At 56.8% G+C, this 123,800-nt stretch overlaps 3 protein-coding genes and 2 long non-coding RNA genes across 7 annotated transcripts; 2 read left to right on the top strand and 3 right to left on the bottom strand.

Moving 5' to 3' along the window:
* Positions 1-3,775: 3,775 nt before the first annotated feature.
* Positions 3,776-90,174, top strand: LOC132217896 (uncharacterized). The gene is made up of 2 exons (XR_009449032.1): positions 3,776-3,940; positions 89,520-90,174. It is a non-coding gene; the product is annotated as an uncharacterized LOC132217896 (long non-coding RNA).
* On the bottom strand, positions 7,598-26,523 carry NATD1 (N-acetyltransferase domain containing 1). Its single transcript, XM_059668311.1, has 3 exons — positions 26,261-26,523; positions 12,961-13,079; positions 7,598-10,953 (listed from the first exon to the last, which is right to left on the bottom strand). The coding sequence occupies exons 1-3, from the start codon at positions 26,361-26,363 to the stop codon at positions 10,837-10,839; spliced, it is 339 nt and encodes a 112-aa protein (XP_059524294.1). The 5' UTR covers positions 26,364-26,523; the 3' UTR covers positions 7,598-10,836.
* LOC132217895 (uncharacterized) lies at positions 35,783-41,586 on the bottom strand. Its single transcript, XR_009449031.1, has 3 exons — positions 40,882-41,586; positions 37,228-40,398; positions 35,783-37,103 (listed from the first exon to the last, which is right to left on the bottom strand). It is a non-coding gene; the product is annotated as an uncharacterized LOC132217895 (long non-coding RNA).
* MAP2K3 (mitogen-activated protein kinase kinase 3) lies at positions 41,662-70,474 on the top strand. 3 transcript variants are annotated; one of them, XM_059668319.1, is made up of 12 exons: positions 41,662-41,851; positions 58,473-58,539; positions 58,889-58,937; positions 59,881-59,994; positions 60,134-60,253; positions 61,457-61,573; positions 62,734-62,785; positions 64,290-64,417; positions 64,836-64,913; positions 67,799-67,938; positions 68,952-68,997; positions 69,481-70,474. In XM_059668319.1, the coding sequence occupies exons 1-12, from the start codon at positions 41,803-41,805 to the stop codon at positions 69,562-69,564; spliced, it is 1,044 nt and encodes a 347-aa protein (XP_059524302.1). In that variant the 5' UTR covers positions 41,662-41,802; the 3' UTR covers positions 69,565-70,474. The 3 variants fall into 3 exon arrangements, with proteins under 3 accessions (XP_059524302.1, XP_059524301.1, XP_059524303.1); XM_059668318.1 differs by lacking the exons at positions 41,662-41,851; positions 58,889-58,937 and adding an exon at positions 43,284-43,444; XM_059668320.1 differs by lacking the exons at positions 41,662-41,851; positions 58,889-58,937 and adding an exon at positions 45,552-45,607.
* On the bottom strand, positions 47,828-48,696 carry LOC132217893 (ATP synthase subunit delta, mitochondrial-like). The gene has a single exon (XM_059668321.1). It carries the CDS (start codon positions 48,539-48,541, stop codon positions 48,089-48,091), a length of 453 nt encoding a protein of 150 aa, XP_059524304.1. The 5' UTR covers positions 48,542-48,696; the 3' UTR covers positions 47,828-48,088.
* Positions 90,175-123,800: the final 33,626 nt, after the last annotated feature.

Here is a 123,800-nt window from a genome sequence, read left to right as displayed (position 1 = left end):
CTGTCCCACCAGGGCAGCGGTTCTCAACCTGTGGGTTGCAACTCCTTTGGGGGTCGAACGACCCTTTCACAGGGGTCGCCTAAGACCATCGGAAAACACATATACAATTACATATAGTTTTGTGATCAATCACTATGCTTTAATTATGTCCAATTTGTAACAATGAAATTGGGGGTCACCACAACATGAGGAACTGTATTAAAGGGTGCGGCATTAGGAAGGTTGAGAACCACTGGTCTAGGGGGTCGACTGAGGATCAGCCATAGCTGTTTGCTCCACCCTGTTGATCCCCAGAGACCCCGCCCCACCCAAGCTGTGTGCAGACCTTTTGCATATGAATGGGCTGGCCCTTTGAGATCTAAAATTACCTAACAAACTGCAGCTGGGTCAGAGAGACACAGAACTTCCAAAAGAAGGCCCAAGGCCCCACAGCAGCTTGCATTGCTTCACAGCTGGGCCTCATCTGGGCACCTGAAAACCCCAAACAAAGAAGAGGAATCTGCAGATCTCTCCATAGCTCCTGCTGGGTAGCCTCAGACAGAGGCTAAATTAGCACCTCCTTAGAGATCCAAGAGCCCGTGTACCTAGTGGTCAGAGTGGGACCATCCAGATTACAACCATCTTGGATCCGAGATCCTTCTTTTTTACTGCTGCATAGTATACCATGGTATAATTGTACCACAGTCTTTTAATCCACTCATCTACTGATGGGCACTTGGGCTGTTTCCAGGTCTTAGCTACTGTAAATTGTGCTGCTATGAACATAGGGGGGGTGTACATTCTTTCTGATTGGTATTTCAGATTTCTCAGGATATGTTTCTAGAAGTGGGACCACTGGTCAAATGGCAGTTCCATATTTAATTTTTTGAGGAAACTCCATACTGTTTCCCATAATGGTTGCACCAGCCTGCATTCCCACCAGCAGTGCACTAGGGTTCCCTTTTCTCCACATCCTCGCTAGCACTTGTCGTTTGTTGATTTGTTGATGGTAGCCATTCTGACAGGTGTGAGGTGATACCTCATTGTTGTTTTAATTTGCATCTCTCTGATGATCAGTGACTTTGAGCATGTTTTCATATGTCTCTTGGCCATCTGTATGCCCACTTTGCAGAAGTTTTTGCTTAGATCAGCAGTTCTCAACCTGTGGGTCGCGACCCCTTTGGTGGTTGAACGACCCTTTCACAGGGGTCGCCTAAGACCATCCTGAATATCAGATATTTACATTATGATTCATAACAGTAGCAACATTACAGTTATGAAGTAGCAACGAAAATAATTTTATGGTTGGGTCACATGAGGAACTGTATTTAAAGGGCCAGAAGGTTGAGAACCACTAGCTTAGATCCTTTGCCCAGTTTTTAATTGGATTGTTTGTCTTCCTTTTGTTAAGTTGCATGAGTTCCTTATATATTTTAGATATTAACCCTTTATCAGATGTATCATTGCCAAATATATTCTCCCATACAGTGGGCTCCCTTTTTGTTTTGTTGATGGTTTCTTTTGCTGTGCATAAGATTTTTATTTTGATGTAGTCCCATTTGTTTATTTTCTCCTTAGTTTCCTTTGCTAGGAGATTATATCTGCAAACATATTGCTATGAGAGATGTCTGAGATTTTGCTGCCTATGGTATCTTCTAGGATTTTTATGGTTTACCGACTTAAAATTAAGTCTTTTATCCTTTTTAAGTTTATTCTTGTGTATGGTGTAAGTTAGTGGTCTAGTTTCATTTTTTTGGCATGTATCTGTCCAATTTTCTCAACACCATTTATTGAAAAGACTGTCTTGAGTCCACTGTATGCTCTTGACTCCTGTGTCAAATACTAATTGTGCATAATGGCTTGAGTTAATTTCAGGGGTCTCTGTTCTGTTCCATTGATCTATATGCCTGTTCTTGTACCAGATTCCTTGATATCTGGTATTGTGATTCCTCCAACTTTGTTTTTCTTCCTCAAAATTGCTGCAGCTTTTCAGTTTCTTTTTTTGGTTCCATATAAGTTTTTGGAGTATTTGTTCTAGCTCTGTGAAGTATGCTTTTGGTATTTTAATAGGGATTGCATTGAATCTGTAGGTTGCCTTGGGTAGTATGGACATTTTAATGATGTTGATTCTACGAATCCATGAACATGGTATATTCTTTCACTTGTTTATATCTTCTTCTATCTCTTTTTTCAACATCCTGTAGTTTTCCGAGTACAAATCTTCTACCTCCTTGGTTTAGTTCAGTGACTCCCAAAGTGGGCGCTACCGCCCCCTGGTGGGCGCTGCAGCGATCCAGGGGGGGGGGGGGCGGTGATGGCCACAGGTGCATTTGTTTTAACTTTTTTGTATTACCTTTCTATTCTGAGTTCAATAGTTTCATAATTTCAAACTTCAATGTTTCTAATTTATACCTTTCTTTACTATATTTTACGAAAAAGGTAGAAACATTAATACATATATCTTTCTGTTTAATTGCTACTAAAATTAAAAAAAAAATTAATTTCCAGGGGCGCTAATATTTTTTCTGGAAAGGGGGCGGTAGGCCAAATAAGTTTGGGAACCCCTGGTTTAGTTCATTCCGATGTATCTTAATTTTTTTGTTGCTATGGTAAATGGGACTGTTTGTTTAGTTTTTCTTTCGGAGAGTTCATTATTGGTGTATAAAAGAGCCATTGATTTTAGGGTGTTGATTTTGTATCCTGCTACATTGTCAAATTCATTTATGAAATCTAGTAGTTTTTGGTGGAGTCTTTAGGAGTTTCTATGTACAATATCACATCATCTGAGAATAATGAGAGTTTTATTTCCTCCTTTCTGATTTGGATGCCTTTTATTCCTTCTTCTTGTCCGATCGATGTGGCTGGGATTTCCAGTACTAAGCTGAATAAGAGTGGTGAAAGTGGACATCCCTGTCTTGTTCCTGTTCTTACGGGAAATGGTTTTAGTTTTTGTCCATTGAGTATGATATTGGCTATAGGTTTGTCATATATGGTCTTTATCATGTTGAGAAATGCTCCCTCTATTCCCACTTTGCTGAGAGTTTTTATCAGAAATGGGTGTTGGATTTTGTCAAATGCTTTTGCTGCATCTATTGATATGATCATGTGATTTTTGTCTTTCAATTTGTTTATGTGATGCATCATGTTTATTGATTTGCGAATATTGTACCAGCCTTGCATCCCTGGAATAACTCCCACTTGGTCATGGTGTATGATTTTTAAAAATATATTGCTGAATTCAATTTGCTAATATTTTTTTTGAGGATTTTAGCTTCTATGTTCATCAGGGATATTGGCCTATAATTTTTTTTCTTTGCAGTGTCTTCATCTGGTTTTTGAATTAGGATAATGCTGGCCTCATAAAAAGAGCTTGGAAATATTCTTTCCTCTTGGAGTTTTTGGAATAGTTTGAGGAGTATTAATCTTTGGTAAAACTCCCCTGTGAAGCCCTCCAGCCCTGGGCTTTTGTTTGCTGGGAGTTTTTTTTATTACAGCTTCTATTTCATTAGTTGTTATTGGCCTATTCAGGTTTTCTGATTCTTCCTATTTCAGTATTGGAAGATTGTTTTTTTTCTAGGAACTTGTCCATTTCATCCACATTGTTCATCTTGTTGGCCTATAGATGTTCATAGTGTTTCCTTACAGTCCTTTTCATTCCTGTGGTGTCAGGGGTTACTTTTCTGCTTTCATTTCTGATATTATTTTTTGAGTCCTCTCTCTGTTTCTTGATAAGTCTTGCTAATGGATCAATTTTGTTTATACTTTCACAGAACCAGCTCTTCATTGACCTTTTGTATTTTTTTTTTTTGTCTTTAGGTCATTTATTTCTGTTCTGATTTTTATTATTTCCTTCCTTCTACTTACTGTGGGATTTTCTTGTTGTTCTCTTTCTAGTTATTTTAATTGTAGGGTTAAATAGTTTATTGTTGATTTTTCTTTTTTTGTTCGTTTGTTTTTTGAGGTGGTGCTATGAATTTCCTTCACAGGCCTGCTTTTGCTGTGTCCCAGAGATTTTGGGGTGTTTCGTGTTCATTTTCATTTGTTTCTGGGAAGTTTTTTTATTTCTTTCTTGATCTCATTGTTAACCCATTCTTTGCTTAATAACTTGCTATTTAGCCTCCATGTGTTTGAATGTTTTGGGGTGTTTTTACTGTAGTTGATTTCTAATTTCATTCCACTGTGATTTGAGAAGATGCTTGATATGATTTCAATTTTCTTGAACTTGTAGAGACTTGTTTTGTGTCCTAACATGTGGTCTATCTGTGTGCATGTTCCATGTGCCCTTGAGATGAAGGTATATTCCAAGCAGGTAATTTATTGTTAGCCTGTAAATTTTTGTAAGGTTCAGTAGGACAAAGCCAACATTCCCTGCGGTGCCTGTCACCCTTCTGAAGATATCATCTTTGTGTCTCAATGTTAGGTATTAGAGCTTGGAGTATGTACATGAAGAAGGTCCCTTTATCCCATTCATTCCAGAATTGGCGCAGAACCATTACCTGAATTAATGGGGTGGAGTAAAGGACCCTGACCCAGCCTGGCTAATAACCGTAAGATCTTAGCTTCAATTTGTTCAACCAGGGTGTCCTGCCTGAAGCTCTGCTCACACGATAATCATTGTTGGTTAACAGCTTCTGGCCAGTGTCGTTCCTTACAATGTTCATATAAACCCTCACGGGAAGGGCCTTCCTCCCCGACCTAGGGGAAATATCTGTAATTAGATCTGTACTGTTTGGCTTGCATATACAGTAAGTTCCTCTCCTATGTGCCCTACAGGCAGAGGCAGAGAAAGGCAGCAGACGGACACCTCACTGATGACGTAAACGTGGTTCTCTCTGGGCCATGCTCCAGATAGGGTTTTATGTAGTGCGTCCAAATGTGCAGCCGGTGGGAAGGGCTCCCGGCCATCCCGCTCCCTCGTATGTGTCTCGGTTCCTCTCCTGCCGTCTCAGGCAATGGGAAGGGCTTGGAGAGCTGAGTGCCAGCGCGCATGTGCACATCCTTGGATGAGCCGGTCAGTTCATTACAAGTGAAATGCAAGCCCCTGAGGCCCTTGTGCAATTTAGGGTTAAACCCCAAACATCTCCACAAGGACCTTATTCATGTAAGAACATGCAAGACTTGAACTGGAGGGAGGAATTACCTTTTATTTGGAGTCCTGGTGAGCCTGGGCACTCATTTGGTTTTACTTTCAATTTTGTGCCCCTGGGCAGAGGCCCAGTCTGTCTTGCTAACCTTTGTGATGCTGCAAAAGAAATCCCCAGAGGAACTGAACGCACTGCAATCCGTTGTCCGGGATCAGAGATGACTGGGCAGTGATGAGCCCCGTCCCAGGTGCTAATCTGAGTCATGGCCCCAGAAAAGATGTTACCGGAGAGCCACCAAGCCAGAGGTGGGGGGAGGCGGCTCTCCTCTCCTCAAGGCTTGTTCGTCTCCTGAGAAGGACTCAGATGGGTGACAGGAAGCAGTGTGGAAGCAAACAAGACTTCATCAAGAATGCACTTGGTGTGAAGCACCAGCAGGCAGGCAGCTCAGCTGGAGTGAGCGCCCCGCCCGGTGGTGGTCCAGGGGGCTTTGTACCCTCCCCGAGGGCTCAGAGCTCCCTGCAGGTACCCTGGGCAGCAGACTAGGCGTCCAGGCCCCCTTCTGCATTGCTGCGGCTGATCTCAGAATGTCTGCACACACATCTGGTCCTCTTGTTGGGCAAGGCCTCAGGCAACTTTGTTCAGTGGGTGAGATAAATCAATCGCCTTGGCTTTCTCCCTTCTTGCCTTTGCTGCTCTAGTACAGTGGGGCCTTGACTTACGAGTGTCCCGACTAACGAGTTTTTCGAGATACGAGCCGTCTCTCGGCCGATTTTTTGCTTTGAGTTGCGAGCTAAAATTCGGGTTACGAGCAGCTTCAGATACCCCACCGTTAGTTGGCACAGCGAACGTCACAGTGAACGTCACAACATCAGCCCAGCATCACGTGTCTCACTCGTTCACTTTTTGATTTGACATACGAGTAGTTTGAGTTACGAGCTCCGTCACGGAACGAATTAAACTCGTAAGTCAAGGCCCCGCTGTGGCTGTTTAGTCTGTACCCACGGTTCTTTCTAACACGGCTTCCAGGGGCTCCGTTTCTTTGCTTCCTTGTCTTCTCAGCCATGTGTGTCTAATTCACTGATGCCTCCAGGGTGCCTCGCTGAGCTAATGGACCCAGTCAGCAGACTCCTTCGGACCTTTGCTGCGGGCTGAGGCCCTGGTCTATAAAGCTGGGAATGTTCTAACAGGCCTTTTTCAGTTTTATTTCCTGCCATTTGGGGTCCTGTAGCTGTTACCTTTTCCAACACTACACCGCCTCAAACACGTTCAGTCCCCCTTGTGTTGGCAAACAGTGTCTTGCTTGCATGGATCTCTTCCTTACACCTCACTACAAATGAAGGAACCAACACACACGGATGGGTGGCTGGCTCATTCCCACCTCTTTCCCCTGGACTCACAGCCTCTACGTCCCTGGTCTGTCCTTCGAGTTATTGCAAGTTTTGATTTTTACAAACACTTTACCGCTGCATAACATGAGCCTCCTACTTTCCACTCTGCAATATCTATGTTCATGTTCCCTGTTGCCTAATCACTAAGCCAATCCTATGTACTTCAGGTTTTAAATTACAGACGCACCATACTTCAAGGTGTTAGTCCACTACCTGGTATGACAGACCCCAACATGTAGAATGCTGAAAACACGACAGATATGCAGTTCTTGCTCAATAACAAGCCAAAAGGAGAATTAGTTGACAGGTTGGTTTTCTCCACGTAGCGATGCAGGGACCCGTGTTCTGTACAGCCGGCGAGTTTCCGGTCCCTGAAGCCTGGTCATCATGCGCTCAGCACGGAAGGAGACAGACGGAGCGTGGTGGCTTCCGCCTCACTCCCACGCACATGCTACCGGCTGGAACGCAGACTCGGACTCACCTGCTACGAGAGGCTGGTGGGTGCACTCTGTGTCCACAGTGGGAACGGACGAGCGGAGCGACCTCTCTCACCACCAGGCTCTCCACCCTCTGGCCCGCCCACCGCTCCGGGCAAGGGCCCAGCAGCAGCCCCGGGACATGGCTTTGGGTAACACTTCTGTTCCTCCAGCTCCGTGCCACCACAGCTGCGTGCATTTGCTAGTATTGGGGTCACCTCGCCTTCTTACTTGTGCTCTTCCCATCCTCCCAGCGGTTTCCACCGCCAGTCCCCACACCGGGCCCGTCCAAAGCACCTGCAGCAGTTTCCTTCCCGACTCTGTGCAGGCTGCCCTTCGAGCAAGAATGGCCCGAGACACGATCTTACACGCGGAAACCTGCGGCCAGCGACACAGCCCGACTGGGCCAGTAACACCTCGCCTGCAGGGGAGATGGAGCTCTCGAAGGCCAGAGCCGGTGGCGACATGTTAGCCTCTCACCTATCTGATGAGCCTGAGCGAGGCGCTTCTCGAAGGTGGAGCTGGGAGGCTGCCCGGCTGCCCCTCGTCACTGTGGTGGGGACAATAAAGCCACAAAGCCCTGGGGGGGGGCTTCTGGGACCACCCTGGAGTCGGCGGGAAAGAAACTAGACTCAGCTCCCGGCGGAAGGACAGAACCAGAGCGCGTCTCTGAGAGCCAGAAAAGAATCTGTTTAATATCCTGTAGCCATGAGAACGACACCACTGAAAACCACCCAGTACTGGGCCTGCGGGCTACAGTTCCGGGCCCTCATAGAAAACTTAGGGTGCTGATCTGGAGGAAGGGGGCCCTGAGAACAGCAGAGGGGACATCTGGGTAGACATCAGCCAATCAGAGGCTTCTGCGCTGAGGACCAAGTGAGGGGATGGTGGACGCTCCGTCAATCTCCCCATCACAGTGGCCTGGCATACATCCACCTTCTCAGCATCCACTGGGCATCCCCGTCAGCCACGGACCTTGCGGCTCCAGACAGAGCCCTTCCCAGCCTTCCCAGTGACCAGGGGAGGCGCAGGGACAGTGCACGGCCCTCCCAGGCCGTCCTCGCAAGCAGACAGAGGGCACATTGTGTTATGGGGAGGGGGATGGGCACAGACCCTGCCCCTGCCCCCCAGCCTCCTGCGGCTACAGGGCCTGCCCCCTCATCTATCCGACAGGCCTGATGGCCTGGCCACTGCACTGCCCTCTTCTTCCTCCTGTGCTTGGGGGCAGCACGGTGACCCCCAGGCTGGGAACTAGGAGGGAAACATCCCACTCAGAAAAGAGTCCCCCCTCCCTGCACACCCCAACTGGGGATCAACCTGCAACCGGGTAGGTGCCCTGACTGGGAACTGAACTGGTGACCTTGTAGTGCATGGGACGGTGCTCAACTAAGCCACACCGGCCAGGGCCCCCTCGATCCTGTCTTGAGGCCATTTGTGACGTTGCCCCCACAGGCCGGCATGGGCACCCCATCTCGCTCCCCTGGACTAGAAGCCCCAAGAGAAGGCTTTGTGGGGGAGAGAGACACGTCTAAGAGCAGCAGCTGATGTGAGGCCCTATGACATCACCGCCTCTTCCAGGTGAGCCCCTTGCAGCCACTCTGCGGTGAAGGCATGGCCAGGCCTCAGATGGCCCTTCCCTCAGGTGGAGGAAGGGACAGGGCAGGGCCCTGGCTGGCGGTGAAAGGGGCGAAGGCACGGGAGCAAGGTGCCCCCCAGACCTTGGTGGCCCTGCTGTCTGGCTGTGAGACCGCGGCCACCCTGTGCGCACGCGCACCGTCCTTCCCCGCCTGGAGCGGCTGGGCTGCGAGCGAGGTCAGGGCAGCAGGGGTGGAGGGGGGGGAGCCCCGACCACCCCTCACACCTGCGGCTCCCACACCTCACCGTGCCTCAGCTCAGTCACTGTAAACCCAGGGCCACCCCACAGGCGGCCTGAGGCCGGCCACGGCTCCCGCTGACACGCATGTCCGGCGCTCTGGTCAGGAGCTTACACAACAAAGGGGCCCAGGGCCTTGGCCCGACGTCACCCAGAGCGGGTCCCGAGGGGAAAGGCACGTGAGTTACGACCTGCTTTGAAATCAAAGTGAGATGTGACGGAACCCGGGCCTGTGAGCGACCCCCTGGGAGGGGCTGGTGCCGCCCCGGACACAGCGAGGGCTCCCGGCCTCCTGGCTGGGCGGCGGAGGGGGGCGGGCTGGATGCCAGACACATGGGGCAGCACCAGAGGCGGCCAGCCATGGCCACCCCGGCCGGGCCTGCCGTGTCCCCAGCCCGGAGAGCGTCAGGCTCTCGCTGCTGCCCGGGCCCGCGGCCACGCAGCACGGCCCGCGGCGGTCAGCGGCACTTTAAGGCCGCGGAGGCAAGGCGGCCACACCTGCAGGAACTGGGCCAAGGCTACCCACTCCCCCCCCCCCCCCAGCAGCTCCTGGTTCAATTAACGAGTTCTGTTTGCCTGCTGGCCCCGCATGGCACGTCACCTGCTGTTAGAACACAGGCGCAGGCTGGGACACAGTGCCCTGGCCCCGCCCCACAGCCTGCCTGTCCCAGCCCCGCGACGGGCATCCTCCTAGCACTGTGCCACCTCACCCACAGGCCGCAGAGCGAGGGCACCAGCTCGCTGAGCCGCATGACAAATCTGTATGTAAACTTGTGTGAGTGGGGAGGGAAGGAGGGAGAGAAAAGACCCTGCCGGTCTGTCCACGCTCAGGCCTACCCCCGCTTCTTCAACTGTGCCAGGATGGGCTGCCCCAGCCTTGGGAGGGGCCCGGCAGCTGTGCCCACCCCCTGCTGGCCCATGACTCCCAGCACAGGGGGACAGGCGCTCCCCTGGCCCTCATATAGCACACTGCAGAGCTGGGGAGCACAGCCGGAAGGAGGTGCCCTCTGCCATTCCCAGGCTCCCTGGGGCCAGAGCATGCACGTGCAGGTCACGGCCGTGCCCAGCCACTGCTCCCACGGAAGGTGCCCTGAGGCTGCGGCAGCGAAGGGAAGCCTCTGCAGAAAAGTGTCTTTCCTGGTGGTGAGGACGGCTCTGAGGACAGTTCACCTCCCTCCCACCTCTGCTCCACAGGGTCCCTTCTGAGGAAGCTCACCCAGGGCCCGGGCCAGGGTGGAGGGTCCCTGGGAGGTTTTGGAGCCCCTGGAGCTGCCCTGGCGACAGGCAGATGGAGAGGGCAGGGCAACCACAGGGGGCGGGACCTCGGTTCCCGCAGAGCTGACAGACAAGGAGGCAAGGAGTTAGGGCACAGGCACCAGGGAGAGGACAGCTGGTGCTCCCCCCAGCCTCTCTGCCCGGCACACCGCCTGCCACTCAGCTTCCGTGCTGCGCGTGCCTTGTGCACACGTGAGCCTGAGCTAATGCCCAGGCCATGGTTCCCGGCCGCACACATCAGGGAGAACGGCCCCGGCCACCCCTGCCAGGCGGGCAGCTGGAGGAAGGCGGGCAGTGCTGACGGCAGCCGCAGCTGGCGCTGTGCCCTTGGGAGTTGGCACATAGTTTCTTATTGCTCCTCTCAACACTGGGAACACGCCCTCTGCAAATAGGACCGAGTGGCAGGGGTGGTGAGGGGGTGCCAATCACAGAGCAAGGAACACAAGGGGCGCAGCGGGCCACAGGATGCCGGTCCGCGTCCCAGTCCTGCCTATGGGCCGCACAGGCCGGCCCACAACAGGCCGTACGGTCTCCGAGAAGCCGCCAGGTCTGCAGGCAGGAGCTGCCGGGATGCGGCCCCGGGCCTCCCCTTGCCAGTCACCGGACCTGTCCATCCTCGGCCAGCCGCCTCCGGGGCGATGAGCGTCCTTACAAAACAGCTGAGTGGCCCACCGCCATGGGATCCAGGTTGCCCGAGAGCGCACGGAGGCAGGGCCAGGGCGAGGAGAGGTCTGGCAGGGCGCGCCTGCCCCCAGCCAGGGTCACGGCTGCAGGCGCTCCAGGTACTGCGGCAGCGGGTTCTCCTTGACGTACTTCTGGATGTACCAGCACGTGAGGTGGGCCTTCAGGTCCTCCTCCACCACGAAGTCCAGGGCAGCCTGCGCAGGGCAGAGAGAGCGGTCGGTGCCCACCCTCGGCTGTCACCACCCGCATGTCAGAGAGGGAGCTGGGAATGTGGGGAAACTGCCTGGAGCACAGGCCACGGGAGGCAGGAAGCCAGGACTGGATGCTGAGCTCTTCCCGAAATGCCCGGGAGGTCGTCTCGCCCAGCACAGCCCACAGCCAGGGCCACGTGGGCAGGGGCTGAGCCTGGAGACCCCGCCTGCTGCCTGTCGGGTCATCCAGCACGCCCCGGGCTCCTGTCCACAGCCTGCCCTCCCCCGTCAGGGCCCTCGGGCTTGCCTGGCGCCTGCCTGACCACACCTGCCACTCTCTCTAAAACTCAGCGGGAAACATGCCCTCGGGTGCGGGTCAGTAACCAGGAAGACGTCGGCTGAGACACAGCCGAGGACAGTGTGGGTGGCCGGCTGATCTGATGAAAAGCAGCAGCACGTACTTGGCCCTTTGACCTTCCGCCCCGAGCGGCCTCTGTCCTCCACGCAGCCCACCCGACCGGGTGGCAGCCTCTCGTGACAGAAACCAGCTGGCCTCCCATTTGCAGAGAAAAGACCGGAAGCCGAAGAAGGTGCCGGCACAGTAAGGGCAGGGGCGGTGCCTCAGGCCCGGCAGGCAGGCTCCAGGGCAGCGGCTCTCCGCCTGCGGGCCGGACCCTCTGGGGGCCGAACGACCTTTCACAGGGGTCGCCTAAGACCATCGAAAACACATATATAATTGCATATTGTTTTTGTGATTCATCGCTATGCTTTAATTATGTTCAATTTGTAACAATGAAAAGACATCCTGCATATCAGATATTTACATGATGATTCATAACAGCAGCAAAATGACAGTTATGAAGTAGCAATGAAAATAATGTTATGGCTGGGGGTCACCACAACATGAGGAACGGTATGAAAGGGCCGCGGCATCAGGAAGGTGGAGAACCACTGCTCTAGGGGGAGAGAGGGCTCCACTCCCCGCTCCCAGGTCATAAAGCTCAGTTTATTTTATTTATTTTTGTTAATCCTCACCCAAGGATACTTTTGCTATTGATTTTAGAGAGAGTGGAAGGGAGGGAGGGAGGAGGAGGAGAGAGAAACCTCCAAATGAGAGGCACATCGATGGGTTGCCTCCCGTAAGTGCCCCAACCAGGGCCAGGGATAGAGCCTGCAACCCAGGTACACGCCCTCAGCAGGGAATCGAACCCACGACCCTTGGGTGGGCGGGCTGATAGTCTAACCACCGAGCACACTGGCCAGGGCTCTCAGTTCTTTCTGGGTCCCATGGAGGGTGGGAGAGGCACAGAGGCCTGGGGGTGTGGGGCGAGGGGGAGCCAGCCCAGGAGCAGCCTCAGGGACACAAAAGGCTTCTCTGGTCCAGGCGCAAGTCCCCTGGCAGTCAGACTGCTCTCCCCGCAGCTGGGGCTGGAGGTGCTTTGGGGAGAAGGGGGTGGGGCACCAGCCAATTTACTTGAACACTGTCACCCATTCGCTCTGAGAGTGACGGAGCACCCAGGACACACTGGGCACCGGGGACACAGCCACGAGCTCCTGATGCACAGCAGGGCCAGGGCCTGGGCCGCAGCCGTGCAGAACCTGGGGCCTGGGCCCAGGACCACCGCCCCCCGCCCAGCCCCAGGAGCAGGGGGCCAGCAGACACGCTGCCCCTCCCCCGCCGCCTACCCCCCCCACCCCCCTGCCACTCCACACCCCCCCCCCGCTGCCCCACAGCCCCCTCCCTACCCCACACTCCTCCCGCCGCCACCCACCCTACAGCCACTCCTTCCCGCCGCCCCACAGCCACCCGCCTCCCAGCCACCCCACAGCCACATGCACAACCCGACCCACAGCCCCCCATCCCCCTCCGCCCCACAGCCACCCCCTTGCTGCCCCCTCCCCACACCCCTCGCCAACTCCCAGCTGCAGGCTGGCAGCAGGGTGGGACCCATCTGCACTTTGGCCAAGAAACAGGCTGAGGCCGGCCGGCGGGCCCACCACCTGCCCTACCTTGGCGAGGTGCTTGGCGATGCCGCGCCCGCGGTAGGCGTCGGGGACCTCGGTGTGCTGCAGGTCCACGGTCCGCTTGCCCACGTACTCGTAGAGCAGGACGGCCCGATCGTGACATCCTGCAGGGGAGGGTAGACACGTGAGCGTGGCAGCTGGAGTGGAGAGAAGGCGTCGGAGCCAGGCTGCTGGAGCTGGAGCCTCAATAACCTCTCCGTGCCTCAGTTTCCCCATCCATAGAATGGGGACATAATAAAACACCCCATGTAGGGTTGTTTGGAGACTAAGAGTCATCTCTGTAAAATGCTAGGACAACACCCAGAATACTCCAGGCCACCGTGAGTCGTTGTTATTCTGTCTCAGCATCCCAGGACCCCCAGGGCCCCCAGCCCAGCCATCTGTGTCCCCACCTGCACTCCCTCCAGGGTCTGCAGGCCCAGGCCCAGCGCTGGGTGACTGCAGGACTTGCCAAGCCCCCACTGAACCGGAGCCCGAAGAGACAGGAGAGCAGACGACACGCAGCAGGACTTCTCGCCAGGCCCAGAAAAGGTCAAGGTGCAGCACTGGCATCCACAGGGAAGTGACGCTGGCACATAAGACGGAGCAAACAGGCCTTTGTGCCCTCGCAGTCTTGCCAAGCCTGGAGCTCACCAGCCCACCCCAGAGTCCCACTGGGAAACATTTAACAGGGGCTCCTCCAGCCAAAGTCTATTCCCATCTGTCTCTCTGTGCATCCATCCAATCATCCACCCACCCATCCATCCATCCAACCACATCCATTCATCCACCCATCATCTATCCATCCATCCATCATCCATCCAACCACATCCACCCATCCATCCATCCAACCATATCCATCCATCCATCCATCCATCCATCCAACCAACCACATCCACCCATCCAACCACTTCCACCCATCCATCCATCCAACCATATCCATCCATCCATCCATCCATCCAACCAACCACATCCACCCATCCAACCACTTCCACCCATCCTGTTAGGGGCTTTCCGGTCCTCCTGACGCTCAGGGGCGGTGCTCAGGCCACCACCCTGTGTGCAGATGCAGACTCAGACCCACACCCCACGGCGAGTCAGGCGAAGGGGAGCCCAGGCCTCAGACCAGTCTCTGCTCTGCCTCCTGCCTCCAGGCCTTTTCCAAGGCAGTTTCTTCTGCCTGGAATACCTTCCCCTTAACGGTCCAGCCGAGGGTGGCCCTAGGGGCCCCTGCATCCCCTCCTCAGGCCTGACGGCTGCTCTGGTGGGCGGGCCCAGCTCTGGCCCCACTGCCGCCTGCCCTGGCCGTGCATTGGGACTCTGGTCTTGGCTCCCACACCTGCTGGGTAACTCAACACACCCAGAACAGGACCACAGGGGCCAGCGGAGGGAGCGGCCTGCGTGCCGCCCTGGCCATTTAATTACCCCAACGCATCAGGGCCTACGTGCCAGGCAGGGTTCAGCGTTGGGTATAACAGTAAAGAAAACCGACCAGACGCTCCCTCCTGGAGGGAGACAGACAGGAAGTCGTCTCATTATAAACAAGACTGATCTGGGGGACAAGCTAGAGATGGACGCAGCCGAGGAGGGGAGGGTGCACAGGGCAGGCCTCTCCCGAGCACAGGCCTGAGGGGCAAGGCACACAAGAGCACACGTGGGGGCGCACAGGCTCTGAGGCACATGGTGCAAGAAGCACTGGGAGGCCAGCAGGGTGTCTGGAGCGAGCGGGGAGCGTGGAAGTAAGCCACACTGGAGGCTCTGGGGCCAAATCACGGGGGGCCTTGCGAGCCACTGGAAAGATCTCGGCTTCTCACCACTGCCAGCTCTCAAGAGGGAGGCGGCGGGTCCTCACGCCTTGGAAGTTTGCTCGTCTCCCTGTTCATCGCCTGCCCGTTCCCTCCATCAATACCCTCGAAGTGGCCGCTGGGCCATGGATGGAACAGATCCCCAAATGGCCTGCGGCTGCCCCCCATCCTGGCTCATCAGCTCCTGCTGGTCCCCAGTGCCCAGGCCAGGGAAGACGCTCAAGGGAGATGAGTCCTTTAAACTACGCTGTTCTCTCTCTGCCAGACACTCTAGGGCAGTGATGGCGAACCTATGACACGCGAACTCATTTTTTTGGTTGATTTTTCTTTGTTAAATGGCATTTAAATATATAAAATAAATATCAAAAATATAAGTCTTTGTTTTACTACGGCTGCAAATATCAAAAAATTTCTGTATGTGACACGGCACCAGAGTTAAGTTAGTGTTTTCAAAATGCTGACACGCCGAGCTCAAAAGGTTCGCCATCACTGCCCTAGGGGTTCGAGGCTGACCTGTGGCCCCTCCCCAGAGCCTGGGCCTGCGCCTTCAGAGACAGCAGGTGCCACAGCTGCAGCTCACAGGCGAGGCCTGGCAGGAGACAGGCCCGTGCTCAGCTCCTTGCACACACGAAGCCTCATGAAACCCTTACAAACGGGCAGGACTCAGAGCCCTGCTCACAGATGGGACGCGGAGGCCCGGAGGCAGTCACACTCGTGACGCATGGACTTGGCTGGCGACGGGCAAAGCTCTTCTGCCTGAAAGAGAGACGAGCGCCGGGCACAGCCGTGCGTGAGGGAAGCATGCGCGACGGGGGCCCCTCCACACCGGCTGGGCCACGCCGTGCTGGCGGCAGCCCAGAGCCCCTGGTCTGTGGCCTGGCAACTGTGTCTTAGAGTCCCGACTACCCACACCCAACATGGCCAGAGTGCCCCTCCTTTTCCCTCAAACCTGCTTAGAGAGCCCCAGAAAATGGCGAAGCCCTGTGGCTCAGGTCAAGATCCGGGGGACCTCCTTGCCTTGTCTTTCTCTCAGACTCTGAGCTGATCCTGAGACAAGTCCGTGGGTACAACTTCCAAAACATGCTGAGACTCTGGCCACTGCTACTCACATCTCCGTGGGCACCTCTGCCTCCACCAGGGAAGCCGAGTCAGACCCCATTTGTCCTCTGCTCAGGGCTCCGGCCCAGCCACCCGGGCCTCCTGGCTGCCCTCACACACCCGCTCTCCACCCCCAGCCTGCCAGATGGCTCCCTCTGCCTGGCCTCCCTCCTCCTAGAGCAGGAGTGGAGAGCCTTCTTTCTGCCAAGGGCCACTGGGATATTTGTAACATCATTGGAGGGCCATACAAAATTTAGCCCTCAAAAATTAGCTTGCCAGCCCAGCCAGTGGGGCTCAGTGGTTGAAGGACGACCTATGAACCAGGAGGTCACGGTTTGGTTCCCGGACAGGGCACACATCCAGGTTGCAGGCTTGATCCCCAGTGTGAGGCATGCAGGAGGCAGCCGATCCATGATTCTCTCTCATCATTGATGTTTCTCTCTCTCCCTCCCTCCCTCCCTCTTCCTCTCTGAAATCAATAAAAATATATTTTAAAAAATGTAGCCTGCTGTATTTGGTCAGACTCACCCTAACGCCCTGGCAGGGCCAGGCACATGATTTCAGGGGCCTTAGTGCGCAGGGCCTGCTGTTCCCCCCACTGCCTAGTGCCTCCCAGGGCTGGCTCCTCCTTGTGACCCAAGATGGCCCAATGTCCCCTCCCAGAGGTCCCCTGCCCCCAGCAGAGGCCAGGGCAGGGCTGTGTGCCTGGGTACTCGCCCTCTGCGATGGGCGTGCGGGCAGCTGGGCCCAGGGCACCACTCTCTCTGCTGACAGCACTGTGGGCAGAGCCCGGGCAGGGCTGGGTTCTGTGAGTGACCGACCCTGACTAGCAAAGGAGGCCACAGGAACGAGTCCGAGGCAGGGGAAGGCCTGGGCCGTCCACGCTCTGCCAGGTGACTCGACAGTTCCAACACCTCGTGCCCAAGGCCTCACCTGTCCCGGATCATCGCTCTGCCCCTCTTGGGCCCGAGAGTCACGCTGCACCCACAGTCTGCAGTCGTTTTGAGAAAAGTTAAAGCTACTCAGGTCATAAGAGACCCTACCCTTCGCCTCTACCCCAGGACCAACAGCCCCAAGAAGTTATCAGGGAAGGTGGTCATTGAGAACTCTCGCCCTTGCAGGCGGGGAGGAGGAGAGGGTTCTGGGGGGAGACGTGGGGTCTGTGCAGAGGGCCAGGCAGCCGGCACCTCCACGGCCATCTGTGGGGAGCCGATATAGGGTTAAGCCTTGGACTGACCTGCTGGCAAAGCCACAAACAAGTCTTCTTCTGAGTCTTAAACAACCCAATCCGAGAGGTGGCTGCTGATTTATATGCGCTGTCATTTAAAAAATAAAAAAGAGGGAATTTGCCGGAAGCCGGTCCATCCTTGCTGCTTGACAGTCGCTGCAGGGAAGAAACATCTGCACAGCATGTTTCAAGGGACCTGGCGTATACAGCATACTGTTCTTAATATGTTTGCTCCTCTTCTTAGCGCTATGTGTTCTAACCAGGGTCACCTCTGCGAGAAAGGTTGTTTCCCCAGGTAGGGATTTTCCCCTGGAGTTAGGGAGGGAATAAAACCCCTTAACTAAGTGCCAGGCAGGTAATTAATCACTTTAACTACGAACAATCACACTTAAGCTACATAATCTTTACTTAGGATAATCTCCTTCAGTTACTTCCTTGTAGCTTAACAGAACAGTAGAGTAGTGACCTTGGAATGGAGATAACAAACGCCCTAACCTTTGGAAGAGAATGGATAGGACTAACATCAACTGGTATAAATACAGAGGTAACAGGAGAATAAAGAGAACCTGGCTAGAGAACCTGGCTATGCTGATCAACTGAACTCTGCCTCTGTGTCCTTCCTTCTTCGCTGACTCTGTCCACACCTTCGGGAACCCCTGGACCTGCTGGGGCTGGACCCCAGCACATCTCAGTGCTGAGAGGTGGCCGGCAGGTCAGCACGCCCACTGGACAGATGGGTGACTAGGCAGGGCTTCTGTTCCCTCTGGGAGTGAGAAGGCTGAGCAGCACGAGTAGGTACAGGAGCAGGGAGCAGACCCCGGGAACACCCGGCTGGCATGTGGGGCTTCTCCACACGCAGAGCCTGGTTGGGGAGGGGCCACAGGGTGGTGGCTCAGAGGTTAGGCAGAGGGGGCTGTGGCTTGGGAAAACTCAGGGGACCAGCCAACACAGTGGGGAAGCACATGAAGGCAGACCCTGGGTTACCCAGGAGAGCTACTGGTTGGTCCCCTTGCCACACCAGGCACCTCCCTGGCCCTGCATGGGCGGCCCCAGGGGCTATCACGGTGCTATGAGCCCAGGGCTTCCTGGGGCAGCTGCATGGCTCACGCAGGGACCTGGTCTCCAGGGATCTGAACGCACCAGCTGTGGGGGCAGAGGGAGGCCAGAGGCAGCCGACCCTGTGACCTCTGACTTCCCATCTGCAAGTGGGGTGGGAGGCCACGGGAGCTCCAGGATTCTAGGGCCACAGATGAACCTTCCTTTTAGTTTCCAAAGCAGAGATTTATTTACTGAGAATGATTTAGTTTCTACATAAAAACCACCAGCTGCTCCTCATTGGGTCTTTCACACACATCAATTGTGGGGTCCCCTAGTCACCTTCACACCTGCAGCACACAGCTCTTGTTGATGCCAGGAAGGACACTGAGGCAGCGAAGGGTTTCGGGGGTTGGCATGGGGGGGCTCGGGTCTCCCCTGGAGAGCATACATGTGGAGGCAGTTTCTCAGCACCTTGCTGACCAGCTGTGTCAGGCCAGAACGCGCCCCGTGGGCTGGCGACGTTTCTGTTCGTCGCGGTGGCACCCGTGGCTCCCCCTCATTCTTCCACGGGCTGGGGCTTTGTGCCTCAGTAACAGCTCAGCTGCAGACACTGTTGTAGTAATTATCTTGGTGAGTACGATGTCAAGAACCAAGAAAAGGCCCTACGACGGATAACACAGTCTGTTGTAACTTTCTGCCTTCACCCGTATCTCTCGAGTTTGCACTTCCAGCCACTCCCGCGTTCACAAGTGTCCGCACTAAAATCCCGCCGTCCCTGCTGTTGCGATCACACGCCCTGCAGCCGAAGCACGCTCGCCTTGGAGTCCCTGCTCCCTCGAGTGGGAGCCGCTGTTTGGTGTATCAACATTAAGTTCAGAGGTGAAGTGGCCCAAAGGGGCGGGACTTGGTGAAGACGGTCCGTGTTACATGTTGTGAGTCATCGTTCGGATGAGAGAATGTCCGTGTTCGCTCCAACCATGGTTTTTGGAAATATGGGCGATTCAAGTAAAGGATCGGATGACCAGTCATCTCTCCATCCGGCTTCTTCCTTAGTCCCTTCAACATAATTAAACCGAGAAACTTCTCTGTATCTGTATAAGCAACGTGTCCACGGTCAGGAGCTAGCAGAGGCTCTGTGGCATTTTCCCATGTGGCGATGGTGTAAATTGGTGTGAGAGGTAACAGACTGAAAAACTCTTTATCAAAAAATGAGTTGGTTATTTCACCTACACTGTGGGTCTCCACACGGAACAGGCGCTGAAATGTCGGCCTCGGCTCCAAGGCGGCGGAGCGTCTCCTGCCCGTTCTCCCCAGCGCCAGCGCCAGCGGCCGGCCCGCACTCCTCTCTGCTCGCCGCTCTCCCTCCCGGCAGCGCCTTCCAGGGAGACCCGGTCACCGGCCGGCCGGTCGCAGGGTCTGCACAGAGCTCGCTCGCACGTTCTCTGCCGCGACACATCTTTTTGAAACCTCCCCATAATGAAAGACGGATGGAAGGATTAGATGGATTGCTCGTCCCATTTCTGGAAATACCGATGGACGAGGAGAGAAAAAGACACAAGTTAACTTGTGACCAGTCAACAATGCTGCGGGTTCCATTTACGGTCAGGGTGCGGACGGGAGGCAACCAATTGATGTTTCTCTCTCCTATCAATGTTTTTCTCTCTCTCCCTCTCCCTTCCTCTCTCTAAAGTCAATAAAAACACATCCCTAGGTGAGGATTAAGAAAAAGGCACTGCCCTCGCTCGATCCCCAGTTGGGCACGTGCCCGGGGCGGCTCCTTCTCGGGTGCAGAAGCAGCCGAGCGATGCTCCACTCTCACATCGATGTTTCTTTCTCTCTCTTCTCCCTTCTCCTCTCACTAAAAATACAATTTTTAAAATGTATATATTTTTAAAAAGTGCTGTTTGAAAAACGACAGAAGGAAAAGGCGGGTCTAGAACAACAGACATGAGGCTGGGCTGAGCAATCACAGAACAGTTTGTTTTTAAAAAAACTCCCACAATAGGGATCTTGTGTAATTTCAAATCAAACTCCTCATGGTCCTTAAAATACCCAAAACATCGTTAGAAGGACACAGACTTGTTTTTAAAGCGAGGAGTATGACACGCTCCCCGGGCTATGCTCCGTGTGGGGGAAACAAAAAGCACCGGCTGACCTTCACCACAAGCGGAGGTAGGCCCGCCCGCACCGTCGTGAAGTCCAAAGGTGATTTCGAACAGGATGGTTGTCTCCTGCCCCATCAGGACGGGCCCAGAAAATGACTTTTAAAACCCAGGGCTGTCCCCTGCAGCCTTCGGCCAGGGTGGCCTGCGGCATGATTCACAAGGATTCGGGTTTGCCTGTGTCTGCGAGTGCCCGGGTGTGCCCGCTGCTGGGCACACCTACACCTCATAGCCGAGCTGGGCGTTCTTCTCGGTGCACATCTCATGGATGACGTCAGGGTGGGCTTGCAGCTGACCGGGAAGAGAGCACCTTCTCTGGGAACCAGGAACCCTCCTCCGCCCACCCTGCCCTGGAGAGCACCTCCGGAAGCTGGCCTGGCGGGTGCGCACACAGCGCTGCCTGGAGGGCCTGCTGCTGGTCCAGCGGGCACTTCCCAGGGCCTCCTGCAGGCTGTGGTGGCCGCGACGCTCCTCGCCTGTCCCCACGCAGATGCTCTGATGGAGGCGGATGACGTGGAGGCCTCCTCAGCCACGTCTGCGCACGCGGTCCCTGCTGGTGCCACCCTGTTCCATGCGCTTCCTTCTCCGCCTCCAGGAGACTGAGGCCTGGGACTTGGCCGGCGGGTGTCACACACAGCTCTGATGTTCCTGACGTGGCCCTTCCGTCTGCCTTGAGGGGGTGGACCCTGGGGACCCAGGCGACTGCAGAAGGGTGGCCGGTGGACACCGCCTCAAGGAAGGGCCAGCAGCTTGTGTGTGGCGCAGCTTCAGCAGGTGCTCAGCCAGCGGTGCCATTTTGGGGTCAAGGCCTGCGGTGCTGCCCTGGCCAGTGCCACGGGCATTCACACAGGGCACCCTCCTGCCCCCGCCCCCGGTCAGCACTGGGACTGACTCTACCACTGCCACAGGCTCTGGGGACAGCAGCATCAGACCCTCCCTGAAGCAAGTGGGGCGCTCAGCCCTGGTGGCAAGGGGAGAGGGAAGGCCAGAGAAAGGGCCATCCAAGGTGGGCACGGTTGTGGCTTAGCTGCCTACAGGCTGGGCGCCCTGCTCTCCCCACTATGAAGCGGTGACACACAAGCTAGCGTTTCCGAACCTGGACTTGAGGGCTGACCAGCCTGAGTCGAGCATCCTCTCACAGCCCGTGCCAGCGGGACCTCGCCAGCCTCCTTCAGAACTGCCTGCAGGGGCCATTCCCGCCCCTCTGCTCGCACTGCCCGGCCCAGTGCAGGGCCCAGCTCCCTGCTGTCCCGCCCCACAGCCAGGGGAGCCTGGAACCGCCAGTCTACTCTCCGCTCAAGACCCTCCTGGGCACCCGCCTCACTCAGAGTCACAGCCAAGGCCTCACACCACCTGCCCCAGGACCTCCTGACAACATCCACATGGCCCACCGCTCGTCCCTCCAGTCTCCGCTGCCCGAGGCAGGCAGGCACCACGGGCCTCGGCCCGACTGCTCCTTTCACTCGAAAGTTTTTCCCCCTCGAACCCTCCTCGCTTCTGCTGGGTCTTGACTTCAACGCCACCTTCCCAGGGAGGCCTCCTGAGCACCCGATTCTGAACAGAGCCCTTCCTCGCCCTCCTGCCCTGCCTCCTTCTCAGGGCCTGGTTCCTGGGCAGCTCCCGGGGGTGAGGGGATGGGTGGGTGCTGCCTGCTGTCCTCGAGACGCCAACCCCATGCGTCCCTGACACCTAGCACAGGGCCTGGCACACTCCAGCCACTCCATAAGGACCAGACCCTAACCCTTCTCCCTCCAAGGGGCCCCGGGCAAGTCAGTGTCCTCACTCGTGAAACAGAAGAGCCGTGTGTCCGCACCCACCAACGGGCTAGAGGGTGAGTTAGAGCCTCTGTACCGGGCCACCTAGAGCACAGCTGCTCAGCCCCTTCCCGCACCAAGCTGGGCAGGAAGCTCAGCAGCCAGCGCTGCCAGAGGGGGCCCACCAGCCCGGGGGCCAAGGGCCACTGACCTCTCAGCCTGTGTTCACATCTCTCTACAGCAGTGGTTCTCAACCTTGGCTGCACATTAGAATCACCTGGGAATCTTTTTAAAATCCTGATTTCCGGGCCTCATCCTCCAGAAATTCTGTTTCTTTGTTACTAATGTTGTGGCCCCACCCCATAACAAAGAAACAGAATTTCCGGAGGATGAGGCCCAGAAATCAGGATTTTAAAAAGATTCCCAGGTGATTCTCATGTGCAGCCAGGGTGGAGAACCACTGCTCTACAGGCACAGTCAGCTGGCTCAGGGCGGCCGAGACGCTGCTACACACTGACCCTCCCCGCTGAGGCAGGGCGGCCCCAGACACAGATGACTCCGCTCTCACCCCCACCCTCTCCCCCAGCCCCCCCCCCATCCACGCCAGGCGGACCAGGCCGGGCTGCAGAGCCTGGCGTGCAGGCGGAAGGAGGACAGACAGTCTCACACTGCACCCTGGGGTGGCTGGGGTCCCTGGAACACTTTATAGTTAGCTGTCGGGGCAGCAGGTTCCAGAGGTGGGCATGTTTAGAAACATGGCTGGGCACGTCTAGCTGTGACCACAGCCAGCTCTGGGGGCCCGAGTGAGGGGGGTGGCGCGGGGGGTGGGGGGCGGGGGGGCGGGGTCTCCTTTGGCTGGACTCATCAGGAAGAAGGAAAACCCCCAACAGCCTTTTCTCCTTTGTCCCTGTGAGCACACAGCACCGCCTGAGCACCAGGGAGCCAGAGCCGCCCTGGACCCTCAGAAAAGAGGATTTGAAAAGCCAGAGGCCCCTCTTAGGACAGGATCTCAAGGTCTGGGCTATGCTTACTGAGTTCTAGTCTTGCTGCATGTTAACATGTCGCACAGTAGTCTGCAGGCCAGCTGTAAACTGGATGAGTCTGACAGGAACTCAACTTCAAAAACATAAAAGTAGCCAACTGCAAAGAGGAAATCAAGCATGACCAAGTAGTGTATAGACGCGGAGGCAGAGCTCCGGATACAATCTCCTCTCCTACTTGCTGCAAGTGAATAAAACCACCCTGCGAGAATGGGCCGCCCCACCCTGCAGCCCACCCTGGAGTTCCGTACCCTCCCCAGCAAGAGCACCACCGCCGGGGGGACTGGCTTCCACGTGCAAAGAACAGTGTTTGAGTTCTGGCTCTGGCACTTGGTGATGCTGGAAAGTCTCTGCTGCCCTGGTGTCTAAGCCTCGGTTTACTCATCCATAAAATGGGACTGTTACCATCGTGACTAGCTAGTTCACACTAATAACTAGAGGCCGGGTGCGGTGGGGTTCCTTGGCCTGGGCTGCAGCTCTCTGACAGCCCCCAAGGGGTCCCGGATCGCAGGCCAGCCGGCTGGGGAGGGGCCGTGGGAGGGCTCCAGGGCATGTCCAGCCCGTCTAGCCCAGTTCTGATCAGCCGGACTCCAGTAAGTAGCAAAACAATCCACCGGTTGAAGCGTCTGCCCCCTGGTGGCCAGTATGCATCACAGCTACCAGTTGAACGTCCAACAGTGGAATGGTCGCTTAGGTGTTTATATGTATAGACAGGAAGAAAGCAAAGAGAGACACGGACGCACGTGCAGTGAAGTCAGGGTGAGGCAGGGAAGATGCCTGCCTGTCAGTCTAGCCTGGGGAGCCATGGACTGGCTGGGAGGGTGGAGCCCATGGCAAGTTTGAGAAATCTTTGGTTCAAATCCCCAGAAAATGACACTTTCTCTCTCTCTCGCCACTTTATGCTCCTATTCTTTCTTGTTCCATGACCCACACTCGCCTGCCACGTGGCCCCAGAAGGGGCACGGCCCATGGCTCCGTGGGGCCCACACCATGGGCAGCAGCTGGAACATGAGCTAAGCGCGCAGATGCGCCTGCACTGGGCTTCAACGTGGAGCGGACACCCGGGCAGTGGCTTTCATCCTCGCTCAGCCAAGACAAGATGGGACTTTTCCCATGGCGGGGCGGGAGGCGGGACCAATAAAGCTTTCCTCCACACCTCATCCTCCGGGGGCCGCAGCAAGTTCCTGCCCCCACAGCACCCCGAGGGCTCCACTGCCCCCGCACCCCGAGAGCTCCACTGCCCCCGCACCCCGAGGGCTCCACTGCCCCCGCACCCCGAGAGCTCCACTGCCCCCGCACCCCGAGAGCTCCACTGCCCCCCCAGCACCCCGAGAGCTCCACTGCCCCGCCAGCACCCCGAGAGCTCCACTGCCCCCCCCGCACCCCGAGAGCTCCACTGCCCCCGCAGCACCCCGAGAGCTCCACTGCCCCCCCCGCACCCCGAGGGCTCCACTGCCCCCCCGCACCCCGAGAGCTCCTGTCCCCCCCGCACCCCGAGAGCTCCACTGCCCCCCCCGCACCCCGAGAGCTCCACTGCCCCCGCAGCACCCCGAGAGCTCCACTGCCCCCCCCGCACCCCGAGGGCTCCACTGCCCCCCCGCACCCCGAGGGCTCCACTGCCCCCCCCGCACCCCGAGGGCTCCACTGCCCCCCCCGCACCCCGAGGGCTCCACTGCCCCCCCGCACCCCGAGGGCTCCACTGCCCCCCCCGCACCCCGAGGGCTCCACTGCCCCCCCGCACCCCGAGAGCTCCACTGTCCCCCCCGCACCCCGAGAGCTCCACTGTCCCCCCCGCACCCCGAGAGCTCCACTGTCCCCCCCGCACCCCGAGAGCTCCACTGTCCCCGCCGCACCCCGAGAGCTCCACTGTCCCCCCCGCACCCCGAGAGCTCCACTGCCCCCGCACCCCGAGAGCTCCACTGCCCCCCCGCACCCCGAGAGCTCCACTGCCCCCCCCGCACCCCGAGAGCTCCACTGCCCCCCCCGCACCCCGAGAGCTCCACTGCCCCCGCAGCACCCCGAGAGCTCCACTGTCCCCCCCCGCACCCCGAGAGCTCCACTGTCCCCCCCGCACCCCGAGAGCTCCACTGCCCCCCCCGCACCCCGAGGGCTCCACTGCCCCCCCAGCACCCCGAGGGCTCCACTGCCCCCGCAGCAGGTGGGCACATGGAGGCTACCCCAGCAATAACAGGGTGCTGCTGCCCCACACTGCACGGATATGCTAGGGCCTGGCTCAAAGGGAGGGGAGGGTGTCTCGGGAATGTCCCTGCCCCAGCTCCCAGCCCCCCCTTTCCTGGGCCTCTGCCTTCCCTTCGCAGGAATGGGCACAGTGGCCGCTGAAGGCCCTTTCAGCGTGGACCTTGCCACAGCGGCCCAGCTGGTAAGGAGAAAAAGTTAAAAAAGCAAAAGGGATGGGATGCAGGGAGTTTATGGTCCTTCATTTCACAATCTAGAACTCTCAGAACTCTCAGGAGGAGGGTGTGGAGGAACCTCCCTTCCCAGGAAAGCAAGGCTTGCCTGTGCTTTCTGGTCTCAAAAGTAAGGACAGTCCGTTGTTCGCACTTGCTATGCGCTGCAGGCGCAGACTCACCCCAGCACTCACCCTTCACCCGGGGTGTGCGCGGCTCCTCCCACGGCGGGAGGGAGAACGGGGCAGCAGAGGCGGCCTGGGGTCCGAGAGGGACACCACACCCCCCACCGCCTTCCTGGGGAGAAGCAGCCCTCCATCTGCCCAGAGGAGCCTTCCCACGCCGCTCGGGGCAGCAAAGCGGAGGCTCCCGGGGCAGCCGGAAGCTACTGAACGCCCGGGGCGCGGAGGTCCCGCCGACCCGCTTTCCAGGACCTCAGACGGCGGCCTCGGGGAACACCGGAAAGCAGTCCGGCCCGAGCAGGTGCGCGTTCCCAGGGCCGCGGCCGGGGCTGTCCCGCGGGGACGCGCCTCTCCCCACAGCCCGCCCCGCCCCGCCCCGCCCCGCCCGGGGTCGGCCACGCCCCCACCCGGCCCGGAGCCGCAGCCCCGGCGGCGTCCGGAGCGCCGGGCGGAACCTCCGCCCCCGAGGTCGCCCCGCGGCGCGCGCTCGCGACGCCGCCCCCGGGCCGTGGGCCGGGCCGCGCCGGGCAGGGTGGCTTCCGCGGGTCCGTCCCTCGCAGACAAAGGGCAGGACAACCCGGCACGCGTTACCGTTGAGCCGGACGGTGAACTGGCGGCGCCGACGGTCGTGCTCCACGCGGATGGGGCAGCCCGGCTCCTGCGCGCCTGGCACGGCGGCCGGCGAGTGCGCCATCCGCGACGGGACGAGGCCGCTGGCCCCGGGCAGCGCGGCTCCGAGGCCGGGCGCGGGGCAGTGCGCGGGCCGAGGGGCGGGGCGCGGCGGGGGGCGCGGGCGGCGGCGCGGGGAGGCCGGGACCCGCACCGGAGACCGCGGCGGCGGCGCCGACACTGACACTCGGACGCGGCCGACAAAAGGGGGCGGGCCCAGCCGGGGTCACGTGCCGCTCGCGGCCAGTGGGTGCCGGCCGGTTTGTTTTGATACATTCCGTCCGCTCTTAAAGGGCCAGGCCCGCCCCCTGCGCGCCGCATCCGCCAGAGGCCACTTTTCCCTTTTGCATTTGATTCACGGGTAACTTTGGGCCCCGCACGGACCCCACCTTAGAGAGGTATCATGATCTGCAGGAAAAGTCCAATGATTCCCTCGCAGCCAGCATTTATTCAGCACTTGCTGCGTGCGCGGCCTGTGCCTAGCCAAACCCTGCTGAGCTCCCGGGAGGTTCAGTGAGGACTCGGCGAGCTCAGCTGAGAAACAGGTACCGCGACTACAGAGGAGCCGGGGGCAGCCCAGGGCCTGCGAGACCACGGGGAGGCGCCCCGCGGCCCCGCCCCGGTGACCGGCTGTGGGGTTGAGATAGCGCAAGGCCACCGCCCTCCAGAGGCAGAGTCGCAGGCAGAGCCTTGGAGATGCCTGGATTCAAGCCAAAGATGCGGAAAGGGCGTCCCCACAAGACCAGGGACTTGCTGCGAGGGGACAGGACTCTCGGGTCCAATTTCTTTTTGCCAGGCCCCTGCTGCCCCTGCACCGGCTTCCATCTGAAGCCGTGTTCGCTCCCACCGGTAGCTGCAGCGCGGAGTCACGGGACTACAGGTTACTTTTTACTCGTTTGCTAATTAAAGTGTAAACTTGCTGTTCACTCCCAGGTGACCACCATCCAGGCAAGATGAATAATGCCAGGGCGTCCATGCCCCCTCTGAGCCGTGTCCCACCCCTGGAAGTCGCTGCTGCCTTGACTTCTACCTGTTCCCAGGATTTCACATCAATGAAACCACATGGTATATACTGTTTAGTGTACAGTTTCTTTCATTCATCCTGTCTGTGAGATTCTTCTATGTTGAGGGTACCTTTTTCATCACTGAGTAGTATTCCGTTATGGGCTTTTACCACAATTTGCCCACCCTTGATGGGCATTTGGGTTGTTTTGTTTGTTGGTTGGTGAATGCTCACTTAAGGATATTTTTTCCATTGATGTTTAGAGAAAGTGGAAGTGAGGGGGAGAGACAGAGAAACATCGCTGTGAGAGAGATGCATGGATTGGTTGCCTCCCACACGCACTCCCAGGCCAGGAATGAACCTGCAACTCCAGTGCATGCCCTTGACAGTGAATTGAACATGATACCTTTCATTGCTGGGCTGATGCTCTAACCACTGAACAACAGAGGTCAGGGCTCTTTAATGATATTTTTAATTCAATTTTTGGCTAATATAGTCACATGTTTCAAAATCAAAACAAAATATATACAGCAGTCATGACCAGTGTGGCTCAGTTGGTTGGAGCACCAAACGGTTGTGGGTTCAGTTCCCAGCCAGGGCACATGCCCAGGTTGGGGGTTTGAACCCCAGTTGGCGTGTGTGTGTGTGTGGCAACCAATTGATGCTTCTCCCTCTCTCTCCCTCTAAACTAAAACACACCATCACACAACACCCCATAAAAATAGAGTAAGAATAAGTATACATATGTATGTATATATGTATGTATATATGTATGTATATATGTATATGTATGTATGTATGTATATGTATGTATATATGTATATGTATATATGTATGCATATATATTTGCAACTAGGAGCAATCTGCCTCCACACAGAGGGGATGCCTTTTTACTTATTTCTTAGGAATTTTTCTAGTTTTCCACATATAAACCCACAATGTCCTAGCAGAGGACTAGACTTAACCATTCCCTTTGATACGGTCCTTTATTGACGGTTACTTGGGTCAGTTCTTAAAAACTTTTTTTAATTTTCTTTTGTGTGTGTGTTCTTTTGGGTCATTTCTAAATGTAGCATCTTTGTCTCAGCTGCCGACTCTTGCATCTTAAGGACGCAATGATGATCTAATCCGTTAGTTCCCTGTTGTCGAGCATGTAGGTCAGTTCCCATTTTTTCACCGCATGGGATTCTGTTCATACATGTATGTGCCTATGTTCTGAGAAAGCTTACACCGGCAGCCACACCTACTGAGTGCTCCCTGTGGGCCAGTGCTGTGCAGAGTGCTCGGGGGCAGGCCTGGCTAACCCTCACACTGCCCTGAGAGGCAGGGATTGGGCTTGGGGAGTGTGAGAACTGTCAGCGTTCTCCCTGGTGCTGGGGAGGCTAAGTTCTGAGTCTGACACCTGGTGGAGGACCCGCCCCACGATGGGCCAGGAGCCCCCAGAGGGGGAGATGGCATCCTCCCCAGGAGAGCGCCTGGAGTGGAGGGAGGGTTGAACCTGTGACTGAGAGAGGCAGGCGGGGTGTCGGACAACGGGGGCCATGCGAGCGGCAGGGTGGAGACCCGCTGCCCCTCCCGAGGGGCGGCTGCCGCTCACCGCAGCTGACTGCTCCACGTTGGAGATCTGCTCGGGGCCTCTGGGTTTTCAGTAGGAGCTGGAAATCAAAGACTAAGTGAGCTCTCCTGATGTTTAAGTGATGGCAACAGATGGAAAAGCACAATTATGTGTGTCTGCCACCAACTCTTCAAGGGTTGGGGAGAGGGGGAGAGGCAAAGTGCCAGCAGTCGGTGGGGCCAGGCGCATACGCATGCACTTTTCTGGAGGTGTGATTTTTTTCAAAATAAAAAATGGAGGGAGAAAGAGAGAAAACCAAGTGGAGTGTGTGACTCTTGTTAGGTACTGGCTCAGAACAATGGAGCCAGGCAAGGCGCTTGGGGCTGCTGAGGCCCTCGGACCCGGACCGTGTGTGCGGTGCCGGGTCGCTGCTGTTCCCTCGCCGGTGGGCCGCATCGTGCGTACAAGCAGAATGTCGCTGTTCTCCGGCGCTCCATGCTGAGGGTTCGGAACAAAAGACGAGGATGATGGCAATGAGTTACCCTCAACAACTAGCGTCTGCCTGGGAGAGAGGCGCAGAGGCGGGAGCCAGAGGACAAGTGTGAGCAGCGGCCACTCCAGGCTCCCACTTAAGTGCTCGAAATTTCTCATAATAAAAATTGGGGAGGGGCGGCTAGCCGGTTTGGCTCAGTGGGTAGAGCGTCGGCCTGCGGGCCAAAGGGTCCCTGGTTTGATTCCGGTCAAGGGCATGTATCTTGGTCAAAGGCTCCTCCCAGCCTGGGCCCTGGTCGGGGCTCCAGCAGGAGGCAACCAGTCGATGTGTTTCTCTCACATCGATGTTTCTCTCTGTCTTTCCCTCTCTCTTCCACTCTCCCTAAAAGTCAATGGAAAAATATCCTCGGGTGAGGATTAACCGAAAGAAAAAAAAAAGGGGGGAAGGAGTAGGGAGAAAGCAACCCTGGGAATAAAACCGCACGTCTGTGGGGCTGGAAATGGCCCCAGTTTGCCAGCTGTCCTGTAGCCCAGCTCGCTCCCCTGCAAGCAAGGAAAGCTGAGGGCCAAAGGAGAGGAGGGCGTGTCCTTTCCCCGGCGCCCTTCCTAATCCACTTCCTCCCGGGAGCCGGTGTCTGGGCTGGTGGGGCTAGGCCACAGGCAGCACTTCCCAACCCTGGGCTCCCCTCTCTCCTGGCGCTCCGCAGCGGCGCTATTGTAGCTCCACTTTACAGAGGTGGAGGCTGAAGCCCAGAGAGGAGGAATGGCGGACTGAGGTGCACATGGAGTTGGGGAGTGACGCTGGTCCTGGGGGCCTCCCTCTGCCCTTCCGTCACCAGAACAAGAGCACGGCTCTAGCGTCCAAGGCTCAGCTCTGCTGTGTGAACTGGGGACTCACCTGCCTCTCGGGCCACAGCTCGGGGGCAGTTAGTGAGGTGACCCGTGAGCAGCACCGTCAGTGCCCTCACGTGCCTCTGCCCTGCAATCCCTGAAATCTCAGCCGCGCCGGCCACTGTGCCACCCAGGCTGCCCCCAGGGCATGGCCCGGCCTCCAGCTCCTCTCGCAGCCCGCAGCTGGTCCCACCGAGCCTGGGTTCCCCCGCCGTGCCTGGGTTCCCCACCACGCCTCACCTCCTGCAGGGCTTGCTGCAGCCTTGGAGCCATCGTGCCATCCTGCTGAGCCTCTGTTTCCTCGTCCGGAACAGCAGGAATGGCCCCAGCTGTTCGGGCTTCTTTTCTTAACCAAACAGGCTTCTCTTGTCCTCTGGCTTTAATAAGGTGTGATTTACAGGCAATGAAGGCCCCCAGTCAATGTAAGTTTGATGATGTGTGACAGATGCGTACAGCTTTGCAATGACCACCACAGAGATCACCCGGAGCTTTCAGCTCACGTTCACATCTCCTGCCCCTGTCAGGTAACCCCGCCTTCGTGGCAGCCGCCGGCCTGTGTGTGTCACGGCCGTTTGCCTTTGCCAGGGAATCGGATGGCTGCCACCTTTCAGCCTGGCTTCTTGGACTTGGTCTCACGCATGGACACCAGCCCACGCTGTTGCCTGTGCCTGCAGTTTCTCCCCTTTCACGGCTGAGTGGTGTTCCAGCGGCCAGTGTTCCATAACTGGTTTTCCGTTCTCAAAATTCATGGACTTTTGAGTTCTTTGTTTTACTTAGAATAAATCTATACATATTTGCATACAGGTTTTTGTGTGTGGTTTCTGTTTCTCTTGGGAGTGGAGGGGCCGGGCTGCAGGCAGGTGTATGTTTAGTTTTATCGGAGACTGTGCCGTTTGAGGGTTCCAGGGCGGCACAGCCTGTCCCACACAGGCATGTCAGTCCTTTACGTTTTCGCTCCTTCCGATGGTGCGCAGTGGCCTCTCATTGTGGTTCCCGTCTGCGTCCCCTGAAGCTAAGGAGATAGCTCAGTGGCCATCCGGGTGTCTTCTCTGGAGAGGTAGCTAAGGTCTTGTGCACACTGTCTAAGTTGGGTTATTGGTTTTCTTAGGATTCTTTGTATTCCAGGTGTAAGCCCTTTACAGAGATGTGTTTCGAAAATATTTTCTCTCCGGGCTATTTTGAGGGTTAAATAACATCATACACACTCAGTGAGAGTGCTTCTCATCGTGACCTTATGACTCCGGCGTTTATGACTGTCCTGTCATGTGGCTAGGAAAGGCTCGTGTCCCTCTGCCAGGGTCCCCTGCTGGGTTCTCCACGGCGCCGGGCCGTCTGTGTTGTTGGTTGTCTATAACTGTCACTTATCACAACCAGAGGAGGCTGTGGAGGTGCTACCCCGCCCGCCCCGCCCCGGCCCGCCCGGCCCGCCCTGCCCTGGGACAGCACCCCTCCCCTGGCCAGCACCGGCTTCCAAGGCTGGTACACACAGACATGGCCCCTCATTCAAGCGTCACCACACATGCAGGGTCAGATTCCCGCTGGTCAGATGAGACAGCAGAGGTCTGAAGAGGCGCTGTGGCCACCCAAGCCCACGGCCCCGGGGGTGGCACCGATTTCCTGGCACTGACATTGTCCTTTGCTCACACCCTCAGGCAGCAGACATTCGCCCGGTTCAGGCATATTGTCAGGCTGAGCAGAAGACAACTGGGGGCTCGCAGGGGCTGTTTACGGAGCGCCTCGTAGGTGCCAAGCATGGGGCTCTGGGTGAACTATCTCACTCTAGGGAGCAGCTCTTATGACCCATTTTACAGATGAGGAAAATGAGCCTCAGAGAGGCCAAGTGACTCAGTCAGTAAATTAGTGGCAGAGCAGGATTTAAACCCAGGCACGCTATGCTCTTGGCCTGAGCACTTGACTGCGAGCCCAGCTCAGCGCCCTTCCGTGTGGCCAGCAGTCCTGGCGCCCGGGGCCCGGCACGGGCACACCCTCCCTGACCACAGCAGCCGCTTCACCCCGTCCCCTCTCCCTTCACGTTAATTGTGGCTCCCCTCTCTGCACCTTACCCACGATACAGGTCCGCTTCGGGGCCACTCTCCCACCCTGGGGCCCTGTTCTTTAACGTCATCCTGGCGGGAACGGGCTGGCTCGGCTGCTGGGGCTCCCACAGAGGGGAGGGCAGCGCGGCGGGCAGCAGCAGGCCTGTTTTTGTGACGGTGCCCGCAGCCCATCATCTCCCTCTGGGCCTGCCTTCCTCAGAGACGCTTGTGCGGGTGGGAAAGGCTGTGTGCGGGGATCGGCACTGTCCATGCAAAAGCCTGGAAGGCCGGCAGCGGGGCGAGCGAAGTGGGAGTATCGTTTGGTGGAGACTCTGCAGACGCAGGGACGAGGCTGCTCTCTGTGCGCTGGCTGCCCTGGAAGGACCTGGATCTCGGGGTGCTCGGTCGCAGAGGTGGGTCGGGGAGGGAGAAGGGACAGCCATCGCCTCGTCCTGCAAGGGTACAGACGGGACCGAGTCCTGGGAGGACCCAGGGGGCAGGGGACAAAGGTGGGACCCTGTTCACTCTGCACCTTGTCACCTTGTGAACTTGAACGGGAACCTCCCCCTCCACTGGGAAGCCGCCTCTGATCCCCCCTCCGAGGCCTGCCCTTTTCTAACCCGGCTGCCCGGGAGTTTTGGGGAGGGACCTCCCACCCGCCCTTCCCTGTCTGTGGGTCAGACTGACACCCCTGAGGGTGAAGCATAATTTTCCGGGGAGCCCACGCCTCCAGCTCCCGCCCCAGCAGCCTCCTCCGCCTCAGGCCACGGCGTGGGCCCCTCACAGCCAGGCCTTGTGAGTCTGACCATGTGCCGGGCACGTTCTACTCCTCACAGAACTCTTCAGTGAATCCCTTCAAACCCCACTTCACGGAGAAGGAAACTGCGGCTCGGAGCAGCCGTGGGTCCCATGACTCACTTGGTGGCACACTAGTAAACGAGAAGCCAGCATGGACCCACGGGCTCTGAGGGGGACGCTGGTCCTCCACCCAGAGCCCTTCAGCTGGGGTGCCCTTTCCCTGCACTGGGCGACTGGGGACCCAGAATGCATCAGGCCCGGGCCTAGGGGCTCCTATGCCATAGGACCTATGGGGTGATGAGGGCAGCACAGGGGTTTGGGGAGCCAGAGAAGGCGATAGTGATTCCAGCTGCAGCCGGGGTTTCCTGGGGCGGGGGGGGGGGGGGGGGTGGCCAGGCACTCAGCCTGGAAAGGTTTCGGGGCCCTCACGCCCTTCAACTCCACATGCCCCACCAGGCGTGCTCTCCCGCTCCGCACGCCACTGCCTGGTTTCATCTTTGCAAAGGGCGCCTTCTCCCCAGGACTCGGGCTCCTCCCTGGGCCCCACCCTCCTCCACCAGCCACTGAGGCCCCTGAGTCTTTTTCAGACCATGTCCTCACCTGCCCTCTCCACACCTGTCCCATCGGGACTTGGGACTGGCTCCAGCTCCTCACTGGAGGAGGAAACCCCGCCAGGGTCCCTGCCCCAGGGACATGCTGACCAGCGGGGAAGAGGTAGGGGCTGTGAACGGTCCGCGTCCACAGAAATTGCAGAAGGGGGAAGGTCTTCAATAGCGGCTGCTCTACCCTGTGTCCTTCCTCCCACTTCCCGGCGGGGGGCTGGGGGTGGGCGCTATGGTGCTTTCCCTCTAAGCAGCTGGGCTGCTTCAACCACCAGAGTGACAAAGTGTGGCTCTAACTTTCCATCAGAAAGGGCCAGCCAGCTGCTGCCCGCTGCCTGTGGGCTCCGGTGCTCGGGAGTCCGTCTGCCATGCAGGGAGGACGCCCTGGCCAGACGCAGGCGCTGCGTGCAGGTGCCCCGCCCACAGGAACCCCGCCCACAGGTGCCCCCCCCCACCCACAGGTGCCCCCCGCCCACAGGAGCCCCGCCCACAGGTGCCCCCCCCGCCCACAGGTGCCCCCCCCCGCCCACAGGTGCCCCCCCCGCCCACAGGTGCCCCCCCCGCCCACAGGTGCCCCCCCCGCCCACAGGAGCCCCGCCCACAGGTGCCCCCCCGCCCACAGGTGCCCCCCCCGCCCACAGGAGCCCCGCCCACAGGTGCCCCCCCCGCCCACAGGTGCCCCCCCCGCCCACAGGAGCCCCGCCCACAGGTGCCCCCCCCGCCCACAGGTGCCCCCCCCGCCCACAGGTGCCCCCCCGCCCACAGGAGCCCCGCCCACAGGTGCCCCCCCCGCCCACAGGTGCCCCCTCCGCCCACAGGTGCCCCCCCGCCCACAGGAGCCCCCCCGCCCACAAGTGCCCCCCGCCCACAGGAGCCCCGCCCACAGGCTCCCCGCCCACAGGTGCCCCCCCCCGCCCACAAGTGCCCCCGCCCACAGGTGCCCCCCCTGCCCACAGGTGCCCCCCCCCCCCCCCCGCCCACAGGCTCCCCGCCCACAGGAGCCGAGAGTCCCGGAGTGACTCGGGTCCTCTAAAGAGGTTCCATGTTTGGCCTCCCACGACTTGGGCCTGCCTCCTGACCTCGCGTCCTTCCTCTCCTGCTCCCTGCCTGCTTGCGCAGGACACACCGGCCTTTCCTTTTCCTCAGTTTACCTTTTATTTTCATTGAAGTGACACTCGCACAGTGTAGGAGTCACACAGCACTACACAGCTGGTAAAAGCCACGGAAGCCTGGCCGCTGCCTGCTGACACCCCTGGACGCACGGAGGCTGGACATCCGCTGGGGGTCAGGCTGCTCCCGGCCTGGGAACGCGGTGACCCAATGGGCCGGCTGCCTGCATCCACTGCCGACCTCCCAGCGCACCTGCCTCGGCCCGCCCGTCAGCCCTTCCTCCCGCTTCTCAGGCGCGGGCTTACGCTCCACTTCCGTTCTTTCCCGTCCACTCCCGTGTCTGGTGGCGTCCTGCTACCCAGGTGATGACTTCATGCTGTCACACCGGCCCCCACTTCTCTCCCCCAAGTGCCCACTCTCATCACCGTTCTTGGGCACATCAGTGTTCAGTGTTTACAATGTGATGATTATGTAAACATTCCCCGCTGAGCCAGGCAGTCCTTTATAACTCCATGTTCCGTTTTGTGTGTTTTTCAGGAGTTCATCATTGCCTTGTTTTCTTCTTGCAGCAAGCGGGGCGCCAGGGGTCCTTCAGCCTGGAGACTCCTGGGAGGTGGGGGCGTGAATTCTGCCTTTACAGGCTCTTGGTCCTCGCGCCCCCGCCCCTCTCGGGCTGTGCTCCCGTCTGGGGCTGGGCTACCCACTGGCCCTCCCTGCACACGGAGCTCACCTTCCTCTTCTCTGCTCAGCTGGTAACATTTTTCTATTGATTTTCCAGCTTTAAAATTCTTGTCGATTCCTCTTGTCCCTGTCATTGGCTTTCCTACTCTTCTTGCCCCTGCGAGACTGCCTTCCTGTTCGGAAATGTTACTGTCGCTTTAGTGGGGACTTGGGAGGGAAGGGAGACAAATGCCCCGCACCCCCGCCCTGAGGACCTCTGCGTGTCCGGCCCTGCCCCCAGGCCCACATGGTTCCTCTTGTCACTTATGTCTGAGCTCGGAGGACACTTCCTCCAGGAAGGCCTCCTTGACCACCCTGCTTGATGGAGCCATCCCAGTGCCCCTGCCACATCTCCCTGCTTGACTTTTGTTCGTAGCCTGATCTCTACCTGAAATTACTTTATATATTTACTTTCACTGACGTATTTGCCTTTTTCTCAATCTCCCCCAGAAGACTTGCTCCATGAAGGCAGGGACCTTGTACCCTTAGCACTTAATTCAGGGTCAAGCAAAAATATATGTTGAAGGGCTGGATTGAATTTGAGTTTGGGATCTCTAAGAGACAAACTTCAGCAGAACTTAAGGAAGAATCTGGTAATGGTCAGAGTTTCCTGAAAATGGAAGACACTGCCAGTGAGAGGGTGAGACCCTCATCATGGGAGGGCTGTAAGCCCAGGCTTGGGAACAGCTGAAGGGAACAGAGCCCGGGGGCCTGGCTCAGTGGTTGAGCATCGACCTATGAACCAGGAGGTCACGGTTCAATTCCTGGTCAGGGCCCAGGCCGGGGTTTCAGGCTCGATCCCCAGTGTGGGGCATGCAGGAGGCAGCTGATCAGTGATTCTCTCTCATCATTGATGTTTCTCTCTCTCCCTTCCTCTCTGAAATCAATGACGTATATTTTTTAAGAAAAGAAAGGGAAGAGAAACACTGATAAAAATGGAAGTGATGATCTCCAAGGCGTGGCTGAGACAAGTGTTGGCTCAAGGTCACTTGGCTCCTTCTTGGGGAGCCAGGACTCCCCTCAGATCTGAAAGCAGCCTGAGCAGCTGATACTGGGCTGCACCCAGGTCGTGGAGTCAGCCTGACCCACATGCAGGTCCACCCTCCTCTCCCCGGTCTATGATCTTGTTTCCGGGTGTACAGCACTTCCCCCAACAACTCGGAGGCCCTGAATCCCAGGGAACCAGCGCGAGTCTCCCAGCCAATGCCCGCTGTGCAGGAGGCTACTCCGATGACCTGCGTTAAGAGCCCGATTCCATCCCTCCTGGCAGTGGGCCTGTATGAAACCTCGGGCCTCCGTTTGGTCTCTGAGATGAAGGTATAGCCACATCAGCCTCATCAGCTCATGTCAAGTCTCAGGCTCGGAGGGCAACAGGTGTCAATCAATGCCTGTGCCCGCCCCTGGGCAGGAAGTGCCACGCGTGAGGACCAGGGAAGGCAGGCAGTCTCTGAGCCAGGCTCTTGGGGTGCAGCTCTGCAGGATGTGGGGCAGAGCAGGCCCGAGGGCTCCGTCAAGATCCAACAGCGTGGATCTCTCCAGAAAGCAGCTGTGTTTTGCTCTGCAGAAGACAAGCTTGTGTCGGAGAAGGAAGGGACACTGTCTCATCTGACAGTTCCAACAACAGCTCTGCCATCACCGTGGCTCTGCACCGCCCGAGCCTCAGTTTCCCCATCCTTTCTCACCGTCCTCCAAGGCACAGTTGTTCCCTGAGTGCCTGCCGTGTGCGGGGAACCTCAGTGATCAAAGCAAAGCCAGTGCCCCGTGCGGCTGGCCCTGGAGCGAGCCCCTGCGACGCTGTGCTTCGAGGATTAGCACAGAGTAGAGGCTCTAACAGCGGTACTTGCTGTTTTGCTGGTGGAGCCATCTAACGTGTATGGATACTCGAAGTTCCTCCTTTTTGTGCTGTGACTTCAGAGCCTGGCCCTGAGTCAGAGGCTCCTGCCTCCCTCCAATTCTTCAAGGGCTTCTCCTGCCCCAGAGAACTGCCTCCAGCCCCTGCTGCTGGGCCACAGGAACCAGCCCCACCCTGCGTTGGGGCAGCATAAGTGTGACAGAGAGGCAGGTGGGGGTGCGACCACTGGCCGAGCTGGGGTTCCTGATGAGAGGGGCTGGGTGGGGCCTGGGGGTGTTCCACAGAATCTCCCTCCCTGGTTTCAAAGCTGGTCTTTTCTTTTTTTTTTTTAAATCCTTACCCAAGGACATGTTCATTAACATTTAGAGAGAGGGGATGAGAGAGAGAGAGGGGGGATGAGAGAGAGAGAGAGAGAGAGAGAGAGAGAGAGAGAGAGAGAGAGGGAGATACCGATCAGTTGCCTCCTGCACATGCCCTGACTAGGGCCAGGGATTGAACCTACAACCTAGGCATGTGTCCTGACCGGGAATCCAACCTGTGACCTTTTGGTATGTGCAATGACACTCCAACCAACTGAGCCACACCGACCAGGCAAAGCTGGTCCTTCGTGAAGGGGGTAGGAATGAGTCAGGTGGAGAATGCAAGGAAGGACATTCCCAGCTGCGGGAACAGCCTTTGCAAAGGTGCCGGGCGTAGAGCTGGCGTTGGGATGCTGGGCTGGGGAGATGCCTGGCGGTTGTTCCCCACTTAGGGAGCCTCAGCACGTTCTGGAGTCGCAGCCCTGGCTGCAGAAAGTTCTGTCTGGCCGCATGTGGAGGGCCTGGGGCCAGGAAGCCCTGAGGAGAGGCGGGAGGTCCCTGACGCTGCCCAGAGCTCCCACAGCGTGGCCAGCACCACGCCACAGCTGGCCACCAGAGGGCGCTGTGGGTCAGCAGGCCAGGGAGACCTCGGCTTCAGGAAGGTGGGAAGGCGCAGCTGTGCCTGTGGACTGTGTGCGAACACGTACCTGAGCAGGTGTGGCACTCCCCGTGCCTGTACGTGGCTGTGTGGAGGTAGGTTTACAGGGGTCCGTGGGGTTGGGACTATGCCAAGGTGTGTGAACGAGCAAGAGAGCACAGAGGTGAGAGCAGGGGCCCCAGCATCTCCCACTCCGGCAGCCGCACTGTCATTCCCCTACAGGCCATCCATCTCAGGCGTGTGCTCCCCAGACATCCTCGGGGCTCCTCCTCAGGTCCAGGCTCAGCCTCCCTCCCAGGGAGGCGTTTTAGACCTCCCTCTTTAAAGTTACAGTCCCCACCCCACCCATCCATGTCCCTGTCTCCATCCATATTCCTTTCCCTCCTTTTCTCCATAGGAATTATCATCCTCTGGCAGACTGCTTGCACTTGGGCATTTTGCTGGGGCTCCCCCACTCGTCCGTCACCTCCGGAGGGCTGAGAGTTGTGTCTATCTTGCTCAGTGTTGTGCACACAGTATGTGCTCAGTAAATGGTTGTTGAATGAATGAACGAGCTCCCCGATCCTGGGTTCAGACCACCCTCTCTCCAGCCCTCTGTCACCCCAGGTCCTGCCCCTCAGCTCACACCCACATCAATGCTTGGTTACACCCTCCCTTTCCTCCCACGCCTCAGTCCCCTGGAGTCTGCAGAGAGGGGTGTTGGGGACTTTTCTTCTCAGAGTCAGGGTAAGAGCAGCTGTTGTGACCCTGTCAAATGCCCCTCTGGGTTTCTGAATGGCGGTGGGGTCCCCCGGCCTCACTGTACTACTTCCAGGCAGAGGGTGGCTGGCAGATATTGCTGCAGCAGCTGAGAAGCAGCTCTCCTGTGGTGCTCCCCACTGGCCCTCCTGTGCGGCCCCTTTCGTACCTACAACCCTTTCTAGGGAGACTCTTGCTTCTTTGCCTGAGAAGCTCCTACAGATCCTTCAAGGTCTAGTCTTAAAGTCACCTCTGAGGAGCCTTCCCTGACCTCACCCAGGTGGAGTCTGGCGTCTTCCTGGGACTCTTGCTCATGCATCTATTTATAGCACCCTCATGGAGTTTTGTAATTCTTGGGCTGTCTGTCCGGCTCCCTGACTAACCTTGTCAATGTCTCCAACTGGAGGGCCTGTCTGAGTCATATGGGTACCTGGGAGGTCAGCATGGGCCTCGAGGCATTTCATCGATATCTGTGGCATGTTTCCGTCCTTCCTTTGTTTATTCCTCAAATATTTATTAGACACCTCCCATGTGCTCGGCCCTGGGCTGTGCATCAGGAACACAGCAGAGAATGAGTTGGCAAGATTCCTGCCCAGGAGGGGCCCACAGCGTAGCGGGAGAGAGACTGGCGCATGGTGCCGTGCGGAGAGTTAACGCCGATCTGGGGAGTGACTAGGAAGGCCCGTAGGAGAAGGCCTGCAGGATGGCAGGGAACCAGCCCCGGGAGTGATGATGAGAGAGGGTAGGGGAAGATGTTCCAGCAGAGGGGACAGCTTGCAGGGGCGGCGGCCCTGCATCAGGACCGGGATTGGTATGTGCAAGGGGCAGCAGGAAGGCCCAGGAGCAGAAGGCAGGGGAACGTGGCAGGAGTGGAAGTCCGATTGGCCGGCAGGACCTGAACCCAGAAAGCCCACCGGGCCCAGCTGGCAGTCCTGCCAGGGTAGCTGCTCCTGGTGCCCATCTTCAAATGGAGAAGCAGCAGGTCCTGAGAGGAAGTGAAGGCCCAAGGTCGCAGAGCCCATTCGGACGGAGTGCTCTGGGCCACTCTAGACACCAGCAGTGGGAAGGCCAGCATGGCTTCCTGTAGGAGGCGGCCCGCAGTGTTTACAAACATTTCCTGGGCAGTTAGTGAGGGCCCGGCTGTGAGCCAGCAATTCCTCAGCCCGAGCTCAGGAACCCCTTCCAGAGAGGCCTCCTTGTCCCACGGGGCGGCACGGAGCTGCTCTGTGACTTCCCGTGAGTGGCAGAGTTGACACTGGAACCCATACCTGTCTGCATCCATAGCTCATGGTTTTCCACCCACTTCCTGGAAAGGGTAAGCAAGGGACACAGGGAGAGAAGGATAATTATAAGGTCTCCCCCTTATCTTCTCTGGCCCTCCCCATCACTGTACGGGTGGGGTGGGGCCTGCAGGGATCACCCCTGTTTTACAAAGGGGCAAGCAGAGGTCAGCACCCCTGCTCCAAGCGTTTCCAGCAGGCGTTGGAATTTGCTTCCATCACGTGAGGTCCCTGGCAGGCCACACACTCATGCCTGCCCTGGGCACAGGGCTGGCCTCCTGACCTTTGCCAGGTGCTTCCTGCCCTCACTAGCCTGTAGCCTTCCATCCAGTCACCTGATCCCAGCACCGGGCTGATCATCGGAGAGGACTGGCCCATCTGGCCATTACCCAGAGGAGCTGGTGAGGCCCCGAGAGGAGAGGAGAGAACCAAAGGCCCAGGCACAGCCAGGATGAGAGCCTTTCCAAGGCTTGCTGAGTGGAGTAAAATACACTGAAATGCCATCTAACTCTCAGACTCAGTTTCCCCATGTGTAGAACGTGGGGCAGCAGTGACGCAACCGTGAACAAAGATACATCTATCGGCGTCTTACGAGGTCCCACCGAGTTCACGCTGCGTCCCCGCGGCTCACAGCGCCGTGCAGAGCCGGTCCTGGCGGACGTTTGAAGCAGGAGTGGGTGCCGCCTGCCGTGCCGGGTCTGTGTCAAACACGTACGAGTGTCCTGGGGAGCCCAGTGCCATTCTCATCCGAAGCGCCAGGAGGCGAACGTTGGGGCTCGGGGTTTTCTCACTGGCCAAGGTCACCCCAGCTAGGAGGTGGCCTCGTCGGGATCTGCACTCCGGGCGCACTTCAACCCCCGCTCCCGCCCGCCCGCGGCACCCTACCTTCCCGCTTCCCCACGCCCGCGGGCCCCTCGGAGAGCCGGGCTGTTCCCGGATGACGCACTCGGGGCGGGTCCGCAAGGCGCGCAGTCGGGGCGCAGCGGGCCGCACGCCCGGCAGGGAGCCGGCTGACGTCCGCCGGCCGCGCTCGGGACGAGGTCCGGCCCAGGAGGGCGGGCCGGCTGGGGGCTGGGCTTCCAGGCGACTGGCGGGCGCGAGAGGGGGCGGAGCCGGGTTCTGGGCCAACGGAGGGCGAGGATGGTGCTTGACAGGCAGGTCCAGGCCGGCGTCTGATAGGCTGGGGCCGGGCCCTGGAGACGGGGGGGGGGGGGCCTCGGTGTGAGGGGCGGGTCCTGCGTCGCGTCTTCCGCCCCGGCCCCGGCGCCGCTCAGTCCCTCCCGCGCCTGTCACTGGGCCGCCGGCGCCGCCGCTCCTCGCTCCGCCGGCGCGCTCCTCCGCCCGGCCGCCCGGCCGCAGCCATGCGCCTGCTCCGCCCGCGGGGAGTCCATTGTCCTCGGGACTAGTCCCGCCGCCGGACCCGCCGCGCCATGGAGTCGCCCGCCCCGAGCCCGCCCGCCGGCGCGCCCCCGGCCAAAGGTAGGCGCCGCGGCCCGCCGCTGGCTTCCGCCCAGCGCGGCCCGGGCGCGAGTCCCGAGCGTCCGCGATCCCTCCGGCCCGGCCCGTCCCCACTCCGGCCGGGGGCCTCCCTGCACCCCGATGCAGGCCTCGGTTCTGCACCCAGGCCCAGGCTCCGGCAGGATCGCCTCTTATACCCCCACACCCGCTGCAGGTCGGGAACGTCACTCCGACCTTCTTTAGACGGAACTGCCCCGACAGGAACTGCCCCAGCCTGGGCGTCCCAGCTCCTGCGCCAGCCCCGTCCGCGCCTGGGTCCAGGGCTGTGTCCAGGCTGATCCGACGGCTGTCCCTCTGGCCCCAGCGGGGCTCCCTGCTGGCGATCTCGCTGTACTGTTGCGCCCCTCCCCATCCCCCCCCCCCCCCCAGGGCTGCCCTGACCATACTCCAGCCAGAACGCCCATCCTCTGCCCCACTCTCGCCATCCGTGTAGGCCCCACTGCCCCGTCCCTGGCCATCTTGCGTCCTGTCCTGCATCCCTGTGTCCTGGGAACCTCTCCTGGGTCCCCAGCCTCCCTGACCACAATCCCCTCCTCCTGGTGCCGTGCATGCTTCTCTGTGCATGGGGAGCTCCCCTCCACCCCAGGCCCCAGGATCTCTAGAGCTGGCTGCTGCCAGCCCAGCCCCTGCTCTCTGGGGTGCTGGGCAGCTGCCAGCCCAGGGTGTTGGCTGTGCAGTGGGCTTGCTCTTGTCTTCTCCAAGGAGCCGGCTTCCTGGAAAGTTTTGGGAGGTGGTGACTGCCGTGGCAGCAGGATTTGTCATGTGTGTGTGTGTGGGGGGGGGTGGGGGGTGAGCTGGAGGGTGAGAGGGGGATTTTTCTGCAGGAAGAGGAACGTCTGCTTTTGGCATGTCGGTGTCTCAGCAGGCTGGGTTGTGGGGGAGATTTCCAAACTGGACGTAGCTGTAACGCGTGAGCTGCCTCCCTCCAGCAGCAGGAATGCCACTGGGCCTCAGTTTCCTTATCTGTAAAATGGGTGTAATCACACCTCCCTTCTCTGTACTCTGGAGCATCATGTGACACAGTGAATACTAACACGTTTTAAGCAAGAGTGGGCGGTGAGGCCATAGCGTGGCGTCTGGTGCACAGTAGGTGCTTAGGAAGGAATGGTTGCTGTGCCGTCTGTCTTACTACCATCGTGACCTTTTTCTTCTTTTCTAGAAAGGCTCAGCCTGTGGGGTCGAGGCCTTGCCTCTGCTTGGGCTGAGCTGCAGAGTTGCAGGTGGGGAAGACAGGGAGCCACTGGCACTGGCTGGGCCTCTTTTCCCCTGGAGGGGCCCAGGCAGGGGGAGGGTATGCAGAGTCCAGGAGGGGCTGTGGTGGCTGGGAGCCAGGGCCCAGCCGGAGGTGGGCAGGGTAATTGCCTCTTACGTAAGCGGGAGTTGGATCCCTGACCATTGCCCAACCTCCATGAGTAACTCCGGAGGCACTCGAGGGGGTGGTGGCTGGGAGGGACTTGCGCTGCAGACCGTGTGGAACTTGGGATCCAGGAAGCCAGAAGCTTCTCCACCCGGAGAACTGGGACACGAGACACTTCTCTCCAGCGCGGGGCCCAGGTCTGGCTTGGTCAGGACAGGGGGACTCAGGACAGTCCCCCGTGTCACATTGACACAGTGTTTCGTGGGCGGAAGGAAGAGGTTGGGAGCAGTGGTTGTTGGCGGCCTTTTCAGATCTTCCCGGCAGGGAATGCATCATCAGATCAAAGTTAAAGGCACAGCTGTGACGGGAAAAACCCTGCGGGGAGGCAGTGCGGGATCCCGTGCTGTGCGACTTCAGCCCTGGCATTGCCCTCCCTGAGCCTCTGTGGAGAGGACTTTCCAGGGTGTGAGTTCAGGTAGCAGATGATGTTGGGTGGGTTAGATGGAAGGCCTTCCCCAGCGCCCAGGGGCCCTGCCAGCCCTTCTGGGGTCTGTGAAAGGATGTGGTGGGGAAGCTACATGCCCCCTCACCAACATCCCCAAAGCTCCCGTTCCCCGAGCTGTTCTCCCTGTGCCAGCAGCTCTCCCGTTTATCCTTCATGGCCCCGTTACAGGTGAGGAGACTCAGGCGTTCAGGGCCGGGCCCGAGGTCGCAGCTGTGACAGATGGAGCTCAGGTTCTGCCTCCTCCAGCAGCCTCCCCAGGCTCCTCCCCTCCTGTGCTGGGTGCTGGAGCTGAGCTGGGGGACACTCCCCTCACCCGTCATACCTGTGTCCAGCGGGTGTCTCCTCCAGGCCATGCCCACCCGGAGGCGGCTAAGCCAGAGGTGATGCCTCTTTTGTGCACAGCCCTTCACAGCCGCACGTTTCCTACTCACTGCCGTCCCGCCCACTGGACAGATGGCCAAACCGAGGTCAGCTCGGGGTGTGTGGCTAGGCCGAGTCCACAGAGCTGCGTCCCCCCTCTCCTGGGCACAGGCGCTAGTGTGGTGCTCCTGGCTCCTCAAAGGGATTTGACCGATACAGGGTGTGGCTGGCACTTGGCCTTGGCCTCTGAGCTGCCTGCCCTGCAGGGGCGCCCGGCCTCCTCGCCTGCGGAGTTCTCCGCGAGGGTGTGAGGCCCGGCTTCCTGCGGGGCTTCCTCACCCACATGCCACCTTTGGCTGGAGTCAGAAGCCAGAGGCAGCTGGCACTGGGCCAGTGGCAGGAGCATGTTCTGTCTGCGTGGTCCTGGTTTGCTGCCTTAGTTACATGTGTCCTTGGTGCCACACAATCCTGCCCCTCCCCTTCCGCGCCCTGAGGGCCCCCACCGGGCACTCCATGGTTGATCTCCGTGGCCCCCCCCCCCCCCCCCCGCCAGGTGCACTGAGGATGCAGGGAGCATGTCTGTGTCCTGCCCTGTGTTCTGGGGCCTCCACCCCCGTCGTGTGCCTTTCCAGCCGTTGGAAGACGGGAGGGTGGCGCCTTGGGGACTTCCTCCGCCCCTGGTGTGACGCACAGGAAACTCTCAGCCAGCCTGGCCTGGGGCCTGAAGGGAGCAAAGTTCTCAGTTGCCTGTGTGGGGACAGAGCCAGGGCCACGGGAGCTTCCGGTGGGTGAGTCAGCGGGCACTGGGCACTGACTCACCTGCCGGGCATGCCATCCTGCTGGGTGCTGCCATCTGGGGGAGACCGAGCCCAGCCTCTCAGGCCAGCTACTGGCTCTGAGCTGAGCAAGGGGGTGGCTCCCTTCTTGGACCTCAGGTTGGGTGGGGACCCCCCCCCCCACCCCTCCTGGCGCTGTGCCAGCCCCGCCCGGGAACCTCCTCTGTTAGGCAAGCGCCCTGCTTCCTCTTGCTCATGGAGCAGGAGCAGGTGGTGGCACCTCTGCAAGGGCCCGGGGCTCTCAGGCCAGACGCACTGCTGGGGGCCCTGGGGGCTGAGGAGCAAGGTGTGCGGGTCGGCCTGAGCTTGGGGAGACGCGTGTGGAGAGGGAAGGTGCCGCAGCCAGAGCTCAGCTCAGCCCCTTTCACTGTGGGGCGTGGGCCACGGAGTGTCCGGTGTCTTCACTGCACTGCCCCCTGGGCCCACCTCTGTGAGGAGAGGCTGTTTCCTCCCCTGCAGAATGGGAGTGGGGACCCCGCCTGCCGGTCTTGCTGGGACACAGCCAGTCTGTCCTGTCCCTGCAGAGAGCCTGGACGGCGGGCAGAGCCCGAGCTTGGGGGTAGGAACGAGCCTGTGCTTCCAATTCTGATTGGTTCCCTTGCTACCTGACTTCCTCACATGGCCTCTCTGGCCCGCCGTCTCCTCTTCGGTGAAGTGAGGTGAGCACCCTCCCTTGCAGGGTGGCGATAAAGATTCCAGGTCGTCTGTCACGGGAACGGAATGGCATCTGTGGGGACTTCCTTCCTGCAGCCTCTTGGTGGTGGCGAGCACGCAGGGCTGGGCTTTCTGCCGGTGGGCTTGGCAGTGCGGTGACCCGTGGATGGCCGGGTGCAGGGTCCGGGAATGCAGCCAGAGGTGCAGGCTCTTTCGCACTGGTCCCCAAGCTGGCGCCGGGGCTCCCGTTGCCTCCTGGGTCTTCTTGGGAAGGGCCCTGGGAGCAGAGAGCAGCGGGTGCACAGGTCTGCCTCTCCCGGAGCATACAGGGGAGGGCTGGGGTGGGGCGCTCAGGAGGACAGGAGCCTCCGAGGCCGGCCTCGCCGTTGGCAGAACATCACTGGTGCCAGGCACAGTGCCAGCTGAGGAAAAGGGGGTGAGCGCGGAGCCTCGACTCTCACAGAGCTCTCTCTGCCCGGGGAACAGAAGGCGGTACTGGGGACAGTAGTGCTGAGAGCCAGACCAAGGCTAGGTGTGCCAGGCGTCCTGAGGGACGTAGGGCCAGGCTGGCCGCAGAGGAGAGCGCCGGGGGCAGCATGAGGACACCCCTGGAGCCCCTCCCCGCAGGGTGCTGTCTGTGGTCTCGCAGCGCGGGGAAGCTCATCCCTCGGAAGTCGGTATTGGCCTCGTCTTGCTGACCGTAGTGGAGGGGGCAGCACTGAGCTGTGGGGTCGGAGTTGAGGTGAATTCAACATCAACAACAACAACAACAACAACAACAAACCCGAAACAAGAACACAACACCACCCGGGGTCCTTTCCACCGTGAAAATCAGAGCCCACGTCTGCCTTCCGCTCATCTTCCTGTATTTGGCATCTGGTATCACATTTACATGCCCAGTCATCGTGACCGGTGGACTGTATAGACAAGCCCGCAGGACAAGCATCGAAGGACTCATAACAGCAAGCAGGTCAGGAAGGGCAAGCAGTGGGTGCTGAGGTCAGTGCCGAGCCACGGCTGCCCGGCCTTGTTGATGTCGTGGGACGGCTCCACCTGTGACGCCCGTGGCTTCTGGTCCGCGAGGAGCCTGATGTCGGTGGTAGGCGGAGGCGAGTGTCAGATATCCATTGTGAGGAGGTGCCTGCTAAGGTCCCTTCCAATGCGGTTGGACAGTGTATTTCACTTGATAACAGGCGGCAGTCCATGGGTTTTAGCCTTTCTGTCCTGTGAGCTGGCTGAGATGAGGCAGTTACTCCTGGGCATGTTCTGGAAGTGTCTCCACCACACCTGGGCCGTGGTGCAGGTCTCCTCTCGGGAACACCAGCCAGCAGTCCTTCCCTCTGACTTCAGTCCCGCACGAGCGCGTGGAGGAGTGCGAACGCCGGGAATGGGAGCCGGGCGGCGGGGAGCATGGAGCGGCTGCCTGCGTTTCCCATGGTCCTGACGATTTGTTGTTATTGTTGTTTTATCACTTAACCTTTAGAAGCGTATTTCATAGACATCAAAGTCAGTTATTAACATGGACTTATTTTTGTAAAATCCAAGCAAATAGAGACATGTGTCTTTTACTTAAACCAACAGACAAGCTAGCTTTTATTTCCCAAGGATTAATCTTAGATTGCATGAATTTGAAAAGTATTTGAGTTCATGTATCTGTTTCTGAGAATTTTAGAATACCCAATCTTACAAGCACTGCCTTTACATTCATTTTACAATGTCATCCAGAGGTAGAAAGTGCTTTCTGTTCACAGCACATGTGTATAGACACACACACAGACACAGCAGAGGACAGTGGGATCCAAATTCTGTTTTGGAGGAATTTACAATTTATATCTGTCCTTGGCAAGTTAAGTTCCAAGTGACCTTCCCCCTTTTAAAGAAAGAATACCATTTTTAATACCTCTAAGAATTGGGTTGACACCTAAAAGACATAGTTTGATTCATTTATTTAAATACTTTAGCGCGCGCTCTCTCTCTTTTGGGAAACTCTTTTATATAGTTTTACCTTAGGTTAAAAGAGAAGGTCTGTTTAAGTCTGAGACAGCCTCTAATAGTTTCTTTTTGGGGGGGTCCCTGGTCTTTAATGGGGTGCACACTGGGGACAAGCTGTCCAGAGAAGGCAGTAGGGAGGCGAGGTCTCTACAGCACGAGAGTGGAGGGCAGCAGGGCAGGCTGGTGGGGTCTTTGGAGGTGACAGTCCCCACCAGAGCAGAGCAGGGTCTCAGCTCACCCCTGCCACCAGGCCTGGGCCCAGCGGGTGTGCTGTGGGAGAAGCTAGCAATTTGCTGCCCCCTGGTGGCCTCATTGGCAAGGATGGCCACCTCCCAGAGGGGTTGCCCCCACCCTCATACTGGACTCATGAGAGCTGGTTCCAACCCCTGTCCCACTCTGGGCCTTGGTTTCCCCGCTGCCACTGGCGAGGAGCACGCACCGCCTACTCCAGAGCCTTCACCAGGGCTCCGTTGGCCTCGGTTCGGATTTGGATCTCAGCCCTCATGGCCTCGCCGGATGCCCTGGCAGCTCGATTGTGCCTTTTCCAAGTTTGCCTTGGCCGCCCCCAAATCCAGCATGTCCAGCGGCACAGCCTCTTCAGCCAGTAACTGAACTGATGAGTCGGCGTTCACTGTGCCCGAGCCGCTGCTAACGAAGTATTTGGAGGTGGTGCCATCCTCAGCATGGACAACAACCAACCCTGGCCGCAGGACCTGCAGGGTGGGCACGTGGGCTGCCAGGATACTGAAGGCTCCTGTCTGCGTGGGCACATCCACCTGCTGGACGATGGCGCCAGTGAAGAAGACCTGTGTGGGAGAGGCGAAGGTGAAAGACATTTGTCCCGGGCCCGCGGCGGGGGCTGGGGCGGCCGCGGCCTTGGCGTAGGCGCGAGCCTGGCGCACGAGGCGACCCAGGCCAGGGCGGCGGAGCAGCGCAGCGGGCAGCATGGCAGCGGCAGCACGTAAGGACGGTGGTCAGACTCGGGTGGTACGCGGCAGCCTGGAGGGCGAGGAGGACGATGCGCCTCTAATAGTTTCTTTTCATTCATTCTGTCTGATGTGGGCTGACTTTTTCTAGTTGTGTGTGCAACGTAGAAGCATCAAGGACCCTCAGCTCAGCCACCTCAGTGCTACGGGAGGCTCACTGTCGGGGCCTTGTCCACTGGGAGACATGATTTCTGTGTTAATTCTGAGACCTGTAGAGTCTAGGCCAGGGGTGGGCAAACTTTTTGACTCGAGGGCCACAATGGGTTCTTAAACTGGACCGGAGGCCGGAACAAAAGCATGGATGGAGTGTTTGTGTGAACTAATATAAATTCAAAGTAAACGTCATTACATAAAAGGGTACGGTCTTTTTTTTTTTTAGTTTTATTCATTTCAAACGGGCCGGATCCGGCCCGCGGGCCGTAGTTTGCCCACGGCTAGTCTAAACACACTTCCAGGGAAAACCAGCCCTGACATGCACATCACTAGGCGAGCCCACAGAGATTCCAAGCCCCGGCTCCTCTCCGTGTGACCCCATCCCAGGGCTCCCTGACCTTCCCCCGGCTCCTCCCAGCTCCTCTGGGGCCGGCGCTGACACCCCCTGGCCCAGTGCCGCACCCCGGTTCAGGGTTCTAACCACTGTCACCGCCCCATTGGCTGTCCAGGTCGGAGAAGCCAGTGTCCTCCCTCTCTCAGCCAAAGAGAGCTCAGTCTCTCGTTTAACCAGCCAAGATTTCACTCACTCTCGGTAGGCGTTCTAGTTAAAAGCCTGAATTTAAAGCAGCCACCCATTCCCCCTTTTCCCTGGGCTACCTCAGCCCTCCTCTGTCTCGAGGGTTTTCTAAGAACAGCTCAGGTAAAGCCACGGCCTGCTGCTTCAAGCAAGGAGGCCGGACTTGTGACAGAGGCCCAGCCGGTTCACCTGGTGCGCAGCCCAGAGCCGGCGGTACCGCCCGGGTCCTGGCTGCAGGGTGGGCCGCTTCCAGCCCTGCCTCCTCTGCCAAGTAATTGTCAGTGTGAGGAGCAGCCGAACCTCCAGAGAAACTTTATGAGATCGTTTGATACAAACTGACAACAGATGCCGGGAGCAAGATCGAGGTGCTCGCCGCCTTGTTTCACGTGGCGCTCTCGCTTGTGTGTGGCGTGTTTAAGCTCACTGCTCTGTAGATCCCTAAGCCTCAGGAGGGGGTTCGCGTCCACACCGGGGCCCGTGGGGCCAGCCCTGGCGGGTGGTGGTGGGAGAGTCCGCCAGCCAGTGGGCTCGGGTCTGCCTCTTCCTCAGGAGCCGGTGGCCTCGGTGCCTCCCCCGCCTCGTGGGGATGACACCAGGACCTACACTGCTCGGGCATGATGGTGCCGTGGCTCAGAGGTCACGGGCGTGAGTTTGCAGCTGTTCTTGCTGCTTTAAGTGAATCTGAAACTCCCGGCTCACGGTGGGCAGCGCGTGGCCGTGCAGCGGGCCTGAAGCCTGGCTGCCCCCTGCATCGCGTGTAAGGCACCAGCTCAGACTGCAGGGTCGTCTTAGCCAGGGGTGGAGCGGCGAGCGGAGGGCCCGGGCAGCAGGGCAGGGCTGGGCACCATTGGGAAGTAGCGAGGGCGCGGGGACATGGCTGTACAGGAAGCCGGCTGTCCGCTGGTGTCGGTGGGCGGTGCTGTGGGGGCCTGGACAGGATTCCCGCCATGACGGTCCTGGGGCGGGGCGGACACTGTTTCCTGCCTCTGTCTTCTGCTTGTCTGTGACCTGGCCTTCTGGTCACCCCTGCCCTCCAGCCACTGCCACAGCTTCCATCCATCCTAGGTTGCCCTGTGGTGATGTGGTTGGGCCTTGATAGGTGAGTCTGGGGGGACTTCTAGAGGGGGCGCTGGTTCTAGATCCAGCCGTGTCCCGGCTCCCCTGTGACTCATGGGGATGAGACGCCCATCTCAGGCTGCTGTCCCAGGTGAGAAGGTGGAGGCCTGCCAGGCCCAGGGACATGCAGGTGCCCCTCAGCGCTTCGTCTGCACCTCAGCTGCAGGTCCGGGTTCTACCACCAGGACCCTTTCCAGGTGTCTCTCCATCCGCCCTGTGTGTAAGATTTTGTGTTGATACTGATGACAAGAAAACCAAGAATGGCATGTGTTAATTCAGGAAAGGCACTTACACCCTTTTGCCCAGCAGTGCCCAGGTGGCCTGGGCAGCTAGGCTGATCTCACACTGGCCTCTGGAGACCTGTGGGCCCCAGCACTGGGCGGCCCCTTCCTCCTGAGGCTCTGGGAAGGTTGGTGTCACTCAGGGAACATCCCTCTCCAGTCACAGCCTCGTGAAGCCTGGAATTGGGGCTCAAGTCTTGAGGCCCACCTTGTCCTCGGGGGCCTCCCTGTGGTCTGAGGACTCACCTTCGGCACCGGAGGCCTGTGGGCCAAGGCCAAGGGGCCAGTGATCCAAGCCGTTTGGTGCCAGGCATCTCATTTAGCCTCATGGCCACCCCACAGCGTGGGTGTGTTTTCCCCCTTGGGTATCACTGAGTTTGTTATGTTTTAGTTTTGGTTAACCCTCACCTGAGGATATTTTTTTCTATTAATTTTTAGAGAGAGTAGAAGGGAGGGAGGGGAAGAGACAGAGAAAGAGAAACATTGATGTGAAAGAGACACATCGATTGGTTGCCTCCCACACATGCCCTGACCAGGGCTGGGGATCGAACCTGTGACCCTTTAGTGTGCAGGCTGACGCCTCTAACCACTGAGCGACACTGGCCAGAGCGATATCACTGAGTTTTACGAGTACACCGGCCTAGAGTGGGGGAGTGACTTACTGAAGTCACATAGGTCTGTCTTCGGAACTTGGCTTTGTTTTAACAGCCCTGACTTAGGCTCTTTCTCTCCTGAAGGTCAAGGCCATTGCACTCACCATGATGTCAAGGGAGGGTGCTGAGGCTCATGGAGGGGGTCTGGCTTGCCCAAGGTCAGGCCACGGCTCAGACTTCCTGATGCCAAAGCCCATCCTTCCTCACTCACTTTCTGTCCACCTCGGCTGGAGTGGCTTGCGGGTGGTTGTCATGGCCACAGCTGTGGTTCGGGGAGCCGGGGTCTGACCCCCAGGAGAAGCACTGGCCCAGGAGCCAGGACCTGTGCTCCAGGCCTGGGGGGGACCCTGGCCTCTCCAGTATCTGCACCGGACCTGCCTGCGGCACCGTCCGGTTCTGAGCTGGCCCTGCTGGGCTTCAGCGGCCTCCTCTGTAGAATGGAGAACTCAGGCGCCTGCCTCTGGCGCTGCTGAAGGGACTGGATGTGCTGTGATTCCATGCTCAGCACAGGCCTAGCGCACAGTAGGTGCTCACCAAATGCTGGTGGCTCTTTATTCTTTCTGTCTTTGAGAGTTGTCTCCTAGGGATGAGTTTCTTGAAGTAGGATTTCTGGGTCAGTGAAACTGGATGGTGCTGAGCAGCCCTCGAGCGGCGACCTGTGAGCCCTTAGACCCACTGGCACCACAGGGAGGCCCCGGGCTGCTCGCGGGGCTCCACAGGCTGGCGCAGCCTCTTCCTCCTGCCTCCCCCCTCCCTGCCCAGCCCCGTGCACTTGGCCCTTGTGCTTGGACCGCTGTTGCTCTAGAGCAGCGGTTCTCAACCTGTGGGTCGCAACCCTTTGGGGGTCGAACGACCCTTTCACAGGGGTCGCCTAAGACCATCGAAAACACATATATAATTGCATATTGTTTTTGTGATTAATCGCTATGCTTTAATTATGTTCAATTTGTAACAATGAAAATACATCCTGCATATCAGGTATTTACATGATGATTCGTAACAGTAGCAACATTACAGTTACGAAGTAGCAACGAAAATAATGTTATGGCTGGGGGTCCCCACAACATGAGGAACGGTATTAAAGGGTCGCGGCATCAGGAAGGTTGAGAACCACTGCTCTAGAGCTTTCCACAGCTGTCTCCTCCCCCCAAGTCCGCCTCAGCTCAGATCTTCCCGCAAGAGGCCCGAGGCCCCACTTCTTTCTCTCCAGCGCACGTAGCACTAGCACGTTTGGAATTCTGTGGACGTGTTACCTAAACTGATTTCACCGCTAGTCTGTGCTTCCGTGGTCAGCTGTTTGTTTTCTTTTAATCCTTACCTGAGGATCTTTTTTCCATTGATCTCTGGAGAGAGTGGAAGGGTGGGAGAGAGGTGGGGGGGAGAGAGAGAGAGAGAAAGAGAAACATCAATGTGAGAGAGACACATTGATCAGCTGCTTCCTGCATGTGCCCTGACTAGGGCCGGGGATCGGACCTGCAACCCAGGCATGCGCCCTTGACTGGGAATCGAACCCATGACCTTCTGGGCTCAGGCAGATGCGCTAACCACTGAGCACATGACCAGGGTGTGGTCAGTTTTGGGAGGCTGGATCTCGGTGGTGGGGGCTGGGTGTGCGTTGTGGGCTGTGAAACAGCAGCTCTGGCCTTTACCCACTGGGTGCCAACAGCACCCTCAAGTTGTGATGATCAGAATGTCCTCAGACACTGATGCTTGCCATGATTGGAGTGTAGCCTGGGGCGTTGAGGCCCCTGTCTGCTCGTTGCAGAGCAGACGGGTGCCGTGAGGAGGGCAGAGAGAGTCCTCATCAGGCGCTTTGCAGATGAGAAAGGCCTGAGAGGGGAAGGGATGAGCGGGGACCAGGGGCCTGGGAGGACAGGGCCTGGGGTTGAGCATTCCCCACAGCCTCGCCTGCTGCTCCCCTGTTGCTGGGGCACAGCTGGTGACTGGCAGGTGCCAGGCCTGGCATGTGTAGGTAAGTAGAGAGCCTTCCATCCTCCCAGGCCTCAGGGGAAGGGCGCTGCCTGCGGCACTGGGACCCACTGGCCCTGCCTGAGTGACAGGCCTGCCCTTGCCGCCTGCCAGGGCCTGACTGGGGTGACCCCAAGACCTCCCAGGGGCCTTGCTGAGGGAGGGATGCCGTAGGAGGGGCTCCAGCCTCAGTGTCTCCCCTCTCCATGCACTGGGGGCTCCGAGCACCTCCCCCAGGGGCCGGTGTGATGACTGCAGTGAGTGGAGATAATGAACGTCAAATGCTGGGCATGGGCTGTGGCCGGTTAAAGCCAGTAAGCACTCGCTGTCTAGTGAGCCCCTGAGAGCCTGCCCTCCCCGTCTTGGGCCTCACTTCCCCACCAGTGCCCCGGGAGTGTGTTGGCCTCGGCGACCTCTCTCTAAGGGTCCCCCATGGATAGAGGTGACCAGCTGAGCGAGACAGGTTGGGAAGGAGCATGGGGAGCCTCTGGACATCTGGTCTGCCCCACCTCCCGGCAGCGCGGGGCCCTTTACCTGAGGGGATGGACACTGGGGCCCAGGACCTCTCCATGGAGTCGGGGTTCAGGAGGAGCACTCACTATCCCACAGGAGGGAAGAATACACATGGGAGCATTGCCTTTGCCATTGGAGACTGGATGTGACTGAGTGGGGTGTGTGTGGGGGGTCCTTTGTGAGCGGAGCCCCTGGCAGGGTTCATGATGAGGGTTGCCCACCCTCTGCCCCCAGGATTGACTCGAGAGAGAGGCACAGATGTGTTTAGTTAGAACCCCCTAGGCCTGGGGACGGGTGGCGGAGGTGGGGGTGGGAAGGCCCCTCTGAGGCTCTCAGTTGATGTTTGGTCATTGAAGCCAGCAGACCCACCTTCCCATCGGCTCCGACAGACCCGCCCTCTGTGACGTGGTCCACCCGTCCGCTCCGAGCCCTTTGGTCACAGACACAGGAAGCCCTTCCCTGTGGGGCTGCTGCAAGTGTTACCAGTGACCTTCTGGGGCCGGGGCCTGGCGTGACCTTGGGTCCTGCGGGTTTCCAGGTGGTTCCATCTGATCTGCCATGCGGCAGGCGCTGCTAAGGCATGGCACTGATCACCGCGTTGGACACACTCAGCCCTGGGAGGCTGGTCTGTCACCGCATGGCACATGGAGGTGCAGCCCTCGCCGGGGCGTGGTTGCGGGGCTCCAGCTGCCTCTCATAGCGGCTGTGAAGGAGACTTGCGGAAGCGACAGGAGAGAGGCCAGCTGGACGCCAGGGAGCCATCAGTCAGGGGCCTAGCGGGAGCCGCGAGGAGAGCCTCTGAGCAGGTGCAGGTGAGGGTTGGGGAGAACATTCTAGGCAGACGGAACAGAATGTGCAGAGGCCCTGAGCTGGGGGAAGGGGTGGCTTCTTCCAGAGACGGTGAGTGGAAGGAGATGACGGCAGGGCTGCAAGATGGCGGGAGCTGTGTCTGAGTCCAGGCGCCTCTCTTTACGTCCGGGTGTTGCAGGCCATGGCTGAGTTCTTGTCCCGGGCCTGTGGGCCTGCTGGGAGGCGGTGCAGGCCGAGGCACTGCCTGGCACTGTGCCCGCTGAGGCTGGCCGGCTGGTTGTGTTTGTGGTGGCCTATGACACTCTGTTTGTGGTGGCGACGGTTGCCACAGTAGCCTCGCACCTGGGCAGCCCTGGCCATCTGGGCCCAGTGCTGACGTCCATGGCGAAGAGTGGCCGCAGCTGGTGGCCGATGGCCTGTTTCTGGGCCGTCTCCTTCCCACAGGTGGCCAAGCCCCAGGGAGACCTTGTCACCCCAGATGCAGCCTGGTGAGCCTGAGGCCCGACCATGCCCTGCCCCTCCGCCCCGTCCGTGTGCTCACAGCACCTCTGTCCCCCCAGGGCCAGAGGGAAGCAGATGTGAGGCCCCTTCACCGAGTGCCTGTGCCCCACGTGCTCCTCACGCCCTGGCCTGGCCCAGGTGTGCAAGCTCCCGATACATAGGGAACCCGAGGCTTGGCGAGGGCGCCCATCTTAGGACATTCTCGTCCTGGGGCGGGAGGCAGGTGTGCAGGCGGAGCCGAGGAAGGCGGGAGAGGCGCTGTGGAGAGGCCCCGGGCGCGCAGGCCGCGTTGGTTATTCACTTTAAACATGAAATGTCTGACTTCTAATTACAAACACCTCAAGTCAAGAATACAAGGCCCCACGGATTCTCATCACTTAGGACGAAATGTGCCCTCTGTGGAGCGGCCTCTACCCCGGCGGCCGTGTCTCGTCTCTGACGGACCCCGTGCTGTGTGCCCACCCCCTGCCCAGGCCCAAGAGGAGACCCCGTGCTGTGTGCCCACCCCCTGCCCAGGCCCAAGAGGAGACCCCGTGCTGTGTGCCCACCCCCTGCCCGGGCCCAAGAGGAGACCCCGTGCTGTGTGCCCACCCCGTACCCAGGCCCACAGAGGAGACCCCGTGCTGTGTGCCCACCCCTGCCCAGGCCCAAGAGGAAGCCCTGTGGTGTGTGCCCACCCCCTGCCCAGGCCCAAGAGGAGACCCCGTGCTGTGTGCCCACCCCCTGCCCAGGCCCAAGAGGAGACCCCGTGCTGTGTGCCCACCCCCTGCCCAGGCCCAAGAGGAGACCCCGTGCTGTGTGCCCACCCCCTGCCCAGGCCCAAGAGGAGACCCCGTGCTGTGTGCCCACCCCCTGCCCAGGCCCACAGAGGAGACCCTGTACTATGTGCCCACCCCCTGCCCGGGCCCAAGAGGAAGCCCTGTGGTGTGTGCCCACCCCCTGCCCGGGCCCAAGAGGAGACCCCGTGGTGTGTGCCCACCCCCTGCCCAGGCCCAAGAGGAGGCCCCGTACTATGTGCCCACCCCCTGCCCAGGCCCATGAGGAGACCCCGTGCTGTGTGCCCACCCCCTGCCCAGGCCCAAGAGGAGACCCCGTGCTGTGTGCCCACCCCCTGCCCAGGCCCAAGAGGAAGCCCTGTGCTGTGTGCCCACCCCCTGCCCGGGCCCAAGGGGAGACCCTGTGCTGTGTGCCCACCCCCTGCCCGGGCCCAAGAGGAGGCCCCGTGGTGTGTGCCCACCCCCTGCCCGGGCCCAAGAGGAGGCCCCGTGGTGTGTGCCCACCCCCTGCCCGGGCCCAAGAGGAGACCCCGTGCTGGGTGCTGGGCATGTCCCTGAGGTCCTCTCTGCAAATTCAGACTGAGGTGCAGAGAGGAGGGTCCCGCTTTGGTCTCATCCTCAGTCTGCCACACACCAAAGGCAACACTGGCAACGCTGGTGTGATGGGCCTGTCCGTCTGTGAAACTCCCTGTAGGAGGCACTGTGAGCCGCTGGCTGGGCTGCTTGTGTCTCTGAGTCAGCAAGTCCAGGAGTGCCTCCTAGACAGACCCCCGACTCACTGCAGGGATTTCACCTTGGAGCCTCAGTTTCCCCAAATAAAGTGGGCTACGATTTTCTCCCTTTGGGGGGGGGGCAGTGGGGCCACACACGTGACTGGCAGGCTCCTTGGATGGATGAAAGCTTTGGAGACCCACTCAGCCCCTGACACCCATCCACCTCGCCTCTCTGTGCAGTGGGGTGAAGGCACCTCAGATGTGAGGTCGTGCCTAGGTGCCTGGTGCACCCAGGGCCAGGGGAGCAGCTGGCAGCGCCTGGGAATACAGCTGTGCCACTGCCATTGCTGTGTATGGAAACATGTGCCCGAGGCTGCTGGGCCAGGCAGGACGGGCAGTGGCTGAGTGTGTGCTGTGCGCGTCCCTGTGGGCGGAGGAGGACACTGACGTCACCACCCTGTAGGGGCGAAGGTGGGGTCTGAACTTGGCCTGGTACCTGGGGTCCCTGAGGCGGCTTCTGTGGAGACTGCTGTGCTTTGCCCCCCGACAACAACACAGACATGGGGCCCATCTCCACGGGCTGTTCTGTTTCCTAGTGATACGGAAGCCTGAGGACAGCTGGGCCGGCCTCGTCTTCCCAGCGGCAATAACAACCCCATCCCGTCACTGGCAGGGGCGCCAGGGGGCCTGGCTGCGGGGCCTGAGCATGGAGCCCCGAGCTGTGGTCGCGGGGAGGCGCTGAGGCTACATGTGGGACATGGCGGAGTTGGGAGCGGAACCTGGCTCAGAGGGGCTCGGTGCTCCACGTACCCGCGGCAGGTGGCACAGAGCTGGGTGGTTCCAAGTTCCCTGGGCCAGTGTCGGAGGTAGCTGTGCCAGGCGGGTGGGGGCAGAGCAGGTGCAGGGCTGTGCCGGGCGGGTGGGGGCAGAGAAGGTGCAGGGCTGTGCAGAGCGGGTGGGGGCAGAGCAGGTGCAGGGCTGTGCCAGGTGGGTGGGGGCAGAGCAGGTGCAGGGCTGTGCCGGGCGGGTGGGGGCAGAGCAGGTGCAGGGCTGTGCCAGGTGGGTGGGGGCAGAGCAGGTGCAGGGCTGTGCCGGGCGGGTGGGGGCAGAGCAGGTGCAGGGCTGTGAGGAGCGGGTGGGAGCTTCAGGAAGTCATGGTCTTGTCCTTGCTCGGCCACCCAGGCGCTCAGTGACCTGGGCAAGGCCCCTCCCTTCTCTGGGAACCGTAGCCCTGGTCTGGGTGCTGGGAGCGAGGGCTGTGGTCCCAGGCCGCCTGGCTCCTCACCTACAGGCTCCCTGAGGTCCCCACCTTGTTTCCTGCGCCTCTGAAAAGGGGGCCTAAGGAGGTGCCCTCTGCCGTGCCAACCCCCCCCCCCCCCACGGTACCCAAGGAGGAGTCTCTGAGCATCACACGACCTCCTGCCCAGTACCCGGCCACACTCGGCTGTTCCTAGAGGCATGGACATCATCCCCGGGGGCGGGCGCAGGAGGCCAAGCCCTCGCCTGTTCTCCGGGTGAGAGTGAGAGGCGCGGCCTCAGGGCTCAGGCCTGCCCGGCACCCCGATGAGGAGACTGGGCTTCCGGGGCGTCCCTTTGAGGGGCAGCAAAGGCAAAACCTGAGGGGCAGCCAGGGGCTCCCCAGCGTGCATCTGTTCCACGTTCCCCAGCCACCCCTGACATGACAGATGGGGAAACTGAGGCTCAGGGAGGGGGAGGCATCGCAACTGGGAGCTGACAGCTCTGCTTGATGGATGCCCATCCGGGAGGCTCAGTTCCCACGGCTAGGCTGGGCCTGGGACACTGTCTCAGCTGTCTCGCTCCTCCCTTTCAGGAAAGGCCAAGAGGAAGAAGGACTTACGGATATCCTGCGTGTCCAAGCCGCCCGCGCCCAACCCCACGTGAGTCTGCCTCAGTTTCTCCCTGGGCTCACCCTGGGGGGTCCCTGGGAGGGCCCCAGTGGACGGGGCATGGAGGGGTCGTGGGCCCGGCAGAGCCCCGCGGAGCCCTCTGCGCGGTTGCGGCCTGGGGCTCGCGGCATCTGGGTCCGGACTGGGCTCTTCTCCCACCTCAGATGGAGGGGGCACCTGGCACCTGGCACCTGGCACAGCAGGTGCACAGGGCGAGAGGAGGGGCCTTGAGGAGTGCTGCCTCCCGGGGATGGACATGCCTCTGGCCCCAGGTTGGCCCCTTTTCTGCTGGGAAGGGTGTGGTTCTCAGAGACTCATGGGGTCTGTGTTCTCCCTAAAGCCCCCCTAGGAACCTGGACTCCCGGACCTTCATCACCATTGGAGACAGGGTAGGTGCTGGCTGAAGCCTGGGCTCAGTCTTTTCCTCGAAGGGGCCCGAGCTGACCCCTAGGGCCCGAGCTGACCCCTAGGGCCCGAGCTGACCCCCTAGGGCCCGAGCTGACCCCCTAGGGCCCGAGCTGACCTCCAGGGCCAGGAGAGGTGCTGTGGGCCCGAGCCCTCACGCTGACTCCCTTTGGAAGGGCACAGTGGCCTCCTCCTGGGGCCCTGCTGAGCTTCCTTACCTCAGAGTCTGTCCCCACATCACCCATGGGGACTGTGTGGGGCATGCAGACCCCTGCCTGAGTCCCACAGGCACCTCCGACGGCCGGGCAGGCACTGCGAGTCCTGGTCAGGGACCCCGCTGGACCCATGAGACACAGTGGGGGCTCCAGGCAGAGACCTCACTATGGAGGCCTCTCCCTGCAGACAGCTCCTTTCAGGCTTATTTCTACTCCCTGCACTGTTTGATGGCCAGTTCATCTACTTGCTTATTTCTTTTGGGTGTGCCTCCTGCAAGAGAGGGCGAGCATGAGAGAAAGATGGCCCACGCCACGCTGCTTCCTGTGAGAGCAAGGCCTTGTTCTCTCTGTGTCTCCAGTGCCTAAAACGGACTTGCACATAGTAGGCACTCAGCAAATTGAATAATTCAGTCTACCCTTCTGAGCAGGGGAGCGAACAAGAGGGAAAGGGCCTCCCTTGAGCCCCCTGTGCCTCCAGGGGGCACTTCGCAGACTGTCCTGGTGCTGCGCCTGCTCTATAGGTGGGGGTGTGATGCTCAGAGGGAAGGACTTGTCCTGGGTCGCACAGCAGCAGAGGCTGGTGCAGGACTTGGATCCAGGTCTGACCGGCCGGCTGTCTTCCCTTCCCGCTGCCCCAGCTGTCTCCACTGAAGGAGGCAGGGCCAGCTCCTGGCTTTTGACCACCAACCTTCTCTCTCTTCTATTCCCTAAGAACTTCGAGGTGGAGGCCGATGACCTGGTGACCATCTCAGAGCTCGGGCGTGGAGCCTATGGGGTGGTGGAGAAGGTGCGGCACGCCCAGAGCGGCACCATCATGGCTGTGAAGGTAATCGGGGTCCCGCCCTGCCAGGGAGCACTGGGCCACAGGACACCTGGGAACTGCCTGAAGGAGGTGTGCGGGCTGAGGGTGGTGGGGGCTTGCCTCCTGCCGCGTGGCCCCTGACCTGCGGCCCTCTCACTGGCAGCGGATCCGGGCCACCGTGAACTCCCAGGAGCAGAAACGCCTGCTCATGGACTTGGACGTGAACATGCGCACGGTCGACTGCTTCTACACCGTCACCTTCTACGGGGCCCTCTTCCGAGAGGTGGGCCTTGGCAGGAGTGAGGGAGGGGGTGCCAGGCTAGGGGCTAGCAGCTCAGACACCCTGCCTTCCCTCTGTCACACACTTGCCCCAGGCCCCAGCCTGAAGCCACTTTCGGTCATTCTGGGCCCCAGCAGACACTTGCTGAGTGCCCCTGCGTGCCGGGCGCTGGGCACAGGAGTGAACGGGCCCTGCCTCTCTGTGGACAGCAGGGCAGGGCTCTGGAGAGCACAGGCCTCGGAGCCAGACGCCTGTCTTCTTTGCTTCCTGCCTCAGTTTTCTTGTCTATGAAATGAGACCAATAATTGTACCCACCTCACAAGGTTATCATGATGAAATGGTGTGGCGGGGGGCCCGGTGTTCAGTGCATGTGCCACCAGGTGGTGTGACCACCTGCCTGAGCGGCATCCTGGCTGTAGGGTGGGCTCCGGGCGGGGCAGCTGTGGGGGTGTGTAGGGGTGGATGTGGACAGGGACTGGGTGAAGCAGGGTGTGGCCTTGGAGCTGGGAGGATGGGCTCCTGCTGGGGTGTTGGCCATGGAGTGTGGACAGAGCGGGAGCCAGGTTGGGTGCTATTGTTTGCAGTGGTGGTTGCCACCTGGTTCAGGGGAGGTCAGGCTCCTGGCCCAGCCTCACTCTGAGCACCGAGTGGGTCCCTGAGCTTGTTGAGTGTCCAGACCCATTGTGTGCCAGGCCAGGCTCCATCCCCGTGCCGCTCGGAGCCCCCTGTGTGCTAGGTCAGAGCTGGCAGGGGGCCCAGGAGCCTGTGGGTACCCAAGGAGAAGGCTGTCCTGAAAGGTGCAGAGGCGGGGGAGGCAGGCATCGCGGGGAGGAGGGACCTGTCTGTCAGGGCCAGAGTTGGGTCCCTGTGTGGTAGGGCCACCAGGGCTGAAGCCGGAGGCTTTGTGGGGCTGGGTCATGGCCAGGTCGCGGAAGTGGCTGTTGGAGGGACCCAGTGTCTTAGTCACTTCTTCCTGGAAATCACCGTGGACTTAGGGATCCGATAGGGGAGCCCAGAGGTGACGGGGGTGGGGGGCAGGGGGGGAGGCTGTTGTGCAGCCAGGAAGGCGGAGAAGTGGACAGGTCAGGAGGCTTTGGGAGGCAGGATGGCAGGAGCTGGGGGAGAGGCAGGTGTATCAGCCAGAGGCCTGGCTCCGGGCAGCCCCGGGCCTGAGCTGACCTCTGGATGCCCCCCCTCCCGCCCCAGGGAGACGTGTGGATCTGCATGGAGCTCATGGACACGTCCCTGGACAAGTTCTACCGGAAGGTGCTTGAGAAAGGCATGACGATCCCCGAGGACATTCTGGGGGAGATTGCTGTGTCTGTAAGTGGCCTCAGGGTTGGGGCAGGGGGTGGGGGGGCAGGCTGGGAGTTCCAGGTCCATAGCCAGAGGCCCTGGCCCGGCCCAGCAGGCACAAAGCCCAGTCTGATGGCGGTGTCTTGGGCTGAGCTGGGCCCCAGTGTGGCCCTGAACCTGGGCACCTGCCCCCAGGGGCCCAGGCCTCCACTCTGGGCCAGAGCCTTTGCTGAGGAAACCCTGCAGCCTTGGGCTCCCAGAGACACACCGATCTGGCAGCTCCAGGGCCTCTAGGCCCTGTGTGCAACGCCCAGGCTCCTGGGGCATTTTCAACGGACTTAGTGTTCACAGCTTCCTCAGCTGACAGGCCCGAGGCGGCTCAGGGAGGTGCGCTAAGCAGGGAGAAGGGGAGAAAGGGTCGCATCCAGAAGTTTGCCCTTCCCCCCATTTATCTATTTACTTACTTGTTCATTTGTATTGCGTTTATTAGGGTGACGTTAGTTAATAAAGTTATACAGGTTTCAGGTATGCAGTTCTGCAGCCCATCTTCTGTAGATTGTGTTGTATGTTCACCACCCCAAGTGAAGCCTCCTTCACCACTTACTCCCCCTTCACCCTCTTCTACCCCCACCCCCTCCCTCTGGCAGTCACCACATGCTGTCTTTTCTTTCCTGCTTCATCCCTCACCTCTTCCCCAGCCCCCAGCTTTTGAGGGTGAGCATTGCTCGAGGAGGTAGCAGCACTGGGCTCCCGCGTCCGGGCAGCGGAGCAGACAGGGAAATGGGTCTGGCTGTGCCGTGTGCTTCTGGCGGCATCTGGGACTGATCATACCCAGCCGGGCGCCGGTGGGAAGAGCTCTGTGGGGGAGGGAGGAGCCGGGAGGCTGCCCAGGCTGGGTTTCACCCAAGAGCCTGGCAGGGAGTGGCCATGGCCCCTTGGGGGTCATGGGCCCAGATTTCTGCAGTGGTTTCCAGTACATCATTTCCTGGTGAACGTGTGGGCCCAAGACCCTGCCCACTTGGCTGGTGGGAGAAAAGCAGGAGGCCAGGCGTCTAGGGCAAAGGTCGGATGTGGGCAGGAGCCTGGGTTGATGGGGGCTGGGTGTGTGAGTAAGGGAGATGGGTGGGCACGGGTGGGTGGGGTTACTGCGCTGTCCTGCATCACTCTGTTCTCTGTCCTGCGCACAGGTAGTGAGGGCCCTGGAGCACCTGCACAGCAAGCTCTCCGTCATTCACAGAGGTCAGTGCCCGCCGCGGCCGCCAGGGAGGCCCCAGGCCACCCCCATGCGCGGTCTCAGCCCGTCCTGCGAGGTGGGGGTCCTCTCCCTTTCCAAGAGGAGCCTGCTGAGCTCAGGGAGGGATGCGCAGGGCTGTGCGTGCTGGATTAATGGCTGAGGCTCTCCCCGGCTAGGCTGCTGCACGTCTCCAGCCATTTTCCTCGGTCTCCACCCAGAGCCAGTCCCAGCCGCTTGGGTGAGCCACCTCGCCCCACCCCCCACGTTTGCTGAGCTCCGAGCCAGGAAGAGGCGGGCTGCCGGGCTGCCAGCAGCTGACTGGCTTTGTCTGGACCTATTTGCATATTGCTCTGTAGCTACTCTTCCATGAGTCTGGCAGTGGTTCTCAACCTGTGGGTCGCGACCCCTGAAAATACATCCTGCATATCAGATATTTACATGACGATTCATAACAGTAGCAACATGACAGTTATGAAGTAGCAACAAAAATAACTTTATGGTTGGGGGTCACCACAACATGAGGAACGGTATGAAAGGGTCGCGGCATCAGGAAGGTTGAGAACCACTGGTTCAGAGTTTACAGCATGTAACCCCCACCCTGGGAAGATACAGGATGCTTCCCCCTCCCCTCCATCCTGGAAAGTTCCCTTGGCCCTTTCTGGCTGGTCCCCTGCACCCCACATCCCCCGGTGCTCCTCGTCTGACCCCGCCCCCCAACATTGATTGGTTTGTCTTGTTCTTGAACTTCGTGCCCATTGCCTCCACGCCTGCCTCTGTCCAGCCTCCTTCCCTTGGCCTCATGTTTCTGAGCTCCCCAGGCTGTGCAGGCTGTAGTTCCTTCCTGCTCATTATTCTTGGTGGTTCTCTTACCAGGATGTGCTGCTTCTTACAGAGTTAACTAGACTAAGCCCTTTGGCCCCTCTGTGGCCTTCCCCACCGCAGCTCAGCCCTGCTGACAGGTCAGCATGGAACCTGCCAGACCTTTCTCTGGGCGTTTCTATTCCACCCAGGTCCTGGAGGCAGCTCATGGGGAGCAGGGGGTGCGTTTGCTGAGATTGCCCGCTGTGCAACCTGCTCCAGACTGGGGGGGGGCTCCGTGTTCGCCTGCAGACCCGCCCCTGTTGTGTTAGCGGCTGGCTCTTGGGCGTGGACACTCGGGTGGTTTCCGGGTCTCACCCTCAGTGGTGACTCCCGCACCCCAGCCTGAGAAGACATCAGAGCTAGAGGCTGAGCCGGGAAGGGTGCGGCTGCACAGCCAGGAGGAGCCTCCCGTCCACAGGCTGAGGACGGCACTGGACGCCGTTGGGGGCGGCAGTGAAGCCCCGGCTTCCTTTCACGAGGGGCCAGTGGCTGGAGTGCATCCTCACTGGTTGTCCCCAGCTGTGGCCTGGGGCTCGGGCAGAGCCTCCCGGAGCCTCGGTCCCTCACCCGCTCCCTGGCCCTGCGGTGTGTGCCCAGGTGGCTGGGTGTTGGGGGCACCGGGGCTGAGCAGCTCTTCTCTTCCTGCAGATGTGAAGCCTTCGAACGTCCTCATCAACAAGGAGGGCCACGTGAAGATGTGTGACTTCGGGATCAGCGGCTACTTGGTGGATTCCGTGGCCAAGACGATGGACGCCGGCTGCAAGCCCTACATGGCCGTGAGTAGCCCTGACCCCCACTCCGGGACCACAGGGAGGGTCCTCTGCCCCTCAGAGGTGGTGCCGCCACCCAGCCCGCTCAGGGCCTGTCCCTCTGGTTAGCAGTCCTGCCCTGGAGCACCCATTTGGAGGACAGATTTTATGGACCCCCACGCGGAGGTGGCTCAGGGGGTCTGTGCAGGCCCCCCACCAGTGTCCTGAAGGTGCTCTTCTCAGGCCCCATCGGGGCACCTTTGAGGCAAGGGTTAGGCTTCCACCATATGACCCTGACCCTCCCTGGCCTCAGTTTCCTCATCTGTCCCCGGGAGGCGGGGTAGGATGAGCACTGACCCCTCAGTTTGGGGCCAGGGGCTCAGGCACCCCTGTGCGGGCCCCTCCCCATGGAGGGGTGTTGATGCCTCCCTGGTCCTTCTCACAGCCCGAGAGGATCAACCCGGAGCTGAACCAGAAGGGCTACAACGTGAAGTCGGACGTCTGGAGCCTCGGCATCACCATGGTACCCGGCTGGGCCTGGGGCTGGCGGGGCCAGGCAGGCGCACACGGTCGGGGAGCGTTTCGGGGGTCGTCAAATAGTTCAGGCCCCGGAGAAAGTGTTGGCTTCACTCTGAAATGTGCCCCAAATGACAGTATAATGAAGGGAGTGCCCTCGGTGACATTGACCCCTCCCTGGGGGGAGCCTGGGGCCAGGGTTGGGGAGGCTAGAGAAGTGTCAGGGTCATTGGAGGTCTTAGATTTTACTGGTGCTGTAGTTGCCATAACCCTCCTCATCACTGTATGATTGTAATTTTATAACCTGTGTCTGTTCACAGTGACTGAGAATCAGTCATTTTGTCAGACAAGATGGAGGAACTGGTGATACCTTCAATGTTTCTTAATGCTACAGTTAAACTCTTTAAAAAAATATTTTTATTGATTTCAGAGAGGAAGGAAGAGGGAGAGAGAGAAACACCCATGATGAGAGAGAATCATTGATTGGCTGCCTCCTGCACACCCCTACCCTGGAGATCGAGCCCACAACCCAGGCATGTGCCCTGACCGGGAATTGAACCCTGACCTCCTGGTTCATAGGTCGATGCTCAAGCCCTGAGCTATGCCACCAAGTAAACGGTTTCCTGGTTGAGGTGGAGAGGAGCACCCACAGGCCAGAGGCGGACACTGGTCCTGCAGTGCTCACGCTCCTCTGTGCTCACGCTCCTCTGTGCTCACTCTCCTCTGTGCTCACGCTCCTCTGTGCTCACGCTCCTCTGTGCTCACGCTCCTCTGTGCTCACTCTCCTCTGTGCTCACGCTCCTCTGTGCTCATGCTCCTCTGTGCTCACGCTCCTCTGTGCTCACTCTCCTCTGTGCTCACGCTCCTCTGTGCTCACGCTCCTCTGTGCTCACTCTCCTCTGTGCTCACGCTCCTCTGTGCTCACGCTCCTCTGTGCTCATGCTCCTCTGTGCTCACTCTCCTCTGTGCTCACGCTCCTCTGTGCTCACGCTCCTCTGTGCTCACGCTCCTCTGTGCTCACGCTCCTCTGTGCTCATGCTCCTCTGTGCTCACGCTCCTCTGTGCTCACGCTCCTCTGTGCTCACGGTCCTCTGTGCTCACGCTCCTCTGTGCTCAAGGCTTGGCTTTGTTTGTTTTCCAGTTTGTTGAGCTCCTCAGAGGAGGCCCAGGAAGGGAGGGCCGGCCGGGGTTGGACGTGTTTCCGTGTTTCTGATGATCAGCTCTGGGTGGCCTCTGGGCCCTTCTCTGGCAGCCCGTACACGGCCTCACTGCTGCTTATTGGACTCAGTAGACATTTTAGGAGCGCGGCCTCAGTTTGTCCTGTGAACACACACACACACACACTCATACACACTCACACACACACACACACACACACTTACACTCACAACACACATACACATACTCACACATACACACACACTCATACACACACTCTCACACACATACTTATACACACACACTCATACACACACACACTCATATACACACACATACTCACACTCACACACACACAGAACCACACCCACGCCCATTGCGCTGTGCATAGCCTCGTCTCGGGTTGTGTCTCTGCTGGAAAGGGGCCGTCAGCCTCATGGGAAGGCTCTTTCTTAGCACAGCAGGTGGCGAGCTGTTGGGTGCCGGCTGCCAGCATGAGCGTGTGTTTGAGTTGCGGCCTCTGCTGTGCCTCATGCCTGCCGTGGGGACGACTGTGCAGTTTCCGGCGGGGCCTGTGTGGACCTGATTTGTTTTCACTTCGGCAGTGAAAATTGAGCTCAGAGTTGGTCATAAGCTGGCCAGTGTGTTCTACAGTGACTTCCTGCCAAGGCAGCGAGGCGTGAGTGAGGGGCTGGCCTGGGTGCAGAGTGGGCTCCAAAGCCATGTGCAGGGAGCCTAGGTCCACCCCCAGCAGGATGGACAGACCTTCGGCGGCCATACATCCAGGGGGTCAGGGAGAACCCACGATGGGGAGAGGAGAAGGTTTCTGGAGGAGAAGGCTGGGAATGGGTCTTGCAGGGGGGGAGGGGTGTGTGGGGGCGATGGAGGAGGAGGCTGGGAATGGGTCTTGCAGGGGGGGAGGGGTGTGTGGGGGCGATGGAGGAGGAGGCTGGGAATGGGTCTTGCAGGGGGGGAGGGGTGTGTGGGGGCGATGGAGGAGGAGGCTGGGAATGGGTCTTGCAGGGGGGGAGGGGTGTGTGGGGGCGATGGAGGAGGAGGCTGGGAATGGGTCTTGTAGCGGGGGAGGGGTGTGTGGGGGCGATGGAGGAGGAGGCTGGGAATGGGTCTTGCAGGGCATGGGGCGGGTCGTGGGGGCGATGGAGGAGGAGGGGCTGCAGACTCCATACCCGATGGGCCGGAGCAGGTGTTGCTGGGAAGGAGCGATTGATTGTGGGTCTCGGGGTCCGACATCTCCTCTAGGGCCTTGGGGAGATGGGTAAGAGCGTCTTCGCTTCCACCTGCCGCCTCTGTAGCAGCAGCTGCTCAGATCCGGCGGAGGTGTTAGGGGGACATTAGGGAGCCGTGAGGGAGATGTTTGGGGGGCAGTGACCTGTGACCAGCGAGCTGCTGCCGGTCCTCATCCTGTGCCTGCTGCTGCCTCAGGGACAGGTGACTCGGCTGCAGATCTGTGGGTTTCTGGATGAGCCGGAACCTGGGTTTTATGCGAATCGTCTGAATTCAGGTTGTTTGAATATCTGAGGGTGGTCAGCTAGTCACGCTCAGCAGGCCCTCCTCCACGAGCCGTCATTGCTGCTGGGTGGTCGGAGCCGCAGCTGCTGGGTCCACCTGGCTTTCACCTTTGACCTGGTGTCATGGGTCAGCCCTGACCGGCCTCGCGGCCCTGGCCACCTGTCCTGCGGCTGATGCGGTGACAGCACCCCGTCCTCCCTGCAGATCGAGATGGCCATCCTGCGGTTCCCCTACGAGTCCTGGGGGACCCCCTTCCAGCAGCTGAAGCAGGTGGTGGAGGAGCCGTCCCCTCAGCTCCCGGCTGACCGCTTCTCTCCGGACTTTGTGGACTTCACTGCCCAGTGGTGAGTGCAGCGCCCTGGCTGGCAGCGGCCGCCCGCCCGGCCCCTTCTCCCTCAGCACAAAGCCCCCGGCAGCGTCACATCCAAACCCAGGGCAGCGCTGCGCACCGGGAAGCCTGCCATCGGCCCTCCGACACGGACAGAGCAAGGGAGGCCGAGAGAAAGCAGAGCTTTTCAGGCTGGAGTAGCGTGAAGAAAGGCAGGTTATTGGTGTGTGGAACTCCACAAGCTAAGGGTGCCCACAGGAGCCTGATGAAATAGTGCTTGAGGAACGGAGACGGGAGAGGCGCAGGCAGGCCGCGGCCGTGGTCTGCCCACAAGGAGGTAGAACGCGTCCCAACTACGGGAGAGCTGCGTGGAGATTCAAGGGAATTCTGGCTTACTCTTGGCTTATGAAAACGTTTGGAAAATGAAGTTACAAGCTCTTCAGAAGTGAAAGAGTAAGACAATGACATGTTAGTCTCTGTGTGTTATGAGTAAAGAGAGAGACACTCAGAGGGAAGCTCACAGCCTTTACTTCTCTTGTTAGAAAATGAGACTGAAGACAAAGGCTCTACAAACAGCCACCATCCCCTTGACTCCTTGCACTCAGGCCCCCTCTCCTGGGACCTGTGATAAGGAATTTCCCTCCTCACGAAGGACACCAAGGATACGAGTGCCAATGGCAGCATTTTGGTATCATTCCAATAGGAGGTGCACTGGAAATTTCCTAGATTGCTAGAGAGACAAGAAAGCTAGACCCCAGAGGCAGAGCACTAGCACCCCCAGAGGCAGAGAACTAGCACCCCCAGAGGCAGAGAACTAGCACCCCCAGAGGCAGAGAACTTGGCCTGAGTCTGAGTCTGCACCTGTGGGTCCCCTCCATCCTCAGGAGCTCCCGGAACAGTCCACTCCTTCTTCCCTGAGCCCGGAGCATGTGTCCCCTCGCTGCCCAGGCTCAGGGACTTGGCTGGCCTGGGGGGCTGGACCCCCTCCTCCAGGCCAGCCTGACCCCAGCCTGCCCTGCTCTCTCCTAGTTTGAGGAAGAACCCCGCGGAGCGCATGAGCTACCTGGAGCTGATGGTGAGTGGTGGGGGCAGCGCTGGGTGGCTCTCTAGGGAGGGAGGGGGCCGCGTCCCCACGCACAGGTGAGCAGCTCCTCGGGCTGGCCCTGCAGTCATTCATTCAGGTAGCCCACACTGAGACCTGTGGAGGGCACACAGGCAGGGCCACAGGGGCGGGGTGGGGAGGCAGGTGAGCTGTCTTATCTGAAGGCATCAGGGAAGGCTTCTTAGAGGAGGTGACATTTGAACTGGGCCTGGAAGGATGAATGAGGACTTACCTACGATGGAGCGGGCATTCCCCGTTGAATGCGCTGTAGCCCGTGGATGGCTAGTGGGGGGCCCAGGAGGCAGTGACTGCTGTCCTAACCGGGAGGGCTTTCTGGGGCGAGTCCTAGGAGGATGCGTGGGAGTCTGCCCGCAGGGAGCACACCAGGCCTGGGCTGTGGGGGTGGGGGGGTGCGGTGGGAGCACCTCTCCTCACGCCTTGTCCTGCCTCCCCCAGGAGCACCCTTTCTTCACCTTACACAAGACCAAGAAGACAGACATCGCTGCTTTTGTGAAGAAGATCCTGGGAGAGGACTCGTAGAGGCCCCAGCCCAGAGCCCTCCGCGGGGCGATGCTTGCCCACACCCATAAGCTACTGGCCGTGGGCATCCTGGGAGGACTCGAGGGGCTGGTCCCAAGTGCCAAAGAGCCAGACTGTCAGGGCTCCCTGCGGCCCTCATGGGCCTACCAGTGCCTCTGTCCTGCTGCTTCAAGGACCCCAAGTCTTTAGCCCCCAAGACCCTGGACTTGTGGGGACCTGGATGCCCCCAGATGTTGCCGCCCCTCACAGAGAAGGCAGCACCTGTGCACTGCCTGGCCCCGCCCGGATGCCTTCAAGTTGTATATTTTTCTACTTCTTGACTGAATGGACTTTGCACACTTTGGCTCAGGACTCTGCTGGGTGGTGTGGGGTGCGGACGGGTGAGCCACGTGGACCTCGAGCCCCCTGAGGGAGACCCAGCTGCTGGAGCCCTCGCCGGGCGCGGCACGCAGGCCTCCCCGGGGCCCTGTGGCCCAGCCCCTCCTATCACATCTACTAGGGGCGTCGTTTCACTTTTTTTTTTTTCTTAATTTATCCTCTTTTTCCCTTTTGCTTTGTGGGTTTGGCTGGGTTTTTATTGCTGTTGTTGTTGTTTGTTTTGCACGGTGTGGAGCCACATACGTTTTCTGCCACCCCCGGGGCCAGCAGCCAAGACTCACCTCTGCTCAGGTGGCTCTAGGAGGTTGGCCTCCAGTCTCTGCTCAGAGACACTCCTCGGGGCTGGCCTGGCAGGCTATAGATTAGCTTTTCATAATATGTGTGTGTGTGTGTGTGTGGGTGTGTATATACACACATATACATACATGCTTTTTTTTTTTTAAGAAAGGACTACCTGTCCTGGGTTCTGTCCCTGATGGGTGGGGGCAGTTACCTGTTTGCTGTTTTAATAAAAAAAAAAAGTGGGTCTGAAGGCAGCGTGAGACTGTCACCGTGACAGGCCCACGCCTCGGGGCGCCTGTGGCCACTGGGAGGACCCCTGCCCTGGGGTGGGGCCGGGCTGTGTGGTCGGGGGAGGGGGTTGCACCAGGGCCCCGGGGCGGTGCTGGGGGGCCAGTCCTGTGCTGGGTGCTGCCGACGCCCTCCCCTGGCTGCTGTCTGCTCACGGAGGTGGGATGTTGTCTTGGGCTACGATGTTGTCCCAGTTTCTGAGAAACAGGCCCAGAGAGCTGAAGTGACGCGCCCCAAGCACCCAGCTGGTGATGGTGAGAAGCAGCTTGGAGCCAGGCCGTGTACCCTGGGAGGGGAGCTGGAGGAAGGCGGCATTGCCAAGGTCCAGCCTGACCTGTGGTCCTCGGGTCTGGGCTGGGCGGGAACTGCCGTCACCGCTGTCAGCAGCAGGAGCGACTGCTCACGTGAGCACAGCTGTGTGCGGCCCAGGCAGTCGGGCAGGAGCGGGTTGGTCCCTATAGCGCTCGTGTTCGCCTTAGCTGCTTTCTCTCGGTCCACGCCCTTCGTGGGGACAAGGCAGGACCCAAGGGCTCCTCCCAGTTTAGCAAAGGGGCTCAGACTCCAGCTGCAGCCCCAGGTCTGGCTTGTTGGGCGGGAAGGGGTCACATCTCCCCCCCTCCCCCCCAAGTCATCAGCCAGGAGGATCAGCCCACCCACATCTCAGGGTTGACAATGTGCCTCCCTAGTCCTCCAGGGGAACTCAGGGCATCTTCTCTGGGGTCCTCTCTCCTCTACCCCAGCGCCCCTGTACTCAGGCCCCCACCTGTCCTCAGCACAACCTGGTGCCAAAGAGCCTCCAGTCCAGGACAGCCCTCTGCCCACTAACCCTTCCCTGGCACACACTGAACACTTGAAGCCACGTCTGTGCCGCTCCCTCCCAGCCTCCCTCCATGATGAAGGCTGTTCTCACCTTGGGGTCTTTGCACAGACTGTACCCCCCGCCTGGGACCCCTTCCCCCAGGCCTGCCTCTCTGGTCCAGCCAGGCTTCGTCCGAGTAGATCTGACTGCCACTGTGCTCGCTCAGCCTTTGTTAATGAATGAAACATACAGCAAAGCAGGAAGGCGTGAGTGAATCTAAAACCCTGTGTGTGTTGTCCCACCTGCATGCCCAGGGCAGGCCACCGAACCCCAGGGCGCATCCCAGTCGCTCCTGCAGCCACCAGGAGACACCAGACGCCGACTGGGATCCCCGTGTCCCCAGAGCCCTGCCCACAAGGCCTCCGAACACCCCATGGCCAACTCTTACCTCCCTCGCCCCTCCCACCGCCACCTTCCCAGGTTCCTGGTGGGGATCCAGGGGGTAGAGTCTGGGGCTTTGCCCTTGCACCTCAGCCCTGGCTGCCTGTGCATGTCCTGGCTGCCCCTTCCCCCCCTCTGTGCACAGGCCCTGCTGGGAGCTCTGCTGAGGCAGGGTGACAGGTCGGGGGTCTGGTTCCCCACAGACACTTCCGGTTTGCAAAGCTCAAGGCTGTTTACAAAACAATTTACAAAGTAACTTCCAGTTTGCAATGCCCTCTACAGGGTTAAAGGGCACTTTACCGTTTCCCAGGTAGTTCCTGGCTGAGCACTGGCCACGGAGAAGGCGCTGGAGTGGGCAGGGCCCTCCCCGCAGTGTTAGGAGCTGGGAACAGGCTCAGTTGACTGGAGCCCTCGCTCTCACAGGGGGCGTCCAGGCGCCACGGCCGGAGGCCAGTATGCAAATCGATGGACATTCACAAAGCACCTGCTCCGGTGATACAACCCATGACGCGTCCCGGCCGCCCGCCCTGCGCTCGCCCCCATGGCGGGCCGTCTCCCCGCCTGAGGCTGAGGGCACAGGCACAGGGCTGCACAGGACCTGCGCCTGGTCCCGGGCTCTCCACCACCTCAGACAGCAGGGGCTGATGCTGCCTGTCCCAGGCCTGGGCTCGGGGGCCTCAGGACAGGCAGGTGGAGAACTGGGACCTCTGGTGGGAGAGCCTCGCGGTCACAACGCCCCGCAGGCCTGGGCCAGAGCGGGCGGCTGCCCTTGCAGCCTCTCCCCTCTCAGACCCTCTGTGGCTACTCCCCCCCAGCACCTGTCTGAGGGTCCCCCAAAATGCTCACTCCAGCTGGGCCTCAGCGACCCCCCCGCCAACCACACTCCACTGGCCCTGAGCCTTGGCCGGGGCTAGCCTTCCCCAGGGCCTTTGCACTCCTGTCCTCGGTGCCCGGGATGCTCCCCTGCTCAGCTGCTACCTCCGCACAGAGGCCCTTGACCACCGCTCAGCCATCACTCGTCCCCTCGCCCTGCTGTGTGCTCTTCACACTTACTTGGTTCGCAGTCATGTTAACAGAGCCGCTGTGCAGGTGGCAGAGCTGCCAGGCCAGGGGGCTGCTCGCACCTCCGTGCTCAAACCTGTGCTCAAACCTCAGAGGTTCAAAACCACAAAATAACCTTTGGGCTGGGCCTGATCTACTCTGTTTCCCGAAAGATGCAAAGAAGCCCGGCTGGCCTGGCTCAGGGGCTGAGCGGCGACCTATGAACCAGGAGGTCACAGTTCAATTTCCATCAGAGCACAGGCCAGGGTTGTGGGCTCCATCCTCAGGGTGGGGCGTGCAGGAGGCAGCCAATCCACGATTCTCTCTCATCATTGATGTTTCTATATCTCTCCCTCTCCTTTCCTTTCTGAAATCAATAAAAGTATATTCTTTAAAAAAACTGCAAAGATAACAAGAAAGCAGTTCTGACCACTGGGCTGATGACTACCCGACAGAAAGAACGTGGTTTAGACTTGGCATCACTGCGCTGTGTGACCTGCACGGACAGAAACGCCTTCCTCCCGCGGGGCAGCCCCTCCCTCACCCGCCTGTCCTCACCAGAGCCGCGCTGGGATTGGGCCTGAATCAGATGGCTCCAACCGCTCTTCGTATTGATCCCAATCAATGCTGCTCCTCACTCTGACAGGCCTGGTATTTTTCGGTTCTTGTCTGCTGACCAGCTCCCCCCTAGTCTGGGACGGGCTCTCCTGGGGCGGGATGAATCTGCCTTGCTCAGTCTGGCACGAAGGGGCCACGGCAGCGGAGACGGCCAGCGCAGGGGAGGTGCCCTCGGGCACCACCGTGGAGCCCAGAACCAGGGCAGGGGGCCCAGGGAGCAGACTGCCCGGAATGTGCCAGGCTGGGCTGGAGGCGGTGGAGGGCCCCAGGCGGGAGGCACCCCAGGAGAGGGCAGAGCCGCGCTGACTCAGGCAGGGAACCACCGGGAAGGCCGCCCCGCCAGCAGCCCCATCGCTGGGACCGGATCCACCGTCCAGGCACCGGCAGCCGCGCCGCCTGCGGACAGGGCGCCGGCTCTCTGACTCCAAGTCCCAGGAACTGAGCTGGAGGGCCCCTGCCCGCTCCATGTTTAAGCCTGCCTGGCACCTCGGGGGAGGGGGGCAGCCACCGCTCGGTCGCCCTTCGGCTGCTGTGTGGGGAGGGGGCCTGGGGGGGACTGTGTCGTCCCCTCCCAGCACTGACGGGCGCACCCGCGGAGCCTCCGCAGCGGGACTCCCTTCCCAGGCGCCCGCCGGCCGCGTCCTGTCCTCCCCTGCTCCTCTCCGGGGCGCTCTTCCCACTGACCGGGGGCCCTGGGGGGACCAGGGGTCCTGTCGGGGTTCTGCTCCGAGGCCTCTGATGGGCGGCCGGGTGGACAGCTCCCGCTCCCTGCGCAGGTCCCGGCCCGCGGAAGCCGCTGCGAGGCCGGGACTAGCTCCGGTGGGAGCGGCTCACACGGAGGGAGGAGGCGCCCCGCCCCGGGCATCCGCGCCCCCCGCCCCGCCCTCCCCCGCCCGGCGCCCAGGGCCCCGCAGAGCCGGGTGGGTGTCCCGCAGGCTCGGCCCTGGAGGGGACTCGGCCCGCCTGTGCCCAGCGCATCTAGAGCTGGAGCTGCTGCGGGACCAAGACAGGCCTGCATGTCCTACTTTTTAAATTGTAGCGCCCTCAGGAGAAACATTGGATTAAATAACAATTAAATTTTAAATTAAGTGAACTTGATCACAATGATCTACGTTTAATTCCTTCTTATGAGCCACGCCCGGCGGAGGAGCGAGCTCTGTGGGTGGACGCGGCGGCCACCGCCCTCCCTCCTCCAGGAGCCTCTCCTCCTGGTGTGACCGTGACCGCGCTGAGCGTCCCAGGAAAGGCCGTCAGTGTGGGACCTTCCTGGGCGCTGGGCACGCTGGAGAGCCCGCAGCTTCAGAGGGGGGGGGGGGCAGGAGGAGAGGAGAGAGCCGGTGGGACAGCCTCGCAGAGTCGCGGGGGGCTTGGTGCGACAGGGGGCGGGCAGACCACATGGGGCTGCAGGTCCTGCCTAAGCCTCTAGACCAGCGGTTCTCAACCTGTGGGTCGCGACCCCTTTGGGGGTCGAACGACCCTTTCACAGGGGTCGCCTAAGACCATCGGAAAATATATAATTGCATATTGTTTTTGTGATTAATCACTATGCTTTAATTATGTTTCATTTGTAACAATGAAACTGGGGGTCACCACAACATGAGGATCTGTATTAAAGGGTCGGGCGTTAGGAAAGTTGAGAACCGCTGGTCTAGACGTTCTCTTCAGCGCAAGGGGTGTCATTGGAGGCCTTGAAGGCGGGAGAGACGCCACCGCGGAGAGCCCTGCCCGGCCCACCCGCCCGCCAGCGGCCTCTGCCATCGGCTCTGAAGTCCGACAGCCTGGATGGGACTCCGTCCCCCTTGACAGTGTCCCAGCGCCTCTCTGAGGTGTTTCCTCATCTGCGAATCGAAGGTGCTACCTCGGATCTTACAGGATAACAGGAGGTTCTAGTAAGACCCCAGCACGAAGGCCCATCGTAGGCCAGCACACAGCAGGTGTGCAGCTAGTAAACCCTCCTCTCTGGTCCCTGTCCTCCAGCACCTCCTGACCGGCCCAGCGCAGAGAGAAGGATGAGCATCAGGGTCAGAGTTCTTTCTTCCTCAGCTGCCTTTAAGCCAAAACTTCACTCTCTGTGGCCTCATAAGCCCTGGCATCGGTGTCTTCCTGGGCCCACATGCCCCCGGCTGCTGTGCAGGTGGCGACCGGCCTGCCTGTCTTGGGGTCCGGAGCAGAGCCATCTGGCCCCTCTGTCACTGGCACCTTGAGTAGGAGTCCTGTTTCTTCCAGGTCCCAGTTCTATTGGCTATGAAATGGCCCCCCAGCCCCCAGCCCCCCTCCGAGACTGATCCCAGTGAGTCTTCGTGAGAACAACTTGGTGAGGGGGGAGGGCCCGAGCCAGGGTCACCAGGACGTCTCCCCTTTCCACCTTGCAAACGTGAAAATAAAGGGCATTTGTTCAAAGCGAGAGGCAACAAGCATTTATTTGAGATCGGGAAGAGCAGCTTCGGGGAGGCTCTGGCCCAGGAGGAGGCCCTGGTGCTCTGGCACAGGGCAGGTGTTTGTGAGAAAGGGAGGGGACAGCGCCACGGAGGGAGTGTCTGTGGTGCGGGTCACACGCACAGTGATGCTGGTCTAAGTGATGCTCTCCCTGCAGCCGGGCAGTCATCAGCCCACTGGTCAGAACTGCTTCCTTGTTCTCTTCCCAGTTTTGGGGAAACAAGGTTCTCGGGCCCAGTCAGTCCAAAGAAGCGTTTGCCCCATTCTCGAACCAGCCGCGGCCTGAGCATCGGAGGGCAGGCCGCTCCTCTGGCCCGGCAGCTCCACCTCCCTTTTCAAGTGGTTCCGTTTATATTCTTTACAATCTCGTGTTCATTCTGGCCTTTCTGCTAGGAATTCCCTCAGAATTCTTGGTCACAAGCAACAGAAGTGACTGTCCTCCCAGGTGACGGGGTTTCCCGGCTCAGTCTCAGGGCTCATCGCATGGACAGAACGTTCCAGCTCTGAGGAGGCCGGGGGGAGGGCCTGGCATCTGGCCAGGACTCTGCCGTGGCCCTTGCCCCACATGTTACACTTCAGAGTCCCAGGCGGAGCGGCCTATTGGCCAAACCTGAGTCTGGTTCATTTCGCTTCCACAGTGGGAACCAGGACAGTGTCCACCCAGGATTCCATACGGGAGGCTCCCTCCCGAATGAGAAGGGGTTGGAGCTTGTGCAGCCACCCCACCCAACACACACGTTCACTATACCTCCCTCTCTGCCTGTCAACTCCTACTCATCCCTCAAAACTCATTTTCACCGGCTCTGCCTTTGCAGGGTTCTTCTATTGGTCACTCCTTCTTCAGGGTTCCCACAGCCCCTCCCCCCTCTCCGCCCCAGTCACACCTGCCGCCATGTCCACGTGGAAGTCTGTGTCCTGGACCAGACTCTGCTCCTGGAGGCAGAGGCTGAGCATTAGTTAAGCGGCAGGCACGGTCTCGCACACTCTGTGGTTAACGCATTGCATTTTCACAGCAGGTGTGGGAGCTGGGTCCTATGGCCTCTCCCATTTACACAGGACGGAAGCCAGGCAGAGAGACGCTAGGCAATGTATCCAAATCACAGAGCCTGAGGGGGCAGGACCAGGCTGCCTGGCTCTAGGGCTGGCGAATGAAGGGTGTTTCACCCCCTAGGGACAGCCCATCCAGGGTAGGGTCTGGTCACTGAGCTCATTCCCTCCTCCACCCCTTCCCTCCCCCTGAGTGGGTTAATCAGGCTAAGTTAAAAGCTCCGCATTATTCAAAAAATTTTTAAATTTTATTGTTGACATTATTACAGATGTCCCCCATTTTACCCCCCTTTGCCCACCTCCACTCAGCCCCCGCCCCCCACTGTTGTCTACATCCATGGATTATGCATATATGTTCTTTGGCTAATCTTTTCACCTTTTTCATCCAGTCCCCCCTCCCCCTTCCTGCTAACACAGTGGTTCTCAACCTTCTGGCCCTTTAAATACAGTTCCTCATGTTGTGACCCAACCATAAAATTATTGTCGTTGCTACTTCATAATTGTAATGTTGCTACTGTTATGAATCATAATGTAAATATCTGATATGCAGGATGGTCTTAGGCGACCCCTGTGAAAGGGTCGTTCGACTGCCAAAGGGGTCACGACCCACAGGTTGAGAACCGCTGTTCTAACATTTGTCATTCTGTTTCATTTTGGTTTTATTTTTATTTATTTTTATTTTGTTTTTTTTAGTTAATTTTTTTTATTTTTTAAATTAAATCTTTATTGTTCAGATTATTACATTTGTTCCTCTTTTTTCCCCCCATAACTCCCCTCCACCCAGTTCCCACCCCACCCTCCGCCCTCACTCCCCACCCACTGTCCTCATCCATAGGTGCACGATTATTGTCCAGTCTCTTCCTGCATCCCCCTCACCCCTTTCCCCCCCAAGAATAGTCAGTCCACTCCCTTTCTATGCCCCTGATTCTATTATAATCATCAGTTCATTCTGTTCATCAGATTATTTATTCACTTGATTCTTAGATTCACTTGTTGATAGATGCATGTTTGTTGTTCATAATTTGTATCTTTACCTTTTTCTTCTTCTTCCTCTTCTTAAAGGATACCTTTCAGCATTTCATATAATACTGGTTTGGTGGTGATGAACTCCTTTAGTCTTTTCAGGCAGGCAGGCAGGTGAGCAGTTAGGAGCCAGTGGTCCCAGATCGTGAGAGGAGTGTCGACTGCCGGTTTAGTCCGATCCCTGTGGGATCGGACTAAACCGGCAGGCGGACATCCCCCGAGGGGTCCCAGATTGGAGAGGGTGCAGGCCGGGCTGAGGGACAACCCCCCCTCTGTGCACGAATTTTGTGCACCGGGCTGCTAGTGTTGAATAAGAGTGGGGAGAGCGGACATCCCTGTCGTGTTCCTGATCTTAAAGGAAACGCTTTTAGTTTTTGAGTACGATGTTAGCTGTAGGTTTGCCATATATGGCCTTTATTATGTTGAGGTATGATCCCTCTACTCCCACTTTGCTGAGAGGTTTTTTAAAAATCATAAACAGGTGCTGGATTTTTAAAAAAATATATTTTATTGATTTTTTACAGAGAGGAAAGGAGAAGGATAGAGAGTTAGAAACATCAATGAGAGAGAAACACCGATCAGCTGCCTCCTGCACACCCCCCACTGGGGATATGCCCACAACCAAGGTACATGCCCTTGACCAGAATCGAACCTGGGACCCTTCAGTCCGCAGGCAAACGCTCTATCCACTGAGCCAAACAGGTTAGGGCAGGTGCTGGATTTTATCAAATGATTTTTCTGCATCTATTGATGTGATCATGTGATTTTTGTCTCTCAATTTGTTTATGTAATGTATCACATTTATTGATTTGTGAATATTGTACCAGCCTTGCATCCCTGGAATAAATTCCACTTGGTTATGTTGTATGATCTTTCTAATATATTGCTGGATGCGGTTTGCTAATATGTTGAGGATTTTAGCATCTATGTTCATCAGGAATATTGGCCTTTAATTTTATTCTTTGTAGTGTCTTTATCTGGTTTTGGAAGAAACTTTGGATAATTCTAGCCTCATAAGAAGAACTTTGAAGTGTTCCTTACTCTTGAATTTTTTGGAACAGAGGAGGGCAGGTGTTAGTTCTTCTTTGAATGTTTGGGAAAACTCCCCTGTGAAGCCATCTAGTCCAGGACTTTCATTTGCTGGGAGTTTTATTTTTTATTTTTATTACAGCTTCTATTTCATTAGTTGTTATTGGCCTATCCAGACTTTCTGATTCTTCTTGATCCAGTTTTGGAAGATTGAATGTTTCTAGGAATTTTTCCATTTCTCCCAGGTTGTCCAATTTGTTGGCACATAGTTGTTTGTAGTATTTTCTTACAATCCTTTGTATTTTCTTGGTGTTAGTTGTTACTTCTCTGCTTTCATTTCTGATTTTATTTATTTGGGTCCTCTCTTTTTGTTTCTTGATGAGTCTGGTTAAAGGTCCACCAGTTTTGTTTATCTTTTGAAAGAACCAGCTTTTTGTTTTATTGATATTTTGTATTTTTTTGTAGTCTCTATGCCATTTATTTTTGCTCTGATTTTTATCATTCTCTTCCTCCTACTTACTCTGGGCTTTTCTTGTTGTTCTTTTTCTTTTGTAATTTAAATTCTTTATTGTTTAAAGTATTACATAAGTCTCCCCCCCCCATTGACCACTCCCCAACTGCCCCCACCTCCCAACACATGCCCTTACCCCTACCACCTCCCATCTGTGTCCATTGGTTATGCTCATATGCATGCATACAAGTCTTTTGGTTGATCTCTTACCCCCTCACTGCCCGCCTTCTCACATAGGTTGGACAGTCTATTTGATGCTTCTATGGCTCTGGTTCTATTTTTGTTCATCAGCTTATGTTGTTCATTATCTTCCACAAATGAGTAAGATCATGTGATATTTATCTTTCTCTGACTGGGTTATTTCACTTAGCACAATGCTCTCCAGTTCCATCCATGTTGTTGCAAATGCTAAGAATTCCTTCTTTTTTATAGCAGCGTAATATTCCATTGTGTAGATGTACCACAGTTTTCTGCTGATAGGCACTTAGGCTGTTTCCAAATCTTAGCTATTGTAAATTGTGCTGCTATGAACATAGGGGTGCATATATCCTTTCTGATTGGTGTTTCTGGTTTCTTGGGATATATTTCTAGAAGTGGGATCACAGGGTCAAATGGGAGTTCCATTTTTAGTTTTTTGAGGAAACTCCATACTGTCTTCCATAGTGGCTGCACCAGTCTGCATTCCCACCAGCAGTGCAGGAGGGTTCCTTTTTCCTCACTCCTCACCAGCACTTGTCGTTTGTTGATTTGTTGATGATAGCCATTCTGACAGGTGTGAGATGGTACCTCATTGTTGTTTTGATTTGCATCTCTCGGATGATTAGTGACTTTGAGCATGTTTTCATATGTCTCTTGGCTTTCTGAATGTCCTCTTTTGAAAGGTGTCTATTTAGGTCCTTTGCCCATTTTTTGATTGGATTGTTTACCTTCCTTTTGTTGAGTGGTATGAGTGCCCTATAAATGTTGGAGATTAAACCCTTATCAGTGATAACATTGGCAAATATGTTCTCCCATGTAGTGGGCTTTCTTTTTGTTTTGTTGATGGTTTCTTTTGCTGTGCAGAAGCTTTTTATTTTGATGTAGTCCCATTTGTTCATTTTCTCTTTAGTTTCCAATGCCCTAGGATCTGTATCGGTGAAGAAATGCTTCGGCATATGTCTGAGATTTTGTTGCCTCTGGATTCTTCTAGTATTTTCATGGTTTCCCGTCGTATATTTAAGTCCTTCATCCATTTTGAGTTTATCCTTGTGTATGGTGTAAGTTGGTGGCCCAGTCTCATCTTCTTGCATGTATCTGTCCAATTTTCCCAACACCATTCATTGAAGAGACTATCCTGACTCCATTGCACGTTGCTGCCTCCCCCGTCAAAGATTAATTGAGCATATTGGTTCGCGCCGATCTCTGGGCTCTCCATTCTATTCCACCGATCTGTATGTCTGTTCTTGTGCCAGTACCAGGCAGTCCTGAGAACAGTGGCCCTGCAATACAGCTTGATATCTGGCATTGAGATCCCTCCTACCTCGTTCTTTCTCAGGATCGCTGCAGCTATTCGGGGTCTTTTTTTTATTCCGGATGAATTTTTGGAGAGTTCGTTCCAAGCCTGTGAAATATGCTGTTGGTATTTTAATGGGAAGTGCGTTGAATTTATAGATTGCTTTGGGTAGTATGGACATTTTAATGATGTTGATTCTACCAATCCAAGAACATGGTATGTTCTTCCATCTGTTTATGTCTTCCTCTATCTCTTTTTTCAATGTCCTGTAGTTTTCTGAGTAGAGGTCTATTACCTCTTTAGTTTATTCCTAGGTAGCTTAATTTTTCTGGTGCAATGGTAAATGGGATTGTTTTTTTAGTCTCTCTATCTGCAAGTTCACTATTGGTGTATAGAAATGCCATAGATTTCTTGGTGTTAATTTTGTATCCTGCTACATTGCCGAATTCTTTTATTAAGTCTAATAGTTTTTTGATGGAGTCTTTAGGGTTTTTTATGTATAATATCATGTCATCTGCAAATAATGACAGTTTTACTTCTTCTTTTCCAATTTGGATGCCTTTTATTTCTTCTTCTTGTCTAATTGCAATGGCTAATACTTCCAGTACTATGTCGAACAGGAGTGGTGAGAGTGGGCATCCCTGTCTTGTTCCTGTTGTTAGGGGAAATGGTGTTAGTTTTTGTCCATTGAGTATGATGTTGGCTGTGGGTTTGTCATATATGGCTTTTATTATGTTGAGGTATGATCCTTCTATTCCCACCTTGCTGAGAGTTTTTATCAAAAATGGGTGTTGCATTTCGTCAAACGCTTTTTCTGCATCAATTGATATGACTATGTGGTTTTTTTCTTTCAATTTGTTTATGTGATGTATCATGTTTATTGATTTTCAGATATTGTACCATCCTTGCATCCCTGAGATAAATCCTACTTGGTAGTGGTGTATGATCTTTCTGATGTACTGCTGGATCCGATTTGCTAAGATTTTATTGAGGATTTTGGCATCTATGTTCATGTAATTCTCTTTCATTGTGTTGTCTTTACCTGGTTTTGGTATTAGGGTGATGCTGGCTTCATAGAATGAGCTTGGAAATGTTCCTTCCTCTTGAATTTTTTGTAGTAGTCTGAGGAGGATAGGTTTTAGTTCTTCCTTGAATGTTTGGTAAAACTCCCCTGTGAAGCCATCTGGCCCGGGCTTTTGTTTGCTGGAAGCTTTTTGATGACTGCTTCAATTTCTTCCATAGTTATTGGCCTGTTGAGATTTTTGGATTCTTCCTGATTAAGTTTTGGAATGTTGTATTTTTCTAGGAATATGTCCATTTCCTCCAGGTTGTCTAGTTTGTTGGAGTAGAGTTGTCCATAGTATTTTTAACAATCATTTGTATTTCTGTGGGGTCTGCTGTTATTTCGCCTCTATCATTTCTGATTTTGTTTATTTGGGTCCTCTCTCTTTGCTTCTTGGTGAGCCTGGCTAGAGGTTCATCAATCTTATTTATCCTTTCAAAGAACCAGCTCTTGGTTTCTTTGATTTTCTGTATTGTGTTTTTGGTCTCTATGTCATTTATTTCTGCTCTAATCTTTATTATCTCCTTCCTTCTCCTCACTCTGGGCTTTTCTTGTTGCTCTCTTTCTAGTTCTTTGAGATGTAGATTTAGATGATTTACTACCATTTTTTCTTGTTTGTTGAGACAGGCCTGTAGAGCTATAAACTTCCCTCTCAGGACTGCTTTCATTGCGTCCCAAAGGTTTTGGATTGTTGTGTTTTCATTGTCATTAGTTTCCAGGATGTTTTTAATTTCTTCTTTGATCTCATTGGTAGCCCAATCAATATTTAATAACATGCTATTCAGCTTCCAAGTGTTTAAGTATTTTGAGTTGTTTTTATTGTAGTTCATTTCTAATATTATGCCATGGTGGTCAGCGAAGATGCTTTTTATGATTTCAATCTTCTTGAATATGGGGATACTTTGCTTGTGACCCAATATATGGTCTATTTTTGAATATGTGTTATGAGCACTTGAGTAGTATGTATATTCCGTGGCATTGGGGTGAAGTGTTCTGAAGATGTCTATTAAGTCCATCTGATCTAGTGAGTCATTTAGGATTGCTGTATCTTTGCTGATTGTTTGTCTAGAGGATTTATCCACTGATGTCAGTAGTGTATTAAAGTCCCCTACTATGATTGTATTGTTGTCAATCTCTTCCTTGATATCTTCCAGGAGTTTTCTTATGTATTTGGGTGCTCCTGCATTGGGTGCATATATGTTTATCAGGGTTATATCCTCTTGTTGTATTGATCCCTTTAGTATTATGAAGTGGCCTCCCTTTTCTCTTGTTATGGCCTTCACTTTGAGGTCTATTTTGTCCGATATAAGTATTGCTACCTCAGCTTTTTTTTCATTTCCATTTATCTGAAAGATATTTTTCCTTCCCTTCACTTTCAGTCTGTGTGAGTCCCTTCTTCTGAGGTGGGTCTCTTGTAGACAGCAAATATATGGGTTATTTTTTTTTTTTTTATCCATTCAGCCACTCGATGTCTTTTGATTGGACCATTTAGTCCATTTATGTTTAAAGTTATTATTGAAAGGTATGTGTTTGTAGCCATTTCTATTTTTTTGTGGCTGTTTTCTTTCTGAACTTTTTATTTCTTCTTTTTACACCAGTCCCTTTAGCATTTCTTGCATTGCTGGCTTGGTGGTGATAAACTCCCTTAGCCTTTTTTTGTCTGTGAAGCTTCTTATTTCCCCTTCAATTTTGAATGATAGCCTTGCTGGATAGAGTATTCTTGGATTCAGTCCTTTGCTTTGCATCACTTTGTAAATTTCCGTCCATTCTTTTCTGGCCTGATGTGTTTCTGTTGAGAAGTCATTTGATAATCTAATGGGAGATCCCTTGTATGTAACTTTCCATCTCTCTCTTGCAGCCTTTAAGATGCTCTCTTTGTCCTGAACATTTGCCATGGTAATTATGATGTGTCTTGGTGTGGGTCTTTTCGGGTTCACCTTGTTTGGGACTCTCTGTGCTTGTGTGACTTTTTTCTTCCCCACCTCAGGAAAGTTTTCTGATATTATTTCTTCCAATAGGTTTTCTAACCCTTGTTCCTCTTTCTGTTGTTCTGGCAATCCCTATTATTCGTATGTTGTTTCGTTTCATGTTGTCCCATAGCTCCCTTAGGTTCTCCTCCTGTCTTTTAATTTTTTTCTCCAATTGCTGTTCAATTTGGGTGTGTTTTGTTTCCCTGTCTCCTAATTCGCTAATTTGGTCCTCTGCTTCTCCTAGCCTACTGTTGAAACTTTCAATGGTGTTTTTTTATTTCAGCTATATCACTCTTCGTTTCTTCTTGGTTCTTACTTAATTTATTGATTTTTTCATCTGTTTCTTCTTGCTTCTTGCATAAGTTGTTGATTTTTTTCCTCCATCCGGTTTATGCATTCTGGGACCCTTATTGTGAATTCTTTTTCTGTCATGTTGCATGCATCTGTATCACTTAGCTGCTTTTCTGGTGAGTCCTCCTATTCTTTCCTTTGGGGGTTTCTTTGTCTACCCATGTTTGATCTCACCGACATATCTAGATGTTGAGTCATTCAGTGGCTGCTCCCTGGGTGGCAGTGGCTTCTCGGGCTGCGGTTGCTCCTCGGTGGTTGTGGTAGCAGCTGCTCCTCAGTTGGGAGCAGCTCCTGTGGTGGGTGCTGTTCACTGCTGTGGTGGCTCCTCTGGCTGGTGGGGGGAGGCTTCACACACAGCTGCTGTTCCTCAGACAGAGGGTGTGGTGATCAGGAGGCTGCTGTTCCTTGGATGGGGGCGGGCTACACAAGCAGCTGTTACTCCTTCAAATTGTTGCTTTTAATCTCTTAAGCGGCCTCAGGGCAAGGTGTTTGCCAATAGGGTGTGACAACTGTCTTCCCCCCCAGGCAAGGCAGATGTCTCTGTGGCTGTATGAGGGAATGACTGAGCCAAGGAGACTTGGGGTGTCTGCCTTCTGAGCTCTATCACCCGAGTCTGCAGTGCTGGCCTCTGTTCTCACAGCTCCAGTCCTCTTCACCCTCCCTCTGCCAGAGCACAAGGTGGGTGGCTGCACAGGGAATGTTTATGCTTTGACCCTTTAAGAGGGTGCCTGAACTCCCAGCTGCCACTTCCTGGCCGACAGCACCCAACTGCTTTCCCTGCTCTGATCTTTATTATCTCCTTCCTTCTGCTCACTCTGAGCTTTTCTTGTTGCTGTCTTTCTAATTCTTTAAGTTGTAGAGTTAGATAATTTATTACCATTTTCCTTGTGTGTGTGTGTGTGTGTGTGTGTGTGTGTGTGTGTGTGTTTGTGTGTTTTGAGGTAGGCCTGTAGAGCTATGCACTTCCCTCTCAGGACTGCTTTCACTGTGTCCCATAGGTTTTGGATTATTGTGTTTTCATTGTCATTTGTTTTCAGGATGTTTTTAATTTTTTCTTTAATCTATTTGGTAACCCAATCATTGTTTAATAGCATGTTATTCAGTCTCCAAGTGTATGAATTTTTTGATTGTTTTTATTTTAATTGATTTCTAATATTATGCCATTATGGTCTGAGAAGATGCTTGATATGATTTCAATCTTCTTGAATTTGAAGAGTCTTTTCCTGTGACCCAATATGTGGTCTATCTTTGAAAATGTCCATGTACACTTGAGAAAAATGTATATTCTGTAGCTCTGGGGTGAAATATTCTGAAGATGTCAATTAAGTCCATTTGAACTAGTGAGTCATTTAGGATTGCTGTTTCTTTGCTGATTTTTTTTTTTTTGTCTAGAAGATTTATCCAGTGATGTCAGGAGAGTATTAAAGTTCCCCACTATGATCTGTTGATCTCTCCCTTGATATCTTCCAGAAGTTTTTTTTATGTATTTGGGTGCTCCTGTATTGGGTGCGTATGTTTACCAGAGTTATATCTTCTTGTTGTATTAATCACTTTAGTATTATGAAGTGGCCTTCCTTATCCCTTGGTATGGCCTTCACTTTGAGGTCTATTTTGTCCAATAAAAATATTGCTACCACAGCTTTCTTTTCATTTCCATTTGCCTGAAAAATATTTCCCCATCCTTTCACTCTCAGTCTGTGTGCATCCCTTGTTCTGAGGTGGGTCTCTTGTAGACAGCAAATGTATGGGTCATGTTTTCTTATCCATTCAATAACTTGATATCTTTTTTTTTTTTTTTTACAATTTCCATTTTTTTGTTTTATTTTTTAAATTAAATCTTTATTGTTCAGATTATTACAGTTGTTCCTCTTCCCCCCCCCCCTGAGTTTCAGTGTCCCAGTAATCGCTGCCAGTACCTCTGAGAGAAAGCTGACCTCAAGTTCCGACTGATGCCAGACAGTCCAGTTCTCCCAGTATGAGTCTGGGTCCCCAGCGACTTGCCTGGAACTGGAGTTTGGAGTTCGGAGCCGTCGGGAGCTTGAGACTCCCTCCCGACTGAAAAAGACAATCCTGTCCTCAGTTGCCAGCCCTTTCCATGTGCGCCTCTGTACCTTTGCACTTTACTTCCGCACCTCCTCTGAGTGTCAGTGTGCTTTTCTCTTTCCTCCTAGTTGTAGAATTTCCACTTAGCCAGCCTTCCTGTGGTTCTGGATGATGTCTGTTTTGTCTTTTAGTTGTATTTTTGAAGTGGTTGTGTGAGGCAGCAATTTCTGGGGTTTACCTATGCCGCCATCTTTGTTTCTCCTCACAATTTCCATTTTTATTTCACTACATATAAAAATATAAGTTCTTGTAAGTTACAATTTTGTAGATAGTTTACTTATTCACTTGAAAGCTACTTGCTTATTTCCCCTGAGAAGACTAATAATAAGCCTCATTATTCCTAAAATAAAAGAATCAATTGAATACAATATGGCTGCTGATAAAAATTCCATTTTTGCAAATGCATTTAGCTAAAAACAGAAAATCATACTTTCTGTCATGTTCCAATGATCCAGGGTCATGTAACTAGACTTAGTTACCTCCCATTTCAATAGAAAATGATTAGTAATTCCTTCCCATAAGGAATCCTATAATATTAAGTATGTTGGCAAAAAGAATTGGTATGAAGATGTAAGATAGTATTGACAGGAAATTGTAACTTATAATATTGTTTGCAAATGCAGCTATATGTTATGGAAGCTAACTTTACAATTAATATGGCAAAAATGGCATTTATATATTGTTCTCTTCAAAGTTGTCAACAATAGGTGTGTGCTTAATAACAATGACTATGCTTAAACATTGAAAATATTTCCATTATAATTTTATAAGCATTTTTAAGACTAGAAAAAAAGTCTCATTTTTTAAGAACACATTATTTTTTACATGAAACTCATTATGAACAAAACAAAATACTCCTTTCCTACTCCAAATGATCTCTGCACCACGCTTATAACCTCAACATAAAGTTCAATAGAGGTTTACTGGATATGTTGGCTTCAATATCTTTTGATTGGAGCATTTAGTCCATCTGTGTTTAAAGTTATTATTGATAGGTACTTGTTTGTAGCCACTTATATTTTTGGTGCCTGTGTTCCTTCTTCCCCTCCTTTTCTTTGTCCTTCTTACAGCAGTCCATTTAGCATTTCTTGCATTGCTGGCTTGGCAGTGATAAACTCCCTTAGCCCCCTTTTTGTCTTTTAAGCTCCTAATTAACCCTTCAATTTTGAATGATAGCCTTGCTGTATAGAGTATTCTTGGACTCAGTCCCCTGCCATCCCCTTCTGGCCTGATGTGTTTCTGTTGAGAAATCATTTGATAATCTAATGGGAGATCCTTTGTAGGTAACTCTCTGTCTCTTTCTTGCAGTCTTTAAGATTCTCTCTTTATTGTTAACATTTGCCATTGTAATTATGATGCGTCTTGGTGTGGGTTTTTTTTTTGGGTTCATCCTGTTTGAGACTCTCTGTGCTTGGGTGATTTTTTTTTCTTCCCAAATCAGGGAAGTTTTCTGTCATTATTTCTTCCAATAGGTTCTCTAATCCTTGCTGCTCTTCTTGTCCTTCTGGCACCCCTATTATATGTATGTTGCTTCATTTCATGTTGTCCCAAAGCTCCCTTAGGCTCTCCTCCTTCTTTCCAATTTTTTCCTCCAGTTGCTGTTCAGATTGGGCTTGTTTCTCTGCCCTATCTTCTAGCTCACTAATTTGGTCCCACGCTTCTCTTAGTCTCCTGTGGAAGCCTTCCATCATGTTCCTTATTGTAGCTATATCACTTTTGATTTCTTCTTGGTTCTTACATAGGTTGTCGATTTTATCATCCATCAGGTTTATGAACTGTCTGACCATTACTCTGAATTCTTTTTTAGACATATTGATGCTTCCGTTTCATTTAGTTCCTTTTTTTTTTGCGTTTCTTCCTTTACTTTCCGTTGGGGGTTGCTTTTTTGTCTCCCCGTTTCTGCTGTTGCTGAAGGGTCCAGGTCCCAGTTGTGTGGAGCCTGAGCTGTGACGGCAGGCTTGGCTGGAGCATCTCACATACCCACAGTCAGGCGGCCAGTTCTGGTGCCTGGGAGATGCTGCTGCCGCGATCCTGGCAGGGTCCACGCAAGCTGACAGTCAGGGGGGCTGGCTGGGTGCCTGGGAGATGCAGCAACCATGGTGGGCAGGGTCCGCATGCACCAACAGTCAGGCGGCCAGTTCTGGTGCCTGGGAGATGTGCCACTGTGGTGGACGCGGTCCGCGTGCACCAACAGTCAGAGGGCTAGCTTGGGATGCATGGGACCTGTGCTGCCGGGTAGGTAGGCAGGAGGATAACACACTTCAGGACTCACAGTAGCCTGAGACCAGCATGTGTGGAGCCAGTGCCCATGAATCTGCAGCTGTGGTAGCAGGTCTTTGTCCAGATTGGCTGTAGGGGCTTGGTTTTTGTCTGAGGCCAGTCTGGGTGGTGGTGAGTTTGGGCTCCTAGTCATAGCAGCTCTGCCCTTCAAGATGGCGTGGTTTCTGTGCCAGCGCCAACCACCCGGGAGTGATGCAGCGGTAGCGGGGGTTCCCAGCCCATGAGAGCCCAGTCCGCCAGCCTCAGGGAGCATTGCAGAATCTAACTGTCCCTTGCTCTCACACACACACGCTCACACTCACACACACACACTACACCACACGCTCACACATACACTCACACACACATACTACACACAACAAACACACCACCACACGCTCACACACACTCACCACACACCACACACTCACACACACACTCTCTCACACACACACACCACACACACCACCACACTCTCACACATGCACACACATGCACACACACATACCACACCATGCTCTCACACACACAACACACACCACCACACGCTCAGACACACACATGCGCGCACACACACACAAACACACACCACCACACACTCACACACACACACAAACACACACCACCACACGCTCACACACACACACACACACACACACACACACACCACACACATCCACACACTTCCCTTTCGCTCCCTCACTCTCTCACACTCTCTTCCTCACTTCCGTCCTGCCGGCTGCCATCTTCCGAGTCCCCTCTTTTTCTAATTCTTTAAGTTGTAGGGTTAAATAGCTTATTATTAATTTTTCTTATTTTTTGAGGTAGGCCTGTAATGCTATGAACTTCCCTCTCAGGACTGCTTTTGCTGTGTCCCAGAGATTTTGGGTTGTTGTGTGTTCATTTTCATTTGTTTCCAGGAAGTAAAAATATTTCTTCCTTTAGTAACACATTTATTGTTTAATAACATGTTATTTAGTCTCCATGTGTGTGTTTTTAATTCAAAATTTTTTTTGTTAATTCTCACCTGAGGATATATTTTCCATTATTATGATTATTTAGAGAGAGTAGAAGGCAGGGAAGAGGAGGAGAGAGAGAGAGAGAGAAAGATTGATGTGAGAGAGCCACAACGATTGGTTGCCTTTCACATGTGCCCTGATGAGGGCCAGGGATTGAACCTGCAACCAAGGTATGTGCCCTTGACTGGGAATCAAACCTGCAGTTCATGGACTGATGTTCTAACCATGAAACAACACTGGCCAAGGCTTGAATATTTTTATTGTCTTTGATTTATAGTTTTATGCCATTGTTATCCAAGAAAATGCTTGATATGATTTTAATCTTGAATATGTTGAGTTATTTCATGTCCTGACATGTGATCTGTCTTTGAGAATGTTCTATATGCACTTGAAAAAAATGTATATTCTGCCGCTTTGGGATGAAATGTTCTGTAAATATCAATTAAATCAATCTGATCTAGTGTATCATTTAAGGTCTCTATTTCCTTATTGATTTTTTTTTTCCGTCTCGAGGATCTATCCAATGATGACAGTGGGGTGTTAAAGTCCCCTACTATGACTTTAAAATCCTCCAAGAGGTATCTACACTGATAAAAGAGAAACATGCAAATTGGTGTCACTCCACTATGCCCACTAGCCAATCAGGATGAGTATGCAAATTAACCCAACAAAGATGGCAGTTAATTTGCACATGCAGGCGTGGAGCGAAGAGGGAAGACAACTGAAGATTACTGAAGACTGAAGAGGCTTGCTTTCTCTGCTGCAGCCGGAGCGGAGAGCCAAGCCTCACTGCTGCGACCGAGCGAAGGCCTGGGTCCCGGTTGCCGGAGGAAAACCAGGGCCGGCAGCCAGGGGTAGGAAGGCCCATTGCGCGAATCTTTGTGCAACGGGCCTCTAGTTTTATATATATTTAAGTGCTTCTATATTGGGTGCATATATGTTTCCAAGGGTTATATCTTCTTGTTGGATTGTTCCTTTTAGTATTATGTAGTGACCTTCTTTGTCTCTTTTATGGCCTTTGTTTTGAAATCTATTTTGCTACCCCAGCTATTTTTTAAAAATATTTTTATTGATTTCAGAGAGGAAGGGAGCGGGAGAGAGAGACAGACCCATGAGTGATGAGAGAATCGTTGATGCCCCATCGGTGGGGTGACTGGCCCTCCTGCTGGCTGATGTGGGCTCAGCCCTGGCACAGCATGCAGGCTGCGTGTGGTGCAGGCCCGCAGTGTCTCGCTGGGTTCCATGCACAACCTCTGGATCCTCTGAGCTCCGTGCTCCAGGAATGCTTCTTGTGGGCTATATGCACCCCCTGAGGTAGTTGAGACTTGATTGCCATTGGCCCTTTTGTGGGTCAGTGATTCGGTGACTCTAGGGTGAACCTTGAACACCAGGTATGAGGTGCTGTGCAGGGGCTGCCCCCAAAATGGGCTTGCTCCCAGCAGTGCCTGGTGCTGGCAGGACCCCTTGGTTGTGCTGCGTCTGTGGCTCTTTGGGTCCAGCTCTGATGTGGGCTGCAGCGCACCCTTGGTTGGGCTGGGGTGGGGCTAGTACCCTATGGTGGAGGGGGGGGGGCACTTCCTCTCTTGCCCGAGGGCAGCATGGACATGCTTGCCGCCACGTGGCCAGAGCCCAGCTTCCGCCCATCTGGCTCCTGGACAGCCTCCAGTCCCCTCTTTGGGGGACACGGCCCAAAGATATCAGCTGTGCGAGGCCCCCTGTCTCCCTGCACCCCAGCCCCAGTCTGCCCTGCACGGCCTCCGACCTCTCTGAGCCCAGCCCCTGGCCATCCCTCGGAGCCTCTGAGCCCCCAGGAGTGGGAGGCCAGGCAGCGCCAGGTGGGGGCGGGGTGTGCACCGTGCCCGGCGGCGGAGACTGTTCCTCTTTCCCAAGCCGCGCAGTGAGGTCACTGCCTGGGTCTCTGAGAGCCAGGGCCCCGCGGAGCCCCTGCGGGTGCGGCCAGCAGCCCCGCGCAGGACCCGCGTGCAGCCGGCGGACGCCCCCGCGGTCGGAGCGCAGCGCTCTCTGCGCTGGAGCCGCCGCCGAGGGGCGTTTCCCAGGCAGGTCTGTCCCGCTCCGCGCCCGCAGCCCCACCGCCCGCAACCTCGGCTCCTCCTCGCGTCTCTGCGGCTCTGGGGGGCCCGGCTCCAGGGCAGGAGCTGGCGGTCGAGGGCCCAGGTGGCCGGCCTCCGGCAGGCGCCGCCCCTGAGCTCCGCTCCGAACAGGGCTCCGGCCGCACCTCTGGGCTCCGGGCGGGGCGTCCGCCGAGGGCTCAGCGGGAAGCGGCGGCCCTGGGAGCGTCTCCCGCGGACCCGACGAGGTGGAAGGAAAGGACGCACTCAGGGCGGCGGCGCCGATGGCAGAACCGACGGGGGAGGCGGGCGCCCTCGCCACGGGAGGTAGAAGCGCCGCCCGAGCTGCCCTGGCCGGTGGCTCTCCCCGCGGGATGGGCCGCGGGCTCCCGGGGACGCCCGCCCGCGGAGCACACACACGGGGCGCGGGCTCCCATCTCGCTTTCCTGGGGGCGAGTCTCAGGATCGCTCGCGTTCAACCCCCTCACCCCCCATCCCCCCGTTTGCCGCGGGGAGCACCCGGGCGGCGGTGCCAGGAGAACCGTCGGGACCGCAGGCCCCCGCGTCAGGCTTCCTGGCCAGAGGCGGCCTCAGCCAGTGACCCCCACCTCCTCGCAGGGACACGCCCGACCTGGGCCACCTCGCCCTCGCAGCTCCCCAGCTCCCCGGAGAGTCTGGGTGCCCCACGCCAGCCTCCCTCCCTCTGACTCAGCCACCTGGCATTGGGCCCGGCCCGCATGGGGACCTGCATCCTCGGGCCACGCCTGCAGGATTCACTCAGCAGCCCAACCCCAGGCCCCGCATCCGCTCCCGCGGCCTGGCTGTGCGGGGCTGGAGACCCTTCTCTGCTGCTGCCAGTTCCCACCCAAACACGGAGGACAGATCCCCATAAAGCGGGGGCAGAGCGCCCTTACAGAGAGAATGGCCCTAACGCGGGGGCAGAGCGCCCTTACGGAGAGAATGGCCCTAACCCGGGGGCAGAGCGCCCTTACAGAGAGAATGGCCCTAACGCGGGGGCAGAGCGCCCTTACGGAGAGAATGGCCCTAACGCGGGGGCAGAGCGCCCTTACGGAGAGAATGGCCCTAACGCGGGGGCAGAGCGCCCTTACAGAGAGAATGGCCCTAACCCGGGGGCAGAGCGCCCTTACGGAGAGAATGGCCCTAACGCGGGGGCAGAGCGCCCTTACAGAGAGAATGGCCCTGACCCGGGGGCAGAGCGCCCTTACGGAGAGAATGGCCCTAACGCGGGGGCAGAGCGCCCTTACGGAGAGAATGGCCCTAACGCGGGGGCAGAGCGCCCTTACGGAGAGAATGGCCCTAACCCGGGGGCAGAGCGCCCTTACGGAGAGAATGGCCCTAACGCGGGGGCAGAGCGCCCTTACAGAGAGAATGGCCCTGACCCGGGGGCAGAGCGCCCTTACGGAGAGAATGGCCCTAACGCGGGGGCAGAGCGCCCTTACAGAGAGAATGGCCCTGACCCGGGGGCAGAGCGCCCTTACGGAGAGAATGGCCCTAACGCGGGGGCAGAGCGCCCTTACGGAGAGAATGGCCCTAACGCGGGGGCAGAGCGCCCTTACGGAGAGAATGGCCCTAACGCGGGGGCAGAGCGCCCTTACGGAGAGAATGGCCCTAACGCGGGGGCAGAGCGCCCTTACGGAGAGAATGGCCCTAACGCGGGGGCAGAGCGCCCTTACGGAGAGAATGGCCCTAACGCGGGGGCAGAGCGCCCTTACGGAGAGAATGGCCCTGACCCGGGGGCAGAGCGCCCTTACGGAGAGAATGGCCCTAACGCGGGGGCAGAGCGCCCTTACAGAGAGAATGGCCCTAACCCGGGGGCAGAGCGCCCTTACAGAGAGAATGGCCGTGGTTTAGGAGAACGTGCTGAGGGTGCTGTGGGAGCAGCAGGGCCTCCTGGAGCTGCAGGAAGAGGCAGACCGTGTCCCGTGTCCCGATCCTTGTTCTTTGTCCCGTGTCCGTGTTCCATGTCCATGTTACATATCCGTGTTCCGTGTCTGTGTCCTGTGTCTGTGTTCTGTATCCATGTCCCGTGTCCGTGTTCCATATCCGTGTCCTGTGTCCATGTTCCATATTTGTGTTCCGTCTCCGTGTTCCGTATCCGTGTCCCGTGTCCATGTTCCTATTTGTGTTCCATATCCATGTCCCATGTCCATGTTCCTATTTGTGTTCTGTATCCATGTTTCGCATCCCATGTCCCGTGTTCTGTGTCCCGCGTCCGTGTTCCGTATTTGTGTTCCATGTCTGTGTCCCATGTCCTGTGCCCATGTCTCATTTTTTGTACCTGTGTTCCATGTCCCATGTCCCGTGTCCAGTGTCTGTGTCTTGTGTCCCATGTCCCATGTCCCATGTCTGTGTCCCGTGTCCAGTGTCCCATGTCCGTGTCCCATGTCCCATGTCTGGGAGGCGCTGCCTGCAGAGAGGAGACCCTTGCCATACACCCCAGGCTCCTCCATTTCTCAGTCCAAGTGAGACCCACAGGGCCAGGGAGGGTCGCACATGGAGGAGAAGGGGCTGTGTCCACGGAGCCAGCCAGGCCGTGAGGACAGACAGAGGCCAGGGCGGGGAGCAGGGGCTTCCAGGGACCATCAGCCTCCTGAGGATTCCCAGGGAAGCTTCGAGAAAGCCAGATTTCCCTCGGAAGGGGTCAAGGCATTTTAATTTAAAATATTAATGGGTGTCACATGAGGCTGATAATTGGGTTCCATTCATTCTTCATATGTTTGCAAAACTGGAATCATGTCAGACATGCATCCTTGTTCCACACGCATTAAGTCTGAGGCGATCTACCCGATAATCGCTATTTTGATGACTGCTTACCATTCAGTTGTCATCATGTGCCACCCTTCACCAGGCGTCCCCTCTCGCTGGATGTGGCCTCTGACCCTGAGTTTTCACTCCAGTAACTCATCCTGGATGGCCTCGGTGAGCAGGCAGCATGGGGCGCTTTGGGTGTGAGAGGACCCCCGCAGGATTCCAAGAGGAGAAGCGGGACCCAGTGAGCCCATCTGCCTGCGCAGCCACACAGCTTCCTGGCTTGGTTGTGCCATCAGCTGTCCACCTGCAGGGCCTGAGAGAAACCTTTGCCCACAGGAAAGGTGGGCTACTTTGACTTAATCTTTTAAAAAATATATTTTTATTGATTTCAGAGAGGGAGGGAGAGAGAGAGAGGAACATCAATGATGAGAGAGAATCATTGATCAGCTGCATGCCCCACACTGGGGATCAAGCCTGCAACCCAGGCATTGAACCATGACCTTCTGGTTCATAGATCGATTCTCAACCACTGAACCACACCGGCTGGGCTTGTCTTAATTTGTAACATGCTGGGTGTTCACCGTAGAAATTTTAGAAGATATTGAGCAATTTAAAAAGAAAACATCTATAATTCCATGTGCCAGAATTATTTATGACCAGCATTTTTTAAAACTTATTTTTATTGATATATAACTGACATATAACATTGTGTAAGTTTAAGGTGTATAACTAGTATTTTGACTTATATCCTTTCGATCTTGTGGACTCGTTCACAACATTGGCGTCAGCTCTGAGGCTGTGGGCATGTGCTCCGTGGGCGCGCATTTCTGGAAAGCCTCTGTCACCCACAGGGCGTTGCTCATGGTTCTCATGGCCACTTTGCATGGATGGGACGACATGCCTTTTCTTTTTTTTTTTTTAAATTAAATCTTCATTGTTCAGATTATTACATTTGTTCCTCTTTTTTCCCCCCCATAACTCCCCTCCTCCCAGTTCCCGCCCCACCCTCCGCCCTCACTCCCCACCCACTGTCCTCATCCATAGGTGCACGATTTTTGTCCAGTCTCTTCCCACATCTCCCACACCCCTTTCCCCGCCCCAAGAATAGTCAGTCCATTCCCTTTCTATGTCCCTGATTCTATTATAATCAACAGTTCATTCTGTTCATCAGATTATTTATTCACTTGATTCTTAGATTCACTTGTTGATAGATGCATATTTGTTGTTCATAATGTGTATCTTTACCTTTTTCTTCCTCTTCCTCTTCTTAAAGGATACCTTTCAGCATTTCATATAATCCTGGTTTGGTGGTGATGAACTCCTTTAGCTTTTCCTTATCTGTGAAGCTCTTTATCTGACCTTCAATTCTGAATGATAGCTTTGCTGGATAAAGTAATCGTGGTTGTAGGTTCTTGGTATTCATCACTTTGAATATTTCTTGCCATTCCCTTCTGGCCTGCAAAGTTTCTGTTGAGAAATCAGCTGACAGTCGTATGGGTATTCCCTTGTAGGTAACTGGGTTTCTTTCTCTTGCTGCTTTTAAGATTCTCTCTTTATCTTTTGCTCTTGGCATTTTAATTATGATGTGTCTTGGTGTGGTCCTCTTTGGATTCCTTTTGTTTGGGGTTCTCCGCGCTTCTTGGACCTGTAAGTCCATTTCTTTCACCAGGTGGGGGAAGTTTTCTGTCATTATTTCTTCAAATAGGTTTTCAATATCTTGGTCTCTCTCATCTTCTGGCACCCCTATAATTCTGATGTTGGTACGCTTGAAGCTGTCCCAGAGGCTCCTTACACTATCCTCACATTTTTGGATTCTTTTTTCATTTTGCTTTTCCCATTGGGTGTTTTTTGCTTCCTCACATTTCAAATCATTGACTTGATTCTTGCGCTCCTCTGGTCTGCTGTCGGGAGTCTGTATAATATTCGTTATTTCAGTCCGTGTATGCTTAATTTCTAGTTGGTTCCCCAATATAACATCGAGGGTCTCATTAGATTTCTTGAGGATCTCACAACATTTATCGGCGGTCTCACCAGTCTTTTCGAGGGCCTTACTAAGTTTATCGGCAGCTTCTAGACAGTTCTTAAGAGACCTTAAAAGTGTGGTTCTGAACTCAATATCCTCCATTGACAGTTTTGTCCTGTTTCTTTGTCTCCGCATTTTTTATGCTTTCTTGGTACACCCCCTAGTGGTCTTTGTGTGCAGTCTTGTTGCCTTTAAGCCTTGATTGATGTTGGCAATACCGGGGGTGAGTTGACCTCCAGGCTAACTGGCTATGAGAGTCCGCTGGGTCTGCAGTGGGAGGGCTTCTGTGCTGGATCTCTAAGGCGGTGCTAATCTAGCGTTTGCCTGAGGCTATCCGGCAAATGGTTCTGCGCAGGGCTTGGGTGGGGCGGGTCCCAGGGGATCTAGAGGGCGGCTGGAGCGAGCAGTTATGGCTGCTCTCAGTTCCTTCCCCAGGGGCTCTGCCTCTCAGAGTCCCAGCAACCACTGCAAACCTCGGAGAGAAAGCTGCCTTCGAGTTCCGACCGAAGCCAGACAGTCCCGCTTCTCCCGTTTGAGTCTTGCTCCCCAGAGACTCGCCTGGATCTGGAGCTCAGAGTCTGAAACTCCCTCCCGATTGAAAACAACAACCGCGCCCTCCGCCGCCAGCCCGCTCCGCGTGCGCACTCCGCACCTGAGTATTTCACTTCAGCACTGCGCCTCCTCTGAGTCTGGGTATGATATTCTCTTTCCTCCTAGTTGTAGAATTTCCACTCAGCCAGCCTTCCTGTGGTTTTGGATGATGTCCGTTCTGTCCTTTAGTTATATCTCTGAAGTGGTTGTTCGAGGCAGCGACCTCCTGCGTTAACCTACGCCGCCATCTTGGTTTCTCCTCCACACGCCTTTTCTGATGCTCATTTTCACATGAAGGGACCCCTCTGACCTTCGGGAGGGGCTGCGTCGAGCCGCCTCCTGAGATCCATGGCTGCAGAGCTGCCTCTTTGTTGTTTTTATGAAATAAAGTCTTATATCCCCTGGTCCTTTTTTCCTCCTCCCTCCCCCCTCCTCCCCCTCTTCCCTCCCTCCCTCCCTCCCTTCCTCTCTTTCTCCTCTTCTCTCCTTTCCTTCTGTTCCTTTTTTCTCTTTCTTTTATGTTTTGATCTTTATTGTCTTTGTTCTGCTTGATTTGGATGCTGCTCCCAGCGAACCCTTCTCCGTGTGGGGCTCTGCCCTGAGGGAGTTTCTTTCTGGCGCTGAGAGTTTGCAGGGTCTGCACAGCTCCCACCTCCTCCCCTTCCCTGGCCCTGTCATCCCCACGCCCAGGAGTGCACAGGAGTCCTCTAGGCTCCACAAGGCTGCCGCTTTCCACGGCAGCTGAGACCTTCCTTTCACAGCTGCCACCGAGGTCATTTCAATGGCACAGCTGCATCTGAGATAAAGGGGACTGGGTCCCTGAGCACTGGACCCCTCTCCCCCCCGTCAGTCCACATGGGACCGAATATGAGCAGAGAGTGAACGTTTCGAGTAGTAGGTCAGTGAACTCTGGGGGCTGATTCACACAGCCTGACATCCCGACTCATAGAGAAACTGTGAAAGGGAAATGCTGCCACTGCAGATCCTGAAATAGGAGCTGAATTAGCAACGCAGGGACAAGACGGGGAGCTGGTGGCGGGCTGGAGAGACCAGGATCCATGCAATGTAAGCAGCAAACCATGTGGCAAACCCGTATTGTGTGGCAATTGGGAAGACACGCCGAGTGACTCCTGAATTCATCATTCTTGGGGAGGAGGTTGGAAAAAAAGATGGTAATGTTTCTTCACTGTTGTTGGCTGCTTTGGGGACGGATGACAGGAAAGAAAACAGCTTCAGAGAATGGAAAGGAGTTGGGATCAGTCAGGAGTTCAGGACAGAGCAGGCTGAACCCCAAGCTTCTTCCTGATTGCTAACAGTCTGAGGTGGTATTCAAAGGCTTTGGGCCAGAAACCCAGCAACATCTCTCATAGGATTGAAGTACCTGAGGGTAAATATTAGATTGAGGGTGTAGCTTCCCATCTACTATTTCAGGTGGATTAAAATGAGAGAAAGACACCCCCTAGGTGTTAAAGAAAAGGCGTATAGGAGAGTTATCTCTCATAAAGAAGTTCGGGAGCAGCAACTGGGACATAGAACAAACCTGAGGCAAATAGATCAGATACTGGCTAGGTGTTTAAAGGGAATATAATTCCAACTAGAGGCCTGGTGCATGAAATTCGTGCACGGGTAGGGTCCCTAGGCCTGGCTGGCAATCAGGGCTGATTGGGCCTTCCTTCTCCTGGCTGCTGGCTGGCGGCCGGAGCCTTCCCTCATTTTGAGCTGCCCAAAATCTTCATTTTGGTCAGTGCACATCATAGTGAGCAGTCAAACTCCTGGTTGGTCAAACTCCGGAGGGGACAATTTGCATTCCATTGGAATAAAAATACAACTAATCTTCAAAACAACCATCATTCAGAAATGCCTGAAATCTAGCTGAATGGAAGTCTTACATTTAAGGAATTAAAGAAGCTGCATTGAGACTGGTAGGAGGGTGGACCATGTGTGGGGTTTTTAATTGGGAGGGATAACTTGGCTATGGAGGTCCCACCTGAGAAGTGAGGGGTCCCAGCCTCACACCAGACTCTCTCAGCCCTGGGTTCCAGTGCCAGGAAGAGAAATCACCATAAGTTTGGGCTGTAAAAACCAGTGGGGATTGAGGATGAGAAAGAGAGGAACTGCCTGGGTCCCCAGCAGCCTCCGTGTCACTCAGCCACAATCCCTGCTGGTTTTTACAGCCTGGAGTTACAGGGATTTCTCTTCCTGGTGTTGGAGCACTGGGCTGAGGGTTCTTGAGTGGGACCCCTTGCTCCTCAGGGGAGACCTCTTCAGCCAAGACATTTCTCCTGATAAACAACAACGACACACCACCCGTGGGTGTCAGACTAGCCTGTTCCATACCTCTGACCCCCTACCAGTCTCACTGTGGCTTCTTATTTAATTCTCAAGTTGTAGGACTCCAGTTCAGCTGGTTTTCAGGTGGCTCTGATGATGGCTGTTCTATAGTTTAGTTGTAATTTTGATGTGGTTGTGGAAGGAGGCAAGTACCATATTTACCGATGCTGCCATCTCGACCCTCCTCGTGATGATGTGTTTATTTTTCATAGGATAGACTTTGTAAAAATAGTTTTTTATTGATTTCAGAGAGGAAGGGAAAGGGAGAGAGAGACAGATACATCAATGATGAGAAAGGGTCATCATTCAGCTGCTCCCTGCACTCTTCTTACTGGGGATCAAGCCACAGTCCATGCGCCCGGACTGGGAATCGAACCGTGACCTCCTGGTTCATAGGCCAACAATCAACCCCTGTGTCACACCGGTCTGGCTATATTTATTTTTTAACTGTGAAAAATTTTTTTTGTTAAACCTCACCAGAGGATATTTTCCCATTGATTTATAGGGAGAATGGAAGAGAGAAGGAAAGACAGAGAGAAACACTGATGTGGGAGAGACACATTGATTGGTTGCCTCCTGCATGTGCCTCGACCAGGGCCCTGGCCGGGAAGAAGCCTGCAACCAAGGTACGGGCTTTTGACCGGGATTGAACCTAGGACCCTTTGGTTCACTGAGCCAAACTGGCCAGGGCTTAACTCTGAAATTTATGAGACATACCAAAGAGTCTATGGCACATATGCAACTTTGAAATTAAATTTATTGGGTGACATTGGTTAATAGGATTATATAGGTTTCTAGTGTACATTGCTGTGATGCATGATCTGTGTATTGCATTGTGTTCCCACCACCGAAAGTCAAATCATCTTCCACCACAATATGATTGGTGCCCTTTACCATTACCCTCCCCTTCCCTCTGGTAGCCACCATACTGTTGCCGGTGTCTGAGTTTCAGTTTTACATACCACACTAGAGGCCCGATGCATGAAATCCGTGTAAGAGCAGGCCTTCCTTCCCCCGGCCGCCGGCACCGTCTTCCCGCTGGCACTAGGGACCCGGGCTTCCCTCAAAGTCTCAGCTTCATCTGGAAGGTCGTCGGGAAGGCTGTCTGGTCTAATTAGCATATCATGCTTTTATTATTATAGATATGAGTGAAATCATATCGTTCTTTGCTTTTTCTGGTTTACTTATTTTGCTTAGCATTTTCTCAAGGTCCTTTTATGTTTTCGCAAATGGCAGTGTTTCATCTTTTCTTATGGCTGAGTAGTATCCATAGCATATGTGTACCACGTCTTCTTTATTCAATCCTCTATCAAAGGCCACTTTGGTTGTCTGCATGTGATGACCACCATGAATAATGGTGCAATAAACATAGGGGTGCATATATCTTTGTGAAAAAGAGTTTTTTAGTTTTGGCGGTAGATATTCAAAAGAGCAATTGCTGTGTCATATGGTAATTTCATTCTTGACTTTTTTTTTTGGAATATATTTTATTGATTTTTTACAGAGAGGAAGAGAGAGGGACAGAGAGTCAGAAACATCGATGAGAGAGAAACATCAATCAGCCACCTCCTGCACACCTCCCACTGGGGATGTGCCCACAACCAAGGTACATGTCCTTGACTGGAATCGAATCTGGGACCTTTTAGTCCACAGGCCAACGCTCTATCCACTGAGCCAAACCAGTTAGGGCTCATTCTTGTCATATATATCGCATATTTCCATGTTTAAGTTTGTTTTCTGGTGATTTTTCATTTTTTTTCTGAGCTGCCTCACTACCTTGGTTATTCATGGTATTTGATGGATTCCTTCTCTTTCTCAGCAGCTATGTATGAGTGGTACTTCTCTAGCGGATTAATACAAAGAGGTCTTTCTAGTACTTTCCAGTAGGTGGTGCTGCATCACAAGTTTTTTTTGAGCTCTGTGACATCCCAGTGCTGTCTCCGGCAGCCAGATGCTATTGTCATTATAGCGGAGAGGTATGGGGGTCGGGTGGGATGGGATGGGGGAACCAGCCAATTTCTGTGTTGTTTTGGTCTCCAAGTAATGGTAACCTCATACCTCCGGGGGGGGGGGGTCTCCCCACCCTCCACCCCTACCTCAGGGCTGGTCACAGAGTGCACCCTTTGCTCAGGGAAGAAAGTGATTCTGCAGTACCAGTTCTCGGGTTTGCAGAAAATGTGCTCTGCACCCCAATGCCAAGGATGAAGGGGGTGCACCCTGGGAGACTCTGGGGTGGCAGGGCTCCGTGGCCTTGTCTCTCTGCCTGGAATGTGGACCACCTGACAACCAAGGCAACACCCCATGCTGTGCCCTTCCCAGGGCTCTGGGCTCAGCTGCAGCTCATGCTGGTCACTCCTGCAGGAACGCCTAGGAACCTCTCTGCTCCTTCAGCCACAACCGGATTCTTCCTTGCTCTGCGCTGAACCCGCTCTGAGCTCCTGGCTGCAGGGCTGGGTCCGTGACTTGCCTTGGCCCTTCCCCCTTCTCCTCTCCGCCTTTTGCTCTCACTTGCCCACCTTTCGGTGTTTTAACGCACCGATCTCTCATTCATGCTTGTGCATTGAGCAGGGAATTCTTTGTTGGGTTATAGCTGTTCAAATTGTTGAAACTTCAAGGGGAAAGACCATGGGGATCTCTCAGGCCACCATTCCTCTGACATCTATTTGTTACCTATGCAATTTCAACAGATAATAATAATAAAAATGTCTATACTAAAAATAATCAGGGGGAAGGGAAAAAGAAATCACAAAAGATAGATTTTTTGGGGGGTTGATTGTTTTTTCTTTTAATCTTTATTGTTGAAAGTATTACATGGGTCCTTCTTTCCCCCCCCATTAACCTCTTCCAGCTTGCTCCTGCCCCCGCATCCCCCAGGCCCTCACCACCCCATGTCTGTGTCCACGGGTTATGCATATATGCACACAAGTTCATTGGTTAATTCTTCCACCCTCCCCTGCCTTCCCTCTGAGGTTCAACAGTCTGCTCATGCTTCTATGACTCTGGGTCTATTTTTGTTTGTTTGTTTGTTAATCTTTACCTGAGGATATTTTTCCATTGCTTGTTAGGGAGAGTGGAAGAGAGAGGGAAAGACAGAGAATAACATTGATGTGAGAGAAACACATCGATTAGTTGCCTCCTGCATGCGCCCTGACCAGGACCCGAGCTGGGGAGAAGCCTGCAACCAAGGAACATACCCCTGACTGGAATCGAACCCGGGACCCTTTGGTCCATAAGCCGATGCTCTGTCCACTGAGCCAATCAGGCTAGGGCTAGGTCTGCTTTTGGTCACCAGTTTATTTGGTTCGTTAGATTCCACATATGAGTGAGAGCATGTGATGCTTATCTTTCTCTGACTGACTTACTGTATTTCGCTCAGCATAATGCTCTCCAGGTCCATCCATGCTGTTGCAAATGTAAGAGATCTTTCTTTTTTACTGCTGCCTAGTATTCCACGATGTAAATGTACCACAGCTTTTTATTCACTCATCTACTGCTGGGCACTTGGCTGTTTCCAGACCTTAGCTATTGTGAATTGTGCTGCTATGAATGTCGGGGTGCATGTCCTTTCTGATGGTGTTTCAGGTTTCTTAGGTTATATTCCTAGAAGTGGGGTCACTGTGTCGAATGGAAAAGATGGGTTTTAAGCCAGCCCAGCCCACTGTTCTTTGTGCATCTAGCTGAACACACCTCTGACATGAGCCGTGACCACCCTTAGGAAAGCACGTAGTATTATTAACTAACCTTTAATCCAGCCCCAGCTTGCTTTTCCCGCCTTCATGTCATCTTCCTTATACCTTCTTAATTTTAAATGCATAAAAGAAACTGCAAAACTGCAGGCCGTGGCTTTACCTGAGCTGTTCTTAGAAAACCCTCGAGACAGAGGAGGGCTGAGGTAGCCCAGGGAAAAGGGGGAATGGGTGGCTGCTTTAAATTCAGGCTTTTAACTAGAACGCCTACCGAGAGTGGGTGAAATCTTGGCTGGTTAAACGAGAGACTGAGCTCTCTTTGGCTGAGAGAGGGAGGACACTGGCTTCTCCGACCTGGACAGCCAATGGGGCGGTGACAGTGGTTAGAACCCTGAACCGGGGTGCGGCACTGGGCCAGGGGGTGTCAGCGCTGGCCCCAGAGGAACTGGGAGGAGCCGGGGGAAGGTCAGGGAGCCCTGGGATGGGGTCACACGGAGAGGAGCCGGACCTTGGAATCTCTGTGGGCTCGCCTAGCGATGTGCATGTCAGGGCTGGTTTTCCCTGGAAGTGTGTTTACCAGGGGTGGGCAAACGTTTTGACTCGAGGGCCACAATGGGTTCTTAAACTGGACCGGAGGGCCGGAACAAAAGCATGGATGGAGTGTTTGTGTGAACTAATATAAATTCAAAGTAAACGTCATTACATAAAAGGGTACGGTCTTTTTTTTTTAGTTTTGTTCATTTCAAACGGGCCGGATCCGGCCTGCGGGCCGTAGTTTGCCCACGGCTGGTTTAGACTCTACAGGTCTCAGAATTAACACAGAAATCATGTCTCCCAGTGGACAAGGCCCCGACAGTGAGCCTCCCGTAGCACTGAGGTGGCTGAGCTGAGGGTCCTTGATGCTTCTACTTTAATCTTTTGTGTACACAACTAGAAAAATCCAGAAGTAAAATTAGGCAGAATGAATGAAAAGAAACTATTAAAGACCGTCTCAGACTTAAAACAGGCATTTCCCACTAAGCTAAAGTGAAACTGTGAAAGGATTTACAAAAAAGAGTTAGAGAAAGTATGTAGAGAATTGGATCAGCTCATGAAGTTGTTTCGGTGTCACCCAATTCTTTGAGGCCTTGAAATGGCTGGCCCTGGTTGGTGTGGCTCAGTGGCTAGAGCGCTGGCTTGGGTGCCCAAGGATCCCGGGTCCGACTCCGGTCAAGGGCACGCACCTCAGCTGCAGGCTCCTCCCCGGCCCGGGCCCTGGTCAGGACGTGAGAACAGGTGTCCGTTGGGAGGGCACAGAGTGGTGCTGCCGCTGACTCAGAGCAACACTGCCTGCTTCCATTTGCTCTACTCATCCTCCCCCTGCACTGAGAGGCAACAGCCATGGCGATGGGGCACCTCTCGCGAGCCCTGGTGTACAAAGCAGGGGGAAGCTGGGTGCCAGGCTCGAAGTGGAGAGGAGCCTGCACCTTCCCCACCCCACCCTGCGCACCTGTAGATCCGAGGGTGCTCTGGAACCCAGTTTGAAAACCCCTGACCCAGCCCAGTCAATCCCAGTTCTGGCCGTGCACTGCAGGAAGCGCGTGGGCAGAGGGCAAGGCTTGCGGAAATACAAACTGTGGAGCCCTCTCCCTGCAGAGTGCGGGGTGCGGTCTGAAGGGGGCTGTTATCCAGAACTTTTCACAACCCCCACCCCCGGGGACTCCGCCGCCGCTGGGTTTGAGACAATAGGAGTGGACAGGGTCCTCGGAAATGCGTTTCCTAGGGAAGTGCGGCCAGATGCCGCCTGCATTTTACTTCCCTCTGACTTGTTCTCACCCGGGTCAAGGCAGGTCCACACACGGTCCAGCACTGCTGGACACAGCCCTTCATGGGCTGGAGGACAGGGGGTGGGGTGGGGCGGGGAGCACGGTCCTGCCTCAGGGGGTCCCCGCGCTGCCAGAGGGACGGTGCAGAGCTGACCAATGTGGGTCAGGTCTGGGGGAGACAGCACCACAAAGAGAAGAGTCCCTCCTGGAAGCAGGGGACGGAGGACAAGGCCAAACAAAAATGAACTTGTCTGGGACGTGGTGGCCGCACACGAGCTGGCCCTGCTCCAGCCAGAGAAGGGGAAGGGCAGGCCAGGGAAGGAGCAGCAGATACACAGCACGGAAGGCAGACAGTGCCCGCCTCCCGGGCTGCAGACGCAGAGGGAACCCTCGCCTCTCCCGCTGTCGCTGGAGCAGGAGCACCACCGGCTTCAGACACAGGAGGAGCTGCTGCCGGCCCATGGCCCTGTGCCGTGGAGGGAGGAGCTGCTGATGGCCCCGAGGCCCTGTGCCGTGGAGGGATGAGCTGCTGTGGCCCCGTGGCCCTGTGCCATGGAGGGATGAGCTGCTGTGGCCCCGTGGCCCCGTGCCATGGAGGGAGGAGCTGCTGCCGGCCCCGTGGCCCTGTGCCGTGGAGGGGGGAGCTGCTGCCGGCTCTTTCACTCCCTTGCGGGGCCAGGCTTCCTGCACAGTTAATGCGCAGCCGGGCGGCAATGAGAAGGTGCTCTTGGCATGAGCTTTACCTGCAATGATGTACCTTCATTAATGATGCTTCTAATCATGCAGCCCAGCTCCTGGCCAAGGCACCACCCCTGCCCACCTCCTGCGGGGCACCTGTCTCTCCTGCCCTGCACCCCCTGATTCCCTCCTGGTGGGAGAGGGGGTGGGATGGCCCTTTGCAAATGGGATGAGGCCCAGTGACACCTCAGTCTCCTCACCTGTGAGATGGGGATATGGTGTGTCAATGAGCTATGACTCTAACAAAAGTCCCTGAAATCCAGGATACAGAGCAATCATGATTTTATTTGGCTCACAGTTCTGTGGGTTGGCGATTCGGGTTGAGTTCAGCTGCTCTCGGAGTGGCCTGCTCGCTGTCTGTGACCTCAACTGGGCGGCTGGGCTCGCTCTCCAGGAGGCTCTCTCCCGGCCAGCCGGCAGGCGGGGTGTCCAGGCAGCAGCAGGCGGGCCTGCAGCCCTGTAGTGGATGCTGCACAGCCTGAGGCCTGGACTCAGCCTGGCCCAGCACCTCCGCCTGACCTGTGCGCTCTGCAACGCACACCTTTCTGCATGTGTCCCAGGCAACAGGCTCGACTCGATGATTCAGCAGACGAGATGCTCCCAGGTGAGCCCTGGGCTCAGGCCGACGCTAAGGCATGTGTGCAGGTGTGCCGGGAGGCGGGGGCTGCAGGCCAGGGCGCGGGGGCTGCGCCGGACCTGCCTGGAGCTCCCAAAAGAGGGTTTCTAGGCCCCAGCCTGTGTGGCTCACGGGTCAGGGTGTCGGCCCTGGGACTGAAGGGCTGTGGGTTCCACTCTGCTCAGCGGCACATACTCATCGCAGGCTGGATCCCTGGCCCTGGTCTCCCATCGATGTTTCTGTCTCCCTCCCTCCCTCCCGTCCCCTCTCTATAAAGAAATCAGTGGGAAAGGATCGTCGGGCAAGAATAACAAGACAAACATAAAAGAGGGTCTCTGGGCCCGTGGCTGGGGCCCGGCCAGCCCTGCTCTGTGGGAGCCGCCTGCTCCCAGCCCCTCCACCGGCTCCGCACCCGAGCCCTTGGCCGCATCACAGCCGCCTGTCCTTTCCCATGTTTGTTGTGTGTCAGTCAGCAAAGTGGGAGACGCCCCCGGAATCTGCTCCTTGTCGCCTGGGAGGAGGGTTCCGTGTGAGGAGGACCGCACGGCCCAGGGTTCCCGCGCTGGGCCTGCCCGGGGGTGGGACCACGTCTCCCAGGTGGTGTGATGGCGACAGCAGCAGCGGCAGCAACGACAGTGACAGCATCCTCTGCTGAGGGCCCCAGGCTCAGCCTCACCCTCACGGTGGCGTCCAGGGCAGGACCGATGGACCCTGTTCTGCACATGAGGGGACGAGCGGCTCGCCGAGGCCGCACAGTGAGCGGAGGTGTGGCCCTGGGCAGTCTGGCCCAGCGGTCCTTCCCTTGCCGCGAGGCGGACTGGCCTCAGTGCCCGGTGCCTGGCCCAGAGGCCCCTCTTGTCTAGGCCACAGCAAGGCCTCCAGCCACGTCTGAGGCGGGGCTGCTGTCCTCCGTCGTCGTGGAGACATGGCAGCTGTGGCCCAGGGAGGTGCCCCCGCCCCCTACAGACAGCAAGCTGGATCTTGGAGACTCAGTCCGACCTGAGCTGCTTTGCTGGGACCGTCCCGGCTCCCAGGCCTTGGACCAGCCGAGTGGGGAGTGGGGCTCCAGGTGTCGGTGAGGCCCTCCCTCCCTTTGGGGCATCCACTCCTCCAATCTTTGCTTCCTGGGGGAGAGGCCCGGATGAGGGCCTGGGCGAATGGGAGTTGAGGGCAGGACAGAGGAGCCTGATGTGGCTTCGGGTCCACTGGCTCCCGGCTGGCAGCCCGAGCCTGTCCTCCAGCCGAGGTCCTGGAGAGACCCCCTGACTTACAGCAGCAGCAACACGACTCCTTTCTGAGGGCGTCACGGCGTCAGGGTTGCCGAGAGCCCGTACCACAGCTCCTACTCCCCCTTCACAGAGCGTCACGGGCACAGCGGGCAAGCACAGTGCAGCCCATTCTGCAGATGGGAAGACTGAGCTGGAGGGAAGTTCCACAGCTGGGGACCTTGACTCTGGGCACCCTGTGGAGTGGGTACTTGTATTATTTTATTATGTGTCTATTATTGGGGAAACTGAGGCACAAAGAGGTGTGTGTGCATGTGCGCGTCCATCTAACCAGGAGGGAGAGATCAGGAATCAAACCCACAACCTCATGGTATATGGAACAATGCTCCAGCCGCCTGGACACCTGGCCAGGACCCGCCTCACCCTTTTTTAAAAAAAAAAAAATTTTATTGATTTTTCACAGAGAGGAAGGGAGAGAGATAGAGAGTTAGAAATATCGATAAGAGAGAAACATCGATCAGCTGCTGCCGGGGTCCAACCCCAGCAGGTCCAGGGATCCCCAAAGGTGTGGACGGAGTCGGCGAAGAAGGAATGACACGGAGACAGCGTTCAGTTGATCAGCAGCCTAGCCAGGATCTCCAGCCAAGTTCTGGTCTGGATCTCCAGAGAGGTTCTGCTTCGGATCTCCAGCGAGGTTCTGTAGCCATGTTCCCTAGCTAGGTTCTCCAGCCAGGTTCAGTCACCAGGTTCTAGTCAGGTTCTCTTGCCAATTACTGTAGTCAGGTTCAGTCCAGGATCTTTTGCCATGTTCTCTCCAGCGAAGTTCTTCTGTCTGTAGGTTCTGTGTAGGTTCTGTCTTCTTGGCTCTCTTCCAAGTTCTGTCTCTCTCTGTCTTGTTACATCTGTATTTATACCAGTTGATTCAATCCTATCAATCTCTATTACAAAGGTTAGGGCGTTTCTTATCTCCATTCCAGGGAGTAAAGATTATGCAGCTTAAGCATGATTGTTTGTAGTTAAAGTGATTAATTACCCACCTGGCACTTAGTTAAGGGGTTTTATTCCCTCCCTAACTTCAGGGGAAAATCCCTACCTGGGGAAACAACCTTTCTCAGAGACCTTGGTTAAAACACATAGTGCCAAGAAGGTAAGCAAACATATTAAGAACAGTATGCCATATATGCCAGGTCCCTTGAAACAGCAAGCATGGACCGGCTCCCTGCAAGCTGCCTCCTGCACACCCCCGACTGGGGATGTGCCCGCAACCCAGGTACATGCCCTTGACCGGAATCGAACCTGGGACCTTTCAGTCCGCAGGCCGACGCTCTATCCACTGAGCCAAACCGGTTTTGGCACCTCACCCCTTTTGATCAGTCTACCAGCTGCTTCACAGATTCACCTCAGGCCCAGGCCAGTGGGCATGAACCCTGGTGGAGGGTGAATTTCCCGGCCTTGGTGTGCCCATCTAAGCAATGGCCCCACAGCTGTGGTCTCCAGGTGGCTCCCATGCCACGCCAGGATCCTGGACCCTCCCTACCCTCCAGGCCTGATGGTGGAAGACTTCACGGGGTCACGAGGGCTCTGTGAGGACCCAGCACAGCCTTGCCCAGGACTGGAAACCCGCTTGCCCTACGGGATGTGGCGGGAGGCCCTTCCCACCTTCCCACGGCCTTGGCTCCCGACTCTGCTCCCACTTCAGGCCTCTCTTCCCTCTGAACTATCTGTCTTGCTGTGGAGGGAGCTATTCATAGCCAAGATGATGCAAAATTCATAAAGTGTGGCTGGCAGGGCTGAATCCACCCCTGGCACAGCTATTGCTGTGCGTGTGTGCGTACATATATGAATGTGTGTAAGTGTGCATATATGTGTGCATGCATATGTGTGTGTGTGTGTGTGTATGTGCGTGTGCGCACACGTGTGAGGCCAGTTCCCTCTCCTGCCCTCTCCTCAGTGTCCTCTCTCCCCCCTGGAGGGACGCAGACTCAGCAGAGTCGGCCCATCAGGGCGGAGGGGCATGGCTGCGGCATTGACTCCCCCTCTTCTCACACCCCAGCTCGAGCACTCAGGACCCACTCCTTCCCTGAAGAAAGGGCCGTGGTCGGGGCTGGACACCACGAGAGCCACGCTGTAGAGCCGAGCCCTGCTCCACTGGCCTCTTTCAGGCCTCACGAGACCCCACAGAGAAGTGGCCATGGCCACCTGCAGCTCATCTACAGGGAGAGGAGAGGGAAGCGGAAGCCAGCAGGGCCTGAGGGATGGAGCTGGGAGCAGCGCTGGGAGCTGAACACTCGCCTGCACAGGCTGACCCACTGCCTCTCCCTCCTGTGGATTGTGGTTGCTTTCCCTTGGGGTCCCTGAAGCAGGCGTTGCTGGGGCTGGAAGTTTCGTAGGAGACTGATGTCCACCCCCTGCCAGACGAGTGGGCAAAGCCGGGAGGAGATGTGAGCAGCCGAGGCACGAAGTGCTGGCTGCTCTGCTCGGCTCTGGGCCAGGGGGAGGGACCCCGGCCCTGGACGTGGGCTGGGACAGCTGGGAGCCTCCCCCCCCCACCTGAACTCCAGGCTGCCCACCCACACCTCCTGTGGGTGCCGTGCCCTGTGGCGGTGGCTCCCCACACTCACGCTCAAGCACAGGCCTCAGCAGCCCCGGGAGGTGAAGGGAGGTGCCCAAGGCCACAGGGCTGCGGGCGGAGGAGGCTCTGCCTGGTTCTCCTGTGTCCTGGAGGGTCCCCTAGTGACCCCCCTAGTGACCGCGGTGAAATTCACATCACAGAAAAGCATCATTGTAAAGTGTGCGATTCAGTGGCGTTGGGTATGTTTGCAGGCTGTGAGCATCTGTGCTCAGCTCGGAACATGGCCACAGACCAGAACACCTTGCAGCGCTCGCCCTCACTCTCCACTCCTCCCGCCCCGCGGCTGCCTGGTTTGGGGACTGCCTACTCTGGACCCGGCAGCGTCACTCCGTACCGGCTTTCTGCCTCCGCCTCCTCTCACTTAGCACGATGTCCTGAGGTGCCCCCGTGCGGTAGCCTGTCATCACTTTGTCTGTTCTGTGGCTGAGCAGTGCTCCCCGTGTGGCTGGACCCCATGGGCTTACCCAGCGTCTGGGATGGACCGTGGGCTGCTCTGCCGTTGGACATTGCCAACAGTGGGGAGGTCAGAGCAGGCTGAGCGTCTCCCCTGTGCCCCCAGGGACGCCGGAGCGGGGAGCCTGGCCTCAGGGCGCGGATGCTCTCAGAGTGAAGCACGATCCTGAGGCCCCAGTGGAGGCCCCTGGGTGAGAGAAGGAGCCCTGGGGGTGGGAGGAAAGCCAAGGGGGCCTTCTGGAGGAAGGCCTTTGCACAAACACCTGACTAAGGGGGGAGCCACGAGGCCTGGGGTCGGGGAGCAGCAAGTGCAGAGCCTGAGGCTGCACAGCTCGGCCCCTTTGAGGAAGGGTCACAGGTGCCAGCCAGACGCCCTCGGCTGGCCTGGGAGAAGGAGCTCTCCTGACATGCTTGCATTCTGGGTTAGGGACTAACATTTTAAAATCTGAGATTGTTTTTTAATGTTTTTTGTTTTAACCCATGAAAAATCCAGATTTCCAGCTTCTCTTAAGAATTCAAAATTCTGCCCTGGCCAGTTTGTTCAGTGGTTAGAGCATCAGCCTGTGGACGGCAGGGTTGTGGGTTCGATTCCAGTCAAGGGCACGTACTTCGCTGCAGGCTCGATCCCTGGCCCCAGGCGGTGTCTCTCTCACATCATTGTTTCTCTCTGTCTCTCCCCCTCCCTTCCACTTCCTCCAAAAACAGTGGAAAAATATCCTCCGCTGAGGATTCACAACAACAGCAGCAACAAAAAGAAATGACAGCGCTGACGGGACGGAGCCGGGTTTGCAAGCCCTCCACCCCCTGTCCCCTCACTGTCCTCCCTGTCCCCTCACTGCCCTCAACCCCTGTCCCCTCACTGCCCTCCCTGTCCCCTCACTGCCCTCAACCCCTGTCCCCTCACTGCCCTCCCTGTCCCCTCACTGCCCTCCGCCCCCTGTCCCCTCACTGCCCTCCGCACCCTGTTCCCTCACTGCCCTCCCTGTCCCCTCACTGCCCTCAACCCCTGTCCCCTCACTGCCCTCCCTGTCCCATCACTGCCCTCCACCCCCTGTCCCCTCATTGCCCTCCGCCCCCTGTCCCCTCACTGCCCTCCACCCCCTGTCCCCTCACTGCCCTCCCTGTCCCCTCACTGCCCTCCACCCCCTATCCCCTCACTGCCCTCCGCTCGCAGGCTGCGCTGTGGCGGTCCCTGGCCCTCTCCGGGTCACAGCAGCCCTGGCCTCGCCCTCCCGCCTGCGGGCTGTCCACGGGGTGTCTCAGGGCGGCTGCCTTGTCTGGTGAAGTTACTCCGCTTTTCTGGGGTCTCTGTTTTCTTTCTGGAAAATGGGGGGAAAGAAACATTGACTCGTCTAATTCGGGACAGAAATGGGAGAATTCCTGTTTGGTGATGCCTTAGGCTAAAACATCTGACATATTTTCAATTTAGGGGCAAAGAGAGATTTGGGCACATGCTGGCCTTGAAGTTTAATCCACACCCAACCTGGCTGCGGGCGGAGAGCGGGGCTCAAATGCACCCTCTGCTTCCTGTCCTTCCTCGCAGCCCGGCCGCCCCGAGCCCCAGGCCCTGGTCGCCCCGAGGGGAGTCTGGCTGTGGCCCCCCCCCCCCCCCCCCCCCGCCGCCCGCAGCTCAGCGGGGCCTCCCCAGCCTGAGCCTCCCCGAGGAGCCTGCGGCTGCTGGTCACTGGTGCGCACCCCTTGCCCTCGTCACCCATCACCCGTCACGGTTCCCTAGAAGCTGTTGGGGGGGGGGGGGCGGCTGGGCCCTGCCTGCTTCACCGCCCGTGTCCTGGCCACACACACTAGCCGTTGATCTGAATGCGTCAGAGAAGCAGGGCTGGTGGGGGTTGGGAGCGGGGAGCTAGGCCTGGGTTCTGGGCTCGCTGGGGATTCGCCCTCCATTGTCTCCATGGCAAAGCCCCCTGCTGGGCCCCTGTTAAGCCAAGCCTTGGGCTTGGGATGGAAACCGGAGCAACTGGAGAGCCGTGCTGGGCTGATGGGCTTGTCCTCCCGCCCCCCGCCCCGCCCTGGGCAGCTGGGCCTGGAGGTGGGCAAGAGCAGGCCCCCCAGTGAGATGGTGACGGGCCTGTCCCCACTCCTTCCCGCTGCCCAAGGACAGGGATACGTCCTCCTCCGACTGCAGCCTCAGCTCCTCCCGCCCAGACGCCTCTGCCCGTGCTCCCCTGGCCAGCGCCCTCCTTGAGCCCCGCCCGCCTCCCAGCAGCAGGGGTGCCTCGCTCCTCTGCCCTCTGGAGCCTTCTCTCCACTTCCACGCAGTCTTTGGGTTTCGGGACAGACGTGAGCTCCTTGAGGAGCCTGCCCCGACTCCCGTGTGCGCAGGCACCCCATCTTCTCCCACGGAGCCTCCTGGGGGAGGGCTGGGCCAGGTGTCCTGCTCAGCACAGGGCCTGGCCTGGAGCAGGTGCTCGGCAAGTAGAAGGGGCGAGTACAGTCTCCTGGCGCCAGGCCCTGGCACACTCGCCTGCTCAGTGCTCTAATCCACGCTCGTACAGCTGAGCGGGCTCGCGGGCCTGCTCCAGGGCACGCAGCGGGGCAGGGCGAGGCCGGGCGGGCTGCGCACGGCAGCGGGGAGGTGAGCCGAGAGCTCCGTGGTGTCTGGGGCTGGGTTTTCTTTCCTCTGTCTTGTTGGCATCTCCCATCTGGCAACCTCCCCTCAGTCCCAGAGTCTGGCCTGGTGGAGGAGAGAGGCCCGCGGCCATCTTGCCATTTGAAGGGCGACTCCACCTTAGAGAGGAGAGAACCCAGGTTCCAGGGGGACACCTGACTCTCCGAGGTGACAGGTAAAGGGGTCAGGGCTGCCCCCACCAGCTGTGCGGGTTGGGCTTCGAGGAGACCTCTGCTGATGCTGCATCTGCTGACGTCACATCATGTGACCCCTGGAGTGGGCGGCTCCAGGGCATGTCCAGCGGCTCAGGTTGTCATGAAGAGCCAGCTTCCCCGCGGCCCCCCCACCCGCCCCAGCACGGCCCCTGAGCCAGGCCCGGCCCCTCATGTGCACGGGGTGCATTGTGTCTGGAAGGTGGGGCTGCCTGTCATGAGGCCCCAGCAACCTTGCCCCGTGGCCCTGGCATTCAGAGCAGACGCGTGTGCCTGCCAGCAGCAGGGGAGCGAGGAGGGAGAGCCTGGCCCCTGTCTCAGGCCGCGAGGACCGGCCCCCTGCCAGGCCTTGCTTCCAGCTCTCTCACCTGTCCCTCGGCCCCTCGGCGCCAGGCCTCGGACTCCTCTCCATTCTTGTTCTCAGAGACTCAGAGCCCTTCTCTCCCTCAGGCCTGGCTTACTCCCTAACCAGCCTGTCTTAGGGCAGGTGTTTTTTTTGGGGGGGTGGGGGTTCAACGGGCCTGTGTGGCCTTGATTCTGTATCTCAGGGCCTGTGGGTGAGCCTGGCAGGGTCTTCTCCAGGAGCCCTGGGAGGTCCCAGCTATGGGCATATGGGGGCCTGCTCCCACTCTGAGAAAGACTGCCGAGAGGCGGAGCCACCTGCCCAGCCACGCCGGCCGAGCACCGTCTCCAGACCCTGCAGGTCCGCTCCTCTCTCCTCCTCTTTCCCCAGAAGCTGGGAACTCGGGGCTACATGGGGTCTGAAGGCTGGAGTGGAACCTTCCCTTCTGCCCAGGGTCACACAGTGGTGAGTGCCCAGCCAGCGGCCTCTGTGGGGCCCTGTGGCAGAAGGGGTGCAGGGCAGTGTGGGGTGCAAGTCATTCAAGGCTCTTATGAGCCCCCCCCCCCCGCATCAGCCTCTGGGTGTGAGGCTGAAAAGCCTGTGGGTCAGAGCCAGTGGGTTGTGTGTTGGGGGAGGTGGGGCCCTGCCCCTGAGCTCAGAGAGGGGGCTCCAGGCTGGCAGCGGGGTGTGGGGGGCGTAGCCGGCCGCGGCTGCCAGGCCCAGGCGGGTTCAGTGCTGGTCAGATGAGACCTGGTCCTGGAGGAGCTGGCGGGGCACCACGTAGGACAGCACACAGCACCGCCAGCCACACCCCCAGGGCCTGGGCCGCGTGGGGCCAGCTCAGGGCCACCGGGGTCCCCGCACAGCCTGCGGGCCAGTGCGTCCAGCTAGGGGTCTCTTCACCCGCCAGCAATACACATTCTCAAAAACACAGGGAAAGCGACATGAAGAGACCAAAACCCTGGGCGCGGGGTAAGCCTGGCTAATGTCTGTGACTTTACCACCCCCAGACGCACCTGACTACCCCTTCGCGGTGCGGCCGCGCCCTCTCCCTGTCGCACCTCCTGCGCATCAGGCCGTCTGTGTGAGAGGGTCAGTCCCCTTTGCTGGACACGAGCCCTCCCCACGGCCCAGCCACCGAAGTGGAGCCCGGCCGCAGGGCCTCCAGCTCCGCACGCCCTCTTGTCCCCAGAGGGCGCCCTGTGAACCGGTCGGGCGGCAGGCTTCCTGTCCTTCCCTCTGTGAAATGTGCTGCGGGGACATGGGCCAGGCTCCCTTTTTATGCTGCGTGTGTGATGGACACCCCGTGCCCGAGCATTGGGCACGGCCTGGCCGCCTCCCGCCTCTCTGTCCTCCAGCCTCGCGTCCCTCCAGAGGCGGCGTCCACACGTGGCCTTGGCATGAATGTTTTTATGGTTCTCACTTTGAACCAAAAAAGCAGCACGTGTGAGCGCTGCTGTGTAACTCGCTTTTTAAACAGCCGATCTATCCTGGAAGCGTCCACGTCAGCAGCGATGGAGCCCCTGCTCCTTCTCCTGCTCCGTGGGGTCCACGGTGTGAGTCGGGGTTCGCTGCTCCGCTCCCCTGTGGCCGGCCTTCTGCTCCTGCAAACAGGCTCCAGGAGCACCGCGCCCAGCGTCGCTCTCCCACGGGCCAGGACACCAGGGGCTGCGGTCTTCCTGGGCCAGGCCCGTCGTTCCCGACAAGCCTGCCTCATAGCCCTCCGTGGTGCCGTCTGCCAGTGGCCATGCGCCCGTGCCTGGTTCTGCTGGGACCATTGGCAATCTGATGGTGAACATGGCACCTCCGGGTAGGCTACGTCTTGTCGGCATTTTTTAGAGCTGGTGGGGGTGGGTGGGGTGGGGCTGGAGGCAGGGACCCTGGGCTGGACAGTCCGCCTCACACAGTAGGACAGCACTGACCGGCTTGGGCTGGACAGGGGCCCCGTGTCCCAGATGAGGCCGAGAGCAGGCAAATCTTCCTGAAGAGCGACTTCGGGGGGCCTGGAAGGGGGTGGAGGACCCCCCAGGTGAGCAGGAGAAGGAAAGGCGCTCTGGGCCAGGAGACAGCTCAGGCAAAGGCGGGAGGGTGGAGTCAGGGCGCCTCAGGGGACAGTGAGGCCCATTGGCCTGGCCGCAGGGACAGGACGGCTGTTTTGTCGGGAGCCTCAGTGCACTCGAGAGCCAAGTCATGTGAGGCAGGAGGGAGGACCAGGGAGGAGGTGATCGGGGCGACCCTAACAGACGACTCAGCAAATAATGAAGCCAGAACGGAGTGGAGGCCGATGTTTTATTCATGGCCACGCAGAGCATCAGTCACCGGCTCCGCCGCGGCCTGGCAGCATCTCCATCACCCTGCCATCCCGGGCTATTTTGGGCCTGGGCTCGGGCTCATCTCCCTGCCACCAGCCCCTCTCCCCTGGCGAAGGGGTGCCTGTCCTGCCGCTGAGGGATAGGCCGGAAGCCACAGGTCTGTCCCCGCGGAGCATGTGGGTAAACTGAGGCTCAGGAAGATGTAGTGGCCTGACAAGGCCCCCTACTGAGGAGGACAGGCCCTCCATCCCCCCAGACCGCCCCGAGGCAGGCGGAGGACATCATGCCCATTGGCAGAAGGGGTGTGAGGGCCACAGTGCCAGGCGGCGGCCGGATCCCAGGGTGAGTCACGGCCCCTCTCAGGCTGGAGCTAGTCCCGCTGCTGCTGCCTTTCCTAGGTGCCCGCTCACTCCCTGCAGGCCTCCTCGGTGACCGTCCGTGCCCGCCACGGGGGCTCCATGTCCAGGAAGGATAGGGAGGTCACCAGGGCCCGGCCAAGGGGCAGGACGTCAGTGCCAGTGCTGGGGTGGAGAGTGTGCCAGGCCTGGACCCCGGGCCCTGCTCCTTCCTTCCCGGCTGAGTCGTCTCCTTCTCCAAGGACACACTGGCTTCTTCCTCGTGAAATGTTGCCTCAAGGAGCACAGGGATGCCATCTGACTGCTCGCCTCCCAGTGCCTGGAGCAGTGCCTGGCACATAGTAGGCGCTTGATAAAAGTGGTTGAAGGAATGATTTGATGAATGAATGACTATCAGGTCCCTGTTCACTTTTGGGCCCAAATCCATTTTCTGTCTGTCTTCCCTCTTCTGTGACACGTATTGGGCACCTCCTGTGCATCAGTGAGGCCCTGGGCAAGGGTTAGGGTTCCGGTTGTGACAGAACAATGACCCTGACCTTGTGGAGCTGACCTTCAAGTTGGGGGACGGATGAATAGCAGGTGGCAATTGGGAAAGTCAGGCAGGGTCGGGGAGGGCTGCCTTTGAAAACCCAGTGGTCCGGGAAGGCCCCCCTGAGAAGGCAGCAACCAAACAAAGACTCCACACGGTGGAAGAATGAAACGGGAATCTGTTGGAGAAAGATGTTGCTGGGGAAGAAACAGCAAGTGCAAAAGCCCAGAGGCACGCTGTTCCTGGCGCTGTTCCCGCAGGAAGTAGCAATGCCTCGCTCCCCTCCCCTCGCACCCAGCCCCTCAGTAGCCCTGCCGTTCTCCAGCTGCATTCCACACCGAACCACTGCCCCGTCTCTGCTGCCACAGCACCGCTCCGCTGGGTGCAAGCAGTGGCGCCGGGGCCACACGTGCCCATCGAACCTCCTCTCTGCACGGCAGCTGGGGAGCAGTTTAAAGCACAGAACGCACCGGCAGTCCTTGCAGCCACTGGGAGCAGAGCTGGTGACGGCACCAGGAGTCACTGTAGGCCCAGCAATTCCCCTCCTGGTGTCACCTCAAGAGAAATGAAAAGAGGCACCCAAGCCAATACAAGTGCTCAGCCATCTACTCACCCATCCATCCTCACTCCCATCAGCTTCACGGTGACCCACAACTTCAGACCAGCTCACATATTCATGCATCAATATTTACAATTGCCACAAGCTGACAACAGCCCTCATGCCCGTCACTAGATGCACAGATCAACAAAATGTGGTGCATTGTTCAGCCGTAAACGTGAATGAAGCATGCCACCGCGGATGGTTTGGTTTCCAGCCAGAGCACGTACTTAGGTGGCAGGTTTGATCCCCGGTCAGGGCATGAATGAGAGGCAACCGATCAATGTTTCTCTCTCACATCGATGTCTCTCTCTCTCTCTCTCTCTCTCTCTCTCTCTCTCTCTCTCTCATATTCTCTCTCTCTCTCTCTCTCTCTCTCTCTCTCTCTCTCTTTCTCTCTCCCTCTCTTTCTAAAATCAATAAACATATCCTCAAGTGAAGATTTAAAAGAAAAAGGTCACATATTGTATGATTCCATTGATATGGAATATCCAGAATAGGCAAATTCACAAAGACAAAAAGTAGACCAGTAGCTTCCAGGGGCTGGGAGGAGGAGAGTGGAGTATGACTGTTTAATGCGGTGGGGCTTTCTTTTGGGGTGATGAAAGCATTTTAGTTCATCCATCCATCCCTCTACTCATCCATCCATTCATCCATCCATCCATCCATCCATCCATCCATCCACTCATCTATTCATCCATCCATCCACCCACCTATCCATCCATCCATCCATCCATCCATCCATCCATCCATTTATCCATCCATCCACTCACCAATCCATCCATCAATTATTCATCCACCATCCATTCATCCATCTCAATTTACCTGCTCACCCATCCAATGTTCATTTCCCCCATACATACACTCACCTGTGTTCACTCTTCCATCTGTCCACATGTCTGTTTTCTTTCTTCATCATGTATTGCAGTGGTCTCTACATTCATCTCCTATCTGCAAGATTCTTCTAGCATCTGACTCCAACTTGCTCAGCAAAAATTCCCTCTCTGCCTCCCACTGCTGATCCATCCAACTCAAACTTTAAACGTAGTGGGACTTCAAGGCCCTTAAGCTCTCGTCTCCTCTCGCCACGAGAGGAGAGGTGAGCCCTACCACAGGAGCTGGAAGGGAGGGGATACATAGAAACAGGTTGACACACCATGCCTCAGTTTCCCCGCCTGTAGCGAGGGGCTTCACATGCTAAGGTGGGCCCCTGAGCTGCCTGAGTGTCGGTGGAGGAGGGGCTGCTTGCGCTTCCCTTTCCTCCAGGTCACTTACCCACTAACAGTCCCGCGGCCCGGGCTGGAGGGAAGGGCCCGCTGTGGGAGGGCATCTCAGCCCCATTAGCGCTGCTCAGAGCCCCTGGGAACCAGGGGTCACCAGGCTGCCGCTGTGAGGCCATTCATAGTCCATTAGCCCCACCCCCTTCCCCAAACCCCCACTTTACACCAGCACCTGCCTTGTACTTCCTGGTTGAGCTTCTGCCCCTCAAACCCCTGCCTCCCCCGCCCCCCACAACCCCACCAGACTCTGGGGCCCCACTGTGGTCAAGGCCCATTGGCCTGTGCCGTCAGTGTGGGAGCTGGTGCTAGGCCCCTTGAGTGCGTGGTGAGGGCAGGCCGGTAGGAGTGCCCGCGGGGCGTTAACTCAGCACAAGTCTCCTCTGCCCCTTTGCAAACAGCAGCTGGTGCGGGCCCTGCTCTCTCCCCTGCACACGGGAAGGGCATTCTCTCATCCATCCAACGAGGCTGCGCCCGGCCCCAATCGGTCCATCAGCGCCAGGCCTGGGCCCGGAGGGCGCACCTCAGGCTCTTCATTATACAGCCCTTCGCTCACCAGCACCTGCTGTTGTGCACCCGCCCTGTGCCAAGCCCTGGGACGCAGCGGTGAGCGAGGCAAGCAGTCCTGCTGAAAGGTGAGCCGCCTGCCTGCCTCTCCGGCAGTGCAGGAGGAGGAGTCTGACCCCCGGCTCTGAAATCCCTCCACGCCCGCCGTAGGGCCTGGCCTCCCCGGAGCGGGTCTGAGTGTCTGGACCGGCTGTGTGGTGGCCTGGTGGCCGGCGGGCGGAGGGGTGGGGCCAGGTGGCAACCGACCACGGGGGAGGTCATGGGAGCGGAAGGCCTCACCGCCTGGCTCTTTCCTCCCTTCCCCCGTGGTGGGCTCCCCGCTTGCCCGCGCTGGGGCTGGGGGTCCATGCAGCCCTCGAGGCCCGGTCGGGGGGCGGGGCCTGCGTGGGCCGGCCACCGGGCCCCATGGGGGGGCATTGGCTCCCCGGCCCACAGCGGGAGCCCGGCGCAGGCTGCCCCCCCCCCCCCACCGGGCTGGTGCAGCAGCGGCGGCAGCGGAGTGGGGCGCGTGCCCTGGCTTGGGGAGGCCGCCATGCTGCAGTGCGCCAGCCCCATGGGCCGGGCCTGCTCCGAGCGGATGCCGCTCCTCCAGAGCTGGGCCGCTCCACCGGCCGCACCCCGTTTCCTGGGCCTGTGCCGCCCAGATGCGCTGGAGTCCTGGTCTGCCCGCAGGCCAGCTGCGGGTGCTGTGCGGGGGGGCCATCCTGCCTTGTGGTGAGTTCGAGCGGCAGCAGCAGGAGCCAGGCAAGGACTGCGCCCTCCATCTTGCCTTGGGTCCTCCATCTTGGGACAGAGCCATGTGCGCCCTCCATCTTGCCTTGGGTCCTCCATCTTGGGACAGAGCCATGTGTGCCCTCCATCTTGCCTTGGGTCCTCCATTTTGGGACGGTGCCATGTGCTTCCTCACGGGAAGAAGCCGCTGCTAGCCACACCCAGGATTTCTCTGGACTAACCAATAATAATCAAGGGAAGTGCACGCCATCACTATGACCACATCCTGTACCGACTCGCGCCTGGCCAATCAGTGGGGCCCACAGTCCCCTCTCCTGCCCTCACTCCACCCCCCTTTAAAACCTCCTGTCCCATCAGGCCTCTCTCTCTCGGCCACTGGAGCTTACCGTTGCATCGGTGAGTGTGGCAGGGGAGCCAAACCTAGGTTTGAAATGAATGACTCTTTGCTTTTGCATCGGACTGACGGGCTCCCTGGGGGTCCTGGGAACCTTGAAATCTGGGCACAACATTTTGGGGGCTCGCCTGGGGTTCCGAGGACCATTGAGGGACCCCCCAATCCGAAGAGTCTGACTGACCGCGGTAGGGGTAGGTGTGTTCTTGTTTGTTGTGTGTTCTGTTCGGTGTGAGCTCGTTTCTGGAATCTGTAATTGCCTGAGGGGTCTAGGCGGACACGCCCGAAAAAGACAACAGGCAGGGGGGGGAGTTGGAAGACATTCCGCCCCCCCCAGGAGGGATGGATATGCCCCTCACCCCAGGAGGGATGGATATGCCCCTCACCCCAGGAGGGATGGATATGCCCCTCACCCCAGGAGGGATGGATATGCCCCTCAGAGGGATGGATATGCCCCTCGCAGAAAGCAGGTCGCTCCTGCTAGTTTGGTATAAGGCCATTGTCTAGCTTTCGGGTTTAGCTTCCATGGAATTGGAAGCCTGTTTCGGTTCTGCTTCCATGGCGTTGGAAGACTGTATTTTCGGGCCCGTTTGTTGTTTGTGTTTGTGTCTTTTTGGTTTTATTTTGTGGACTCACTGGACGGACATTATGGGACAGACTCAAACTACTCCTTTAAGCATTATGGTCGATCATTTCAGAGAGGTAAGGGAAAGAGCCAGGGACCTCAGTGCAGAGGTTCAGAAAGACCGGTGGCAGAATTTTTGTTCCAGGGAGTGGCCAACTTTTGACGTCGGGTGGCCGCCGGAGGGGACTTTTGACCTCCCCACCATCCGCCGGGTCAGGGATGTCGTCTCCCAACTTAGGGGGGGGGACATCCTGTGCTAGGGTGAGGGACTGCGGCATGGAAGGGTTACAGAATGTTACAGAATATGCAAAGGGGAGGAAATGGGACATGAGAAATTGAATGTGCTGGGAGGGGGGATTGATGTATGGAGGATTGTGTCAGGGTTAGGAACCATAGAAGAAAAATTGCTAAATTGTCTTAGAAAAACAATGTATTATGATATTCTCCAGCCAGGTGTGACTCCGTTTACCCCCCCCTTTGTTCTTATGAACTTTCCATGAACTTCTGAGGTAACACTGTTTTGCTATAAAGGATCATACTGCACCCTTGATCTCTGCCACATGCTCCGAATCTCCCAGAGGGGGAGATAGGCGCTGTGGTCAGCTGGCCAGCTTAATAAAAGGCTCTTAAATTTAAATTCTGAGTCGGTGGTCTATCTCATTGAGCCAACCCATAGCATTTGGAGGCCCGCAGCGAGATACCCGGCAGGGAGGAGAGGGACCCCCTATTCAAGGCAGGAGGCTCTCCCCCACTTGTCGCCGGGCACTCAGCGAGATACCCCACACCTGTGGATTACGACTACCAAGGAGGCCTCCAGTCCACCCAAAAACTTTCAATTCGGAAACCGAGCCACCTGGACTCTCGAGAGAGGTAAGGACCGGTCGTTAAACTGGAATTGGGACGTCCCACGGAAGGACCTATACGGAGGGCTGGACGCAGCGGTACTCCTGGTCCTGACCCGCGGCCACGACGGTGGCCGGGGTCCCTGGTTCATGCGGCTGTAGGCTGCACTGGGTTTGTCTGTCTGGTATTTGTTTGTCTTGGTGTTTATTGTCAAAAAGTTGTCTGCTTCTGTGTACACCCTGCTGCAATGTTTTTTGAAAATTTTCAGGACTTCAAGGAGCAAGCTGCAGGTTCCGGGCAACCTTAGGTTGCATTTGGCTGATTTATTTTGTCTTTGTCCTTTGTTGTCTTTGTCTTTGTCAAATGGGATAGGGTCAGTCATCTTCGTCGATCCCCTATCAGTCAGGCCCACTCTGGGTGAGTGGAAGGGGAGCTTGATCACCTCCCGGGAAGCTATAGAGCTCCCTCAGGAATTGGGAAATTGTTAGGAATTGGGTGGATTGCTTAAACTCTGAATGAATGTCTGGTGAAAGTGTGTGAGTGTGGAGGGAGCGGTCCTGCCCTCTCCTCTCCTTTGTGTGGCTCCACGACTTCGGTTACGGAGTCCGTGTGGGCCCCAACCTGCGGTTCCGCGATTCGTCATATGGCATAACAGTGACTCACCCCCATGTGGAGGTGACCAGGCCCGGGGTTTATACGGGTGCACCTTAGCTACGACGAATCTAAGCTCCCAAGGGACGCAGCCAGGCGGGCATCTGCGTGAGGATCTGTGAAAACAGGTCACCCCCTCCCTTGTCTGTCTCTCACCACCGATCATCATGGGGTCGGGAAAAAGTTTGTTTGTTTGGGAATAGCCAAATTACTACAGAGAAGGAGGACTAGATACAGCTCCAGCCTGGGCTGATCTACTAAGAAAGTGTAAATTATTACTGGTGTGTGTAAAGTAAAAGCTACTTTGATTTATTCTGCTTTCTGTTGATACGCTTGGCTGAACGTTTGGGCTGGCCCCTTTAATAGTCTTCAAAGCCTCTTGCAGCTGCGAGAATTATTTTTTCTCAGAGTCTTTTGCTCACTGTTAAAGGGAATCAGCCTACTTAGTTAATAAAGATTTCTGTCTATCAGTTGCTCTTACCTGGGTTGTAATTTACTGTATTAAACTGAAGTTCTGGGGTAGATTTAAAAGTTATAATGTTAATGATTTTGATTTACAGCGATTCTGTGAATGGGAGTGGCCCACTTTCCAGAAGGGGTGGCCGGATGCAGGGTCTTTTGATCTGACCGCTGCCTATTGGGTCCATTATGTCATATACAGCCGCCCAGGGCATCCTGATCAAATTCCTTATATTCAGGTTTGGATTGACATATTGTCCAAGAAACGCCGGTGGATGAGGGCATGCCTCCCGAGGGGAAAGCTGGGACAGAGACAGACAATTCTTTTGGCCGGGCCCTAGAAGGGAAAGGCTCCCCCCGGTCCTTCAGGGAGAGAGAGAGAAAACCTGCAGGACCTTGCGACATCCGCCAGTCCTGCTGTTCCTATGTTGCCACTAGGGTAGGCCGGCCCTCTATAGATCTGGGGCCAGACAAGCAGCCCTCTGGGGATGCAAGGCAGATAGAGGCGCTATTCCCCAGCTACAGACCAGGAGATTGGGTCTACGTCAGAAGGCACTGCCGGGAGACCCTAGAACCACGTTTGGAAGGGTCCCTACACTGTGGTGCTGACGACCCCCACCGCT

The sequence above is a fragment of the Myotis daubentonii genome, chromosome 16 (genome assembly GCF_963259705.1).
Source record: "Myotis daubentonii chromosome 16, mMyoDau2.1, whole genome shotgun sequence".
NCBI lineage: Eukaryota > Metazoa > Chordata > Mammalia > Chiroptera > Vespertilionidae > Myotis > Myotis daubentonii.
Note: the sequence above shows the minus strand (reverse complement) of the source record. Positions and strands in the feature narration are given on the sequence as shown.

Coding starts and splice junctions, on each gene's coding strand:
- NATD1 (XM_059668311.1), bottom strand. CDS start 26,363: ATGGCGCACTCGCCGGCCGCCGTGCCAGGCGCGCAGGAGCCGGGCTGC. Junction 13,080..26,260: donor GTTCACCGTCCGGCTCAACG/GTAACGCGTGCC, acceptor CCTCCCCTGCAG/GATGTCACGATCGGGCCGTC. Junction 10,954..12,960: donor TCGCCAAGCACCTCGCCAAG/GTAGGGCAGGTG, acceptor TGCCCTGCGCAG/GCTGCCCTGGACTTCGTGGT.
- MAP2K3 (XM_059668318.1), top strand. CDS start 43,299: ATGAGTAACTCCGGAGGCACTCGAGGGGGTGGTGGCTGGGAGGGACTT. Junction 43,445..58,472: donor CTCTCCAGCGCGGGGCCCAG/GTCTGGCTTGGT, acceptor CCTCCCTTTCAG/GAAAGGCCAAGAGGAAGAAG. Junction 67,939..68,951: donor GTGGACTTCACTGCCCAGTG/GTGAGTGCAGCG, acceptor GCTCTCTCCTAG/TTTGAGGAAGAACCCCGCGG.
- LOC132217893 (XM_059668321.1), bottom strand. CDS start 48,541: ATGCTGCCCGCTGCGCTGCTCCGCCGCCCTGGCCTGGGTCGCCTCGTG.